At 38.1% G+C, this 144,179-nt stretch overlaps 8 protein-coding genes, 1 long non-coding RNA gene and 3 pseudogenes across 18 annotated transcripts; 3 read left to right on the plus strand and 9 right to left on the minus strand.

Annotated features, from left to right (window-relative positions):
* Nucleotides 1–423: 423 nt before the first annotated feature.
* Nucleotides 424–18,219, minus strand: LOC147498842 (beta-ureidopropionase-like; annotated as a pseudogene).
* A 1,922-nt stretch (nt 18,220–20,141) lies between these two features.
* On the plus strand, nt 20,142–22,815 carry ATOEP16-4 (Mitochondrial import inner membrane translocase subunit Tim17/Tim22/Tim23 family protein). The gene is made up of 7 exons (XM_086559075.1): nt 20,142–20,315; nt 20,383–20,434; nt 20,511–20,542; nt 20,636–20,669; nt 20,738–20,805; nt 21,183–21,346; nt 22,420–22,815. The coding sequence occupies exons 1-6, from the start codon at nt 20,238–20,240 to the stop codon at nt 21,315–21,317; spliced, it is 399 nt and encodes a 132-aa protein (XP_086415201.1). The 5' UTR covers nt 20,142–20,237; the 3' UTR covers nt 21,318–21,346; nt 22,420–22,815.
* A 10,159-nt stretch (nt 22,816–32,974) lies between these two features.
* Nucleotides 32,975–35,695, minus strand: LOC147498844 (putative pectate lyase 22 pseudogene; annotated as a pseudogene).
* LOC147498845 (uncharacterized) lies at nt 35,464–54,654 on the minus strand (annotated as a pseudogene). Its single transcript, XR_015196967.1, has 15 exons — nt 53,967–54,654; nt 52,681–53,008; nt 51,618–51,795; nt 48,588–48,763; nt 47,733–47,806; nt 45,662–45,697; nt 45,457–45,547; nt 44,504–44,563; nt 42,133–42,360; nt 41,181–41,208; nt 40,154–40,353; nt 39,964–40,038; nt 37,748–37,832; nt 37,414–37,595; nt 35,464–36,158 (listed from the first exon to the last, which is right to left on the minus strand). The product of XR_015196967.1 is annotated as an uncharacterized LOC147498845 (transcript).
* Nucleotides 54,655–54,961: 307 nt separating this feature from the next.
* Nucleotides 54,962–60,677, minus strand: LOC147498846 (WD repeat-containing protein PCN-like). The gene is made up of 11 exons (XM_086560720.1): nt 60,419–60,677; nt 60,169–60,312; nt 59,792–60,089; nt 59,613–59,694; nt 59,358–59,471; nt 59,080–59,242; nt 58,098–58,251; nt 57,418–58,007; nt 56,618–56,799; nt 56,142–56,402; nt 54,962–55,625 (listed from the first exon to the last, which is right to left on the minus strand). Exons 1-11 carry the CDS (start codon nt 60,584–60,586, stop codon nt 55,310–55,312), a joined length of 2,472 nt encoding a protein of 823 aa, XP_086416846.1. The 5' UTR covers nt 60,587–60,677; the 3' UTR covers nt 54,962–55,309.
* Nucleotides 60,678–67,813: 7,136 nt separating this feature from the next.
* LOC147498847 (ATP synthase subunit delta', mitochondrial-like) lies at nt 67,814–72,229 on the plus strand. 3 transcript variants are annotated; one of them, XM_086560723.1, is made up of 4 exons: nt 67,816–68,884; nt 70,915–71,076; nt 71,662–71,748; nt 71,834–72,229. In XM_086560723.1, exons 1-4 carry the CDS (start codon nt 68,573–68,575, stop codon nt 71,837–71,839), a joined length of 567 nt encoding a protein of 188 aa, XP_086416849.1. In that variant the 5' UTR covers nt 67,816–68,572; the 3' UTR covers nt 71,840–72,229. The 3 variants fall into 3 exon arrangements, with proteins under 3 accessions (XP_086416848.1, XP_086416849.1, XP_086416847.1); XM_086560721.1 differs by having other exon boundaries at nt 71,662–72,229; XM_086560722.1 differs by lacking the exon at nt 70,915–71,076 and having other exon boundaries at nt 67,814–68,884; nt 71,662–72,229.
* A 688-nt stretch (nt 72,230–72,917) lies between these two features.
* Nucleotides 72,918–77,415, minus strand: LOC147498848 (uncharacterized). Its single transcript, XM_086560724.1, has 6 exons — nt 77,164–77,415; nt 76,261–76,334; nt 76,058–76,137; nt 75,497–75,648; nt 74,661–74,749; nt 72,918–73,086 (listed from the first exon to the last, which is right to left on the minus strand). The coding sequence occupies exons 1-5, from the start codon at nt 77,273–77,275 to the stop codon at nt 74,670–74,672; spliced, it is 498 nt and encodes a 165-aa protein (XP_086416850.1). The 5' UTR covers nt 77,276–77,415; the 3' UTR covers nt 72,918–73,086; nt 74,661–74,669.
* A 1,404-nt stretch (nt 77,416–78,819) lies between these two features.
* LOC147498849 (caffeoylshikimate esterase-like) lies at nt 78,820–84,259 on the plus strand. Of its 3 annotated transcripts, none has more exons than XM_086560725.1 (9): nt 78,820–78,935; nt 79,623–79,724; nt 79,859–79,949; nt 80,023–80,055; nt 81,689–81,835; nt 82,174–82,304; nt 82,932–83,069; nt 83,156–83,254; nt 83,753–84,259. In XM_086560725.1, the coding sequence occupies exons 2-9, from the start codon at nt 79,704–79,706 to the stop codon at nt 84,149–84,151; spliced, it is 1,059 nt and encodes a 352-aa protein (XP_086416851.1). In that variant the 5' UTR covers nt 78,820–78,935; nt 79,623–79,703; the 3' UTR covers nt 84,152–84,259. The 3 variants fall into 3 exon arrangements, with proteins under 3 accessions (XP_086416851.1, XP_086416852.1, XP_086416853.1); XM_086560726.1 differs by lacking the exon at nt 78,820–78,935 and adding an exon at nt 79,327–79,496; XM_086560727.1 differs by lacking the exons at nt 78,820–78,935; nt 79,623–79,724; nt 79,859–79,949; nt 80,023–80,055 and adding an exon at nt 80,928–81,093.
* Nucleotides 84,260–89,195: 4,936 nt separating this feature from the next.
* On the minus strand, nt 89,196–91,959 carry LOC147498850 (ABC transporter B family member 3-like). Of its 5 annotated transcripts, XR_015195607.1 has the most exons (4): nt 91,367–91,959; nt 90,609–91,081; nt 90,109–90,382; nt 89,196–89,740 (listed from the first exon to the last, which is right to left on the minus strand). XR_015195607.1 is itself a non-coding variant. In XM_086560728.1 (2 exons), the coding sequence occupies exons 1-2, from the start codon at nt 91,528–91,530 to the stop codon at nt 90,796–90,798; spliced, it is 450 nt and encodes a 149-aa protein (XP_086416854.1). In that variant the 5' UTR covers nt 91,531–91,959; the 3' UTR covers nt 89,196–90,795. The 5 variants fall into 5 exon arrangements, 1 of the variants encoding a protein (XP_086416854.1); XR_015195605.1 differs by having other exon boundaries at nt 89,196–90,382; XR_015195606.1 differs by having other exon boundaries at nt 90,109–91,081.
* A 9,482-nt stretch (nt 91,960–101,441) lies between these two features.
* LOC147498851 (2-hydroxyacyl-CoA lyase-like) lies at nt 101,442–104,581 on the minus strand. The gene is made up of 3 exons (XM_086563355.1): nt 104,474–104,581; nt 102,504–102,611; nt 101,442–101,738 (listed from the first exon to the last, which is right to left on the minus strand). The coding sequence occupies exons 1-3, from the start codon at nt 104,579–104,581 to the stop codon at nt 101,442–101,444; spliced, it is 513 nt and encodes a 170-aa protein (XP_086419481.1).
* A 1,388-nt stretch (nt 104,582–105,969) lies between these two features.
* Nucleotides 105,970–106,543, minus strand: LOC147498852 (uncharacterized). Its single transcript, XR_015194376.1, has 3 exons — nt 106,505–106,543; nt 106,256–106,386; nt 105,970–106,166 (listed from the first exon to the last, which is right to left on the minus strand). It is a non-coding gene; the product is annotated as an uncharacterized LOC147498852 (long non-coding RNA).
* A 17,812-nt stretch (nt 106,544–124,355) lies between these two features.
* LOC147498853 (uncharacterized) lies at nt 124,356–124,877 on the minus strand. Its single transcript, XM_086563356.1, has one exon. It carries the CDS (start codon nt 124,875–124,877, stop codon nt 124,356–124,358), a length of 522 nt encoding a protein of 173 aa, XP_086419482.1.
* Between the last annotated feature and the right edge of the window lie 19,302 nt (nt 124,878–144,179).

A 144,179-nucleotide genomic window follows, 5' to 3' on the forward strand; every position in this document is an offset into this window, starting at 1 on the left:
CTCTCAAAAATGCAAGAGGGAAAAGTCGGGAAATTAATTGAGGTAGGGGACAACAACTCAATAGAAGCGCATCTTACATACAAAGATTGTACCATATATCAGAAGTGGTTGCCACAAAGTTGTGGGCCAAACTTGTTGTCCTTCACCTCTTAAAATTCAATTTCCCTTGAATGACGCATCTCATTTGAACCTTATCTACATTGTATACTTTGTAGTTTGTACTCATTCTTAGTGTTGGAGGTGCTTGAGGAGGCTCTCGCAACAAAAGTTTACTTTATGCTAGTACTGGACTCTTTTAAAATCTCTGACGACGCAATGGATGATAGCTTGCGTAACTTCTTTTTTAGTTTCTATAAACAATTGAATGTGTTAGAGATGAAATTATACATGATTAATTTACCGGCATCAAAAGAACTAATCCAATTATGGCAACTGCAGCATAATGTAAAAAGGGCAAAAGATAATCTCAATGGGCCACATTGGTTCACTGAGTTCGCCAACAGTAGCAAAAGGGTTGATGACAATCTCAACACCATTCAAATCGAAGGCTAGCCAGTTCAAAGGATGATGCCTTCCATATCATATGTTAACAACTATCTTCCCATATGCAGTATCAAACACATGGTATGTGATTATGTTGCACATACCATTCAGAAAATGTTCAAACAACATCAGTAGTTGATCCCAACAATTAAAACCAATAAACAATAGTGTTAGCACATATTTACCTTGTGGTGTTTGCCTAATATATTACCATAATTTCTAATTATTATATTATAACAACAGTATTCCAGAGAGTTTTTCCATGGTTCACATCCCTCTCGAGAGTTGTACTCACTATGACCATATTATATTTTCATGCTAGGTCTTAAAGAAATTGGACCGATTCCCCATCGACTGGCTTAACAAACTCACACCATCTGTTCTCTTTGGTACAAAATGCAAACAACATTGTCCATGCCTCTTGGGATCAAAATATAAACACATTTTGAAATATTAATATTAGATGAAAATACATCTATGTATGATATTTGTGGATGTCACAATTATGTAAAATTATTCATGTACATAGTTTGTCTTCGTTAATGACTCACTTGTAAGCATACTACATTGACTCTTGAAGTGCTTGCAGCATCTATAAGAGGTTTCACTTTCTCGAAGATGACTCTATTTTGGTTTGAAAAGGGTGTAGTGGTGGGAAGAGCAATAGAGTTCTGAATGAGACCTACTCGAACTATTCAAGGCTCTCATAAAACTTCTTTTTCAGCATAGAAACAGAAAGCCTACAAAAATCAAGAGAAGAGTCACTATATTACGACAAAACCTGATAAGCACCCAAAAGTGTATTATGAAACATATAAACCTGATAAGCACCCATTGAGACATATAAATTTGGTTAATTATGTGTTTAATAATCATGAAATAAATATGTTTTCATACTTTTGCAGGTATTTGCAGTAAACATGGAAATATTGGTTAAACCTGCAATAAAGCACGAGGAACGGCGTATATATGAATTCTCCCAAATCCGCACAGAAGCATCAAACTTCCAAAGCTCCTACCTCTCGAACCAGTACTCCGAATGCGACAAGAGAGCTTCTCAGACAATCAGGGCGATGAACTCTACGCATAGGCGGGAAGTTGTAAAACTGCCCAAAATACCGAACTGCCAATGGACTGCACATGGGCCCACTATGCGGGGCTACAAGATTGGATGAGTCATCAATCATGGAGCATGTCAAGACAAAAATAACGAATTATTGGTGCAAAGTTGACACCTTGCATGTAATAAATTAGATTAGGTGTTAATAGTGAAAAAAAGGCAAGGTGTCACTTTGTTTTAATGTGGTGGATAAAAATGAATTAATGTGGTTTGATGATTCACGTGGGAGGAAATGAGATTTCTCTCAAATGGAGAAAAAATAAGACAAGGGTGGGGGACACTCCATTTACTCCCTTGACTTATTTTCCTCACATGACATTATTTTAGTTCCTTAGTGAAAAAAATCATAAGTTAGTTTTTAGTTTTTGTAAGAAGCTTGTAATAGTTTTAATGGAGGAAACACTTGTTTTCTTCTAGAAAATAAATATATCAGTGAGTTTGATTGTTTATCTTCTTCCTTTCTCTCTCTCTCTCTTTTGTGTTTTTTTTTTTTAGTTTATAAATCCTTGTCCCAAGGATCATGAGCTAACTTCCCTTTTGGGGAGTTAATCCAACTCATGTGAGGGTAAATCAATTTTTGTTGGTTTGGTAGGTTGTCAGGAAGAACAACTAGCTCTACACCCTATCCCAAAATGATAGTTGGTGTAGTGTCTAGTTAGGAATCAAAGCAATGAGCTTAGAGATAAGTCATTGCTTAGTTTGATTTGCTAGCATGTGTGAGCTCTTAAGTGAGCCATACATGCTAGGGATCAAATCTTTTCTTCCATTAGGGGCTTGTCTATGAGTCTAGGAAGGATCAAATAACCTTTTTCAAATCAACATCTAATGATAGTTTCACATGAGGAGGATTAACTCTCCACCTTTTCTTTCAAATCTCTATTTTGGTATTAAGTGCATGTTTTCAAACTTTAATGTCTTTCTTAATGTTTGTGTAGGAAGGAAATCCTAGCTTTAATATTATAACCTTACTCCTTAGTTCCCTTAATTGTAACATCCAATTTGTAGTTGTTCTAAACTTTAGGTTAGTTCGAATCCTTATTCAAACTCTACGAAACGAAGATCGTGAGTAAGGAACCTTGAGTGCTTTTGCATCAATTTAGAGAGTTCAAACCTCTAAGTAGTGTTAAACAAGCATATATTAAATGGCGCCGCTGCTGTTCTAAAGCCATAGAACTTGTGCTACAGATCATAAGTTGCATCAAGGGGGAACCCCCATTCTCTTCTTTCCTTTCCTTTTCGTTCGTTTACGTTTTATTTTTATTTTTTTTCGTTCAAATTCGTATTTTTACCTCGCAATAGACCTGTTCGCTCACAAATTTTTTGTTCCACTTCCAGGTACCAAAAGTTAGGACTGGGAAACATCACTGCAGGCGATTATAAGAGTGCTGTAAAAAGTTGAAATCATTCTGAATTAACTGACACGCGTGCACCTGTGTCGAGTCGCGCGCGCAGGCCTAAATATCTGGCCCTGTACCTGAAAAATTCAATAATCCTTTGGGATTAATCGCGTCGACGAATTAAAACGTTTGTTTCAGTTCAAGGGCGAAAAAGCGGGAAGCTACAGGTTCCAAATTTTCAGTATTATTGTAATTTTTTTTTATGTTTTTTCTGCATGTATGCCATGTATATAGTATTAGGAAAAATTTATGGATTATTATTTACGTATTAGCCTAGAATTATGCATGAATCATGTGAATATGCATGTGAATATATATATGCGGTTAACTGGTCATGAATTACATATTAATGTATATATACATACAAATGGAACTGTTTTGCATGGTTATCTATATATATATCTATATCTAAGTCACATGTTTAGCATATATATTACCGAATGAGTGATTATTTGCATGTTAGCATCTATAACTTAGGAGTTATACATAGTAATTAGGATGTGTTTTGGTATTTTGGCCATAACTTTGGCTACGGTTCTCTGAATCACGCGTGTGAGCTCAATTCGAAAAGATCTCGACGGCGCGCACGCTGTCTCCACCGAGCTTTTGCTCGGTGGACGAGTTTTTTGCTCGGTGGAGGTCATTTTTGAGGTCAAAATCAACTGTTTTCCCCTCCAAAATCATCATTTTAGAAAATGGTGTTGTTTAATAAGTCGATTTTGTCAAGAAAGAGGAGAACATTCCAACGAGGGTTAAAATCTGAGTTGGGTAAGTTGTTTCTAAACCCTACGGGGTAAAGCTGCTCTCTATATGACATTCGCAATCTCAATGAGTATTGTCGAAATCGAATTATTATGCAATACAATAGTCGTATTTTAGTTTATGTATAATACCTTGCATGTTTAGTTTTGTCGTATTTATCTGCATATGTATACTATCTATGCATGCTAATGTATTTCGATACGTATGAGTGATTCAAATTTGCCTGTTACTGTTGATATACGTTTACGTAATATCGATTTACAAATTAGCGTACATATCCATTATTAATCGATGTATATTTTGCATGCGTATGGAAGTATTTATTGATGACACAAGCTTGCCTATTCGGTATAGCTATATCATTATGAGTAGAGTATCTTCACATGCTACTGCACCTAGTATTGTCTGAGTAGATCGTATTTGCATGTTTGTAGTTTAACCCTTGCATAAATCTTAAAAAAAAATAATAATAATAAATTAAAATTAATACCGCTTTGCATAAAATTTAATTCCATACATCTTAATCATATTCCAATGGTGTCTAGGAAACTTGAAAGATTGAGGTTACTTAATTAGAACCGTGCTTGCACGGAAAGCCTCCCTCATATCTCTCTTGTGACCTGGCTGTTGGTTTATGCACACGTATTCCTAGCTTCACTGCTACGTTAGCAGCAGCTTAGGCATATGTTGTTAAACTATAATGCTTAAGATAATAATAAAATTCGAGTCCTACTAAAATTCTTTCTGTGAGTTAGATCTAATTTTATGCTTGCATGAGATTAAGGTCTGGTTCCACTAAAGATATTGAACATACCTATCGTCGAAAAAAATATGATAAGCAATTGCGTAAGTTCTCACCTAAAAATTGTTCTTCTACTGCTAATTACCTTCATCACAATCCTTCGTCGTCATCAACTTCGTCATTATGGCCGACGATCCTCCTCCACTGCCAGAGAAGCCCCTCTCGGACTTCTATCTTTGCATTACAGGAAGGACCTTCTTCCCGTGATCAAACTTGAGGACATTGTCGGTGATTTTCATTATCCCACCAAAGCGTTTTCGGTTTGTTACCTATATATCATGGTTTGGAGCACGAAAAACCTTACAATCATCTTCGTCGGCTTCAACAAGTGGCAACAACATTTCACCATCCAGATCTCTAAGGAACAACTCTTGCATTTGTTTCCATTCACTTTAGCGGAAAAAGCATCAATCGGCTAGCAGACAAAGACAACCACGATCTATAGACACATGGAATAAACTAGTTCAAGCTTTTATGCTTCAATTTTACACTAAGAAAAAAAACCGAAATGCTCGGAAAATTCAATTCTTTCGTTAAAATCCTCATGAATCCTTTTCTGAAGCATGGAGTCGTTTTCTCGATCTTACGTTAGAATGTCCTCATCACCAACTTTGGACAAAGTCGTCCTTGTTCGTTCATTCTTTAATGGTCTTTTCGATCATCAAAAAGAAACTCTTGATATAATGAACGGCGGTTGCTTCATGGACAAAGGAGCTCTGAAGCTTATACTTTTCTTGAAAAACAAGAAAAAAAAGGTACACCTTTGGGGTAACACCGAAGTCGCCTCTCGGTCATCAAAGGACAATGTTACAAAGGCCACATCTATTTTTGAGGTAAAACCCGATCCCGAAATAAAAATTTGATAGAATCCCTAACTAAAAAGTAGATGCCCTTGCGGTTCAAGTAAACGATCAACTACAAAACCGGTCATGAGCGTTGACACCGCCCCTTGTGTCCTTTGTCTTAGTCCTGACCATCCTGATGCATATTGTCCCTTGTTATATGTTTCCCCTACTCAACAATCGGAGGAGGCATGTGCATTCAACATTCCCAATGCACCGTGGAGACAACATCCGAATTTCGCTTGGCGCCAAAATAACCAACAAATGGGGGCTCCTCCTGGTTTCGAAAATCCACCTGTTCGACCTACCAACAATTTTATTCCATACCGCCAAGGAAATAATCAACAATACCAACAAGGTCAATTTCAAAATAATTCCAATGCTAATTATCAAACCAACCGCAGCCTTGTTCCAGCTAATCCAAATCCCAACTATCATCAACAACTTCTAAGCAATAATCGAGAACTACTACTGTTTTGACAACTGCGCCAACCATTACGGATAGGACAAATGAGAATTTCTTGGCTTACATGAACCAACAAATCTCAAATTTTAACGCGTCTATCCAACAATCACTTCAGCAATTGGCACAAGAAAGAGTCGAAGCGTGTTTCTGCGACAAGCAGTTCCAAACCCTAAACCAACAAACACAGCCTTTGAACTCACCAATGCCCCTGGTCCAAGCACCCCCAACCAAGGTGAGGTGCATGCAATCACTACTTTACGATCTGGAAAAACTGTAGACAATCAAATACGTATGCCAGATGATCAACCAAAGGGAAAAGAGGGTTCCAAGGAATCTATTTCTAATAATGAACCTACGGAAGATTCCCCAAATTCAACAAAGTCAACACCTCCGAATGTAGGAAACATGCATGTAGACCCTTTTGCCAAATTCAGCCCTAAGGCACCGTTTCCTGCACGCTTGGCAAAGAATAAACCTGATGAGAATTTTGCTGAAATTCGAGAGACTTTTCAAAATTTAACAATCAACTTACCTTTTCTTGATGCCTTAAAACTATTACCAAAACATGCAAAATTTCTGAAAGATATGTGCACCACAAAAAGAGAACTAATGTTCCTCAACAAGCGTTCCTCATTTTGAGCGGTTTCCCTCCATCACCGAACACAATGGTATAGTAAAATACAAGGACCCCGGTAGACCGGCGGTTCCATGCACCTTAGGTGACAAATACACGGCTCTTTCGCGACTACTAGACCTAGGAGCTAGTGTGAACTTACTTCCATATTATTTATTTAAACAACTAGGTCTTCATGAGCTCAAACCTACCACCATGACTCTACGGTTAGCGGATCGTTCCATAAAGTATCCAAAAGGAATTGTGGAAAAGCGTCCTTGTAAAAGTCCAAGATTTCTTCTATCCCGTAGACTTTGTTATTTTGGATACGAAGTTGCATGTGATTCCATTCCTATCATCTTAGGACGTCCGTTCCTTTGCCGCTAATGCTCTTATTAACTGTAGAGATGGTTCCATGACCATGTCCTTCAGAAATCTTTCGGTCGAGGTGAATGTGCAGTGTTCAAGTTGATGAAACAACTTCCAGAGCCTGACATTGATGGTGTGGTCAACAGGGTTGACAACATTCCGCAAGAGTATTTCACAAACTCTTTTCCTGAAGATGAAGTGTACCAATTTCTTTCCTTTAGCGAATCTGAGTTTGAGGACGATGATTATATACAAGAAGTAAATTAGTTATTAGAGTCAGTACCATTATTTGACCCTACAACAGTGATGTCAAGTAACTTGGATGATCATCAATCTGTTTACTACATGGATAATGACCTTCCTCAAGAATCTTTAATACCCTCCGCTTCCCCCCTGAATTAAAACCTCTTCCTTCGGAATTAAAATACGTACAACTTGATGCCGATGGTCGTCACCCAGTTATTATTTCTTCACAATTAACCGGACGATCGGGAAGCTCGTTTAATTAATGTCATTCAACAACATCGTTCGCTATTGGATGGTCCCTCGATGACATTAAAGGCATTGAACCTAATGTGTGCACCCATCGTGATACACGGAAGAAACCGCTAAGACATCGCGTGAACCACAGCGTCGCCTAAACCCTACCATGAAAGATGTGGTCCGAGAGGAAGTGTTAAAATTACTAGATGCGGGTATTATTTACCCTATCTCTGATAGTGTTTGGGTGAGTCCTGTACACGTAGTTCCAAAGAAATCTGGCATTACAGTTGTGCGAACCGATAAAGATGAATGCATTTCCGCCAGATCCCGATAAAATGGTGAATATGCATTGACTATCGCAAACTTAATGCCGTCACTCGTAAGGATCACTTTCCACTTCCATTCATCGATCAGATGCTCGAACGTTTAGCCGGTCATGCCTATTACTACTTTCTTGATGGTTATTCCGGTTATTTTCAGATAGTCATAGACCTGCTGATCAAGAAAAGACAACGCGTTCACCTGTCCATTTAGTACATTTGCATATAGGCTAATGCCTTTTCGGCCTTTGCAATGCACCTGGTACTTTCAACGCTGCATGCTTCATATTTTCAGTGATATGGTTGAACGGTTTATGGAAGTATTCATGGACGACTTCTCAATTTATGGAGATTCTTTCGATAGCTGTCTATCAAATCTTGAAAAGGTCTTTACACGTTGTGAAGAGAAAACCTTGTTCTTAATTGGGAAAAATGTCATTTCATGGTTACTAAAGGAATAGTTTTAGGACACATCGTTTCAAAGGGCCGGAATCGAAGTCGACAAAGCTAAGATAGAAAAATTGCTTCACTTCCTATACCAAAACAGTTCGAGACATTGCAAGATTCTTAGGACACGCAGGTTTCTATAGGAGATTTATTCAAGATTTCTCGAAGGTTGTTAGACCTTTAACCAATCTCCTGCTTAAAGATGCCGTTTTTTATTTCAGTTTCAGTTGCAAACAAGCCTTTGAGATATTAAAAACCGCATTAACTACCGCTCCCATAATTCAACCACCTGATTGGTCTAAACCTTTTGAATTAATGTGTGATGTGAGCAACTATGCTATAGGAGCTGTACTAGGGCAACGCCGAGAAGATAAGCCAATTGTCATTTACTATGCGAGTAAAACCCTTAATGAAGCTCAACGTAACTATACCACCACTGAGAAAGAGTTTCTCGCCGTTGTATATGCGTTAGATAAGTTTCGTCCTTACCTAGTGGGTTCTCCAACTATTGTCTACACCGACCATACGGCACTTCGCCGTTATCTATTAGCGAAAAAGATGCAAAACAAAGGTTGATCCGATGGATTCTCCTTTTGCAAGAGTTTTACTCGAAATTAGAGATAAAAAGGTAGCGAAAATGTGGTTGCAGACCATTTATCAAGATTTGTCGATTGATGTTGATATCGATCTTGAACCTATCGTGATTCCTTTTCGGATGAACACTTGTACTCTATTTTTTCGTCCCCCTTGGCGCCGACATAGTAAATTACTTAGTTACCGAGGAAGTCCCTTTATTTTGGTCTCGTAATGACCGGAAAAAGTTCTTATCCACTGTGAAATTCTATTTCTGAGATGATCCCTACCTCTTCAAGTATTGTTCAGACCAACTAATCCGCCGTTGCATTTCGACCGGGGAACACAACGATGTGTTATCCTTTCGCCATGAACAATCTTGTGGTGGTCATTTTAGTGGTAAGAAAACTGCGGCCAAGGTTCTACAATGTGGTTTTATTGGCCAACCTTTGTTTAGAGATGCACATGAGCATTGCAAAGCATGCAATCGCTGCCGCCAGTTAGGTCGCATTACTCAACGTAATATGATGCCCTTAAATCCCATTCTAATTGTGGAAATCTTTGATGTATGGGGCATCGACTTCATGGGTCCATTTCCAAATTCTCATGGCTTCCTATACATACTTGTAGCAGTTGACTATGTGTCAAAATGGATTGAGGCATTGGCATGTAGTGCTAACGATCATAAAGCGGTCGTTTTGTTAAGTAAAAGAAAATATTTTTCTCGATTTGGTGTTCCAAAAGCTATAATTAGTGATGGGGGAAAACATTTCTGCAATAAAATTTTTGAATCATTAGTAAAGAAATATAGAGTCACGCACAAGGTGGCAACTCCGTATCATCCTCAAACCAGTGGTCAAGTAGAAGTCTCTAATCGAGAAATCAAATCCATTTTGGAAAAAACTGTCAATCCATCTAGGAAAGACTGGTCACTACGATTATCTGATGCCTTGTGGGCATACAGAACAGCTTTTAAGACACCTATATGGATGTCTCCGTATCGCCTCATTTTTGAAAAACCTTGTCATCTGCCGGTTGAACTTGAGCACCGTGCTCTATGGGCCATCAAAAGCCTCGATTATAACACTAATGTGGCAGGCGAAAAGAGAAAATTGCAGTTAAATGAGCTTGAGGAAATTTGGAGTGATGCCTATGATCTCTCGAAATCCTATAAAGCCAACATGAAAAGAGTGCATGACAAGCACATATTGAGAAAAGAGTTCAAAGTCGGTCAAAAAGTTTTGATGTACAACTCAAGATTACACATTTTTCCAGGAAAATTAAAAACTCGATGGTCTGGTCCTTTCACTGTCTCTGCTGTCACCCCCTTATGAGGCTATCTCGTGAAAAACGTAAATGATGGTAGCGAATTTCAAGTAAATGGCGGCGCTTTAAACATTATCATGAGTTGCTCTCCGGATGTCGAAGAGACTCTACTTAATGATCCAGTCTATCTGCACTAATAGATTATTTGGTGTACTTCTTTCCATGTATTTAGGCGGGGAAAAGTATGCCATTAGGGTAGCCGGGCCCTCTTATATTTTCTTTTTCTAAAATCCCTAGAGTGTGTGGTTGCAAGCGGAACCTTAGTCCACAAAAACTCTACTTTAACCGAGTATAAATGTCTTCGATAATCGAAAGCAAGCGTGCCTTTCCGGAAAACAATGGGTACCAAAAATTTCAAATCCTTCTTTTTCTTCCCTTTTCTATTCTCTTCCTTGCGAACTCCAACTCATCATTTGGTGTAAATCTCACCCATCTCGAATTGGAAATGGTCGTAGTACTTTTGCTCGAAAGCGACGTGCGAAAAGGATGGGGTGGTGTATGAATTGTCAAACTCCTTTTTGTCCAGGTCTTGATCTTCTATCCGAGATGAGCCGGTATAAGGTATATTATTGTCTGACACCAGCTCAGCAGGATAAACTTCGTCGTCGTCCCATTATTCCCACAGGTTGGGAATCGTCTTGAGGATCTGACGTTAAAAGACTCACAATCATCTTGAGGATCGTCTTGAGGATCTGACGTTAAAAGACTCACATTCGTCTTGAGGATCTGACGTAAAAAGACTCAACATGTATATACTCGTTTTTTTTAGCACCCAGCATGGTGCCCAAAGAGAGTCGTGATATGCACCATCGGAATTTCCTAGTTCGTACGGGCAATGGATTCCACCAGGCCAACCCCGATTAGTTTTCTATGTGACTGTTTTGGGGCGGTTTGAGGCTATACCATATGTACTAAGGGTAATATTATTATTAGACCATTGCACATTGGTCAAGGATGGTACCGTCCTGAACCCTAGGCCCCCAAAACATAAAGGATAAGCCACGGATCGATTGGATTGGGTTCACCCAGAGCCGACATGAAAGTTGCCTGAGTTAAGCTGTTGTGATGTGTTGTTTTATTTGGATTTCCGGTGTTGTTAACACATTCTTCTCGACTTGTACATTTGTATATAAAAGTGTAAATAAATAAAAACAAAAAAAAAAAAAATGTTTGAATGTGATTTTTTTTCATATTCTAGTGGATGGAATTTTTAATGCTGATCGTTTCGATATCTCATCCGTTCAATTTGGAGTTGAAACGAATCGAATTTCCACGTTTGAAATTTCAGAACATTTCGGAACATAAGGGGAATTTCTGTAATTCATTTGTGCTTGGGCCAAAATTTTGACCCGACCTAAAAATCAAAAATCCGGGTACAAAGCCCAACGGCCTGATCCAAATGGTCAGATGCCCAACGGTCAGAAATCTACTTATAAATACAACTCTCCTTTCCACTTTCACTCATTCTCTTCTCTCACTCTTCACAAATTCTTCTTCACAAATTTTTAATTCCTTGAACATAATGAATCAAATAGACCGATGGGAAAAGGAGCAACGCGAATGGGCTATCACATTAATCGTGATAACAGTGTTTATCATTATTCTCTTGTCACTCATGCATAATATGATCCAGAACATCTAGATCTATGTAACCGTTTTTCTTTTTTCTGATTTTCATTTTGTATATTAGTATGGTGTGTTAAATAATTCTCACACATTTGTACGGGTTACTTATTAAATGGAGAAGTTCCGTATTAAATATTTGTGTATATTAGTTGTCTTTTCCTCTCTAAAAAAAAATAAAAAATAAATATAAATAAAAAATAATAATAATAATAATACATAATAATAATAAATAATAATAATAAGTAAGTAAATAAATAAACAAACCATAACAAAGATAGGCCATCCAAAACTCACCAAAATAATTAATGGATACACATGGTGTTCAGAGAAAATCGCGCACGCTACAAGGTATACATAACACTTGTTACACATGCAGCTCGATTATTCTATCCATATTCTATTACCGAGTTATGATCATCATTTCTGAAATTACGTGTAAGTCTAACTATCCTGTGAAACTTTCCTCCGTATTTTCTAACATTAAACCATCTCATTAATTGTATTTAGATATCTGACATGACAAAGACTTAATGTGGATCCCCTATGATGTTGTTCATAATCACATGGGTCATTAACTACACTTGGACTCCAGATTGGTCTAGCCTCATAGATTGGCTATAAATCTTTTCTTTTTCAGCCATTCTTATTCATACAATTTTCACTATCCTTCCCTCAAGAATGGCTCAACCAAGAAAAAATAACGGCAGAGAAAGACTACTACGAAAACTTTCGAAGAGGGCGGTTTTCTCCTTATTTTGACACCGAAATCATACGTCGCGGATGGGCCCTTCTATATCATTCAAAGAATTTGGTTATTCCCAGAATTGGTTTTGATGTTCTACCAATTTAGCGGATATGAAGATGGAAAATTCTACTTCAATGCCTATGGATAACGATTGGAATTGAATAAAGAAATTATCTCCGACATACTTCAAATCCCAATAAAAACCCAGGAGTCCCTTGTTCAAGAGTCATCATTCGATTCAAGAAAACTTTCATGCGAGCTACAGTATCTCATGGCGGCGTCGAAAATACACATCACATGGTTCTTCAACGCTCTTTGAAACAAGAATCACGGTGTTGTGCTCCACTGGTTGGGACATAATGTGGTAGGTACATTACACCAATCAGAAGTCACAAAGCCTCAACTTCACCTACTTTGGATTTTGCAAACTCAAAGAGATGACTTTTGTCTGATCCAACACCTCTGGAACGTAATCACCAAGAAAACAAAAAGGTCAGCACCTCTACCCACTTTGGTAACACAGATTATGATGTGTTGGGGTTATCCAATAATTTCTCCAGAGACACCCCTTCAAAGAGCATATATAAAGGTACTTCAAACAGACTACTCCGTTGGTTTTTGGACCCCTGATACTCTGATAGATGAGCAGAACACCCCAAGCTCAAATTCTGACCATTTATTTGATGATAATGCCATGCTGAATATTATTAATCCCATGGAAGGCATTAAACTTCTTCATCAGTGTTTGAGGGAACTACACGCTCGTCATAATATCATCATCACAACTCTTCAGGATTTCCAAGATCGTCAAGCAACGCATGATGTTGAACAGGAGGAGATCTTGGAAAATCATTCTCAATCCTTGCAAAATCACGCTCTCCTAATGGAAAATCAAACGGTACTCTCTGCCAGCCAAGGGGACATTCAGATGCAGCTCGGCCAACAAATAGTAGACCTAAACAGTTTGGTGCAAAATATACATCTCCAAGATCAATATAAGAATCCATGATATTACTAAGTCAATAAGTATATAATCATCTATGTTATTACGTTTTTCCGTCTTACTATGTATTTTGTCTTATCTTTTTGTCTTCTTTTGTATGCAATGCTTAATAGGATTGTCATCATTTCCATTGTGACTAATATAATTTTAACATGTGCTACAGGAGGGTCTATTTTCTTACATATTCATTTTTCCATCCAGTTGCCGGTATCGTTACCCATTTCTTTACTTCATCCACCATGGCATCTTCATCAAACATTGCATCTTCATCATCCATGGTACCTCCCAAACTCATTCCCTCGAAAGCAATCCTTTCGATCTATTATGGATTCCAATGCCTATGGCCATCTCTTCCATAATTACATCACAAACATTGGGTGGTCTTCCCTAATTCTTCAACCCGACCAAACTTATTCTCCGAAGTTTGGCTGCATACTTTTATGCTAATATGAAAGACACACCAGCATTCAACCATGCATGGTTTCTACTTAGACGGGTTCACAATCCGAAGTTGGTGACACACCTCATATCTTTTTCGAACAACAACTTGCCCTATCTTTGGACCTTCCATACCACGAACCTGCTGCATCTTGGCAGTACATCTATCATAATTCTTACCGTTCCTTTCAGTGGCAAGCGTTTCGCGACTCTTATGGTGATGGTCTTGAGATCAAACGAGAAGGAGATGGCCATGTGCCATAGCGCAACATCACCATTCCATTAGCAAGCATGACCATGAACATGGGGACTGCAATGTTATTTGTACTCCTAAACATTATGGGAGATTGGCATTTTTCTACTGCCAATGAGGCTGCTTGCGTTGTATTCAGTGCACTAGCTCAGGGTCATGCATTATTTAACATTTTAGGTTGTGTTATCTCCAGCCTGAAACGAGCTCGCACTTTTCAGGATCAATCTATACTTTTAGCAGTCACCGCTTGCCGAATCATGAAGACACATTTCCTACAGTTTGCAGCCACTTTTCATGACTGGGTCAAGGTAGATTCCATGTGCCCAGCAAACAGAATCATTCGCTCATTGAGGTTTCGTCAATAGAAGCGTCCCGCTCGATACCTGAGGCATGTTCGATGTTACCCAAAGGACGAAAAGATGAAGACCAATTTGAGGGAATCCGGAGACAAAGAATGGGCGAAAAATTGGCAGACTATTATCTATTGGTAGCGATGCTAAGAAAATGCATTTCCTTAAAGAGGGGGCCCGGACCTTCCCCTATTTGGATTGTAAACTTGAGTTTGCCATTGTACATATATCTAGCTAAACCTTATGTTTGGTGTGCTATTGTTTTGCATGTTTCGTATGCTATGGTTCATTATTTCGTGTGTTATGTTTAGTGTGCTATTGAACATTTTCTTGTTCTTTTTGAATAATATATTATGATCTCCAACCCTCTGTTCAACAATCTAGCCCTAATTTTGCTCCACGGTTCTCGGTACTTTCTCTCTTTAATTATTGATCCTTCGAGGACTAAGCATCATTCTATTTGGGGTGCTTTAAACTGTAGCAAAATTAGGCATCTTGTAGCCTATATATAGTTTTTATTTTCAGTATTAATAATTGTACTTAGTGACAAAGTCTTGTTTTCTTTTCAATGATGAAAATTGTCTAGAAATCTCACATTAGTATCCGAATTAGGATTTGTTTTAAGAAACTTTAGATAATAACGTATGCAATAGTTTATACATCTTTTCATGAATATTCATGTACTTGAATATCATCGATTGTACATAGCAAGATAAGTTTCGGAACCAACGGTTAGTTACTTAAACTATAAATCCTGTGAGAATCTAACCAAAAACCTTGACATGAGTGATTTGTGTGTGATGACCGGAGGAGTAGTTTTTCGATTAGAGAAATCACGCGTCTACTTACTTGATCACCACCAACCCTAAGAGAATTTAGGCCTTCTTTGGATCGACATAGCTAAAAATTCTTACCTGTTACAAATTTTACCGCTAGTCACCTAATTGAACCGTTCATTAAACCTTTCACTTTCACCAAAAATTCCTTACCCATTTATTAAACCAAATAAAAGAACCTACCTAAGTGATGAGTATGAGAAATAGGATGAAATGTGGAAAGAATAAAGAGAAAGACTTGTCCCAAATAAAAGTCGGGTTACTTGCTTGAGGGAAAGAAAAATATAATCATGTTTTTAAGCCATCTAAAAAAAAAAAAAAAAAGATATAATAATAAATCCATTAGAGGCTTAAGAACAAGGTTATAAAGCTCAGTTAGAAGAAGGAAAGAAAACAAGGATTTCTCTAGTGTAAATATATGAAGTCCCTATTCTCTCATACTTTCGTAGATTTTGATTATCCATTTCCATTTTTTTCTTGTACACTATCCACCTAAGCCCCCACAATACCTAATAAAGACCTCTAGCTCAATTAGGAGTAGGGTGGTGTGATAATAAGTAGTAGACGTGATTGATCGACATCGGCTCCTCTGACTGTCATTGAGATGTGAGGAAACGTGTGCCCACCGCATTAATCGGAGTTAACAAAACCTGAGTAGTAAAATTTTGAGTGGAATTGTGTTTCGACGATACCGTGAGAACCCATTTAGGCAGCTCTCCAAGGGATCCGAAACAACCCCGCTAGTATATTTCAATGAAAAGTTCACCGCATGAATAATCATATGTAGATGTTTTAATTATTGATTACATATTAACTTGAGTTTCAAATAAATCAATCCTCGTTCCCTGCTAAGGAGATGTATGGATATCTGAGATTAATTTAGGAAACGAGTTTACATCATCGAGTCGTTGTAGTATAAATGAAGTTTGTGAGTATTTTTCGGAAAAAACTTTACGAGGCTATAACTTCGTCCACTAGGGAATTCCTAGTGGTTTAAGGCCTTGTTGCATATGGTCAATGCAACCGCACTCTGCGAAACGAGAATTAGTTTAGGACTACACATTCTTGGCCACTTATCTATTTTAATGTCTTTTCTTTGCTTGAGGACAAGCAAAGTGCTGTTTTGGGGTAGTGTGATAAGCACCCAAAAGTGTATTATGAAACCCCATTGAGACATATAAATTTGGTTAATTATGTGTTTAATAATCATGAAATAAATATGTTTTCATACTTTTGCAGGTATTAATTTGCAGTAAACATGGAAATATTGGTTAAACCTGCAATAAAGCACGAGGAGCGGCGTATATATGAATTCTCCCAAATCCGCACAGAAACATCAAACTTCCAAAGCTCCTACCTCTCGAACCAGGACTCCGAATGCGACAAGAGAGCTGCTCAGACAATCAGGGCGATGAACTCTACGCATAGGCGGGAAGTTGTAAAACTACCCAAAATACCGGACCGCCACTGGACTGCACATGGGCCCACTATGCGGGGCTACAAGATTGGATGAGTCATCAATCATGGAGCATGTCAAGACAAAAATAACGAATTATTGATGCAAAGTTGACACCTTGCATGTAATAAATTAGATTAGGTGTTAATAGTGAAAAAAAGGCAAGGTGTCACTTTGTTTTAATGTGGTGGATAAAAATGAATTAATGTGGTTGGATGATTCAAGTGGGAGGAAATGAGATTTCTCTTAAATGGAGAAGAAATTAGACAAGGGTGGGGAACACTCCATTTACTCCCTTGACTTATTTTCCTCACATGACATTATTTTAGTTCCTTAGTGAAAAAAATCATAAGTTAGTTTTTAGTTTTTGTAAGAAGCTTGTAATAGTTTTAATGGAGGAAACACTTGTTTTCTTCTAGAAAATAAATATATCAGTGAGTTTGATTGTTTATCTTCTTCCTTTCTCTCTCTCTCTTTTTTTTTTTTTTTTTAGTTTATAAATCCTTGTCCCAAGGATCATGAGCTAACTTCCCTTTTGGGGAGTTAATCCAACTCATGTGAGGGTAAATCAATTTTTGTTGGTTTGGTAGGTTGTCAGGAAGAACAACTAGCTCTACACCCTATCCTAAAATGATAGTTGGTGTAGTGTCTAGTTAGGAATCAAAGCAATGAGCTTAGAGATAAGTCATTGCTTAGTTCTACTACTGCTAGCATGTGTGAGCTCTTAAGTGAGCCATACATGCTAGGGATCAAATCTTTTTTCTTCCATTAGGGGCTTGTCTATGAGTCTAGGAAGGATCAAATAACCTTTTTCAAATCAACATCTAATGATAGTTTCACATGAGGAGGATTAACTCTCCACCTTTTCTTTCAAATCTCTATTTTGGTATTAAGTGCATGTTTTCAAACTTTAATGTCTTTCTTAATGTTTGTGTAGGAAGGAAATCCTAGCTTTAATATTATAACCTTACTCCTTAGTTCCCTTAATTGTAGCATCCAATTTGTAGTTGTTCTAAACTTTAGGTTAGTTCGAATCCTTATTCAAACTCTACGAAACGAAGATCGTGAGTAAGGAACCTTGAGTGCTTTTGCATCAATTTAGAGAGTTCAAACCTCTAAGTAGTGTTAAACAAGCATATATCAAAACCCACGGTGAAAGTTACACCTGTGTATGTGCGTGAGTTTAGGAACTACAACAATGTTTCCAATAACCTGATCATGCATATCTTACCATATACTTTGACATATATGACGACACAAATCTATCAGTGCCTTAGTTGGCTTTTTGGCAGAGCTAGTTTATACAACTCATGAAAGGATTCTGGGATCATATTTTACCTGCATGTCGAAGTAATATTTTGAAGATAGATCAATTGCAGAATCAGGGAGACCAGATGATTCAAGTGGTTTTCCACCGTTTAGTCCTGTGAGCATGCATTTCAATTCCATCAAAATAATTAATTCTTGCAAAATAATTAACTAAAGATTAGAGTGTGTATTCTCCAGTCCCCAGTCCCCACCCAAACAAATCAGTAATAGTATACTCAATTTGGAAAGAGAAAATTGAAATTACAAAATTGCTATCCTCAAATTGTATGAACACAATGAACAATATTCAGACACAGATGCAAAAAACACATACCCAGATCCCATATTTTCCTAATATAGTAATATATACTTTCAACATGAACAGAACATTTGCTATTTATTCTTTTACATTCTCATGTGCGAATAATAGCAATCGTTTGGATAACAATCACATAGAAGAAATAAATATATATAGAGAGAGAAAGTGGCAAGAAATTCAAATCTTTAAGAATAGTGTTTGCCTTCTCACACTACCAGATATGAGTCATCATGTACACTATGAATATGAATAAGGTCAGGAAAAATGAGACAGGAAAAATGAGAACAACTCCACATAGAAATTAAATCTATAGGTAAATTTCATATCAGTGTCTAGAGAAGTAGCAACTCCTCAATGACATACAGAATCTCACAACACATAATAATGCACTGACAATCAGGATTTTTAACCCCCGCTTAGTTTGGAAATCATACCCCAAGACTTTGGAGCTAACCTCCAAAGGCCTGATTTCTTCAAGATGTGAATATTAAAAATTATGCCATAAGTATAACTTACATCAGTAAATCTCGGGAGCAGACATGATTTGCCAAACACCAGAATATCCAATGAGCAAAAGCTTGAATAGATAATCACTACAAAACAGCGCCACAAAATTTGTTTTAGCTATATATATTTTAGATTCAAGATTGAAGAAATTATATAGTATTCCTTTACGTGTGAATAGTACCGGTCGGAGACCGAAGACAGGGCGAATAATGAGAAATTGCAAACACGAAGCGAGAAATATTTGAGAAATCTACAGAGAACCTTTAGATAGTGAAAAGATAAGCATTTAAGTTTGATAGATTCTCAGTCTTTGAGTAATTTCATACTTCTCCATATTCAAAGAACACTGCCATTGTTGAAATATGCCAAACAATTATTTACCACAAACAAAAAGGGTATGCCATAAATCAAAATTTTCCAGTAGTGTACATGCACTGTAGTTGTCAAATCTAAATGAAAAAAAGAATACTAAGATACCCTCGTAACCCTCGTTAGTGCTTTCACTCTTCTCTACACTTGTATCCACTCACAAATTAAAGAGTTGCTCACAACAAACTCAGGTTATTTTATCGACTATAGTTTCATAAAATTACATAAAGTCATTTTAACTTTTATTTCCTAGAAAATTAACTAAAATTGAAATAATTTATTGTAAACAATTTATTCAACGAATGATAAAATGACAAAGACAACAATGAGAAATTTTCTAACGATAGAAGAAAAAAAAATCCTTTTAGTTGTAAATTTAACATGAAAGAGATAAAGCAAACAAAACATACTTGCTCAAACTTTAATTACATATTCAAAACACAGAGATATCGAATAAAACGTAATGAAAAGAGAAAAAATCACTTTCGATCGTCTAGTTTTCTCAAGCTCGATATATTATAAATCTCTTGCTCAAGAACTTCCAATGGAGAATTCAATTGCTTCGGCTACCTGAATCGTTTGCAAAGATGAATGCATAGGAAATAAATTTGATCAATTCAACAAATAATTAATACGTAGATGAATCAATCATCCTATTATTAGAGATTTTAGAGAGAGAATATTCGAGAACCGTAGAGATAATACATTCATATAGTAAAAAGACCAAAATACCCCCCAAAATAGATAGAGAAATTACCAAACTGCCCTTGTGACGTACGTGAAAATAGTATTCATATTTTTCTATATAGTAAGATGTAGTAAAAAAAAGAAAATATAACAGCCCTGACTCGGAATTCGGAATATATTGACTTTGAGCACGTGTGCCATTTTGACACCCCACCTAGTTCTCTTCTCGGATGAAATACCAATCTTGTCCCCCTCAATTTTTTTTAATCTACGCGCCATGGAAGTAGAGAGAGACAACATGTACGAAGTTCCATGTATCTCTATAGCCGCTGACTCCACCCTACGCATCGCCGCGGTTCGTTTCTTTCTATATCCTTATATATTATTTTTTAATCACATAACCTTTTTTTTTTTTTTTCTAGGCGGGAACTATCTGGGGTTTAACTTCTGGTCCATACAATGCTCGTAAATTAGGTACACACCAACCTTTTCACCATTTAATCATAACTTGTTATTAATACTCAACTGTTTTTCTTTGGTTTATATATAGGGCTTACTGGTTTATCTAAAGCTTCATATGTCGTAAGTTATTAATTTTAGTTGGATTTTGTACATTTTTTTATTATTATTATTATTATTTTAATTTGTTTTGACTTGGGTCTACTTTTTGTGTAGGTTAAATCAGCTGGCTCATCGGGTTTACAATGCGGTAATTTTAATATTACTTTATCTTTTAATTTGATACGATTGATCATTTTTTTTTTTAATATTTATTAGGAATCTTTGCTGGAATTTATTCTACTACTCATTGTGGAATTCAGAAATACCGGGGGAAGAAGGATATGGTGGGCTCATTCAGCTTTAGTAATCATTTTCAATTCATTCTTCGGTCGCCTATGCTTTCATATACTCCCTAGGTTCAGCTCAGACCCTAGTTAGCACCTGTGCTTTCACTGCATAGCTTTAACCCCCTTTGGAAAAACGACTTTCTCAAGTCCGTCATATTGTGAATTTAAATCCTTGGTTTTTTATCACGTGCACATTGGAGGAGACCTTTATATGTATCGTAAAGATGGTGTCTTGCTCCCACTCTCATCGTTGTATGCGTAGTGGATTTGAGTAGATTTGTCTGATGAACTTGTGCGACTATTTATTTATTAATCTTGTTTTATATGGATCGGGGTAAAACCTGTTGACAGAAATGCACGTTATCCTTTTGCAGTTAAATGCTTCTATATCTGGTGCTGTTACCGGGGCTGTTTTTGCAGCTCGGAGTCGAAGTTGGATAAAAGTTTTTGGCATGGCAGCCTTGGTTGCATCTATTACCACTGCAGCTGAATTTTCAACAGCAACCTAGAGACCACTTTTATGAATACAGGCAGAAAGGTATGCTGATTCTCATGATTTTCTCCCTGTTTTTGTGCATCAACACTGTTGCATACAAATATGAATTTGCTGTTCTAAATGTTTTTTTCGTTTGAAAATGATCCATCTTTGTTAATTCTTATATTACTTAATCAATCAATAAAAAGAAAAAAGGAAAGTTGAATGTGGACTATGGGTTATCTTGGTTCATGATCTTCAAGTTTGTGTTAGCTGGCTAATGAGTTAGCTTAGTCATGTTATGAATATTCTAAAGTTTGTTAGCTGTTTAGGAACTCAAGTCAGCACCACTGAAATTGGAAAAGTGCAACGTGTATGCTCTTGCTGCAGTTTGTAGACCGTAGTATTATGTTGCAGCCACCAAAAGTAGTGAGCAAAGGGAACCAAACATTTTGTTAGTGTGCGTAGAGATGTTTGTCTGAACAAGTAAATTTTTCGGATTGCTATGATTGTTGGAGCGAGTCAACTTTTAGGCAGCTGCCATACTTGTAAATTTGTTGTCTCTAGCCCTTTTTTACCACGTCATTAGAAGAAACTAAACCCTATTAAAAAGTTTAACTCATAAGATTGGCAATTAGGAGCTAATAAGAATGGAAAAACTTACTGGGAGACTCCTCTCATTAAGAAGAATCTTTACTCAAATATGACATCAATTTGCAAACAAAACTAGAAACCCAACAGTTAGTTCAGATTGGACCTCCTAGGCGAAAGCGTTTTTGATATGGTCCACGTGTGAGACCAAAACCTTGCCTCCACAGGGATGGTGGTTGTTGAAATCCTGAACATATTTTCAGTTGGTGTTGCTGACTTGCATTTAGCATCCTTTTATTGGCATTCGTCAATTAGTTGAAGATGCAGAATTTTGATACTGAAGGAAAAATGGAAACTTATAATTTGTTTTAAATATCGAAGGTTCCCGATCTTTTGTTATTTATATCGTGTTCTGCACCCTGAGTTAGATAATGTACAATAATTTGGATAATGCTGTTACAGGGAAAAAAATCCCTCTTTTTGATTCTCTTTATCTGCTCCTGCTTATGGAATACCCTACCTTACTAATATCTTCTTTTTGAAAGGACAATGAATGCTGTCCCTCCCAAGTCCCAGTGCTAGTCAGCAACCACATGTTTTAACTTTGTGATGGCTGTGATTTGATGTCTGCGGGGAAATTTCTGCTACTGCTTAGTAGTGCTACTGGAGCCTAAGCCAGAAGCTAAGAAGTGATTCTGAACACCTTGCTGAAGAATTAGCTGTTAAAGTAGCTTGTGAAATCTAGAGGCCATCCTCAATGACGGGTACAAAGAAAATAGTGCAAACTTCCGAACTTTTTTCGGCCTCTTTCTTGTTTTAATATTGTTTTTAATCATTTAGTTATTCATTATTATTAATCTTTTGAAAATTAGATTTGGAGGCACTTATTGTTACTATTATTTTTATTGTTGTTATAAATGCGGTTTTTAGTATTGTTGTTATTACTACTATTGTAATTATTTTTGTTATTTTAATTAATATTACTTATTATTATTAGTACTACTACTATTATTACTACTACAGTTTATTATTTCTGTTGAATAAGCTTCTAGTTTGATTTTACTCCGAGTCTCCGATAAAGAGGAAGCATGAAGCTATGCTTGAAAATACATGGTTTTCGTGGATTCCAAGACATCATTTGAAAATACATGGCCCTCCCCCCAACCCAACCCAACCCAAAGTTTTTGTAGTGTATTTGAGATGTGATTTTGTTCGTAAAATGTGCATGGCTTAGATGAAAGGTGTATCATGCTTTCGATAGTTAACCTGCTTCCCTATTCAGTCATGAATCTGGTTGAGCCTGACAAGGCCTCAACAGATGGGGGATACACATGGTGAAGAACAGAGGCATGTGGATTCTTCAGTAGTAACGTCCTTATCAAATTCACCACATAGAGAAAGTGAAAGAGTGGTGATAGATAGCGGAAAAGATGGAGAATTGCAACAAAATTCAACTCTATCTTTAGTGTGAAGGGTGGAACGAGCTATTGGTCACAACATGGGTTTTGGAGTGTCCACAAGCGGAACCGATACAGGGAGGGAGAAATAAAGCAGTGAATGCTACTGAATTACGGTGTGGATCTCAACAAAGGAGGATGGATGGAAACATTGGGGAACAGCTAGCCATGGAGGGGATGGCGGTGAAGGATGAGAGAACTATGAGACACGCTCAAAGGAAGTTGGCAACCTGCCCAAATTTTCTGAAAAAATTGATCAGAATGACGGCACAACAAGTGAAGTTAACAGGACAGTTAAAACAGGAAGCTAGAGAAATGATGGAGAACCATATCTAGAAATCAGATAGGAGATTATGGAAATATATGTTTCCCTGACAGGATGTGCCTGGAGTTCTGAGAGTGTCAGAGAAGTGATAGAGATAGAAATATAGATAGCAAAGTTACTTGATAAAGATGACTCCTACATTGAGAGGTGGGACAAAGCTAGAAGCAAGGGGAACCAATCATGCCTATTAACAACTTGTGCATGAAAACTGCAATTCTATAAAATGACTTTATGGTAAACGCAATAATACGATTGTGGAATTGCTGAGGAGCTGAGTCTTTAGAGAATTTGAAAAGCTTGAAATAATCACTAGCCTATAGTGGTTATAGTGCTTGACAGAGTATGATCATTGGTAGCTTGGTTTTTTTTGGTGGCACTGATTCTAGAGGTTATGCTGGTGGTTGTGATTGTTGTGGGACTGTGAGAAAGTGGAGATGTACATTGCTATTAACTCTCATTGGGCTTTGCCTGCAGTCGTTTCTTATAGTTTTTAGTACTGAGGAAAGTGAGCAACTTTGGCTACTCTCTAAAATCTATGCTAGGCCGTAAGGAAGAAAGACCACCTTTGTGGCAGAGAATGAGAAATGTAGGTACAGTTGAAAATTATCATTGGTCATTGGAGAAATTTATTACTATTCCGAAAGCATCCACGAGGAAGCTATGGAAGATTGCGATTTTATGGAGATTGGCGTGCAGGACCCCAAGTTTACTTTGTCTAATAAGAGGGGGATGCTATTAGGCGTAATAGCCAAGACAAGTTAGCGACTAGTTCATAACGGACTAATTTTATGTTCAGGTCTATCCAAGCAAAACGGAATCTCACCCAGTGAGGGGACATACAACTGGAGTACTGGACTATTAGGGATGGATTCACTGAAGCATGCATGCGTGGATATCGTAAGGTTTCATTGGATCAGACTCCTCTTTTGCTGTAAACATAGTTGTAAGTACTTTCTGTTCTACACTACAGAGCACGTGTCCACAAGGCAAAACGTTTTATCTCAGCTCGTCCCACAACATCCGAACGTACCAACGACCCAACACCCAGGTCGTCACCAACAGTAGTTACAACCATACATGGAAAGATATCAACTAGCGCAATCCTGGAGCTCAGTCAACGCAACAATCAAGGAGTCATTTACTTTGTAACATCAGAGTAATGACAAATCATCAAGATAGCATACAAGGTGGATCTGCAATCCATAACGGTTCAGACACACATCTACAAATAGAGAGAGATGAACTATGTAAGGCTTGATTCAAGTTTACCCGGAAAAATTTGAGACGTAGGCAACTCTTATCCCAAGAAGAGTGCAACCATTTTCTATCCAACAGATCATCAGGTCGTAGTCCCAAAATAACCAACATCTACATTGGCGCCGTCTGCCGGTTCGTTTCCTTAAGAAAAGAGCAACCACTCTTTTCTCAAGCCCACGAAACTGGTCAGCAAAACCACAATGGAGCCCAACCTACAAGCATTGGCAGACCAGATGAAGACACTCCAAGAAACCTTCATCACTTTGCAACAGGAAAACCAGACAATGCAAGAGAATGTCAACTCCAATACCAACAATGGCACCACAGAGGCAGGGGATGGAGCATAACACTGTTGCAGCCCTAGCCAACACCACCAATCAGCGTTTAGACGACTTCACGCAAAAACTAGAGAAGTCAAGCGAAATAGCCAGCGCGATCCAGATCGCTCAGAAGATGCTGGAGACATACAAAGCATCACCATTCATCCAAGATATCATAGACAAACAACCTCCTTCAGAGTTCATTCAACCAAAGTGTCCGTTGTACGATGGTACCTCCTGCCCAGGCGAGCACGTAGCTTGCTTCAGCCAAATTCTAGCACAATACAGCCATCTTGACTAATACTACCTGAAGTGCAAACTTTTTCCAGCCAGTTTAAAGGACGGGGCAATAGACTGGTTTTACACACTCTCTCCAGATTCAATCAACAACTTTGACAGCCTTGCTGAAACATTCGTAGTAGAATTTGTTCACAACAGAAAGAAGCGCGCCGACCTGGACTCCCTATTCCAACTCAAGCAAGCTCATGGCGAAACGATCCGAGCCTTTATAGGACGTTTTAAGAAGGACTACTCTCGTTGGAATTAGGACTCAGTGACGGTTTTGTAATTTTTGCATTCACAAACGCCCTCCTAGACGACTCCGACCTAGCAGGGTCCCTCATGCGCAACAAGCCAGACACCTCAGCCGACCTGTATCACAGAGTCGACAAATACATCAAGTACAAAGAGTGGATGGCCAAGCGCAAAGGCAAAAAGGTCTTTGCAGTCAGCAGCGAGCCAGATCCCAAGGAAAGCAAGCAATATTCAAACAACAACAACACCAACAACAACAAGAGATCCAACGCCAGCAAACCCTCATACACAAAGAAGGAATTCTCCAACTTCTCCAAGACACTAAGTCAAATCCTGAAGAAGATCTACACAGCGCCATACTTCAAACCAAACATCAACAAGGTAATAGCCATACCAAAGCGTCCATATTGTCATTTCCACAAACTCCACCACCACAATACCAATGATTGCTAGAGCCTCAAGCACTACTTCCAAAACCTAGTGGAAGAAGGCAAATTAAAAGAGTTTTTGCCAGAAAGCGATCTGAGGCACAAGCTGGATGCCAAACGCCACGTAGGCGTTTTTTAAAGAATGAACGGCCCGCTAACAACGTAAAACGTAGGCAGGCAGATCAACAAGACGATCTAAGTCTCTAGATCGGTCAAAGCACAACAGGAGACAACACTCCTCCGACCAAGATGAGGACAAAGTAATCAACATGATTACAGACATCTCAAATGACGAAACTTCAAGTCGGGAGAAGCGCAGAAGAGTGGGAGCAATCCAAGAAATCTACCATCTCTCACACAAAGCCAAGATGATTAACCCCACCAACCCTAAGAAGACAACGACAATTTCATTCATAGAAGAAGATCTAGACAAGGTGTGCCTACCTCACAATGATGTCTTCGTAGTACACGTCAAGATCAACGGTTAGACGGTCAAAAGAGTCCTCATCGATCCAGGGAGCTCATGCGACATACTGTTCTATCAAACTTACAAAGACATGCACCTGTCAGACTCGGTGATGATAGAGTCCAATGCACCGCTCTATGGGTTCAACGGAGATCGTACAGATGTCATCGGAGACATAATCCTACCAGTCTCCATTGGCGAAAAAGAGGACATGGTCAAAACATCAACACGCTTCAGTGTTATCGATGTCAGGTTGTCTTACACTGCCATTCTAGGACGTCGTTGGATCCACAAAATCCAAGCTATTCCATCAACCCTATACCAAGTCCTACGATATCCTGGTCCCAGAGGCATCATGAAGCTCAGAAGCAACCAACTAGAAGCTCACCGATGTAATCAAGTCAGCACTACGACCTCACCCAAGCCTCAGGTAGTCGAAACCAAGGACGTTCCAAAGACGCAGGATCCTCAAACATCCAGCCCTCCAGCAGCGGTATCAGAAAAGCTCAAAGGAAAACAAGCTCAAACAGAACCAGGAGAAAAAGTCAATTGGGGCACAACTGATGACCAAAAATTTGTATATGTAGGGGCTGACTTACCCCAAGCTCAAGGGCAGCTTGTCAAATTTCTATCTCTCAATAAAGATATTTTTGCTTGGTCGTATATCAATATGCCAGGAATTGACCTTCAGGTCGCTTGCCACAACTTAAATGTAGATCCAACCATCAAGCCTATCAAACAACGACCTAGGAAGCTAGCACTCAAGTTTCAAAAGGCATCAATGAAGAGATAGAAAAGCTCAAAAACGTGGGATTCATCAAAGAAGTCGAGTACCCGACCTGGCTTGCTAACATAGTAGTCGTTCCAAAGAAAAACGGTCAGGTACGACTTTGCATAGATTTCACCAACGTCAACAAGCACTGCCCAAAGGACAGTTTCCCCCTACTAAGAATCGACATATTAGTGGATCAAACTTGCGGTCATGAGCTTTTGTCATTCATGGACGCATACAGTGGGTACAACCAAATACCACTAGCAGAGGAAGATCAGGAAAAAACGTCCTTCATAACGGAGCAAAGTACGTTTTGCTATAATGTCCTATCTTTCGGCTTGAAGAACGCAGGAGCAACCTACCAAAGACTTGTCACAAAAATGTTCAAAGGCTTGTTAGGAGACACTATGGAAGTCTACATAGACGACATGGTGGTCAAAAGTGAAAAGGCAGGTGATCACATCTCCCACCTACAAGAGGCTTTTGAACGACTTCGCCAAAACAAGATGAAGCTCAACCCAGCCAAATGCGTATTTGGAGTAGCCTCAGGGAAATTCTTAAGTTACCTCGTCTCACAAAGACGCATTGAAGCAAATCCAAAACAGATACAAACTCTTCTTAAAATGCCAAAACCAACCACAAAGCAACAAATCTACAAGTTATCTGGCATGGTTTCATCCCTCAACAGGTTTATCTCAAGAGTATCTAACAAATGTAGACCATTCCTGCAAATACTCAAAAAGGGAGCAACTTTCACTTGGACAGACGAGTGCCATAAAGCCTTCACCGACCTGAAAGCCTATTTATCAACTCCACCCGTCCTATCCAAACTAGAAGAAGGAGAAACACTAAGGCTATACCTTGCAACGGCCGACTTCGCAATCAGCTCAGTTCTCTTTCAAGAGCATGATGGAGTCGAGAAGCCGGTCTACTTCACCAGCAATACATTGGCAGATGTAGAAAAGCACTATTCCCGATGGAGAAAGCAATGCTTTCTTTACTCTACTCAGCTTGGAAGTTCCGACCTTACTTCCAATCTCACAGCATCAAGGTCATCACTGACGTACCCATTAAACAGGTATTGAGTTATAGCAACAAAACAACCCGCATGGCCAAATGGGCTGAAGAACTAGGAGAACATCACATCAAGTTTGTTCCCAGAACGTCTCGCAAAGGCCAGGTCATTGCTGAGTTCTTGGCAGATTTCCCTGTCGAAGATATTAACTGGGAACCCGAGCCAATCACATCACTCCATCAACAAGCCACCCCAGACACATGGCACCTCCACGTAGATGGCGCATGCAATAACAAATGGCGATGGATGGGGGTCAGATTAACTTCACCAGAGGGAGCCCAGCTACAGAAATCAATAAAAATCGATTTCGCAACGTCCAACAACGAAGCAGAATATGAAGCGTTGATCACAGGGCTACGAATGGCACAGCAACTACAAGTATCAAAGCTTAAAGCTTACAGCGATTCCCAGCTAATCGTCAAGCAGATCACAAAAGAATATATCACAAACGGAGCAAACTTGGAAAAGTATGCTCAAGTCGTTTATGACATAATCAGCTCATTCAAAACGTTCTCTTTAGATCATTTTCCTCAAGAGGACAACAAATATGCAGACAGCTTGGCTCTCCTAGCCTCCAAAACACAAGAGGCATGTCCGACCACAGTCTACATTGACATTCTGGAACGACCTGCGTACCATAAAGAAAGTATCAACAACCTCACAGATTTTCAACCCTCATCTGAAGAAGAAATCAGTCAATCTTGGATGGGCCCATTCCTCAAGTTCATCTTACATTGTGAGATCTCATCAGAAGCAAAGCATGCTCGTGCAATCCAACTCTGATCCCCAAGGTACACAGTGATTAATAGAAGACTGTTTCGCAAATCTGTTGGAGGACCCCTCCTAAGGTGCATAACTCCAAGGGAGGGACAACTCATTTTCGACGAAATCCATAAAGGTGAATGTGGCAACCACGCATGAGCAAGATCACTGGCACACAAAGCAATCGCCCAAGGATATTATTGGTCAGGCATGCATATTGAGGCAAAAAGGTACGTTCTTAAATGCCTCAAATGTCAAACTTTTGGCTACAATCACCTAAGTCCAGCAAGGGAATTGATAAACATAGCCATCCCATGGCCGTTCCACATGTGGGGGCTAGACATCATGGGACCATTCATCCTGCAAAAGAAATCAGGGCTCAGGTACGTCCTAGCAGCCACAGATTACTTCACCAAGTGGGTCAGTGGACTGGGGGCTGTATTAACTTCACCAGAGGGAGCCCAGCTACAGAAATCAATAAAAATCGATTTTGCAACGTCCAACAACGAAGCAGAATATGAAGCGTTGATCCGCGGGGCTCTGAATGGCACAAAGAACTACAAGTATCAAAGCTTAAAGCTTACAGCGATTCCCAGCTAATCGTCAAGCAGATCACAAAAGAATATATCACAAACGGAGCAAACTTGGAAAAGTATGCTCAAGTCGTTTATGACATAATCAGCTCATTCAAAACGTTCTCTTTAGATCATTTTCCTCAAGAGGACAACAAATATGCAGACAGCTTGGCTCTCCTAGCCTCCAAAACACAAGAGGCATGTCCGACCACAGTCTACATTGACGTGCGGGCGACTGCGTACCATAAAGAAAGTATCAACAACCTCACAGATTTTCAACCCTCATCTGAAGAAGAAATCAGTCAATCTTGGATGGGCCCATTCCTCAAGTTCATCTTACATTGTGAGATCTCATCAGAAGCAAAGCATGCTCGTGCAATCCAACTCTGATCCCCAAGGTACACAGTGATTAATAGAAGACTGTTTCGCAAATCTGTTGGAGGACCCCTCCTAAGGTGCATAACTCCAAGGGAGGGACAACTCATTTTCGACGAAATCCATAAAGGTGAATGTGGCAACCACGCATGAGCAAGATCACTGGCACACAAAGCAATCGCCCAAGGATATTATTGGTCAGGCATGCATATTGAGGCAAAAAGGTACGTTCTTAAATGCCTCAAATGTCAAACTTTTGGCTACAATCACCTAAGTCCAGCAAGGGAATTGATAAACATAGCCATCCCATGGCCGTTCCACATGTGGGGGCTAGACATCATGGGACCATTCATCCTGCAAAAGAAATCAGGGCTCAAGTACGTCCTAGCAGCCACAGATTACTTCACCAAGTGGGTTGAAGCAATCCCACTAGTCCAAGTCAAGGAAATCAACATAATCAACTTCATCTGGACTAATATCATCACTAGATTTGGTCTACCCCACACTCTAATCATGGACAACGGAACGCAATTTGCTGGCACTCAGGTCAAGGATTTTCTACAAAAATGGCGTATCACTCAAGCATTTTCTACACCTAGATATGCACAAATCAATGGCCAAGCAGAGGCCACCAACAAGGCCATCAAAGAAAATCTCCAAAATAAGCTGGAAAGCAAGAAAAACCAATGGTCAGAGCAACTAGAAAATATTCTATGGGTATACAGAACAATAGCTAGATCCAGTACAAATGAATCTCCCTTCACACTTTGCTTCGGAATGGAAGCAGTGATACTATCATAACTCACAATCACAACTACACATTCTGACATTGTTGAATTAGGAGTCAATGACAACATCTTGGCAAAAAAAGTGGATCTCTTAGAAGAACGTAGAGAAGCTGCCGCAATATCCCTAGCTCGATACCACCAAACAATCCAACATTCTTACAATAAGAGGATCGTCCCAAGATCTTTCCAAGCTGGCGACCTAGTCCTCAAAAAGACTTTAGCACCAGCCAAGCTCGACCCAACATGGGAGGGCCCCTACATTGTTGACAAAGTTGTTGGAAATAGCGCACACTGGATCAAAACCCAGCTCGGTGATAGGCTTCCCCGACCTTGGATTACAGCTCTCCTCAAGCGCTTTTATCGATAAGTTTTTCTCCAAGTACATAAGTCAATATGAATGAAATCTCATCAACATTGTTGAGTGCAGCTATCATTTTTGCATTACATAAGCACCTTGCATTTCACACTACGCAGCCTGACCTAAGACATCACAATGTCAGGTCGGATATCAAAGATGGAGTTAAGAACGACTCAACAACAACAGCCACGCAGTGGTTAAGTTCATTCAATTCAAATCAAGGTCCCCCAAAAGGACCCTAAACCAACCTAACACCAACACCAGGGTTAGGTATGGTTCAACTGTAATTGCCACTCAAAGGCCAATTATCAGACAAATTCAATCTAGGGGACCCCCAAAAAAAACCCAAGTCAACTTACGACCTCACAAAGGGTTTAAGGCAGACTCAAATATAATGGCCACTCAAAGGCTAATTATGTCAATCGGGGAGTTCCCCAAAGGGCGAAATATGTATATACGACACAAGACGAAGTCTAGGTTCCAACTACGCAAAGACATCAGGTCGCACTCAAACGCTCTACGACCTGTACCTTAACGACGACCTAGCAAAATCAAGCAGTACATCAGGACTAGCACTATGCAGCACAGGTCGTCAAACAACAAATCAATGGCAACAAAAGCAATCACATGCATACTTCAAACCAATTTCAACAAGTAAGTAATTTAAATATTTCTACTTCAATACAAAATCGGTTAGATACCAAGCCCCCAAGTTATCCCAAGAAAACGACCTGAGTATCCCCATAAAAAAAAATATATTGTATCTGTATCAAGAACAAAAGCTGTTTAAATATTACTCAAAAACCACCCAACCCAAGAACAAGACATTCAAAGACCTCCCAACCCAAAGATAAGCACAAGATGTTCAAAATCAATTCACACAAAGAGAGTATCCACATTCAAAGGGTCCAGATTAACGCCCTCTGCAACACCAGAACTGGTAGCCTGATCAACACCCTCGAGACAATCAAAACGTTTCGTGTTCCCAAAACTTAAATCATTATTCGCCCACAAATCGCCGTAAATCCGGGCCCACGAATCTAGCTCAACAGTTCCCGCACATTCTCCAAAACCTAAATTCAAAACAAAACAGCTGTCAGACACATACCTTCAAACTTTACTTTTTAAACCGTTCTTATTCCACGCAACCGCTGTTCACAGAATGGATAAAAAAGGGGGTTGTATAAGTACCCTCCGTTCTACACTACAGAGTACGTGTCCACAAGGCAGGACGTCTTATCTCAGCTCGTCCCACAATATCAGAACGTACCAACGACCCAACACCCAGGTCGTCACCAACAGTAGTTACAACCATACATGGAAAGATATCAACTAGCGCAATCCTGAAGCTCAGTCAACGCAACAATCAAAGAGTCATTTACTTTGTAACATCATAGTAATGACAAATTATCACGATAGCATACAAGGTGGATCTGCAATCCATAACGGTTCAGACACACATCTACAAATAGAGAGAGATGAACTACATAAGGCTTGATTCAAGTTTACCCGGAGAAACTTGATACATAGGCAATTCTTATCCCAAGAAGAGTGCATCCATTTCCTATCCAACAGATCATCAGGTCGTAATCCCAAAATAACCAACATCTACAATAGTTGAGGGCAAATGTGAGAATGGAGAATTATACAGAAGCTGATATCTGTGATTCTGTTTAGTGTGTACTGTGTACAGAGACTGATAAGTGGAGTCCGGTTCAGTAGTGTAAATACTAATGAACTATCACTGTGCCCCAAGAGCATAACTTTGTTACGGTGGGTCAAATAGTTGTTTGAAATTGTAATAGCAGTGGACCCATGAATAGCATCAATGAGGCCAGCCCGACAATTAGATAAAGAACAATGGTCCACCCAAACATGGCTAATTGGCTACCACCAAAGATCGATACACCATCACCATCAGATAATGTCCTAAAACCAAAATGTCTCGGTGAATCTCTTACATTCGTATTCCCACCTTGTGTACAATCATGTATATGAAGATCATGTATAATGATGTTTGTTACGAACTGTATAGTAATGCAAGGTCAACCAGCAATATGCACACTTGCACCTCTACCATCAGTGGTCTTGAATGAATTCATGATCAGTTCTTCCTTGAGCTTAATAACCATGTCGCGCTCGAAAATGATCCACAATGGCTCATGTTGTATGACGGCATGTCGAAGAGTTCCTGGTTTTGGAGTCACAGGGTCATCATTCCCAGAATCTGTTACTACATAAATGCGACAATCTCTACCACCAATGGCTTGTTTACCGAATCCAATGGCGCAATCAGCTAGACGTTGACGGTTTTCCGGTTTGGGTCCCAATTTGGGTCGCACCTCCAGCAATCATATCGTCTATTGGATTTCCGGTTCCACATGAAAGATAGCCCAAATTTCTCCTAGTTGAATTGTTTATTTTACTGAAGAAGAAAACAAATGTTAGCACGACACATTAGTATACGTGACACGAAAAAATATCAACAATTCAACTAGCTACTTGTATAAGAATTTCTTTCATATAATTGTGGAAGTCCATGCGGACATAAGTATGCTAGAATGCTAGTTAGTAGATATAACACAAAATGACCTCTGACTACCGTACCATATGAGGTTTGTTTCCTCGTACAATTATATATTCTTGTCGGGGCCCATCCGTCATTTAGTTTTGTTTTGCTTATTGTTAGCCACTTAGCCATTGATTAAGGATTTTTAAAAACTTTGTGCGGTTCAGTTTTGTTTGTTTGATAACTTGGTCGATGTTCAGGACTGCTTGTTTCAGGTCTATTTTTGGATTAAGTGAGAGTGATAACACGATAGCTTTTTTGCAACCATTTGGAGCATCGAAGACATATCATCCAACAAATTTGCTTCAGAATCTTATATATGCGCACCAAGGCCGCAATGCACCATACCCTTCCCTAGTTCACCTGAAAATAGCAAAACGGGTTGAGTCAATAATAACTCAAGGAGTTAAACTCGATGAGTAGCGATTGTAAAGGAACCTTAAAACGCAAACATGTGTTCAGTTTATCTTTCTGTTTTATAAAATTAAGATGCGCTTGCTATAGGAAATTTTCAAATGCAAACGTTCTTCTGTCCATTTCCAAATGTCATACAACCATAGAAGCAACAAAAGCACTAACAAATGTCAATTGCAGCAGAAAAGGACATGCAAATGGGTATCCATAATCAATTATACCATAAGAATAGTTTTATGCTTCAGCTTAATTTAATTAAGACCCCTAGTAATTACTGCGACCTTCACGACTTCTATACAAATCAGTTTTTGTATCGAACTTGCTTTTTCAATTCACTTTAAAGTTTAAAGGGAAGGTACTTCAAGTCTTCAAACTATATCCGAACATCCAACCATAGGCTTGTGCATTTATGAAATCATCAAGTTGAGCAATTGACACAGATTAAACTTGTATTCTATTTAAAAATAACAAACAAATAGCTTAGCTTTTTAAGGATTTTATGTTGTTTTTACAAATGCTTAAGGGTTCACACCTATTCTAAATTCAATGTGGAGTGATAGGACAAATATCTTTCGAGAAGCTAGGTAGCCTCACAAAAACTTAACTAACTTTTTCCTTGAAATAAGATCAAATTTTGAGATGCGCTCATCTTCTTCTACGACACTGGACAATCTAAGACATGGTCTATTTCTACTAACACGTCGTAATTGGTATGAGTCCAGTAGCTTACGTATATTTCAAAACCCGTCATTGTACTGCATCCTGATTGTATGTAGTCTGGTGCCTGGTGGTGACATTCAGATATCATATGCAGATATACGTAAGTGGAAAATGACGAAATTTATGATGAAGCAACCACGCATGACAGTATGATTTGGGAATGATTCACTCTACAAGAATAAAACTGAAATCCTAACTAGGATGAACCATGCAAGTACAAGCTCCTGTACGGGGCTAATACTTCAGAGAAGGCACAATCAAATAAAAACAGAACTGTATGTTCATTGATGAGTGCCTTTCCATGTGTCGTGACAGTGTACGCAGTCAACAATGAAGCTGCATACAAATTCTTTTTACCTTTTTTTTCGATGAACTGCAAACAAACTCTTGAGTCTTGATGCAACATAATAGGATTTGTGCATATTACCATTTGTTCAAAGAATCTTGATACAACAAATCATGTATATATAACTTTCTGTGCAGAATACATGTACTACGCTCATCTGATGCTTCTGTTCATTTCACCTTTCAATTTCCATGCATAAAGAGAGACACAAATACAAATCCTAACCAGAGGAGCTGTCAGCCAAGCAAGATGGACCATCAGCTTTCAATTTCCCAGCCATTTCTTATAACAAGGTAATTCTCAGAAAACATACGGTTGCACACAAGATGCCTCGGTCATGCAATTCAAACAAAGCGTATTCGTGCAGAAGCTGGACTGCTGGAGGCTCCTCTAGCGCTTAATGCAATAACTGAGCCTTTCATGAAGAAATTATGTAATAAATACTGTCCGAACTTCTCGGAGCATGAGCATTAGCTATAATGACCAGTTTGATCTTTTGCAGGAAGAACTTTCATGCTCATAGAGTCGCATTTAGTAGCTGTTCTTCCGCTTAAGGAACGTATAAGTTCACTTTCAGTGGATGTGGTTCCAGTGGAGGAACTATTATGTTCAATTTCAATAGTTTAGCTTTCGCCAAAAGAATTATTCTGATCATTTGTAGTTGTGGTTTCAGTGCAAAGACATTTCAGTTCACTTCCAGTGTAGGCACTACCAGGCACCTTAACTAGCAGTTCATCCACATCCTGAAAAACCAACAAGACATTATTAAACTTGTTATAAAACCAAAACCTGTAACATCATACAGTAGGGACTAGAGCTACTACTATTTAGGAGGCAAAGTCACAAAATTATCTTTCACGGTAGCAGAGGGAATATAGTTCGGAGAAGTAAATTCTTTAAACTGCAGCAAGGAACAATTTGTACTTTTTGGAAGTTCAAGATATGGAAGAAAGGAAACCTAAAAAACATCTAATCAGTTAAGCTAATGGATGCTAATATGGACAGTGCCAAGTAGAATAAGAAAAGAGGAAGTGCTCATTTTTCAAAATCTGAGAATTGGATATTGAATCATGTATTTGATGTACCTTCAAATAATAATCATTGGCTAATTCCAATTGAATCCATCTACACATTTAATTTCCTTCTAAATCTAATATGGTAAAATTTACTTTGCTGGTGCCTAGCTTCCATTCACATATGAGTATCTGACCATATGACAAACTATAAATTGATGGTTTTGATCCGCTAGGTCCTTGAACTGATGGTCAATAAGAACACCATTGATGAGGTGTCTAGTCAGCAAAAGTACACACTAAAAAACACAAATGAAATCCAGGTTATCTTTTCTTATTAATAAATTAATCAGATCTCTATAAAAACAGAAATTTTGATAAAAAACAAATGAGCCCTACTTATCATAATCATGAGGTTTTTGACGATATAACCTGGGGGTAAGGGTCCACTGTTTTCTTCTTTTCTTAACCCTTCACATCAGGACAAGTGAGCCAGTTCATTACATCCTCCTATCAACGCCATTCTCCGTCTTCGTTCGAGATTTTTTTTTTTGCAATACTGGTTTTTAAAGACTGGGAACGGAGATACTTGAAATCTTGGTCTTGATTACTCGTTAGTCGTGACAAGTTCTAATGACCAGAGGGTTTCTCGGTAGGCATGCACACCCTTTAACTTCGGGTGTACAAAAAAGAACATCTGTATCAGGAAACCATGGATTTCTAACCTATTATTAACAGATTATAAGACAGATTAGTCATGACTTTTTCTTCATTTTAAACCATTAACTGGAATTCACAATCAGTGTTGTTCTACATAGCACTTGATCTAAAATAATATCTGAATTAGTTTAAAAAATGCACCATATCACTTGAAGACCTAACATCACAAAATATCAATTCTAAAGTGCAAATAATCTTGGGAAAAACATAAAATCAAATCAAATGAAAAAAGAGAGATGCATCTTTGAACAAAGATTCAACTTACGTCTACCATTAGACAAGAGTTGACTGTTTCAATTTTGCTGCCATTGCTGAGGCCACACAAGATCCCTTTGAGTCGTTTTTTAGCATTGATCCTAGTTACACGTCGCTCCGCTGCTTGAGCTGCAGTAACTTCTTTATGACAAGCCACACAGAGAGTCCTCATGTTATCGACGGTGCATTCCCCTATCAAAAGGTTTTTAACAGTCAAGAGTGATTAGATTAGTTTTAGAATCGATCAAACGTAGCTAAGGATCAAATTGGTCCATTCAGAGAATCTACATTTCCAAGTGTAAAGTTCCTAAGAAATGATATTGCAAGATATTTAAAAATCACACCTCCACCCTTATAGATAGCTACCATGTGGTCTGCATGCCATGCGTTCCCCTCTTTGGGTTCATTTACAAGTTTATCAAGTTTGCACAATCAATAAAAAATCTCGTAAAGGGTAGAATAACCACACTAAGTACTGCAAGATATACAGTCAAAATAAATAATAATGCATGTAGTTGGTTACTCGAATTATTAAAACATATAATAGCAAAATTATATTGAAAATGTGAAAAATTATTTTTAAATGGGTTCTTAGGTCTGTCCCAGAGGTCCTAATTCTTGTCTACAATTACTTGAGGAAACACAATTTTCCAAGACTCTTTTTGATGCTTTCACGGTTTTACAAGTAAGTAGACATAACTACCCCCCACACTTGTCACACCCAACAAACAGCTGTCAATTAACTTTTCACGAACGAAATGATTCATCTTCTCCAACAAGTAAAGCTGTGTTTTGATCTTTACACCTTAAAGTAGCTCTGCACTTACGTTTCCTCTCCAAATTAAATTACTTCCACTTTCAAGACTTCTGCAAATTTAGAGATTAAAAAGTGGAAGAAGCTAAACAAATCAAATTGGGATTCAAAGACTAAACAATCATGTTCTTTTTCCTGCAACTTTAAGTCACATGAAAAGAGGATCGTATGAATCATCAAAGAAAATCAAAGTGGGATTTTGTTGCAAGTAAATAACCGAAAACCAATTTAGAATTTGCACATATATGAGTATCCCCGAGCCTACTCTAATATATTAATAGAATTGACCCTTCACATAGGTTTGAGCTTATGGAGAAATTGGCAATTTAACATGGTATCGGAGTCTCTGGTTTCTGAGAGGTCTCGGGTGCAACTTCTGCCAGGTGAAGATGTTCAGTCCTTCTACTTGTGTATTTCCAGCATGTCCCGTTGAGGGAGAGTGTTGACATATATGAATGTCCCCGAGCCTACTCTAATATATTAATAGAATTGGCTCTTCACATAAATTGGTAATTTAACAGTTATTAATCAATTAATTGATTAATTCGTTAGCTTCAAATTATTGGAGTTGATTACTTGAATAACATTATCTTTTCCAACTCGTGTCTATTCTTCTTCCCCCAAAGATGTAATTGGGAAGATTTGGAAAAACCATATGCTAAAATTACAGCTTTCATATTTTTCACCCCTTCTTTTCTCTTCCTTCTAGTGTTTCAATCCAATTTCATATCATTTCGGTTTAATTTTACTCATTTTCTTTATCTGAGGTTTTACAAGAGAAGACTGATTTTTACCTGGTTTGTTAGAGAAGAAGATGAAACGTTATAGATCATTAGAGTTCTATTTGGTCTTACTAAAAGATGCGAGAGTATTTATGTTAGCTATTATTGCTATTTTTACCTGGTTTGTTAGAGAAGAAGATGAAATGTTATAGATCATTAGAGTTCTATTTGGTCTTACTAAAAGATGCGAGAGTATTTATGTTAGCTATTATGAAAAGTCCACTCTGACTCCCCCAGCAGTTATCCCAATTATTGCTATTTTGACCTACAACGGAAAAAACATGGTAATATTAGTTGAACAATGAAAAGGAACAAAAACAAATAAATTTGTCATTCACAGGTTTACATATTTCAACAACGTTTTTACTTTTTCAGCTGCAAAGTAACAAGTGAAGTTCAGAGAGAAGGAGATAGTAAGTGTTTAAAAAAACACATTGAGGCTTGCCTCTGAGCCTCACACCCTCGCAGGCTATGAGGCTTAAGTTTATTCATTTTATTCAAATGACATGTTGTATCCCATGGACACGCCATATTATAGAAATAATCTGTCGGATACGTGTCCAACACAACACAGGCTCATATTGCATGTGATATACCTCAATGTTTGGTATTTCACATTTTCGCCAAGTCGGACACTGTATCCGTATCGGATACAGACACATGCATCCGTGTCAATGTAAGTTAGGTTGTATCTCATATCTCAAGTCCTGGGTGTGTTTTAATTCCTTCATACATACAAATTTAGCATCTCATCATATCTTATTTGTTTTTATATTTTTGGACTTTTTTAATGTGCTTTTTTGGACCTTATGCATCTAAAGGCTCTTGGTGCTTCAAGGCCCACTGGAAGTGCTACCAAACTTCCAAGCCAAAGCTTAAAAAATAAATAAGCAGTGTTCACAGAACAGTGTAAGAAGTTAGAAGCAAACTAACCGACCTCTGGAGATGATCAAAATTCTTGTACAGCTAATTGCCTGTCTCTAGCAAGTGTCTTCCCATCAATACGAACAAACTTTATATCTTTCTCACAAAAGAAATTCTAAGGAATTGAAACAGAGATAATGAGCAACTCCTCTATCAATCTATCATTATGAACTTACTTTGACCAACACAGACGCACTATCACAGAGAAGAATAAAAAGTAAAATGTTCACCTGTACTTTGTCAAGAACTTTTATGTGATGAGGAAAAACTATCATTTTATGAGAGATAAGATCAACGTCTGAATATCCTTCAGATTACGGTTGTGTAACAATTGGGTGGATGGCAAGCCATTTTTGGAACCCGGAAAACTTCGCAATACCAAGTTCCTGATTAGAAAGCTCCCTTGAACTCTTGGGACAACCACATTCATCTGGAAAACAAACAAACAAACAAAAAAATCAGAAACCAGATTACATAGTAGTTATTCTAAGAAATTAAACACACGGAAACCCCATTTCTATCGTCAACTGATGACCAACAAAATCTATATGGATGTCTGCAAGAACCCATCTTATATAATGACATTGATGTTGGAGCTTGCAAATGTCTTGATATATATATATATATCAAGACATTTGCAAGCTCCAACATCAATGTCATTATATAAGATGGGTTCTTGCAGACATCCATATAGATTTTGTTGGTCATCGGTTGACGATAGAAATGGTATATATATATATATATATATATATATATATCAAGACATTCTCATCTGTATCTCTCGAAATCTGTATCAAGAACTTCCTCACACCATCGCTTATGCTTCTTAATTGTCCAACATGACACTGGATAATTTTAGTTTCATGAACTTCTACATACAGTAAAACATGTTTTTATAATGACAGAAGATATGAATAGCAAAGAGTAAAACTAATAAAAATAAAAAATAAAAAAATATTAACAATAATAATAGAGCTGAGGTCCTTGCATGGGAACAGCTTAAAGAGGACAGGGCAACAAAACTTTGTTACATTCCAGCCCTGCTTTTCACCAAACAAGGAGAGACCATGACTGGGAACAGCTTAAAGAGAACAGGGCAACAAAACTTTGTTACATTTCATCCTTGCTTTTCACCAAACAAGTGGAGACCATGTCCTCTCCCTCCAGACTTGCAAATTACAGGTTGCATAGTGTTTTTCTCATTCAAACTTAAATCACATGGAAACACCACCGAAAAAGGAGAAAATTCCAACCTACCTCTTTCTCTATTCTCACTTTTCCTTATCTAAATTACATTTTCCATATAATAACTACGTAATCAAACACTTCGCTTCACTTTGCATATCGAAAATAGCATTTGCATTCAGTTTGCATTAAAAACACCATTTTTGCATAAAAGTACGATTCGGAGCTTACTTTTCAGCGTGATTACTGTGCAAATCACAACAACTATGCGAAATTCTGAATACACGAAAAGCACACCTGTAAACCTGCGCTCATTTTATGCATTTTGGCATGCAAAGATGACCTATATAGGAAAGTACACAGATTCTCCTGGTTGGTCATGCACTGCGGCCTACGACTAGCAGGCTATAGCAGTGTCTTTGATTCATTTATTAAACATTTAAGCAAGGGCTTATCCCATTTCTTCAACAATTTGTCAAAATCTTTACAACAAAATCAGCTATATAACGCTAATGCCTACTAGAGCTTATATTATACTGAATGAGTTAAGTAATAGTTTAAATGACGACTTTCAAGGATTGATGGATAGCAGTACCTACAGGACTACTAATTCTGAAAAATTAAACTGTTCCAATCCGAAAAAACAGAATAATAGTGAGCTGTTTAAAGTAACTGACCGTTCATGCAAGTGTTTTGTCATTTTCACAGGACAAATTCATGAACTCATATCAAACTCATTACATGTCATTTCTCATCTTGCTGTAAGTTCTCTCCATAGATGGAGTAATATATGTTCTCTTGTTCCTCTTGCTAGAAAAATTACAATACAGTGGCAGTCTGTACCACAGGCATGAAGCAGGAATTAACCTAGATTCGTTCTAAAATTTGTTGGATAACACGCCCAAAGATTAAGCTAGATCACACTTACCACAGCAAACGTAACTAAAATCTCAAAGAGACAATTTAAAATAGCTCATAGATTTACATTATTTGCATAAATTACTGGTCAAAATCTAGAAATTACCATCAGACTCACTAACACTTCTGGAATCCCAGAGACATCATCATCATCTTCAGAACTGCAATCATTCGCCATTGGTTCTGTTTCTTGTCAATTTTCGATGGAGCTGGTGTCACCTTCCTTCATAGCTGACACCGCCATATTTATATCCGATCTCTCTAAAACCAGACTTACAATTTGCCGACGTTTAGGTGGTAGTTGTACCAACAAATGCTCTTTCAAACGCCTTATCTATTCATGAACAACAAACGAAGTTAAGCACTGTGTATTACTTTAACCAGGTATAACATAGCAACCCTCAAAAATAGTCTAGGCCAGGGGCAAACCAAGGAATTGAGTTCAGGTGTGTGGGGGGTGTTCAATACTTCAATCGACATACAAAACCCAATAGATGATGTAATGTAGATCTTACTGGCGGAAGCTTCAGTTTAATTGAATCTACACTTTAATTGAAACACAATTAAAAGACAACCTAAAAATCACTCTTTTATTGAATCTCTCAATCACAAATCACACACATAAACACAACTAACGAAACCCTAACTACAAGCCCGTTATTTAAAGTAAACCTAGAAAGCATAAACCAATAGGAACACGACATGTGTCTAACTAACTAATGGACTCGAACCATGGGCTTGGACTCAACTAAGGGGCTCACGCCCATAACATGTAGAGGGCAATGATCTAAGCAGTTAAATCGCTACTCAGTCGCTACTCGCTTGAAGTAGGTGTAATCAGTCGGGGATTAATCGGACGATTTTTCATAACACTATATTTCTTTACAAATAATTATTAAATATATTTAACTTTGAAATACCAACATAATGAAGCCAATTAAGAACCCAATCAATCAATAAACAATTAAAACACTCAATCAACTAAAATAAATATGATTAAAGTGTAGAACTTTACAGAATCGATGGTTGGTCGAATCGGTGAAATGTCGAGTTCAATGTTTAACATTGAAATAGTGAACACAATTACTCGGCTAATCGGCTAATCAGGCCTAATCGGCCGAGTACTCGGGGAGTTTTTTAGCCCAATTGTGATCGGAGATTAAATTGTTAGTCGGGTCGGCTAAGCAGCGAGTAGCGAGTACTCACCGATTACTTGGGGAGTACTCAACGATTTAATAGCCCAGGCAATGATTCTGAGTAATGTTGTACTCTTTTTACCTTCGCTTTGGTTTTTCCCACTGGATTTTCCTTAGCAAGGTTTTAATGAGGCAACTGTCATTGGATAGTTATAGAGCATCCAGAAGAATGCTACAAAAGATGCATCCACCATAATTTCCACATGAACGGTGAACATCTAAAGGGGAGTGTTATGAAATCCGTGGGCTTATATGGATACTCACCATTGATATGTGTTTATCCTGATAATCTTATATCTTGGTGTTTATCATGATAATCCTCTATCTTGGTGTTTATCCTGGTAATCCTTTATCTTGGAAAGGAGGTTACCTAGTTATATATAAATGTAGCCTCCTCCCATTAAAACTCACCTCAATGAATAAGAATTCTCTCTATCTCATTCTTTCAATGATTCAATACATGTTAAGTTAGTGTTAAGTTAGTGTGGTGTTCTCTCCAAATCAGTTTGTAGAGGGAACATAGGTGCACACCTATGACATTGATAGATTCGACTAATGTTCTACATCATGATGCCAGTTATTAGGCATCATTTTCCTGATATACTGAAGATTCTTATCTTCATTAGTTGCCACTATCTCTGAAGTTGGTTTTTTGAGGTTCAGGCGTGGAGGTTAACTAAAAAACAAGGGTTTAAAAACTTTCTTAAAAGTTAAAACAAAGTTTAACAAAATTAAATATTATAAACCAAATACATAGAAACAAAATTCTGAGCTGATTCAGAGTATTAAGTATAAAGAGGGATAGTATCAAAATCATTACCACCATGCACCTTTTCAAGAAATTAACTGATCTCATATCGTAGCCCTTAGATATAATATGTAAGATTCTAAAAGGGGGCTAAATTTCTACTTTAATGCCATTTCCAAAATCCTTAACATACCTATGCATACAAATCAAACAACTTGAGGATGAGCAGCAGAACATTTTACTTCTTAGGTCTGCCTCCGGTTTTAGGGGAACAACCACAAACTTTCCACTAAACCATTTTAGGGGGGTGGGTGGTGAACCCTGTTTGCTTCAATAACTTTTAATGATTTAATCTGGTCCACTACGACTGGTTTGACAAAGAAATCAGGATTCCACACATTAAAAAAGAAGTATGAAGAATATCAATCTTCAACCAAGTAACTAAGTAAAACCTTAGTTGCTGCACCATCTTTATAGTTTATACAAGTCTGAATGATAGTACAAAAGAAATCCAGTAGAGAGACGTTGCACACCATGACAGTTTGTGTAAGTAACACATTCAACTCCTCCAAGCGAACACCTTTAGAGAAATCCTGAAGAATGGAACAAGTAACTGTTACTGGATCTCAAAATTGAAACTCAAGTAAGAAATAGCAATTTCTCTTCTCAAAAATTGAAACTTGCATCGTCTTCTAAGCATTGGTGTTAAATTTTGTTACATCAACAATTGGTGACAGTATATTAATAAGTATACCTACAAGACTCAAGTATGGGAAACTGGTATTTAACTATTTACAGTGGATGTTATCGGTATACCCAGCAAGCATAGGTTTGTCTTTTTCAGGCGAAGTTTCACACCTGTCCCAACTGTTCGGCTCATTCTATAGAAACTACATTTTTCACCCCAAGAACCAAAGGAATCATCAATAATTCTGCTGGGAATATCAATTCCCAAAGCTAGATAAAAGTTAATTTTAGTTAATATCCACAATGTTGCCCCAGTGAGCCCAAACTGCAATTCAAACTCTTCCCAGTTGCTGGGTTTTACCCCAAAAGGCCTCGGCGGCATGATGTGGTAAATAATTACATATATGATATATCCATGATCTAGGACAACTTCCTAACTAAATGCGGACTAAACCATGGTGTTACCATCATGCTAATGAGCTAGGCTCCTATCAAACATACCCCCTTTGGGGTACACCCACAAGGTATCACAGAGCACCTCGCTGTTAATTTTGCACAAAAATACCATTGCACCAAACTGAACAGAATTAAAATAATATTAAGATCAAAACCACATGATTTTTCAATTTTATCTTTTTTAACTTTTCACAGCATCTCGGAACTTAAAAGACAATAAAAATGGAAAATCGGCAGATTGAATTTTCTTTTGGAATAAAGGAACATACAGCAATAGCTGAACTGCCAAAAACAAAACGGCATATGCAAAGCTCACATGCTTCCATCAACTCCAGTGGCATACCTGGAAAACCTTCCCTTGAGCACCTTGAACAATTTTTGCTTCACAGTATGTTTTTGCAAACTCGTATTTACTCGTTCCCAGCAAGCCAGGCCTACACAAAGTGGCATCATTGTTAATGAACCACAGAGGACATTCAAAAAATAAAGAAAATACAAAATTCATCTAGTTTAGTCATACTTCCAATATAAAGCACATAAAAACTTACCATAACATATCTATCTGATGACATATGTCATACGGCCTATGATCACCTAGGAGGAAACACAAAATAGAACATAAGAATGCAGCGTGATGGAGTAACGTTAGATAATGTCAGACATAATCAAAAGATTTGGGGTTTAATCTTTGATTTGCTAGGATAGAAAGTTGACAAATGGTAGAAGAGCCTGTCAACCTACACTTTTCTTATTCTTATTTTAATTCTAACAGTTGCCAACTGCGGCAACATTGTTTTCTCATATTCTTCATGGTTGAAGTTATTTTGTTTATGTTAATACCCCAATCTCGTTGATTGTTGACTAACTACAGTATTTTGTATTTTCATAGAGATTTTCACGTTAGTATTTGAAGCAGTAGTTAGAATTCCTTATGATATCCAACTGCAACAAGTTCTTTCTAATGGTAAAAGGGTTTCTTTTAGGGCTGGTCATCGAGTCGAGCTGCTCGCGTGTAACTTGAGCTCGGCTCGTTGAAGGCTCGACTCAAACTCGTCCGCGCAAAAATATGAGTCAAGCTTGAGCTTAATTTAAAGCTTGTTCTAGATGGCAAGTAACTCGAGTTCAAGCTCGAGTAGCTCGCAAGCTACTCGTGAGCTACTCAAGTCAAGCTCGAGCTCGAGTAGCTCGTGAGCTACTCGTTTTATAAGCCCATACCCATACCCATACCCATACCCATACCCATACCCAGTTTATATCCCACAAGTCTACAACCCATAAAGCTATGAGTCTATGACCCATTGACCCGTACCCACTTGCCCAACGCCCCAACATACTTAAAGAATCAATAATAGCATACACAGGTCTGTCACCATCAACTTTCTCCATGGTTTTAGGTATAGCAAATTAGCAACAGCTTTCTATTATCCTTCTAGGTTATTTGCTTCACCACCTCTACGGCTCCACCACCAAGAGTCCAAGACCAAGGTCTTATGAAGCTGAGATGGAACCTTTAGCACCACCTGTACAACTTGGGGAAGTTACTGAAGAAGAGTTGAATGTTTATGATGGATCCAATTCTAAAAAACTTTGCTTATGGCTATTAAAGGACAGATTTATTCTGTTTCTGGATCAATTTCAAGTGTTGGGTATTTAAGAGTTGAATGTTTATGATGGATCCAATTCTAAAAAACTTTGCTTATGGCTATTAAAGGACAGATTTATTCTGTTTCTGGATCAATTTCAAGTGTTGGGTATTTGTTAGTTTTCATTTTTATGCAATTTTAGTAGATTAGATTATGTTGTGTTTGTCTTTTTGATTATATAGAGATGTTTCATCAAAAAAATTGTTCGAATTCAAACGAGTATAACTGAGCTTGAGTGTTTGCTCGAACTCGAGCTCGTAGTGAAAAACAAGTCAAGCCGAGTTGAGCTCGACCTATTAGCACAACTGAGCGAGTCGAGCTTGATCCCCATATTAAGCTCGAAGTAGAGTTCAAGTCGAGCTCGAGCATGCTTGCTGAAGGTGCGAGTTGAGTTTGAGCATGGCAATACTCGACTCGGGTAGCTCGATGACCAGCCTAGTTTCTTTGAATGTAGGTGTTGTTCGTATTTTACCCGAGGGTCGTAATTCTCCGGAAATGAAAGAAAATATGGGCAATCTGTCTTTTCAGACGCAGGAGCCTTCCCATCGAACAAGTCTGACCTCCTTTATTCTTTCTATGCTTTGTGTAGATTCAACATGAATATAGTACACAGTCTATAGTCTGCCAGTCTCAACCAAAAAGATATAATATATATATACTAAACGATAATAAATATATTAAATTAATAGTTCCTACATTAAATTTGTTATCACATTAACTGATGGTATAGGCATGTCACTGTGTACAACAAGAAGTTTTTATCCGAATGATGTCTGGACTGAACAAGAAAAAGAGACCAAGAATTTTGAATGGGCAATAAACTAAGGTTTTGGAGTTTTTCTTATAAGCAGGTAAACTATAATAGGCTACAGTAAAGTGAAATGATGAAAAAACAACAAATTTATATTTTTGTATATACAAACAAGAATATAAATCAAGCATTGTCAATAACCTATTTTACAGTTCAATACACAACCTTGACAAAGAAGGTGTCCCAGAGAGTAAAACCTTGTGTGTGACCTTTGCCGCAAAATCGAGGATGGCTTTTATCTGTTAGCAACACAATAGGAATGCATAAATTGAAAAAATAAATAAATAAATAAAAACAGAGTGTACAAATTGTACATGAAGTCAAGCATCTGACAAAATAATAAAGTGAAAGAAAGTTGTAAAACTAAAATATAGGTATTATATCCAAGAATTCATCAAGTGGTATTATTATTGGCTTGAAGTAAGCTGGGGTTAATAACCAATCGCCGTGCGAGATATTGACTGGAACGCGGAACTGCAACAATTTCTCGAAAAACTTTCAGGATTGATAAAGAATAAAAGCTTCAAGAGGGAAGAGGAAGAATCCAAAGGCTGTTTTGTTGAAAATAGAGGAAATCTCCTCAAAATTCAAAGATCAAATGATTCAAAGAAGGAGAGAAATGCTTCCATAAAGACACTACAACAAGGAGATATATCCTCTTCAAGCTTCTCGTTTCTGGATAATATATTGAATAAAAACACAAAATCGGAGATCGCATATTGGATTTCACACTATGAGAGATGATTAAAGGACTGACATTTTGTAAAAAACGATCCCACGCGCCGTGCCATTGGGTTCATAAAACATAACTTTATCAACAGAGGGTCCTAGAATGGTAACATTCTAGGCAGACCATTTTATGTTATGTTACAAATAATGAGCAGATCACTATACAAAGATGACAAACATGATGAGCAAATCATCCCAAAAATCAGTAGTAATATATTTGTGTGTGTGCGTGTGTGTGTGTGTATGGCTTGGGAATATATACAATGTCAGCATGGAAGGCACATTCCAAACCTCTTCTGGCTCAGATACTCTCTTTGTACATCGTATATGGTGAGACTCATCAACAATCAAAAGAGCCCATTCTAATGCTGACATGCTCTTCCGTAGACGGCAAAGCATTGTATAAGAGATAACGACAACTTTTGGACATCTTGTTAAATTGGCAGGATTGTCTTTGTGGCCAAAAACTGCGAAAAAAAAAAAAAACTGACATGTTAAACTGACATGTTGGATGCCATGAGTGGTGTTGCAGCAGCGATATCGTCTGATTTGCTAGATGTATTGACCCCTGTGGTGAATCTTTGGTTACAGGGACAATGTCCACAGCTGTTAGCGGAATTCATAGCGAGTGCTCCGCTTACTCCACTTCTTAAGCCGGATAACAGTATTCGTCATATAGTTGGGGGCATGGTTTGGCGTCGTCTGGTCTCCAAGATTGCAATGAGAGAAGTTTCCAGAGGTGTGGTTGGATACTTATAGGATTTCCAGTATGGGGTGGGTGTTTCTGGTGGAGCAGAGGCGATTTTGCACGCTGTCAACCGTATGATGTATGCTAACAAACAATAATCTCTTTCTATGTTTGCGGTAAATTTTCGAATGCTTTTTAACATGGTTGATCGGACCATCATGTTGAAAGAGGTTAAGTAAGCCGATGCCCAAAGAATTGCCCCCTTGGGTCGAGTACTTGTATTGTCAACCTGCGAGGTTATACGGGGGGGATGGTTATATATGGTCTGCTACTGGGGTCCAGCAAGGCGACCCTTTGGGTCCCCTTCTATTTGAACTGGTGTTGCATCCTCTGATTCTACGGATACAGTCCAGTTGTCAGTTATTGCTACAGGCGTGGTACCTAGACGATGGGACTTTGATTGGGGATACAAAACAGGTGGCGACAGCTTTGGGTATGATTCAGGAAAACGGACCTTCTTATGGGTTGGTTCTTAATGTGGCTAAAACTGAGATATTTTGGCCATCACTGGATCCACGTCGTTCTACTCTGGTCTCTTTCCTTGATTTGTCCCATCCACCAAAGACGAGGTCGGGGTTGCTTGGAGGTGCGGTTAGAAGATCGATGCATCTTTTGTCATGGGTCTTGGCATGTAAGGCGTATTAACAAGGCTATGACTCGATGGACCGTTTAGTTTGTATTAGAAGATCCGCGGTGTGAGTTAAGCTCTTACGAGCTTGTGTTGGGCTCTCTAAGTTGGTCTTCGCAATTCGTACTTGTCCACCATCTTTTTTCAGGAAGGCAGCTGAGACTTTTGATCGGCATCTCTGCAGTGTTCTCCAGGGTATTGTGGTTTCTGATGGTCCTGCCTTCGGTGATCTACAATGGCGTTTATCGACACTCCCATTACGTCTGGGTGGTTTAAGTATTTATTGTGCCATTTATGTCTCTACATTTGCTTTTGTGGCATCCCATTTTCAGACTTTTGAGCTTCAGACCACATTCTTAGGAGTTGTGGTACAGTGCTTTTGGATGAGATTCTTGATGCTGCTAGCAGTGCATTGAGTCTTTGCCTACCTGATTTTGACCTCAATTCTCTGGCTGTGAATGCTACCGTCCTCTCAAAACCACAAAAAGTTTTGGCGGAAGCATTCTATGGTAAGATTGTTACTGGTCTCGAGAGGGAGTTTGATTTATCTGTTCGTCAAAAGGCAGTTATGGGATGCTTGCAGTCGGAACACGCAAAAGATTTTCTACTTGCTATTCCGATGGAGGGACTTGGGCAGCGAATATCGCCGGTGTAGTATCGTTCTATTCTTCGATACCGTTTCATGATTCTTTTGTACTCTGACGGTGGTTTATGCCCTGTTTGCAAAAAAAGTAGATTAGATGTTTTTAGGGACCATGCAGCACACTGTCGACATTTTCCAAGTTTCAAATACCAACATAATTATGTTAGAGACATTTTATGTGATGCATTTTGGAGGGCTAGGGTACAAGTGAAGAAAGAAGCTCCTGTTAACTTTCTCACTGATCCGAATGAGGGAAGATCGACTCTTCGGCCTGCGGATGTCTTGATTTACTATTGGTCTGAGGGGAAACATGCATGTGTTGATGTAACTAGAGTCTCTCCGTTGGTAGGGTTGGGAAATGGTGACTTTGAGGTGGGAGAAGCAGCTAAAAGAGCAGCGACATAAAAAACAATGAAGCATGAGGAAGCTTGCATGGCTAACCAGCATTGTTTCATTCCGTTTAGTTTCGACACTTTCGGTTTCTTGGAACAACAGTCTATTTAGCTTCTCAAGAGACTTTAGAAAGTTATGAACAGGAACGTTATGACAGCTGGTTCTAACGAGTTTGTTTTTAGAAGGATAGGATTTGCTATTCAGAAAGGACTTGCGGCACAACTTGTTGTACGCTTGTCCTAATTATTTGTAAAATTCTTCATCAGTATCAATAAAATTTCCACTTAAAAAAAAAAAAAAAAAAAAAAAAAAAAAAAAAGTAGTGCGTAAAAAGATTGCATAAATATTGGTTACCAATTACCATTAATGCAAAAAAAAAAATGGATGAGGGAAGATTGACTCTTCGGCCTGCAGATGTCTTGATTTACTGTTGGTCTGAAGGGAAACATGCATGTGTTAATGTAACTGGAGTCTCTCCGTTGGTAGGGTTGGGAAATGGTGACTTTGAGGTGGGAGAAGCAGCTAAAAGAGCAGCGACATAAAAAACAGTGAAGCATGAGGAAGCTTGCATGGCTAACCAGCATTGTTTCATTCCGTTTAGTTTCGACACTTTCGGTTTCTTGGAACAACAGTCTATTTAGCTTCTCAAGAGACTTTAGAAAGTTATGAACAGTAACGTTATGACAGCTGGTTCTAACGAGTTTGTTTTTAGAAGGATAGGATTTGCTATTGAGAAGGGCTTCTTGCGGACAACTTGTTGACGCTTGTCCTAATTATTTGTAAAATTCTTCATCATTATCAATAAAATTTCCACTTAAAAAAAAAGTGCGTAAAACAGATTGCATAAATATTGGTTACCAATTACCATTAATGCAAACAAAAAAATGGATGAGAATTCACGATGCATACCTAAATGGATACCTGTGGGAGAGAGAATTGGTAGCCAACGCTCCAATTCTTCTGCCCATGAAAATCGTAGAATAGCCGGACAAACAACAAGTATAGAACCTTCATTCAGAAAGCAGCAAGCAATTGCAATTGCCTGCCAATGATCAGCATTCACGCCAAAAATAAGATTCTTCTTTTCGTGGAAACCAAAAGGACAAAATATGAGTATATATGATCAAATTTACTGTGAATAACAGCAACAGGCCAGGAACATTTCCATGCTACAAAGAACTACTTTTTTTTATCAATGCTACAAAAGAATATTAAGGGTATGTTTAGTTCAGAAGGGAAATCTGAGTGCAGATTATTCAGGAGAAGGGAAGCTGTATTCTACAGTTTCACTTCCTCCAATCATTTCCATGAAATGTCTCCCAAGCCTCTCCTAGTAAAAGTTTCCATGAAACAGACCTTAAAAAGTTCTCGAGGGTAGCAAAATTCTCTGATCTCTCACCATATATGCTCCCTATGACCTATCTTATGAACTTTCTCTACTAAAAAAGAAATTAGCCCAGAATATTTTCTCAAACAAGCACACACACCATAAATCAAAAGTAAAAAACCCAAATTGAGACTCGCCATATATGCTCCCTACGGCTTATCATATAAACTTTCTCTACTGAAAAGAAAATTAAAGCAGAATGTTTTCTTGTACAATCACACACACCATAAATCAAAAAGGAAAAAACCTAAATTGGGACACCACATAAGTGTTTATACTGTTTCCTGAAATTAACAATATGATAGCAATACATAAACCAGAAATGGATGCACACAGGATTCCAAATGATACTATTCCAAGAAATTAAACAAAAAAGACGAAATAAGCATATTAATCCTGTTTAACTTCCACTCGTCAAAATTAAAAGAATGGGACACTTGGCACATATAAAATGGGTAAAATCTTGTAATAAGAATTAACAAATCATCACCCAAACCTCCAGCAACCTTTTTTGTGAAAATTGTAAGCAAAAAAGTCCAATTAAAGTAGTAAGAATCAGCCATTTTTTTTAAAAAAACACAACATGGCAATGAGACAACATCCACCTCTTCGTAGACCAAACCTCACACCATCACGTTGAAAAGGAAGAAGTGCATCAGACAAACCTTTTGGCAGAAATTTTAACAGTTTATCAACATCATTGTCCGGCAAATGCTCAGGCACGCAAGGAATCCAACGATTGGCAACAAAAGACTGAAACTTTATGCACAACGTTGAGCGTTCGCCATGGGATCTCTTGGGGTTCAACGCCTTCAACCTTTTTCAAACATTTAAGCACCATATCATAATCTCGGAGCTTATACACAGAAGCTTTTTCACCGCCATGATTTTGTGTATAATGTGAAGGGTCAACCTGTTCAGCATTTGAAAAGACGGAAACAATAAATGTTAATTTGACCCAAAAAAAAAGATTTAATTTCTCATAATATATTTAACCATACAATGAGATTCAAACAAACAAAGATCCAAATACGTACCAAAATAAATGGAATATATATCAACTAGATCTCCCTTTCTGTAACAACAAGTTACAGCAGTGGAATCTTTTACACAATTATACAATAACATCACAGTATCACACGATACCATTTAGATGAAAAGTAAATGAAAGTGACCTTACTTACACTTAAACCTCACGTAGCAATCAAGTAAACATTGAAAAGATAAACCGAAAAAGATCTAATAGCTTTTAAGCATGTTTTAATTACAACTAATAACTCGTGTTGTATGCCATATTTTTTTATCTCTTTTCAGAGTTTTTTGTTTCCCCATTTTTTGGACATTCAAGCTTATGCCTCAACCGCCCTTAATGCTCCACACTTTCCTTCACCAACTTACACAAAGAAAAACTATGAAAAATCACACTCCTTCGACTTGAGTTGTCAATAGTTTGACCCCTACCCACCCACACAGGTCATCTAACAAAAACAACAACTTTGAAAAAATATTCCTAATACATGATAATCTTTTAGTACCTACAAAGCAATCTCCTTAGCTATGACTTCACTTGTTGTCCCAAATCCAACTCCTCTTATCAACTTTCAAAAGTACCCCCCGCTTGAAAAATAGCAATAATTCCCAAGCTCCCAATCAATAAGACCTCTGAGACCCTTGGTCTTTATTAAACTCCACTATATTGCACTTCCAAAGGTGCCAACAACTACCAAGACATGCCTATCACTGACTTTAGCATTGACTTCAAAACCCAAACACAAACTAAACTCTTAATCAAACACATTTCAAATACACACATATAATAATAATATTGTATACCCAGAAATGAGTAAGCAAATCAAAAAAAGCTTTCTTACAAATGAGAGCCAAGAACTGAGCTTTTGCAAGCAATCGAATTCCCCGGTGTATGGAAACCCCGGAAGTGGCAATGGGGTGATCATAAACGAGTCTGGGGAGCAAATTTCGGAAGAAATTGTGAAAAGACCCATTAATCCTTGTTCTTTCATTACTGTTGATGCTTTGCGTTTTAATAATGCTGCCAATCTGTTTCTTTCTTCTTCTGTTATTTCCATTATTTTTTTTTCTTTTAGAGAAGTGAGGACACGTTTGAAATGAAAGCATACAAGGTGTGCTAGACTGGGATAGTAAGAGGAACTTCTGTCTTGCTCTGATCGCCTTTTACTCAAAGTGTCTGGAACTCAGAATATGGATTTGGATGAGGATTTACTCTATGCTTTTCGTTTGTCTATGCCTTATATGTTGTCCAACCGCAATGTATACTTGAAAAAGATGATTGAGAAGATAACGTGATTGAGAAAATGAGGTAGTAATTATGAACTTATCTGAAAAACAGGGTCAGCCACCGATTCTAGTTTTTTCTTTGGTAATTAGGAAATTGATTCTTGTAACACGACACTTTGGCTTGTCAAACAACAGTGTGAACCACTAGAAATTAATAAGTGAAATAAGAAATGCAAACATTTGCTGTTGCTTTTTTTGCTTTTTTTTTTTATTGACAAACATGTTTTAAATGAGAGGTTACATATTTGTTTTCTTTTGCTAGTTGCCACCTGCAAAATGTGTACCAACCCTGTTTTTAAAGAGATCACTGACTCGATATTGTGCAAGCTTGTTTGAACTTTGAACCCTACCCTTGTACTATTATTATTCAACAGTCATCACCATTGAGAAAAGCTCTACATCAATTTTACTGTTCTTATTATACTACTGTACGCAGTTTAGACTAATCATTTACTTTGTTCAATTTATGGGAGCTTAAAAAGTACACTTGGAAGGAAGAAAAGAAAAAAGTGAAACAAGCAAGCAAATACTTACATACAAAAAACAGAAGTTGACATTACAAAATAATTTAATAATCCATGAACATGTAGTAGTATGTTTGGGCAATTGGGCCTTGCTTCTCAAAAACAAAAGTGAATTTTTATATCAAGTTACATGCAGTTAATTCTGATACAGGCAAAACTTTTATTTCCGCCTCAAGCTCCCAACCAAAACTGGAGACAGAAACTCATTGTGCGTAGTATGGAAACAACTATCAAAACAGGTCGATTAAGATTTCTCTACCAATGAATATTTTTACACATTTTGCTCTTCAAATCCCGCAAGCGACCAACCAGAACAAGAACACATGATGGTCACAAAATCCTCCTTTGCTGCAAACACATATAACTGGGCATGTCTAAGTACCAAAAATATGTCTGTGGACTGGAGCATCAAACTTCTGGATTACGTCTCTCCACGGCTTCTCCATGACAAACAATGAGTCCTTTGATAGATGTTCAACAAATAGAACAGGGTCTTTAAAAGCACCAAACTCAAAATTCTTTTTGTCATTGTGCTTATGTTCTAGACCTGAATCTTTTCTTTTACGCTTCAACCCTGCGTTATTGGATGAATTTTTCAATTTCTTCAAAGATATATCCGAACCATTAGCCAGGTAACTCTCTTCCTCTTCTTTCTCTACTGGCATTCCGAAGTCAATCAAGCACATTGCCCTGAAAATTAACAAAAAATAAGAAATGTGACGATGAAATAGAAAGATACCAATCAATGTGAAATTCACTGTTGCCACAAATGCTACAAGTGCATTTTCCTTGTTTCATGTATAAATAGAAAAAAAAAAAAAAAAAAAATAGTCATGTTCTCCTTTACTTTGAAGGATCCAGTCGGTATAAACTTTGCTTAATAAGTAATCTTTACCGACAGGAATAAACTTCGTTTACACTTTACACAACACACACTGCATCTCCAAAAAGTGTGGGCAATGTAGGCTGTGATTATAGTTCTACAAATCTGTGAACTTTTCCTACTCTGAAATAGGGATCAACTACCAAAAATTGAAAATGTAAATAGACACACAACACTGCAGTTTTGAAATGGCACCAATGTTTTCACTAGATTATCATCACCTTTGGTAGGGATTTCGGTAGTGGAACCCCACCTACCAAGCCCTTTATTCACCTAACATACAATTGGTTAAACATTTACAAAGGCACAACAGCAACGCGCACCTGGCACTGTAGATAATAACAGAGGTTGAGCGTGAGGAGGGTGGAAAGGAGAGCCCAATGATTTCCCCTGGAAATTCCAGAAATCTTCTGGGCAGAACAAACATGTGACGCCTTGACCATTCTCCCAACTGCTTAGCCTCCACATCAAATGCATAAACTTGATTTGAAGAGGTTGTGATGATCAGTACATTGCTATTACTAGGAGGAAACCCACCAGCAGTCACAGAAGCTCCATCCAGTCTGGATACAAACCAGTGTTGCCTGTGTGAACAAACCTAATGTGTCACAAGGCATGCAGGTGTACAAAGTACATACTAACGACAAAGTACATATTCAGAGTGTTAATAAAGTTTAAAACTGGGAGAAAAAAATAAAGTGGATCCGACAACATATGATAATTTGATAATTGCCTAAAGGTTTAATATGAGCTTAAAGACTATCAACAATGAAAATTTTCTAACTGGTGGTATGCTCACCTTTGTATCTCAAGATTGAACACATATATATCTCCAAAACAGTTGACGGCAGCTAACCACTGTCCGTCAGAACTTGTGAACATTTTTACTATGGGAGGCTCCGTAGGGGGGTTATTATCATCATCCACTTTTCGGCAAGGCGTGAAGGTGTGCAATAGTTCTGCAGAGTCTACGCCCACAACCTGAAATAACAGAAAAGGTTGAACTAAGCTATGATTTGACGGACAGTAAGAATCCAATCTTTTGCTGATTTTCAAGACCAAGTTAAACTGCACACATAAGTTGTATAAAACATAACCCTTCTGAACAGCTATACCAGATATATTATAAAAAATATGAAAGGGATAGGGAGTCCTTGAATGTTAAATATCAACATGCCAGTCAATTATATTCTGTATTAACTATATTAGTATAATCACTATTAGTTCAGGTGAGTTAACTGATCAGATGATCCTAATCCTAATCCTAATCCTAATCCTAATCCTAATCCTAATCCTAATCATCACACCATCATGTTCACAAATATAATATAGCCAACATCGGCCATTGATATCCTAAGCCATACAAGAGAGTACAAATCCCGGTGATAAAGACAATGATAACTGTGTTGAGGATGCTAGATATGAAGTTATAAATCAATCCTATATAAAGAATTTTCATCTGCAGTTTCACTCTATGGCAGTGCTTAAGTAATCTAGTCCCCACATCCACTCCCTGAAAAATTTCATAGCAGAAATCATGTTGCCATCCATACAAGCTACAGATATAAAATGGGTAAAAGAAGCAGGTGGAAAGCTTACGTATATCTTTCTATCGTGACCCGCAATCATCAGTCGAGAAGAATCGGTACTAAAAACCATGGAATGGGCATATGGTAGTTTCTGAGGTAGTGGCATCCTATTGATAGCACATGCACCTTTTTTGTCTTTGGAGGACTTTAATTCAAACAGGGTAGGTTTCACGTGGTCGGAGTAAGCCAATAACATCCCTGTAGAAGAGATAGTGCTACAGATGATCTTCCTAGACGCCTTGCTTTTAAGACGAACAAGCAACTGTGTATTTGTGTTTCTCCCGGAAGCCTTGTTAGGATTAGCACCACTCTTTACATGAACACGTAAAACATCCAATACACTCGAATACTGAACCAACAATACTGAAGCACCATCAATTACTGTGTTGACCACCAACTGCATGGGAACTCTTTGAGGTGCAGGGCATATATCATGTGGAGCAAACTTGGTAAACTCCATGATAGAGTATGCAAAGAGCTTTGTGTCATCACCAGCTGAAATAAGCATAGGAACCCCCAAATGGGCCCATTTACAATAACTGGACTCAACTGGTTTCTCATGTTTACGAACCCTTTTTACTTTTTCATCTGGCAACATGTCTGTCAAAATAAAATATTTAACAAATCAAATTCTGACAATGAAGATAAAAATAGATTTAGAACCAAAATTCATAATTCACTTGGACAGACCATCTCTGCTTATGGGAACTGCAACTGTCAAGGCCCTGACATCATGGGTATGAGCTCTCACGTAACCAACATAGGCCCATTTCCTAACTGGTTCTGTCAAAGACTTTTCGTTACCAGAACCAACTGTGTCAATAGAGAGTTTGTATAGAATAACCTGCATGCAGAAACAGCACTGTAATTGTTAGTTGAATAGAATAGCCTAACAACCAACTTTATCCAAAATATAAAACCTAGCCAGTTTCTTAATCCATCATGTGAAGTTCAGGGATGTACTCAAATGATCTATTTCCCCTAGTAGCTTCTTGGATCTTGCTAATGGAATGCTAACAAACTTATGTTCTCTGGATACACTTCTATCAATTTTATTTAAGTCGATTATCACAAACAATCCGATGACTCTCATTACCCAAAGTGTAAATCAATCAAAAGCATTAGACTTGACAATGATGAGTTTGACCTGCGGGAATACATTGAGCTTATCAAAATATAAACCAAGTATTGATCTTCAATTTGGTCTGTGCAGGACAAGTTTTGTTCTTGGAAGACATTCCTGATGGATTCTTGATGACCCAGTAATCCCAGTATGCAGTTGATTGGATTCTGATATATCTCAAGTCCTCTCCGACACTTGGTTTGTTCTACTCAGCTCTAGTACGAAGAAGATATTAAGAGAATGCTTGGATACTTTCATTTGAGTCCTTACAAATTACATAGATATGCATGAGATTACAGAAACGCCCTTGAGCAGTAAGAACAAAATATGCTTCTAGTGCTACATATACTCACAATATGTCAAATACAGGTGAGCTCAAACCGTACGGTGTAACTTGATAATTTTGACTTGAGCTAATAAAGAAAACTGAAAAGTACATATCATTTACGTTTTATTTGGACAGTGTCAAACTTAAAATAGAGAACACAAAAAAAAAAAAAAAACAAATGAACAAATGATTTAAATTCTAAAATCATCCATATTCCACACCTGACCATCAGAACCAGCAGAAAACACCCTATTATGGCTTGGAGCGGCTGCTAAAGCATTCACATCACCCTTGTGGTAAGTAAGCGTTTCTAGATGAGTTCCATGCTGACTGTCCCAAAACTGAACGCTACCACTACTATCTGCACTAACGATTGTCCCTGACCTGAAATCATCGAAATTAAGGATTAATACTTTCAAACTTCAAGTTCCTGCAATTGTTCACAAAACATTGCACCAAAAATATAGACATAACTAGGATCCAGTCCTAATGATTTTACCTTAAGATAAGCAGTGACCATACACAAAGCTCAGGTCCACTACCTGACCCTCCAAGTCCAACTGTTATCCTGTACTTCTCTTGTGCAAGCTTAGCATCCCAGCATCTTATAAACCTACAAGTCCAATCGTTCTGTATGTTAAGAACATGCAAGGGTATTAAAAAGAAAAGCGTATATCTGACAAGTTGCAGTAGACATGGCCAGTTGAAAACTTATCGGGTGCTTACATGACCAGTATCAATGAAGAAAACATACCCGTCACTACTTCCAGAAAAGATTAGCTTTGCATCTAGACTCCACGCAACACTTAAAACTCGAGGAGTGTTTCGCGACTCACCTGGCAAGTAAACACAATTACCACTAAGTAACTATATAACAACATATAGATAAAAAAAAAAAAAAAAAAAAAAAAAAAAAAAAGATAGATTACTCACCGCTAGCAATACGCATTGATCTGTTATATGTTATTCCATCGGAATCAGAAACAGCATATAATCTTACAGAACCATCACCACATCCAAGCGCTACACGTGGAGGTTCAAGTAGAGGTTTCATATGAAGTTCAATGGAGTCATTGTCATCATCACTTTCACTACTTTCATCGTCATCACGAGATGTAGCTTCATTAATAGCATACCCATTGACTGCATGTTGGTATTCAGACACTAATGATTCCTGGATAGGTTCAACAGTCATCTGCCAGATTGATACTCCAATAGAATCTAGTACAACCTGCCAAAACAAAAAGTATGACATTACACATTTACGCCATCGGTACAAGTATCAAACACTAAATTCTAAAATTGAATACCTTTTGCTTTAAATCAAACAAATCCCACTCGGAAATCGACCCATCAATACTAGACGAAAACAATCTCCCAGAAGGCAAGTCTTTCGAAGTGGAACGACACCACACCAACGACGAAACTCTCGAATTACTATCTCCATGTATAGTCTACGCACATTAAAAAAAAAAAAAAACATTTATTACATACATTAATAGTCCAAACAAATTAAACAGAAAAGTAGAGAGACAATGACTGATTTTTAATTAAAGTTACCAACTGACAGTGCCAACCAACTGAACCGGGAGAAACGAGCCAGATTTCAAGTGAACCATCTTCACGAGCTGCAGCTACTTTAGATTCATCTAAACTTGTTGCTAATGATATTACTGGTGATGGTTTCCATTCAATGGTATTGTTTCTCTTCACTCGAAGTGTCTCCATTCTAATGAAATGATAAATTTTTAGTTTTGAGCGGCTGCCTGCTTTTCACTCTTTCTCTTTCTCTCTCTTCTTCTGTGTTTTAGGGCGTAGGGAATTTTTTTTTTTGAGTAAATGATACGCTGTACTCTTATGTAGTTTACTTAAATGGATGCGCAACGGATTTTCAGTTGTATGTGTTGTTTCATTTTTTGTGTTTCTTAAGTTCCGCCCAATTTTGATAACGACATTCTTACACGCTTACAAGTTCAACTATGAGAGCATTTGCAATAGGTGAAAGTTTCCCCCCTTTATTCACCGCCACCTCATCACTTATTCACTCTCTTTTCACTAAATGGTGAAAAACAAGGTGAAGCTGTGAAATGCAAAGGTGAATAAAATATCTCAGACAGGATGTTAGATTACGTCCGGGAGATTTTTATTGAGCGAATGAATGTAACATCCCGTATTTTTATAACGATCACGATATATTATGAATGAACGATGAACATGCTCCATTTTCACTTCCTTTCCAGCCAAAATTGCGATTTTCTAGCCTCCATTAACAAGCTTTTGACACAAACTTCTATTCCTAATGACTTCTCCACCCCCCAAATGCATCCCCACCAATCTCACCACATAAAGAGCATTCCCGATGGTTTAGAAATGTCAAAATTTCTAAAAAAAAATAGGCAAAAAGGATCGTCGTCAAGAACGCGTAATGTGGGCGAGGAGGACGAAATTGAACCCACCGCGTTGTGAAATCGAGTAACACCCACCATTAGCGTCAACATCGGTCCGACACATAGCAAATCGAGTAGCGGAGTCTCAAATAAGTTTTTGATTTTTTTTATGCTAATTATTATTATTTATATTAGTTTATATCAAGTTTGTTGTTGTGTAATTAGTTTGAATTTGTCGCATTGTTTAAAAAAAAATTAATTGTAAGTATATCGTATTGCGTGTTGGTTGAATGTAGAAAATACACTTATGAAAAGTGCGTTGTGCACTTTCAAATGTTGTGTCGTGGTAGCGTTGTATAAAATCAAAAACGGATCCTAATTTTGCCACGGTTACCGACATTATATCCGCCACACCATTTGGGAACTTGTTGAATTCTAATTTTGGACAAAATGATCAAGCGTTGTTGTTTGGGATAGTTGAGCGGTGGTGGCAAACTACCCACACATTCCATTTCCCATGGGGTGAGCTTGGAATTACCCCTCTTGATTTCACAATGCTCACGGGTATCCCAATTAGTTATGGAGATGTCGTTCCTTTTGATGAAACTTTAGAGGTTTTTACTACGGCGATGAGTTTCTCTGAAGGTTTTGATTTGGTTGAAGATGATGAGCAAAGACGGGTTTTGAGATTATCTACCGAAAGCGGTTTAAGGGAGGAGCTATAAATATGAGTTGGTTTACTTCGAGATATTTGAATAGACTCAAGGAGAAGCCGAAAGACTATCATATTGGTGAGAAGTCGATCTACGAGTATGTACGTGTCTTCCTCTTCTACTTTATTGGTGCGGTATTATTTGGATATGCTGATAGTTATTTACGTATCGGGTGGATGGCCGTTGTCTCAGACGTAGAGAGGGTGTGGGATTATGACTGGGGTCAATCCATCTTGGCATACATTTACTGCTGGCTAAACCTCGCAGTTGAGACGAAAGATGCTAAAGGCAATTTGTGCGACTTTGTTTGGATTATACCGGTAAGTCTTATTTATTTAAGTTATTGTTTCATTTCATTTATTTATCTAATTATTAATGTTGACATGTTTATATATATATATATATATATATATATATATATATATATATATATATATATATATATATATATATATATATATTGTATTTTATCTATTGATGGTAGTATTGGTGGTACGAATATTTTCATGTGATGCATCCTGTATTGAAGAGGTTGGAAGAGGATGAGACTCATGACCTGATTCCACGATTCAAACATGGGGGCTTCATCGTAAGCAGAGGGGGGTATGGGGACCTATCGCATAATATTCATAACACTCGTCAGCAGATTGAGCTTTTAGGAGCTACCCGAATTAAGTGGCAACCCTGGGCCGAGTCCTTCATCTTTCAAACCCCTTATGCAGATATTCCAGATGTTCCAGAGAACACTGAGTACCGTAGACTATCCTATATGTATCATAGAGCAAGGTTTCTTTCTCAGCGGCGAATGATACTTATATAGTGGTCGATCCATCGCGATGGTACCTTGGGGATGGATGTTGGCGGCAAGTATCCGGAGAGTTTGTTATACCTTACCCACCACCCATAGATATGATGTGACCCTCGATATTCTTCCCCGCCGCGCTCTTTCACACTATAGAGCAAACCTAAATGAGTGGCGGATGCATCGCCTTTCATTTTTACGGAGACTATGACTTATATTGGAAGAGGGTTGGTCGAGGTCTCTTGCTAGGTGCGTTATACCGGGGCACCAATTTTGAAGGGGTTACTTCTGGAGCATTGAGGCCCGACATTTATTTCCCAGGAGGAGTGGAGTTGCCACAGTCACAACCCAGGGTGTTTCATGATATTCAGATGCCGCAAAGAACTCCACATATATTTGATGATGATGACCTTTGGCACTGGAGCATGATTACTTTCGGGGGCAAGATATGAGAATACCTATTCCACCGGTAGATGCCACGCGATGGTAGAAGATTTGTCAGTACAGTTTGAGCAGTTAGCCGAGGTTAGTATGATTTGAATTTATTCATGATTTGTTATTATTAGTATTCACTATAACCCCTAACATGCATTTGTTTTGTTAAACATGATGAAATAAGGTCGGAGCTCCTTAACTACAGCTCTCTCAGTTATGTCATGCGTGAGTCCTTCATAGAGTCCTATCGTCACAGTTTTGAGTACTTACAAGAAGAGCGAAATCGAACTTTGCAGCTTCAGAGATGTGTGCAAGAGTTGGAGAATGCTGCAAGTGCCACACCTCAAGCTCAACCTCAACCAGAGAGGCGACAACGACGCAGGGGAGAGAGCTCTTCGACCGAGCCTTCTCGTAGGGGGAGGAGGTCTCAGTAGATATTTTCTTGTAGTTTGTAATAACTATGCGTCATTACTTGTCTTATGGCATTTGGGATTGTTGTTTGTAATGACTTTTTTATTAGTAGGTTTTTCTTTGATGAGTTTTGGATATAAATATGTCATTAAACAAAGGAGGTTATGTCCAATTTTTTTTAGAAATTACAAGTTACTTTTTTCACCGAGTTTCTGTGTTAGACTTGGGTGTTGTTCATGATTGTTGTTTGTCTTATTTATTATTTTCAAAGTATATTAGCAGGTTTTGGATATGAATATGTCAATAAAACAAATGAGGTTATGACAAAAAAAATTAAAATTTTATAAGTTCGTATGTTTCCTAAAATTTCACATTCGTTTCACTCATTTCCTGTCTTTGTTGAAACAGAAAATTTTGATGGAATATCACTCATTTTTGCAGGTGGTTTGGTTCTGACAGGAATAGTGTATGGGGATACCGAGACGGAATGTAACATCCCGTCTGGTTTTTTTAGACCGAGACGGAATGTAACATCCCGTATGGGGTTTTTAAGTCTTTCTCACTGCATCTTTTACTTTTCCAAACATTGGAATTATGGATGGGGATGGTGGCCCATTGGAATTATTGAGGGTACATTTGGATAGACATTTGGATATAATGTGTTATCACTTGGAGAGTGAACAAAAATCTGATAAAATGTGTTGTCAATTGGTAAGTGGACCAAAATTGAAGTATCACATGTGACCTTACCTTTCATATTTCGTTTTATTATTTTTCTTTTAGATCAAACAAATAAACAACCATCTTCTTCCCCACAACCAAGCTAAAAATAGGAAAAATGTCTAGAGAATAAAGAATTACATATAACCAAAGGTCATGGGGAGGATCTAGTAGTAATAGTTCGTCTTCAGGTTTTACCGGGTCATCTTCTGGTACTTCTGCTGAAGATGACTACATGGAAGAGTAAGAGATGAGCATAATGATATGATGAGGTGAAGGAGGAGGAGGAGGTTGCAGTTATTATCTACTGTTGGGGCATTAATGACTCAAGCAGCCATTGAAATTGAAGATGTAGATACATACAAACACGGTGGATCTGTGAAGGGCAGATAGTACACGTTTAGAAATGGTGGTGATTTCAGTAAACAAAAGATAATGAGGGATTACTTCACAACACCTTGTAAGTGGCCTCCTCATAAGTTTAGACGAAGGTATAGGATGACAAGAGAGCTTTTTATGTATATGTTGCATACTGTTGCATCATTCGACGATTACTTTAAAGACAAGGTGGATGGATTGGGTCGTCAAACAATTTATGGGTTACATAAGGGACTAGCTGCAGTTGCACAATTAGCAACTGGTTGTTCTTCTGATTCAATGGATGAGTATTTACAAATTGGAGATTCCACAGCAAATGTATCTATGAAGCGTTGGTGCAAGGCAATAATCACGGCGTTTGAGGAAGAGTACTTGAGACGACTAACCGAGGCGCATTAATCGCTAGGATATTAGCTGAAAATGTGGCAAGGGGTTTTCCAAGAATGCTTGGATCAATCGACTGTATGCACTGGGTGTGGAAGAATTGTCCAAGTGGATGGGATAGAACACATGTAGGGTACAAGAAGGAACCAACTTTGATACTTGAAGCCGTTACAGACAAACATTGTTGGATCTGGCATTGCTTCTTCGGCTTACCAGGTTCGCATAATGACATTAACGTGCTTCATCATTCTCATGTTTTTGAATCATTAGAGCAAGGTGAGGCTCCTATTGTTACATTTAATGTGAATGGTAATGACTATGATATGGGATATTATCTTGCTGATGGTATTTACCCAAAATGGGGCACATTTGTTCAAGCTATTCGTTATCCAAGAAATAAACATGAAAAGATCTTTACTCAATGTCAAGAAGTTGCAAGAAAAAATATTGAAAGGACGTTTGGAGTTTTGCAGGCACGATGGCATATTGTTAAGGCTTTTGCGCGTTGTCATAGTGTTGTTGTTATTGGAGACATAATGAAGGCATGCATTATAATGCATAATATGATTGTTGAGAATGAACGTGAAAGTGGAGTTTGGAATTGGAAAGGTCAGAGGAAAGAAACAATACCTGCGCTCTTTCAGAAAGATGATGGTTTTCATTTTGTCTATCAGATGATTGAAGCAAGAAATAAGATTAGAAATGAAGTTACACATACTAATCTTCAAAAGGACTTAGTTGAACATGTTTTTAATTGGACTGGCATTGAAGAAACAGCAGATCCGGTACCAATTTATGATCCAAATTGGTCGGATCCATATGAGGGAGAAGGAGGCGAAAATTAAAATATAAATGAAAGTGTATTTCCTATGTATTTCCTAACGTTAACTATTAAAGTTCCAACGTATTTCCTATGTATTTCCTAATGTAATTCCTATAAGTTCTTATGTGTTTAATGAGTTGTGTTTTAATGAACTATATTACAATGTATTTTAATTTTATTGGTAATTGTATTTCTATGAAAATAATTATATTTGACAGAACATACATAGTACATTAATTAAAAAAATAGTTAGATAAAAATACATAGTTCATTAATTAAAAATACAATGAAATTAAAATACATAGTGCATTAATTAAAAAGACAGTAAAATTAAAATACATAGTGCATTAATTAAAATACATAGTGCTTTAATTAAAATAAAATACTATATATTACATAAACTTAGTTAGAGCTAGAACCACCTCTAGCCCTTGCCCATTCAGCACGTATTTCAGCTTGTTGTTGCTCGATTATAACAGCGGTATCGGAATGAAGGACACTTGTATCGGTCGCTAAAATCTTAGCTTCATATTGCATCTTTTGAAGCCGATTTTTTTCCAATTGAACCTGATTTTTTTCTTCTCTTGCCATCACAGTTCTTTGACCATATGCAAGTTCCCTTTCTCTAAGTTCTAAGCATTTTTGTGTTTCAGTTGCATCTTGTGAAAATGTATCTTCTAAACGTGTAAAGTAACCCTCCAACATACCAACTGATTTTTCTTGTTTCCTTTTGGACTTGGCTTTCTTCGATCTAAGAGGACACTCTATTTCTCTATTTCTTAAGAACCCTCCAATTCAACTCCGCCAATACTTGGTAAATTAGAAGTTGAATCTTCACCATCATTTTTGTGACATTTTCCCTTTGTGGGGCGGCTTGACCTTGCCTCAAAAACGTTACTCCACTTTGGATTATCCTTGAGTGTAACGTAACAATGATAAAGTGAAAAAGCCGATTTTTCTTGTAGTTGGTACGTCATCCTTGCCTCAAACAACTAAAAAATAAAATTGTGGTAATTATACTAAAATAATCACTAAGACTAAGATAATTGAACTAAAATAATAATTAGACTAAGACTAAAATGAAAATAATAAATACACTAAGATAATTAGACTAAGACGGAAATAATTAGACTAAGACTAAGATAATCAATAAATTCCAAATTGACAACGTTGTAATTACCCGGCTTTGTATTGTTGTACCACTTGCATATCGAGCCTCCACCGCATTCACAATTGCAACAAACTTGTTCATCATTTTTGAAAATATTTTCACCTACCACTAATTGAATCGGAAGACCTATCCAACCCACGTGCTTGATTGAACTCGCTTGTTACACGATTCCAAAATCCTTTTGCATTTTGGAAAGTACCAACAATGGAGTCTCCACTAATTTTTATCCAAGCAAGACATAGAGCTTGATCATCGGACATGCTAAAGTGAGTTTTCGCTTTTGCTTGAGTGCTACCACTTGCTTGAGATGCTTGAGTTGATGCCATTTGATACTTTGTTTTTTTTAAGAACTGATTTTAAAGAAGAAGAAATATGATATATGATTGTTGGAAGTGTGAGTTGAAATGAAACAAATGTTGTATATATACCAAAGTTTTTTGTTTTGACCGTTTTTTACCGTTCTGACTTTATGACCGTTGGTAAACTAGCCGTTAGAACTCCGAACGGGATGTTGGATTCTGTCTGGTGAGTTTTGTAATCCAGATGGAATCCAAGATCCCGTCCGAAGTTAACAAGTCAGTCACTATCTCGGTGGAAGGTTTCACCTTGTTTTGAACTGGGGAAAATAGTCACCGGATTTTTCACCCATGCATTGCACAGCGATTTTTGGTCCCAACCCGGTGAAAAAAGTCACAAACCCCCCTTTTTCCCTGCATTGCAAATGCTCTGAAACAAAACAGAGATTTGTCATGGCAAATGTAAAAAATCACCCATTTGCTGCTGCTTGATACGTTTTTCAATCGGTGGCAAATTTGTAAATTTTGCCACGCCAAAATAACGCACGACAGAAAAAAGAAAACAAAAAAGAGCCCGATAACATATTTCCAAAACCCAACCCACCTGGTTCGTTCCTCGATTTCTTCTCATCTCTTCTTGTATATTATTTTCTAATAATAAAAAAAAGGTATATTTATTGGTGAGTTTTGAGGATATACAAATTATTTGAGTGTTGTGTGGTCTCATGAGAATTGTTAGGGGGATGCAGAGATTGATATTTGAGGAAGAGCAAACAATAGCTTTGGTATTGGTTTCACTATACCTAAAGCTAGAGCACGTGATAAGCATTTAGGTATTTGAAGGACAATTTTGAGGGGTTGAGTTGGAAATTTAAGATGACTAGAATTTTAGTTCAGAGAGCTTCTACTTCGAATAATCAGAGTCATTCTACGGGTTCTTCGTAGTCTAGTACTAGTACTTTGGTCCCTCAGGTACAGATTGTGAATGTTACAAGGGATGAGCAGGAAGAGAAAGTGTTGTAAATAGGAAGTTTGGATGATGATTCACTTGATTCTTGTGTAAGTTTTGAGGAAAAAATGACGAAAAGAGATGAACTTTTTGGTGAGAGTAATTAGTTTGTTGTGAGGGAGACTGTGTATGATGATGAGAAGGAGAAAGTTGGTAGTGATGATGTTTTGGATTATGGGATTGTGATGAAAGAGTTGGGTGGTCTTCGAATCAGAGAGAAAGTAGATGAGAATGAGGGCTCGAGTACTGGTACATCTCAGATTATTATTGGTAGTTCACAACCACCTCCCCCTCCAGTCCCACCCCCAAAACCTTCGGGTGGAAACTTAAGTTCAAGAAGAACTGCCTCTGGTGGTTCGAATGCTGTGAGAATTGGTCCTTCTAGAAGAGCTGCTGCTTGGCCACTTGTTTCAGCTCGGAATGCGCAATCGGATTCAAGGCATTTTTCTCCTAGGTCTTACCGTGAAGGTGAAGATTACAACAGTGTTGATGATGCCGTAAGCTTTTATCTCATTCTTTTATATTTGTGTATAACTCGTAAATGTATTGTATGCATGATTGTTAGATTCATTGCAACCTCTGGGACATGTATCTAGTGTCTTTCTGTGTATGGGTTTATACGTATTGCTATTAGTTTTTTAATCATCTGCTAGAGTTGCTATTAGTCAAATGATTACTGAGATTATCCTGCACCAAACTCTTGCAATCCACTATTTCAGGCAGTCTGTCTCTACTCACTCTCTAGTGTAACTTGCTGAAGAAAACAAAAGAGGAAGGTGTTAATATGAACTTAGGATCTCAGTAATTCTTCAGTTTATAAAGAGTGGAAACTGGAAAATGAATTAAAGACCATATAATCCATACTTTGAAGTCAGTTTGGTGTTCTTTATATTATCCATATTGTACCTACCGTGCAACAATTAACAATCTTCCGAGCTTAGATCATATAAACTCCTCTTGCAACTGTATTATCTAGCTTTATATGAAATCAGTGGGAGGTTTAATGTTAGGATAGTAATTTATTCAAATTCAGGATATTGATGCATTTGATCGGTCTAGAGTTGTTTGTTGGTCCTTGCTCATGTCTTTTTCTTCATGTTGGACCGTGACAAACTGACTTTGAAGTACCATCAAGTTATTAGGTTCGGTTCCTTCGCGTGGTACAAATTTTAGTTTATGGAACAGAGCCTTTTGAGTATCTTTTGTTTTGTTTTGACACTTCTTTAATGTACATGCAAAATTATCATGATTGTTTTTTTAAAAGATTTCAGTTTCTGAATGGAATAGTTTGTAGAAAGTAATGTATTGCATGTGTGAAAAGAAATGAAAAAGTTTGTAAAGAACAATTCTAATTTGGACGACCTAATAATAGTCTAGTCTAAACAACTAAACATACTTCATAAATCGCCTCCAAAAGTTTGTAAAGTCTCTCGCCCCCAACAACCACTATTTTTATTGTTCTTGTGGTTTTGAATCTTTATCAATTATGATATATGACCCTAAACCCAACTACATAAATACAAATAAATTTTAAAATTTTATTTAATATCCTCGTCCTTGCTGTGTCCACGTCCTGCTTTTTTAAGATATGCATGTGCCGCCGCGTTTGTGTCCGCGTCCGTGCTTCATAGGTGAAAGCGGAAGAGATGTGCTATTGGTGAGTGTTTTCCGAAGATTTAAGTCACATAACATTAACTATTCTTTTTAATATGTGTTATATTGTACCTATTGGATCAAACATTAAATCTAGGACACTGTGGTTGTTTTTAGGTCTAGATTAGTAAATGCATAAAAACTTTGCTTTTCACCTCAAACATTGGTCTTGCTGGATAAGGATCGACATTGTATAACTATGTTAAGAGGGATGGGCAAATTGTATAACCATATAAGCAAGTTTCTTGGATTACTGTGCTTGTGTGCTAGAGTTGGAGAGTCAGTTAATCATGTACTTCAGTCTTCGGGTTTGTCATTTCTTTTGGCATAACTGGTCCTGTTTCCATGAGATCTCTGGATTACTTTGGGTTAGTCCAGGCTAGTGGATCTCCTTACTCAGGCATACATTCCTAGTCTATAATAGAGGCCAACTTATTTGGAATATATGGCTCCGCCTGTGACCATGTGGGGATGTGGTTGGAACATACTTTTGTAGGTAGAGTAATGGATCACAATAGGTCGTTATAGCCCTTAAGGGGTTTCTTTATTACTGCAGCAAAGTGTTTGTGAATTTGAGAATTGTTTATTATGAACACTTTCTAGCGAGATGGGGGAATGTTATGGATAGAGATTGTTAATTGGTTTGCTTGTAGAGTGTAGCTTTTGAGAATGTTTTCTTTTCTTTTCTTTTATAGTCATAAGTTTTCTCGACCTAGTTCTTCTTTGTTTCTAATGAAAATTTTCAGTTTCCCGATTAAACAAAAATGCAAGAGATGAGATGTATTTAGTTATTTGTTATATATAACTAGCAATTTTCATAGTCAGTTGCCCTTCTCTAAATGTTCCGAGCCTTCAATACTCTACAATGTTTCAGGAGAGGGAACGGAAGTTTGAGCTTGAGATCAGAAGAGTAAAAGGTTTTGAACTCAAACGTATGCTAGAGGATGGTAACTACCTGTTTCGCGCTGTTGCAGATCAAGCGTATGGGGACGCTGAAGCGTATGATTTAACACGACAGATGTGCATCAATTATATGGTACATCTCATTCAGATTTTTTATTCGCCCGGGCAAAGTGAAATTGCACGTTCGCTGATTCCATCCGTGGGTGTGGCTTCTGGGTTTACTAAACCACTTTAAATTGTGGAATGTGTTCCACTTTGAGCAGTGTGAATTTAGGTGGGATTCTATCATGGATCGAGTATGGGTTGTTGTCACATTGTTGAGGTTGGGATTGAGCGCTCTTGCTGTATTCTTTGCTATTATTGTACTTGCATTGTAGGATTTCTCATCCTACAGTTCCTTGACTACTACTTGGTGTAAATCTACTACTTAACAAACAAAAATTGAAAAAAAATAAAGTTTAATCTATGAGTCTCTAAATGGAGAGAAATTAGTTGTCAGCTTTTGATGCTCATACAATATATTTCCGCCCTCACTCTAAATCCTCCCCATTCTGTTTCAGTAAGTTTTTACTATTAATAGATTTTCAAGTAAAGCATTATGGCAATCCCATTCCTATTTCAGTGCTCACTTCTGCTCCACGCTCTACTTGCTAGTATTTTAAACCATGTATTGTTTAGAACACTAAAATATAAGCATTAATGCTACTGGTGATTTCAGGTGAAAATGGTCATAATACCTGCAACAACTGAACAGATGGGTGTTTTGCCTGGACATGTTGCCACCATTGCTGAGCTCAAGCCCGGGGTACTTTCAGTTCATGATGGAAATGACGTAAGCAAATACTTTGTTAGTAGTGGGTTTGCGTTTATCCATACAAACTCTTTTGCAGATATAGTTGCTGTTGAGGCAGTGCCACTTGACCAAATTGACGTAAGCCAGATTCAGAAAAGGCTGGTGGAATTCAACCAGAAACTGAGCTCAGCCTCAACTGATTTAGAGAAAGCTGAAGCTCAAATTGGTGTGGATGTTCATATTGCACTCAACTTTGCACTATTAGGCTAGTGGTAGTCATGTTACACCTTCCCTGGTAGTTTTATATTATTTTTTGTGTTTTAGTTTTTTCCTGCATAGCTGAACTATAATGGTTCTTCCGACTCTTGAGCCGTCCTTTATTCTTTCATTGATGTGAGGGCTATGTATCCACTTACTTTTTTTAGACTGTCATACTGATTTTGAAAATAAATACCTAAAAATGTCAGACTCAGTGGCATTTCTTTCATGTTCAGCTTGAGTTTAAGCATGTGTTTCAAGAAGGTAATCAAGTGGCAAATTACCTATAAAAAGTTAAAAGCTCCTTATGTAATGAGTCTATGTTCTATATCCCCCTATGGATAAAAAACTCGATGAGTTGATTAAAAGGGATAATGACGGAAAATTTTACTTGTGTATTTTGGCTTAATAAAAGGTTGGGTATTTTTAACCCCTAGTTCAAAAAAAAAAAAAAAAAAAGACATACATACGCATAAATTTCTCTAGACTCTCAATTAATAATTTATAGAACAAGAAAACTTCTTCCCGTGCATCCTTGTAACCATAGTACCCTCATAGCTCGAAAGTTCAACTCATTTACAACACATGAGATTTGAATTTGGTGAAGTCAGGAGAGTGACTATAATTTTTAAATCTTAAATATTTTAAAAACATAAAAAATGAAAAAAATAAAATATTTGCCACGGTATCATCAAACAGTGGCAAATTTAAATTTGCCACAAATTATTTGCAATTGTCACATAGCAAATTTGCCAGTGGCAAATGGTGACAAAATTTGCATTTGCCACAGCTCCTATCAAACATGATTAATATGAAAATTTACTTGTGTGGGAAGACATGCAAAGATCAATGGTTTCTAATTATTTCCAAGAGAAAAGTATGCATTTGCAATAGGGTATTTTTTTTCTTCACATTCTTTGATATTTTTGTCAGAGCTGCACGACCAAGATCAAGTTGAATCAGGTAGAGTAACACATCCGAGAGCTCCTCCTCTAAATGCTCTTTATCACAGGCAGTCCAATTCAGTAGTCCTTTTGCAACTTCACCCCTCCATTGGAATATCTCAGAGAGCCCCCAGACTTCTTCACCCACCTACACAGATAAGAAATTAAAGTTAACACAAAAAATTCCACATAGATAGCCTGAACTTACTAGTGCTAACAAGAGATTTCTTGGACTATGAAATTGTTCCCATCCCCTTACCCTAGCAACGTCTGCAAGTATATCTCTCAATTCATGAAGCGAAACATCACTAGGTATCATGGGGCATTCTTTACACTGCTCCATCCTTATCCACTTTGTTGTTCATCGCCTTGGTTCATGCATGGTGTTTGAATTTAAAGTGGAGAGGAGATTGAAAACAGGAGTGTTACTCTTGTGGGGTTTCCCATCTAATCTTTAGCTCCAAACATAAAATGTCTGAAGCACGCCAAATGTGTCTCCATGACTTGATATCACTTTGTCCCCCTAAAGGATGGTTAACTTCCGAAAGCCTACTCAGCTGCCTTGCAGACTACAACAATTTGCACTTGCTATTCTTAGGCTAAAGAACTAGGCAAGTTTGGACCCATTGCCTAGTTATATCTAATAAAGCATTCTCAATCTCTAGTATTGATTACCAGAGAACAGTTCTATGCCGCCAAGGTTAGTAGTACTCCTATGGCAAAGATTTTCAGAATGTAACTGTATATATCTATGTATGTCCTTCTACCTTCAATCAACACACCAAAATTGGGGCATAAAAGCAATTGATCCAAAAAAAAGAATGAAAGAAGTGGTTATAGACTTATAGGCTATCAAATGATCAGATTTACTGTCAGATGTATTTGATATGATGCACATAGTGTATAATCTACTCGCCAACATATATGTTCTATCAGTGTGTGAGAAACAAGTTCCATAATACAGTATTTAGTGCTTCGCAATATAGCTCTTTCCATTTGTGAACGCAAACACAATTTCAACCGCGATAAAATAGTTTCATTACTATAGGCTGAAGGATATCCTAAAAGTTAGATTGCAAGAACAATATGACTTCTGGTCCACATTGCAAGTCTCATTGGATTGATATCCTCATAAAAACTTAAGCATAATCTGTTTCAATCTGATAGATTGACATTAAGGTATAGAAGTAACTAAATGTGATAATTAGGAGTTGATTTTTTTATTTTTTATTTTTTGTTTATTTCTTTATATACTTCTTCAATTCAGTGAAAGATTTTGATATCGATATTTGGTTTCCACCATACTGCGATACAGTTAACTTCATGAGATATATGAGCAAGCAATTTGACCAGTTTTTCAAATTTGAGAGAGAGATCATTCTGCGATACACTTAAATTCTATGCTCCTAAAATAACCATGCATTTCTATAGTGTACCAAGTGACACATAATAAAAAAGATGCTACCATGCCAAATGCTAAATTTTTCAGCAAAAGTGAACTTGCTGCATTGGTCTTAATAAATTTGACATGAGTACCTTGGTCGAAGATTTTTCATTAAAATTTCAACTATACATGCATTTTAACCTTCCATCTTTACGTAACGAACTGGTGTCAAAAAAAGTATAATTTCGAAGCACATTTAATTTGGACATGAGTGTTATAGCAAATTTTGTATCAAAATTTTAATCCAGTAAAACGTAAACGAGATGCAATACCCTTACATTTTGGTCTTATTCTGGTTCGTGCTTCTCATCAAAGCTGTCCAATGCTTCAAAATCCAAGCCCTCAATGCTCATCCGGCCAACATTAACTGCATTTAAAGAAAAATTTAGAAATAGAAAACAAGCATTTGTATCCCAACTAATGACTGCTGTGCAGGATCTCCTATACAGAATAATACTACATTATTCAGTAAAATTTCTTTTCTTAGCAGTTATTAGTTTACCAAAAGAAATTATGTGAGGCATTTTTTCTTTATGGCACAGATAGACCTACACTCATTCAAATACTCGTTGGAATAATACAAATCAAAATAACTTGCACTTGGCAATAGCAATAGAGAACAACAAAATCAGGACCATAAACTGATTGTAACTTTGTAAGGATTCTACAAGCGAAAGAAAATCTTGACTATAATTCTTTTACTCCTTTTTAGTGTGTGTGTGTGTGTGTGTGTGTGTGATCTTCTCATACAATTTGTTGTGTTCACACTAAAATTCATGTACTATGATGCTTGGAGTAGCCAAATTAAGATGTGGACCTACTTCCAGCATAGACTGTTGATCATGTGTGCCAAGAGGCAAGAGATGTGATTACCGTGATCAACATTTTTGTTGTGCTTGGGTCGTGGAATTCCATTTTTCATAGAAAGCTCAACCTTACTTTTTAATTTTACTTCTACCTAAGTACCTAACTTCAGTTCTTTCTCTCATTTTCCACCATCATCTAACAGGTTAGTAAAATATAGTTACTCCACACCATTTTCTGCACCAAAGACAAAGCCTTTCCTTTTTCCAAAATAAAATAAGACATGAAATCAGGAACCTAGATGACTTACCCACAGCATCTAGTCCAGCTAAGTTGGGCATGAACTTCCTGATATGGTCTTCCGCTTCTTTCTCTGCCTTCAGAGTCTCACACTCAAACGAAACTGAAAGCTTCCGTTTAACATATTTCTGTTCAACCAAATCCGTAACATCTTCCTCCCAACTGTGAATGATTATAGTGCTTTAGTGAGACTTTAGGATTAATTCTACAATCATTTCATAAGCACCAAATAAAGAAGATGAAAAATAAAGAAGTTTGAAAAGCTGTAACCTACACATTCATCAGCAAAGGGAATTTTCTTAGGATGCCAAAGCCACTTTCATTCTTTTCATTTTTCTTAATCATTAATCAACATTTAATCTGTACTCTGAAATGGCTCTTTGACATCATGTTGTTGTCGTGATAATTATCATCACTAAAAGTTGACTTGTCTAAATGTCTCAAACCACATAAAAACTTGCCAGATGTGGCTTGATTGATTTATCCAAAATTTTCCATTCTAGTATATACAATTCATGGGGCTAGGAGATATAAGATGTGCCATTTAGAGACACTAGTGAAGAAGGCTTACCCATGAGCCTGGTCAACATTCTGAAACCTAGCAGCATCATGCCCTTTACACTCAACAACAACAGCTCGCTCTTTCTCAGTCTGCATAAGTCAGTTACTTTAAAATTTTAATAACCCAGACACTGCACAATGTCGACATATAAGAAAAAAAACAACTTATGAAGTGACGACAAAACAAAATAAGAAGAAGCAAACTGGTCTCACATTAAAGTCAATGATTGTGAGTTTGATTAAACGGTAATCCTCGCCCCTGCTGCATTCTCTTTCACATGCTAATTCTGTCACAATAGAATTGAATATTTAATGTAAAAGCAAGAAAAGAGAAAGAAAGACAACATGTAACTAGTGAGCCCAAGGGCTGAGCAAGAGCCTGAGCGACGGGCTTGGCATGTTTTTGATAGCATAGGTATGGTTTGTATGGTTTTTCTATTTTGTTATATATATATTTTTTATCAATGATATAGAAAGTTAAAATGAAGCATAGGTTCACATCGAGCATCTGCATGGATAAGGAGACAACCCTATTAGGTAGACACCCTTCAGACTGCTCATCATGTGTTTAACAACCCTTGGCAAGTGCGACAGAGAAAATCGCAGTTGGGCATACAACGACCCAAAGATACAAGGATACAGCAAAGTGGGTCATCTCATCAAGCTGAAGCAGGACAAGAGTGTAATTGTTAAGTGCATAGGTAGCCACAGAGAGAACGTCCTCTGAAAAGGTTGAGGAAAAGTTATTTTTCTAATAGTACAAAGCATACTTTCAAGCTTCAAGTCCTTTCCAACTTTTTGTTCTCCTCTAACCTCAGCAACAAAAGCATGCAATTGGCCTCATCATAACAGTTCCATCAAGCTAAAGCATTTAAACTTCTGGAGACGACAACGGTTGATTTCTAACTACTGCACTATTAAAGGGCATCCCCTGATTTCCTCAGTTGAAACTTCAACTAGCCCAGTATAAAGTTGGAAACTTATAGTATCAAACAAACATAAATAGGTAGTTCAATTAATCAAACAAAAAATTTCTCCAAAATGTAACAGCCTACTACTGTAAAGCAAACAAAAATGCAAATTTAGCAGTGAGTAGTGAGTAAGAAGAAAGTTTACCAGTGCCTTGAAGACCGTAACAAACAGAATCAGGAAGGTGAATAAAATGGCCTGAAATGCAACCAGATGGTAACAATGCTATTGACGCTATTCCTTCCATCACCTTCTTCATTCTTCTTTTTTACTCCACTCTAAAAAAACGTTCGTTCCCTGGGTCTCAAAACTTTGCATTTTCGTTGACACTGGTGTAAAAACTTGTTTTGAGTGGTATACTGGACAATTATGATAGGTATTTGTTATTGACGGACTGTTGGGCAGACCAAAAAAAAAAAACAATCATTAAAGTGTGTCATTCGTTCTAAAAAATCAAAAAAATAAAAAAATTGTCCCAACAAATTGAATTCGAAAACCCCAAATTTAAACGAAACCCAATAATAAGTCTAAACGGTGTGTCAAAGTTGTTTGGACAAAGTCTCAAACAATTTGGCCCCACCGTTTGGACAAAGTCTTAAATGATTTGGCCAACCGTTTTGAGACTTAGTTCAAACAATGTGCCCACACCGGTCAAGAGGCCAAGAAACAAAATTTTATATTTTTTCAAAGTTGAAATTCCTGGCCACACGGTTTGGACTAAGTCCCCAACGATATAGCTACACCGTTTGGGATTTGAACTTTGAAAAAATATAAATTTATGTTTTTTGACCTCTTGACTGGTGTGGCACGGCACATCGTTAAACGATGTGCCCAAGTCGTTTAGGACTTAGTTCAAACAATGTGGTTATATCGTTGGAGACTCAGTACAAATGGTGTGACTATATCGTTGAGTTTGCACAATGAACGAACTATTCAAATCGTTTAAATTTGGGGTTTTCGAATTCAATTTTTTAGACCAATGACACACTTGTAATAATTATTTTTTTTGAACTTTTTGAAACCGGTACACTTGTAATAATTGTTTTTTTTTGGCTGCCTAACACAATATGGAGTCCGTCAGTAATAGAACTCTTATTATAAGGTGGGTGGGTTTTTTCTCTTCACTAACATTATCGTAGTTTTGTGTGCTGGGACTGGAGAGGGCCTTCCCCATTGCGTGAGGTCCATTAAAGGCCCACCTACTTCACCATTTTTATGGTTATGACTTATGATGACCTTAGGGGTTAATGGATTAAATATGAGTATGGCACCTGACATATTATGGGCTCAGACCTGCAATCCAATCCATTATGGTGAAAAATGGAGATTCCACAACTCTCCACGTTCCATCCATGGTTGTTGAATAGGTGGTGGATCAGAGGCTGACACGTAGATCTGATAAGTGAAAGAGAAATTACTTAATTATTATGTTGCGACCAGAGACACTGAGCTCATCAATTGCGTTACTCATGACTCATGAGCTCAATTTCTCATTCATTATCCCAATGTCCAACCAATCTACGTCTTAATCCATTTATGATCGTTTGATTTTCTCATGTATGTGGATCCTCTTCAACTGCATGATGGGCATTGTGCAGTCAATCAAATCAGTCGTTTCGTTCAGACAAACTGAGCTTCCAACCAATGTAATTTGTGGACGAACTCTTCAAGTAATGGTTTTGTTAAACACGTGTTAAGTGGTCATTAAATCCTTAAAATTTAACGTACAACGTACACTTGTTAGATACTAGCACATATAGTTTTCTCCCATATATAAACTAAACTAAACTATTCTTTTTGCAGCGACTTGATTTGAGTGTCTAAATTATTATACGCAAAATTTTCAACCATCAACCGTGAGATGAATGACTTATGCTTTCGTAAGGATCGGCCGAAGTTCATAATAGGATTTTTTTGAGGTATTATTTAAGCCAATGGATAAAATGGTATAGTGTCTCATATTTTTTACCGATTTATTGCCATGCAATATTTTCCAATACAATCTGGGGGTATATTTTGAGGGTTGCAGTTGATCAAGAGGAATCAGTAAACTTTGTGCTTAGAGTTCTTGAAAAACAAATCACTCTCGATCACGTTATATGAAATTATGGTGGGATATTAATTATGAGTCACTTCCCAGTTTCAACACCTACACGGCACGGCTTAACTGATCTTTGATGGTGTCAATTACCCAACTAAACATAGTATATCAAGAAAAGTGTACAGGGCCCATGGGTTTCTTTATGAGAAATTATAGAATTTCTCAGAACTTGTAAAGAGAATTTGACTCTCAATATATCGCGTTGTATATAGTGGAGTTTACGATAGCGATGGGGATCCCTGATACGAGTGTATTTAATGAGGTTATCTCAAACTTGATGAAGAGAACTTGGACTGGGGTGCGCACGCATAGCAACAATATATAACCTTGGAACTTTTCATAGAAAAGCTTAAACAAACCAAAGCTTCTTGCCATCTTGGTCTGTGTGCATGTTCTTCTTTCTACTCTATCCACTCGCTCTCTTGACGTTCTTCTTCTTTTGAGCTACTTGTTTTTAATGTATCAAAGGGGTTGTAGCAAATATATCTTCTTGTGTCCCTTGTAGATCAGCATGAGCATTTGAAGTTACACTGTTTTGGTTGGAAGAATAGGTGCATTTGTTTAACGTAGTTCTTGAGATATAGAGATGGAAGTGGAATATCAAGAGGTATGTAATGCTAATTCTTGTACCATTGCACCTTTATGAACTTTTTTATGTTCTGGATTTGTTGTCATAGTTAACTAAAGGTCTATAAGTGTAATATATATACTGATGGGGTGCATGTTTATGATCTGAAAAAGGAATATATAAGGAATGCAAGAGGAGTGCAGCTCTTGACTTGCAGATGGTTGCCCATTTCTTCACCAAAGGCTCTTGTGTTTCTTTGCCATGGTCTCTCTCTCATTCTCCAGAATTGTGGTTTTTTTTATTTTTTTATTTACTGAATTATATTAATGGCTTGCAGGGTATGGCATGGAATGCAGCAGTTACATGAGAGGTAATAATAAATGCATTCATAGACAATAAAAGCTTTTTTTTTCCTTCTCTTTTACACAACGTCCATCAGTGCTCTATAGCTAGAGGTGCTATCAATGAGATCATGAAGTTGTTGAGTAGCTTTTATTTGAGTGTGTCAGTTCTGTGCTGTATGTACTAGATTTGGCTTGAATTCAATACCCATGTTTAACTAATGGTCTTCTGATCATCTTTTTATCTTATTTTGATCATCTTCATCTTTCTCTACAAGTACTTCCTAACTATCAGTCGACTAAGGCTTGATCCACAAATGTAGACAAGTTACCTTTCAAGGTTTTGGCTCCTCCATTATTTCACACAACTACAATGATCTGATCAGTTTCTACTTCACTAAAAAACATTTATTTCATCCACTGTTCTGATTATATTGTTAGGTGTTTATAATTTCATAGGCGATATGGTATGTGCCCCAGTGTATACATAGCATGAATTTACTAATTTTTAATTCAAACTCTAGCTATCAATTGATTCAACAGAACAATACTAGTATAAAAGTAATTGGTTCATCTGTCTTGACTTTGAAAGTATATTAGTTTAACTGTTGAGACAAGCTTTTCAATGTTTGGAGTTTAGTAATGGCCTTCAGTAATCAAACATTTTTTATTTGCTCTTTGGTTACGCTAATGTATATTTAGGTTGTTAGCTGGGCCATATCGTTTGGTTAGTTTGGCAAACCAACATACCAACAACTAAGAGTGAAGATGGATGACTGAATTCCAGAGTTGGTACTATGAATTGAGTCTCTTTCACTAAGTGTTGAGTTAATGACTCAACTCTTTTAATGGACCCTGTAAAGTAGTGGACCTGAAAATGATCCTTCCGACTTGGAAATATATGAAAATGACCATATGATCTTCTAGAATGAATTTGTTTACATTCCTGAAGGAGTGTGCAAGCACATGTGATTTCCTAGACCATTTTTTTTTAATAAACTTGGAATTTTTCCACATTATATACCTCTTAAAGATTAAATTCTGTTTTAAGCTTTTCTGCCGATGTGGTGAGTGTTCTATTGGAAGAGTATTGAAATTTTAAACAGTCCAAAATGAGCTGACCACGTTCTTCAACTTTTACTTTTCAGGCCAAAGTTTCCACTATTTTATGAAATTACCATCTGACTAGAAACTGTCTATATTTGAGACATTCGATAAACACACTGAGAAGTCAAACGACTGGCATGCTATGTTTTCAATGGAGGCATTAGCCATTTGATTAAAATGGTGTGTTCTGCCAAGACCAGTTTATCTGTATTAGAAAATAGTTATAGAATTTCTCATCCTTTATTTGTCTCCAGATAAATGGTCTTAAAGGAGATGGGGATAGCTGGTCTTGTGTCGTAAAACAACTTTTACAGTCCTGTTTTTTTCACACCAAACACATAAGATTCTTGTAACCTTTTGTTCTTGGAATGGACAATGTTTTCGAACAACATTGATATATGTGGCGTGAAAAACAGGACTCCTAGGACTTCTTAACTAAACGTAGTTTATGTTAGAACTTTAGAAATTATTTGTTGTGGTAAAAGGGCTAGTGAAGTCTGTTTGATTGTATACTCTTATGTCTGGTTGAACCTAACCAAAATTTAATGTTTTTAGGATGTGGAACAAGGCTAGCGTGTGCAGGGTATGGAGTAATTGGGATTGATTATGAAGGTCATGGTCGGTCCAGGGGATCCCGTTGTTACATAAAAAAGTTTGACTACATTGTCAATGATTGCAGCACCTTCTTCAAGTCTGTATGTGGTAAGCATCACATTTCAAAATTTCTTTTGTAAGGTTGGGTTACGTAGTATTAGGTTACAGACCAATAATAGGTGTACCTTGTAATGGGGGTTGGAAATTTGAAATTTTGTAGAGATTGTTTCTTGTACTACAATGACAATTGTAGTCTGAATTTTTGTCTTTCAAACTCGTGATTCATGTTACATTGTTTTATTCAATCAAAAAAAGAGAAAAGAAGAGTAGTCTTTGCTCCTAATCCCTCACATTTATTTTTTGAGGGAACACATACTGACTGAATATATAATGTCACACAAAACGATGATAACAACTACTACTTTGATCTGTTTGGTTGTTTGTAGGACAGGAAGAGTTCAAGGGAAAGGCTAGATTTTTGTACGGTGAATCAATGGGAGGAGCCGTGGCTCTACTAGTTCACAAAAAGGATCCTGCTTTCTGGAATGGTGCGCTTCTTGTTGCACCTATGTGCAAGGTATCATCAAACTGAGCTTAGATTTTCAGCTTTAGGAACTAATTTTAATTGTTTTTTAGGTAAATTTCAAATACTTATCCTTATGACATATTACTGTTCTTTTTATGCTAAAAGTTTGACACTCGGATGTGTTTGGTATAAAGCAAATTTATCTAAAGGTTTTGGCAAATTGTATGTCACATTGTTGAAACGTATTTGAGGGCTTTGGTAAATCTTGGCTAATAGTCCATTTTTTTTACTACCAAGTTGATGCACGTTTGACTAAAAGCTCATTCGCAATTTCATAGTACCAAACTTTGATCAAATTCGTTATCCATGCATGACTTAGAAGAAATTATTCCATGCAATAAGCATTCCCTGATTCCCTTAAATCGCAGTGTTTCCATGACCAAGAACTTGGGAAATAGTTCAGTAAAGCTATCCTGAACGTAATAAAATCTAGGTTGAGGTCTAAATCATTCCAAGATAATCACTGCCAATAAAATTGGAAATTGGTAGTGCTGAGCGTGAGGAGTATAAAAAGTCAAAGCGCTACATATGCATATACACAATGTCATAAATGCCATTCAATCTTCATTTAATTACTCTTAAGTTTGATAAAATGATTCTATTTTCATGCTTATGCAGATTTCGGAGAAGGTGAAACCACACCCTATGGTTGTCAACATATTAACCAGAGTGGAGGAGATAATACCCAAATGGAAAATAGTACCCACAAAAGATGTCATTGATTCGGCGTTCAAAGATCCCACCAAGCGAGAAGAGGTGAAGTGATTGCAGAATTCCAGCACTCATGCCTCTAAAATGAATTAAGTTATTAATCAGAGCATACTGATCTTAACCTATTGCAGATCAGGAGCAACAAATTGATTTACCAAGACAAGCCTAGGTTAAAGACAGCCCTAGAGATGCTGAGGACTAGCATGAACCTTGAAGACAGCTTATCTGAGGTTTGTAATGTTTTAAGGCATTAAGATCGAATTTCATTTAGGCTATGCTTCATTATCTGGTAGGTTTGCAAAGTTATCCAGGGTAGATTTGAACAAGAAGGAAAAGTGGTTCAGGGGTATGGTAGGAAGTTCCACTGCCAAAATCTATACTAAAGGAGAAGAAAATCCAGTCAAAACTTTGCTACCGTTTTAAAAGCTATAAAGTCTTTTCTGAACATATTTTAGTTTGGTAGGATTTTGGCATGGATCAATTACCAAGCCCTTGATCACCCCTGCTCTAGTTCAAATATCAACCAGGAAATGTTTTCAAGCTTCTGGGTAAACAAGCTTACAAGCACAGCTTTAGTACAGTGTGCATGAGCTTTTGGGGAGTATTGTCTATAATTAGCGTGATTTAAATGAACTTCTGGTATAATTTTAGCATGACATGGTCTATATACTGTAATTTTAGTCACTGTAGATATATTGAAATTTTTGCTTACATAATCATATTTGTAGGTCACATTGCCATTTTTCGTGTTACACGGAGAAGCAGACATAGTAACAGATCCAGGAGTAAGTCGTGCATTGTATGAGCAAGCGGGAAGTGTAGATAAGACAATAAAGATGTATCCAGGAATGTGGCATGCTCTGACTTCTGGAGAGCCAGATCACAATGTAGAGATTGTTTTTGCTGACATTGTAGCTTGGCTTGACAAGAGGTCGGGTGGTTATGATGCCAATTTGCTGGATGCCGTTCGTTCAGTGCCAGTGCAGCCTAAACCCTCCGTTGAACACGTTTTTCACGATACAGACTCCGTTAAGTTAAACAAACAACCACAAGTGCAGAAGCGATTGCGTGGGAGTTATCTTTGTGGGTGGAAGGGGCGTAGAATGCATCATCATTCTGCAATATAATGTGTTAAATATTTATGTATATCTTCCATCATATTTGCTAAAAATTGAAGGAAAACTAAAGAAAACTATTCACACTTTTTTTTATAGAATCTTCAGTTTTTCACCAAATTGGGCTATAAGACCGTAAGAGTTGGGTAGGAGTATGAAGAATAACTAGTTAGCTTTCATTTGAATATCTACGTGAAGAAGAGCAAATGTTTTCCGAAAGACAAAATTGAATTGGCCATAAAAGGACTTGCTTTAAGACTGCTTCTATAAGTTCCACCACCAGCTTTCATACCATAGGGGTCACATACTCACATCAAGTTAAAACTTGCTGGCATTTCAAGACTGCAATGATGCATCCTCATTTGCGTTCTTGGTAGAACTTATAAGTTCGATCCCTCTTAGAACCAGTAGGCAACTACAAGAATGTAATTTCATCTGAAGGGAAGAGTATTCATAACCATACAAAAACATTTTATGTTCCAGCTGGTCATACTCATAAGGCAGAGTCTAACCATGTAGGCTGTTTGATCATCTCAAAGGAACATAACAGAGAGGGTAGTATAGAAGCAGAGCATTCATGTGATATTTTTAACAATTCTAAGCTTGGATCATGTCCATGTTTCCACTCATTTGCAAGTCCAAGGTGGTTCCCAAACATTTCCAGGACAACTCGTTACACTTAGTCATTCAGGAACCTTTTATTGAGCACAAACTTTAGATCCCATCAAATGAAGATAAAGAGAAACTTTGTAGTCATTTGATTCTAATGGATCAGAACATCCTGAACAAGAATAGCTAGACATTGAGCTCGACCAAAAGGGCAGAATTATATGCTCCACACAACAACCTCTAGGGGAGTTGCATTGCTCACTACTAAACCAACATTGCAGGGCGCTTCAAGTTTCTAATTTCAAGGTTTTAGTGGCGCATCTCGGACAGTGTAAATCTCGTCCTTCACACCCTGCCTGCAAATAGCACCAAGCTTATCTTTTGTGAAAACTTATACCCAACTGACTTGCCAGTAGAAGTATGTACTATATTATTACAAAAGTTATCTGGTATCGCAACAGTAGCAGTTAATAGTAATGTGGACAACAGATTGATTCCAGAAACCCGATTCACAGTTTAATCTTTTTATAGGGTCACTAATTCATCAATGGCAAGCTTTTGTAGACGACTCATGAAGAAAGTACGTAGTACACTTTTTTGTTATTGTTCACATTATATCCATGTTGGAGGATAATTAAAGTGTTTATCAGTTGTATTTGTAGGAAATTTATTCCAAAAATATACTTAATGTGAAGTAAACAAGAAAATCAAATTGATATAATAAATATATCATGAATAAACCTTTAATTCAACAAACAAACAAACTTTTTAGTTCAACTAATGAACTTAATTTACCAATGATTAAATCCGAGCCTAGTGATGATCACTATGTCCTTAAGACAGATTTTTCCCTTCACGGTGCTTGAAGGTTGATAGGAAACTGTCTCCCAAGATAGAACCGATTTCCTTCTATAGAAAGTTAGCACTTCAATTCTATAGAATCAGCGAACACAACATAGTATTTGACTAAGAACAGGGAGAGAAGAGAAAGATTAGAACTCTGTATGATTTGGTGTCTTTCTCTCCAAATTCATCCACTATTTATAGGTGAGTAGTGCCTTTTCGAAACAACACAGTGACTCTTGGTAAAAAGTAAGCAATTCTTTGAAAAATCACATGTTTCGAAAAGACACACCATTTCTAAGAGGGAAAAAACTTGTTTGAACCGATTGCCTATTTCGAAAGGTCACACATTTTCGGCATGATGTACTATTTCGAACCAGTGCACATTTCGAAAGGTCGCACCTTTTTGGCATAATGCACTATTTCGAACCAGTACACCATTTCGAAAAGATTTTTCTCACTTTACGTACTGTTTTTTTTCTTCAGAAATCCATTTTATATTAATATGGGATAACTTGGGAGACAAATTACTCATTCATATCTCAAATGGATTTGAACAAATCATTTTTCTAACAATCCCCCACATGAATGAAAATTTGGCTTATTATATCATAAACATCGGATTTCTGTTCTTTTACAAATGAAAAGATACCGCATCAGGTCAAGTAGCATAGGAGGCCTTGAACTTGCCTTAGTGAAAGATGATCGGATTTAATTGGACGATTAGTAGACTTCAATTAATGTCCTTGAACTGTCAGCCGTTTGTATAAACCTAGACAATTATCTTCACGCAGTACCTTCTCGAATACTGTTGGTTCTCACGTTTGTGTTCATTTTGGCCTTGAACACTTCTTGGTTTCAGATAGTGCTTTTGAGACATTTGCCTTTAAAATTTTCATAGTCCGCCCCACTTCGTGACTAACATAGGTGATTTCTATAAAAGTATCTCCGCCAATACTCCACTTGGATAACATAACTTTCCAAGATATAGTAAATCATTAAAAACTTGACTTATCCTCGTTCTCGCGGCAGATATGCACTGTCTTATATATGAATGTGTTAGAGTATAATATTACTCTTTAGTGCTAACTGAGTCACAAATATAATTCAGTTGGCCCATTGAACCTAGATCTTGGGATCTCCAGTCAACTAGGTTGGTTTTTCCATTATGATGACTCTTAGTTGATTATCTCAAAGGCTTTAAGCCGATTCCCCTTGATAATCTTTCTATTTGCTCTATTGTTAAACTTTTTGTAAGTGGATCCGCAATGTTATCTTTTGACCTTACATAGTCGATTGAGATAACTCTATTTGAGAGCAATTGTCTAACGGTGTTATGTCTACGACGTATGTGTCGAGACTTCAGATTATACATGCTACTGCGGCTTTACCAATAGCAGATTAGGTCGTCACAATGTATATACACACTTCGAGATGGGTACAAGTTTAAGGTTTGGAATATCCTCTAAGAAATTTTGAAGCCACTTAGTTTCTTCTCCAGCCTTGTCCAACGCTATAAATTCTGATTCCATAGTGGACCTTGCTATATACGTTTGTTTTGAAGATTTCCAAGAAATTTATGCATCTCTCCTAGAGTAAAACACCACATTTGATGTCTTTTAAGTAATGCTTCAACAAATTTCTAATTTTGAATTAATTAATTCAATGATATTCATAATCCCCCACATTTTCCAATTTCTCATGACAAAGTCAATAAATTGGAAAACCATTTAGATATATGTTTAGCAAGTGAGGCGTCTTGTTAAAGAATGTCACATATCATTCATATAGTGTCGAAACATTTCTAAGACCTCAATTTTGCTTACAAGTATGCTTACAGAATAATATCTTAAACAATCTTCTTTATTGACACTTTTTGGCGCAATAGTAAAACACATACATCTTACAAATAATAAAATATTTTTAGAACCCTTTTAGCACCAACCATTCCTAACATTTGGAATGAAACAAGGTTTCGTGGAATCTTTGATCATAATTCCCCCCCAAGTGTGGCATTACTACCACCTTGTTCTCTTTCAAAAAATCCATTCCAAGAATGACTTGAAAATGGTCTAAGCGAGCTACCATCAGGTCCACCTTTCCCTGAATTGGGTTATTGCATCTTAATGTCAACTTCCAAAGCGAAGTCCTTTCACCGGTTCGGGCTTCTTGGTTCAAGCCTCTCATAGAGCTTGTACATTCTTAATGAAGTTTCAATCCAATAGCCTCGGATACATACTCCACCGAGATTAAGCATTATGAGTTGAATCAGTATCCACCATTGCTAGTAGACACCTGTAGTTGTTGAGTTCCACCTCTACGAACATAAGGTCGTCATCGGGGACCAAAATATTCATACTATTAAACGGACGAGTAGGTCTAGCAAATGCAATAGGAACAACCTGAATAGTAAAACCTGGTGATGTTGTCATTTCTATTATGAAATAAAAACACACCTTGTTATTTTTTAAAATAGAAACAAATTCTGAAAAAAAAAATTCACTCACAAAATAATATGTGAACGTGCTACTGTTTGAGAAAGAATGGCCGTCGAAAGTACCTTTTCCATTAGAGACAGAACCAAATTCCTGTTCTGAATATGTAAAAGTTACTAAACACAAGACTTCTAGGAACAGGACAAACCCTTTGAATAATGTTTCGTACTGTTAGAAACTATTTGGTTTGAAAGCCAGGAGAAAAACAATTCTCTAATAGGTACAAAACCTTTTAGTATATAAAATCGTCAATTTAGCATATTCACTTCGTACTTTCTGATTTTTGGTTATGACGCATATTATTTATTGAGTAAGTCTAGCGGTTTGGACATTAGACTCTCTGAATTTGTACCGTGAACCGTATTATTCACAACAGTTGCCCCGTAAAAGTTTAAACCGTTTATGTGGTACTACTTCTAAGTGTTGTGGCTGTTCAAACTTAGACTGTGTTTGATAAGAGCTGTGGCAAATGCAACTTTTGTTGCCATTTGCCACTAGCAAATTTGCTATATGACACTTGCAAATAACTTATGACAAATTTAATTTGCCACTGTTTGATGATACTGTAGTAAATATCATTTGTCCTGATTTGCAACCATTTGCTACTGCTTGATTGTCCAAATTTGCCGCGGCAAATATTTTATTTTTTGTGCTTTTAAAATATTTAAGATTTAAAAATTATAACTACTCTTATTTGTAAATTTATTTTATTTATATATAGTTCCATTGAAAGACACGATGTTAATCTCTTAGCTACTACCGTCATATGCAAGACACAAGTTTACTGTAGGTTTTGGATTTGATAAAACGTTTAAAGTCAAGTCCTAGGTGAATCTCCTTTTGAAGCTCCCAAATCCTAAGTGATATGTTCATGTAATGGAATAGTTTCAACACTTTAAATCAAAGGTATACGCATACTGCATGTCTCCAACATGATTACGAAAGCCTAAAAATATATATATAGATATTATTTTTTTCCACTACTGCTCTGCACTGAGCTGGGTACGAGCATACGAAGCATATTATAATCCATAATGCATATTTCTCAAATTTTATGGGCAGTAAGCAAAAAAAGTTATGTTAAAAAGGATTTGGGGAACTTCGGGGTGTCTAGTAGAACTGTAGAAGACTCCATAAATCAGTAGGCCTTTCATAATTCACATACTGCTTACAATTATAAATGACAAGCGTAATAACAAAATAGTTGTGATAAAGATCACAATAGCTACCATTAAAGCCACCAAACAATAAATTGCATCAGCATTGTCTACACAAAAGTAATAGATGATATTCTGAACAAATCAAGCTCGATGATCTTTTTCAGCCAAATATAACTATATTATGTAAATTTGAAGTTCCCATCTTCAACAGAAGTAAAACTGGTTTATGCTTTCATATAGCAAACACTAAAATGATTCCATCCCGGACAAGCTGGGCCCCAACATAGAAACTGATTGCATAGGAAGAAAATAAGAAGAAAAGAGAGCCCAAAGCCAACCCTAGTAATCAGTCCTAGCTTTATCCCTGCTTTCTTTGGGGCTTGACATTTGTTTCTGTATAGGGCTATCACATTCTCTTGGGCACAGAAAGAAAATACAGTTCTTATATTTCTTACAGCATCATTAGCAACTCCACTGGCTTCCTCATACTTCATCTACAGAAAAATATTGAATTAAAATCAGAATTGAAAAGCAAAATAGTTAAGCGGAGTCAACTTTTGGAATAAGAAATTAACTAATATACAAGCTCCTTTTCTTCGACACGAGAAATGAAATTTCAGTTATACAAGAAATGAGACTTAAGTGTTAAATTGTACTTTTTAAATTTCAAATTATTCAACACGAAAATTTGATCATGATATTGGACATGCTTAAAATGGATCATGATATACTCCAGGGTGGGGTAGAGACACTAACCTCTATATGTACGGAGCTGTAAGTCTATGGCAGTGCTACAAATTTGTGTAAACATTGAAAAATATCTCTGCACATAAATGTTATTACAGATGCAAGAGGATCAAACCTTTTTCAACAACCTTGCCATCGTGAATGACAGCAATCATATCAGAGTTCCTTACTGTGCCCAATCGATGGGCAACAATAATTGTGGTCCTACCAGTCATGAACCTGTCCAATGCCTCTTGCACACTCCATTCTGACTCGGCATCGAGCGCGCTTGTTGCTTCATCTAGGAGTAAAATTCTTGGGTTACGAAGAATTGCTCTAGCTATGGCAACTCGTTGTTTCTAACCCCCTGAAAGCTGAGTTCCAAAGTCAACAACCATTGTTTCAAGTCCCTTCAGACACGGTGATAATTTGTATTGTTAGTTGACGATTTCCCTATAATTTAAAAATATCTAATGAATGAACAAAGGATCTAAGATCTTCATGTGATTCTATGATGACCCGGGTACATTATAATTATGCTCGGACTTACTTTTGAAATACAACTAAATTCAACGAGCGATAATAGGTTCGATCACTATGCTACAATATTAAAGTAATAGTAGTGAAAATTAGAACCTGGGGCAACTTGGCAGCCCTAATTTCTTCCATTGTTGCATTCTCTTTGCCATATGATACATTATCTCTGATGCTAGAAGCAAATAGTACAGGTTCCTGGCTGACAAGTCCAATTTTCTCTCTGACCCATCTTAGCAGGAGCTCTTTGAGATTTACTCCATCTATAAAAACTTTACCAAATTGCGGATCATAAAATCTTTCTATTAGACTGATCACTTCCACTCTCTCCAACCAAGGCTACAGTCATGCCACTGGGTATGGCCAAGGAAAGTCCAGCCAGTATTTGCTCGTGTGGTCTAGTTGGATATCTGAAATAAACATCTCTTATATCACCACAAATATCATCCAACTTTCGCCCACCAGTGTCAGATGAATCTATATCTGGCTTTATGTTCATTGTCTCAAACATACTGTATGCTGCGGCCTTTCCGGCTGCAAATGCCTTCATGCATGGAGATACCTCGCCTAGAGACCTGAAAGAAAAACAACTTTAAATCACGCCAATGATCTGTAAATTTGTCCTATTATCTTTTGAAGTATGAGGTCAAAACTTTGCTATTTTGTTAATTGATCAACTTGTTAAATCTTGATGAACTTCCAGAATCATGCAAAATGACTAAGGGTCTTAATGTGAATTTTCACAATTATAGGCAAGACCAAAAAGTGTCTGTAGGTTTCTTTTCTTTATTTGTTGTCTTGTGCAACATTTAATTCTACTTCTCCGAATATTTTGGTGCAGAGCATATTTTAATACTTACATGGAGGAGGTCACAATAGCCATCAGAACAATTATCACATCCCCACCGGTATAACCTTTTCGAATTATCATGAGGGAACCAAACCATACAGCCAAGCCATAGCTGCAGAATATAATGAAAGAAACAATGTCGACAGCTTCAAGAGCAATACCACACCCCAACATCAGTAATACACTATGAAAGTAATGAAAACAGAAAACCAAGATACCCAGAAGAACACCCAAAACAGAAATGCAACAAGAACAGGTAATAAATCAGAAAGACCTAAACCCGCCACTATTCCTGTGTTCCACCACCACCAGTAAATACAAACAAGCCAAGATCTACAACAATTAAAGTAAATAGAATTCAATAGAGAGGAGGAGGGATGAAGGAGAGGAAGTGATTTCTTCCTTGAGAAAATCGCAACTCACTGGTTGGCTTTTGAAGAAGTTGGGTTGGAGAGATGTTATCAGGTTTTTTTCTTTTGGTGTGGCAAATTTCTTTTTTTCGGTGGCAAATTCAGGTGTTATTTTGGCGTGGCAAAATTTATTCAGCTCCCCACAATGTAAAGTTTGTCACAAAAATAGTGGTAAATCAAAGAGTGTGGCAAATCTTTGGAAAATTTGCCACCGAATTAAAAATGTATCAAACAGTGGCAAATATGAGTTTTTTGCATTTGCCATTATTTATCACCGCAAATAGGGTTATCAAACATAGCCTTAATCCTTTTTACTTTTTGAATATGCGTCCTTTCGAAACCATACGACTTCAGTGCCTAAATTTGCTGTTAGTTATTGGTTCGTTTGACACAGAGTCAAAAAGACTTCAAGTCTTGAACCGGCCGTTACTAATAGGTGTGGTCCCAGGGTCTAAACATTTATGTCTAAACTTCTATTATTATACCGACCAAACTGATGCTAGCAAAATAAACTTTAAAAATGTCCAAACTTTATATGATGACATCATCATTCCAGAGAAGTTAATATATTTGAATAAAGTCCTAATTTAATAAAACCATAACTGATTTTATTTTTTGGGACCAATACATTTAGAGTTGTATTTTTTTATCGGAATGCCCTCCAAAGTTTGTATTTTTTGGGACCAATACATTTCCGTGTGTTACTTAATCATGCGTCAAATCCAATCTCTACGGTGAGATAATTTTTTGCCGCCATAACACTCTTTTTACTACCGCTTATTAACCCGACGTGAACAAAATCTGCTTTAGAGTTGTTAGTGCATTCAAAGTTAACAATAAGTATAGCCTAAATTAATTCAACCAAATTAATTCAAGGCAATAAAGAATCTGTCTTAAGTTTGTAGGAAATTTATTTTAAAAATATACTTAGTGGGTGTTTGGTTCTCATTTTTTCAAAAAATTATTTTTTCTTAAAAAACACTTTTATGAAAAAGTATTTATTCTAAAAAAACAGTTTTTCAATAAACATGTTTGGTTGTGACTTTTTCTTTAAAAGCTATTTTATCAAATCAGATTTCTATTTATATTTCTAAGGATATATTTTGGCATAGATATGGCATAAATCACTAAAGTCTAAAACATCCAGGGAGTTCATTTGCCTTTAAGCCCCAAAAGTTTGTATTTTTGAAACCAATAAAAATAGTTTTTAACTTAAAAACAAGTTTTACCTAATTATCATAAAACAAGTTTTGGGACCAAAAGTGTTTTTGGATGAAAAACTATTTTTTTTTTTAAGAAACCAAACACATTTATTTTTTCAAAAAATGTTTTTTGACTAATAAACACTTTTTGACAATAAATAAATAGGATCCAAACACCCCCTTAATGTTAAGTAAACAAGAAAATCAAATTGATATAACAAATATATCATGAACAAACTTTTAATTCAACAAACAAACAAACTTTTTAGTTCAACTAATGAACTTAATTTACCAATGATTAAATCCGAGCCTAGTGATAATCACTAGCTATGTCCTTAAGACAGATTTTCTCCCTCACGGTGCTTGAAGGTTGATGGGAAACTGTCTCCCAAGATAGAACGAATTTCCTTCTATAGAAAGCTAGCACTTCAATTCTATAGAATCAGCGAACACAACATAGTATTTGACTAGGAACAGGGAGAGAAGAGAAAGATCAGAACTCTGTGTGATCTGGTGTCTTTCTCTCCAAATTCATCCACTATTTATAGGTAAGTGGTGCTTCTTCGAAACAACACAGTGACTCTTGAAAAAAAATAAGCAACTCTTTGAAAAATCACATGTTTCGAAAAGACTCACCATTTCGGCATAAAACACTATTTCGAAAGGTCACACCATTTCGGCATGATGTACTGTTTCGAACCAGTGCACATTTCGAAAGGTCGCACCTTTTCGGCATAATGCACTGTTTCGAACCAGTACACTCTTTCGAAAATGTTTTTCTCACTTTACGTACTGTTGTTTCTTTTCAGAAACCTATTTTATATCAATATGGGATAATTTGGGAGACAAATTACTCATTCATATCTCAAATGGATTTGAACAAATTATTTTTCTAACAGTATTCACATTATGTACATGCTATTGTTCTTAAGAGAAAAGGAGTTGTGAGGATGGGCGTGGCGTGGGGAGGACTGGGGAGCATAACAATTGATGGATGCGTAGGTGAGAGCTCTGTGTATGTCGTTTCATCCATAGTACAAAATATCCTGATATATCGTGATATTTGGAGATATCTATCCAGATTTAAGAGAAAGATATATAAATATCACGATATGTTCAGAGATATATATGACTGCAAATATCAGTAATATTTCGATGATATTTGTGATATTTGGGGATGTTTTGCGATATTTGGCAATATTTTGTGTATATAATAATTTTATTTAATATTTACCATTATATTTCAAATAAATATAAATAATATATCATGATATAATAAGAAATATCCACAACATTTATCGATATTTTGGATATATCTATCATATTTGCATGTGAAACAATGCTAAATATTTCAAAGAGAGGGATATATCCACGATACATATCCAGAAATTGAATATCGATAAATACCCATATCCTGATATTTTGTACTATGATTTCATCAGGTTGGTTAGCTAGCTGCTTGTTTCTCCCAGTAGCCCATATAGTAAAGATTTCTATCAATAATAAATGCAATCACCTTTCAACAAACGAGCAAATAAATAGATAAAAAGTACACTTTGATCATCTCCAAGGGCTTTCCATTTCCTTAGTTTTGAGGCCGACATAAAAACATGCTTGCAATCCGCCAGTGAATGGTACCTCAAATTCAAATTCTCCAAAAAGGTTGTTCACAGGTGTTAGTGTCATTCGCCTGGCCTGGAGATACATATGATCGAATGAAGTCTGACCTCCCTGATCCACTACTTTGGTTAACTTAATGAGGCGGGAATGCAGGATAAAGATTGAACTACAGTGGTATCCCATATATCTTGTTTGCGCTGTTAGAAGCATGTTCGCAATCCTAAGTGTCCCCTTTGAGCTGCTATATACAAAGCCACGATGTCGACCCCATTACATTTTGAAGCTAGATACTTAAAAAACAGTGAGTCATTCTATTTGTGGTTTTGGACTTAATTATGTCCTTATCTGAATAAGAGAAATCTACCATGAAGACATAATGCATGTTCTATAAGAATCAGCTCTGAGAATCAATTCTATTCTCACACATTGACCTATCTAAAACATTTTACTTTGTACTACTCTTTATATGAAAGTTTTAACGAAATATCCAGTGGAAATTTGCTACTATGAGGGATCCACAGAGGAAATGGAGAAGATTTACTGTCTTCAAAGAAAACATGAAAAACAGCCGACTAAAGAACTTAAATATGAGACAGAGAATGAACTCAAAATGAAGCAGCTAAGCAACAACGCCACTGCTTCTGCTGTATTATTACTCTTACGAAAAACGACTAAAAAGGGTATCAAACTTTACAAGTTTTGACAATATGGGGACAATTTTTTTTTTTTTTTTTTTTTTTCAGTCGGACCAAACTTTTTAATTTTTGCAATGTGAGAGCATGTGTAACATGAGATCTAAATTTCTCACAGTGTTTCACAATTCGAATTAATTTTTATGGTCGAGATTGTAGCATGGATATAAAGAAAGTGTATAACAATGTATGTAACTTGTGAATTATGAAACACCGTGTGAGAAATTTAGACTACATGTGTAACTAGTCTTCATATTGCAAAATTAAAAAGTTTGGTCCCCAGATTGACCGAAAAAAAAAGTAAAGTCCCCATATTGTCAAAACTTGTAAACAAAGAGAGTACGGAAAAAACATTGACTGCTGTAATTCTCCTCAGTTAAGTTACAAATGAAAGCTTAAGTTTAACACAACATTCACTGTCATCTTATCTTATGACAACTATTGCCTATTGTTGGGGATTATATCAATACCAATCGATTCCCCCACTACACAGATAACTTGTATGAACACACTTCAACTCCAGATAAATCTCAAATATCACAAACTACCTATACTAACATGCCCACGCCCACCGCTAAACAACTATTAACAAATGATAATAATGTAAAAGCAGTAAAAGCAAACCACAACACAAAGATTTATCGGTTCGCCAATGATGCCTACTTCCACAAGAGCCGGTTCTTAATAAAGTGGGAAGGAAGATTACAATCTCCTTTCAGTCTCTCACCTTACTAGATCACTCTTATCTCTTTCTGGGTTGTATCTCTGTAAAGGTTCTCTCTTTGCTTTAGTCCGATTCCAATCCTCCCGACTTGTTAGGTTAGGTTTTCCAAAACCTTGATTTTTGGTTTTTCTCCAAAACCAAATTTCGCGGAAATCCGAGCAAAGCCCACGAAAATTAGACCTGAGCTTGGCCAAGGCCAATGTATCGAGATCGAAGCGCTGGTCGCCTCTCTATGGCTGGTCGCCCTAGTTCATCGGAACCCCGAGGCTGAAGTCGCGCCATCTTATCGCGGGCGCTCGACATTTCGACGCCCGAATTAGCCGTTTCTCTCCAGCTCTGTTTTCTCTCCTCATGTGAGGGATAACTCCAACAATCTCCCCCTCCCGAACAGTGAGGGGGGATACCTCCATGCAATTGCCAAATCAACAGGAGGAGTGTGCTGCCATTCCGGCAATAGCACAACAAACATCAAACTTACCTTTCGGTAAGACTTGTCATCATATCCGACCCGTTCTTGTCGGTATGGATCTTCTCGATACACAAATGCTTGTCTTCGAAAGTACTTCTCTAATCCAATGATAACCCACGTGTATGTGCTTGGATCTAGAATGAAAACTCGATTCTTGCTCAAGTGGATGGCGCCTCGACCATCACATAGAACTACAAACTGTTTTCGCTTTAGCCCTAGTTCGTCGAAGAACCTCTTCATCCATAGCAACTCTTTTTGCAACACTCGGTGGCTGCAATATACTCGCTTCAGAAGTGGAGAGGCAACACACTTTGCAACTTAGATTGCCAAGAAACCGCTACCCCGCAAAAGTAACCGGATAACCGGAGGTGGACTTCATCGAAGTCAACATCACCGCCATATCCGTGATCGGTGTAGCCTTCAAGTAAGGGCTTACTTCCACCAAAGCACAAACATGATTTGGAAGTGCCTTTGAGATATCTCAATATCCACTTAACACCTTCCCAATGCTCTTTACCCGGATTTGTGAAATCGCTTACAACCCCAACGGCGAAAAGCAATATCGGGCCTAGTACACACCATGACATACATCAAACCGCCCATCGCGGATGCATAAGGAATCTTTTCCATCTGACTCTGCTCATGCTCACCCTTTGGACACATCTCTTTGGTCATGCGGAACTGGCCACCAAGCGGACAACTGACTGGCTTCGCTTTGATCCATGTTGAATCTCTTCAACACCTTCTCAATGTAGCTTTCTTGAAAAGCCACAACTTCCCACTCTTTTCATCACGAGTGATCCGCATCCCAAGTATCTGCTTTGCTTGACCCAAATCCTTCATCTCAAAGGACTTACTCAAGTCTTTCTTCAGCTTGGATATCTTGTTGATGTTTGGGCCAACTATCAACATATCATCCACATACAAAGAATAAGACAATGAAATCTCCATCCGAAATCTCTCAACAAACGCGACAATGGGAAGCGGACTTCTTGTATCCTTGCTTCGCCATAAAGGAATCAAACTTTATGTACCAATCGCTCGGTGCTTGCTTCAACCCATACAAGCTCTTTATCACTTTTGCATACTAGGGTGCTCCTTGCCTTTGACCTCAAACCCCTCGGCCGGGTCCATGTAGACATATTCTTCAAGGTCTCCATGAAGAAAAGCTGTCTTAACATCTAGCTGCTCAACCTCTAGGTTCATACTTGCGGTCATACCCAATACCACCCGGATAGAAGTCATCTTCACTACAGGAGAGAAGATCTCATCAAAGTCAATCCCTTTCCTTTGACCGAATCCCTTCACAACAAGGCGAGCTTTGTGCCTTGGGTGAGGATTGTTCTCCTCATGCTTGACTTTGTATATCCACTTATTCTTGAGAACTTTTCTCCCTGTGGGTTTCTCAACTAACTCATAAGTGTGATTCTTATGCAAAGAATCCATCTCGTCATGCATGGCCTTCAACCACTTTTCTTTGTCTGTACCTTCAAGTGCCTCTTGATAGTACATAGGTTCTCCACCATCCGATAGTAGCACGTACGTATGTGGTGGATACCTGGTTGAAGCTAGTCTCCCTCTGTCAGACCTCCTTGCCCCATCTCCGGGGTGCCTCGAGAGGTTGCACTTCTACTTGCTCGGTGGTGGTTCATGCATCTCATCTGCATCTTCTATACCAATAGGTTCTATCCCATCATGAGCAATATGATTCTCATCATGAGCTTCAAACTCATGGTTCTTCTGCATTCTCAATGCCTTCTCGTGACGTTCCACAATAGGAACTTCGGTTCTCAATCAACAAGATCATTGGTGAAAGCCTCAGAACTTCTCACCCTCCTCAAAGTCTGCTATGGTTTGGTCTTCTAAGAACACAACATCTCGACTTCGGATTACCTTCTTGTTAATCGGATCATAGAGTTTGTAACCAAACTTTTCATCTCCATAACCCAGAAAAATGCACTGCTTGGCTTTGTCATCAAGCTTGGATCTCTCATCCTTCGGAATATGCACAAATGCCCTGCACCCAAATACCCTCAAGTATCCATAATCAACATCTCTGCCTAACCATACTCTCTCTGGATAATCACTATTCAGAGGCTTTGCCGGCGATAGGTTGATCACATGCACGTACAGACGCGCATGCTTCTACCCGGTAGCTTCTAGGTAGCTTAGAGTGAGATAGCATGCATCTCATCCTCTCTACAATGGTGCGGTTCATTCTCTCGCTATTCCATTCATTTGCGGTGTCTTGGGAACGGTGCGCTCATGCCGAATCCCATGACTCGGCAATACTCTTCAAATGGCCCAATGTACTCACCCCCATTATCCGAGCGAATACACTTCAACAACTTCCGGTCTCTCTTTCCACCATCTTTGTGGAATTTCTCAAACACGCCAAGTACTTCATCCTTGGTCTTGGACTATAGGCCCATATCTTTCTTGACGATCATCAATGAATGTCAAGAAGTACGGCTCCCCGGTGGGACTTTACTCTCATAGGACCACATAAGTGCGTGGTGCACTAGTTCAGGGACGATGTCCTTTCGCTACGGAGATCGGAATCTTTGGAAAGACACCCTGTGTTGCTTTCCTACCAAACAATGAGTACATGTATTTAAATGTGTACCTTTAATGTCTGGCACGGCCTTTTGCTTAGCAAGAACTTCCATCCCTTTTATGCCCATGTGACACAGTCTCTTGTGCCACAGTTCAGATGAAGCTTCTTCTTCACAGATTCGTTAAATACGCTTTACACAAACTAGCCCGTGTTTTGTAAAGAGAGCAAGTTTTCTTCCCGGGTCGCTACAATGGAACCTCTCGCCGGTTTCCATACCGTTACTAAACGAGTTTACAAAGCCATCGTCATCTAATTTCCCCGCCCGAAATTAAAGGCTTAACCGTATGTCGAGGGGACATGTCTTACATCCTTGAGTGTCAAGGTGTAGCCGACATTGGTTTCTATATGAACATCTCCAATGCCTATAATCTTGAGACGCATCATCGTTACCCATCCTCACTTCACCATATTCACCACAGCTGTAGGTAGTGAAGAATCCCCAGGCGGTGTGACGGATAGGATGCTCCCCGTATCTATCACCCACTCAGATCCCTCGACATGAGGTACTAAGACAAAGACACACCACACCGACACAATTCCCACTAGGTCATCGGGACTAGTGCGGTAGTATCTCCTTTGTGTTTCCGTTCCTCCGCACCATGTCTTCATGTACACGGTTATTCTTCTCATCCCTCTTCGATTGTTCTCGACTCATATCCGAAGTGGCCTTTGGTGGCACAATAGTAACATTGCCTCGCGCTTAGGAGTTCTAGCTTCACCCCTAGATTTGCTTTCATCATCACCTCTAGAACGAGATGGTTTTCTGTTTTGACCTCTCCCCGTTTCTCGTGAAAAGGATCCGAGTGAGAAGAGCCGCTTCTTGCACTCCTTCTAGTCTCCTCATTCAACAAAGACGTGGTAGCCATCTCCATGGTAACAATTCCATCCTTGGTCGCTCCATGTAGAGAAACCGCTAATGTCTCCCAACTTTCGGTGTAGAGCCTAATAGAAACAAAGCCTCAACTTCGTCTCCCAAATTGATCTTCATCAAATGCATCGATTGATGATATTCATACTTCATTAAGATGCTTTCGGACATTGAAGAACCTTTGGTACTTCGCGGTTGCGCAAACTTCTTAACGACTAGCACTTTGTTTCCACCGACTTCCTCTCATAAAGGTCTTCGAAGTTTCTTCCATAAACCGAAGGTCGTAGTCTCTTAGGCCACATGGTGAAAGACACCATCGCCAATCTGCCACGAATGTATCCAATTGCTTTTTCCGTCAAGCTTTTTCCACTTTCACTCAAATCGGTCTTTTTCTACGGTTTTACTCCCTCATTCTCAATGGGAAGTGCCAAGTCCTTGCGGTATAGCAAGTCTTCCATCTTGGCTTTCCGGATGGTGTAGTTCTTCCTATTCGGACTCATCATACGAAAGTGTTTACGGAATGGTCCATCTCTACAAGTTATTTAACCTCAAATCTTCTCTCGGGGAATTTCGTCAAACACCTTTCCGACCAAGATTAGGATAACACCCTAGGCTATTCTAACCAAGGCTCGATACCACTTGTTGGGGATTATATCAATACCAATCGATTCCCCACTACACGATAACTTGTATGAACACACTTCAACTCCGGATAAATCTCAAATATCACAAACTACCTATACTAACATGCCCAACTCGCTAAACAACTATTAACAATGATAATAATGTAAAAAAAGTAAAAGCAAAACCACAACACAAAGATTTACCGTGGTTCGCCAATGATGCCTACTTCCACAAGAGCGGTTCTTAATAAAGTGGGAAGGAAGATTACAATCTCTCCTTTTCGGTCTCTCTCACCTTACTAGATCACTCTTATCTCTTTCTGAGGGTTGTATCTGTAAAAGGTTCTCTCTCTTTGTTTTAGTCCGGATTCCAATCCTTTCGACTTTGTTAGGTTAGGTTTTCCAAAACCTTGATTTTTGGTTTTTCTCCAAAACCAAATTTCGTGAATCAGAAGCAAAGCCCACGAAAATTAGAGACGAAGGCTGGCCCTCTTTAAAGCGAAAGGCCAATGTAATCGATATCTTGGAAGCTGGTCGCCCTCTATGGCTTGGGTAAGCCTAGTCTCTTGGAACCACTGAGCGAAGTCGCCCATCTGGCGCTTTCGACATTTCAACGCCCGAATTCGCCCGTTTCTCTCCAGCTCTGTTTTCTCTCCTCATGTGAGGGATAACTCCAACACCTATAATGAGATTCAAGTACGAAATCATTAAGATACCAGATGTGAAAAATTGGCTCTGACATAACCTTAGATGTTCTTGGTCAGCATCCTCCTTTTGGCCAAGGCCTGCAATGTTGCTGCCAACAATCCTACTAATTTTGGAACTCGAATTTTATTCTTTCCTTGATGGGAAATTCTACCTCAGTTCTTGTGTTGCATCCTCCCACTCTCTGCACCAGCATAAAGATCAATCTTAATATTTATCACTGCTGGTTTCCGTGCAGAAAATGATTCAGTAAGGGCAGACTTGAGCTCATCTGGAGTTCCAACCAGATAGATAACCTTTGCCGTGATATGCTGAGCCAGGAACAAACCATGTAGGGGCTGGATCATCTTCATACGGTCCAGTAATTTCTTCTGGTTCCTCCAATCGCCTCCATATACACCACCATATTTAAAAACAATCACAACCACTGACAACTGATATCGTACTAATGTCTGTAGGAATTAAAAAAAAGGAATTATCAGCATGTGAAAAGTTCTACGTCAAAGATTAAATTGCCAAATATGAGTTTGTAACAAAGAAATCAACACAACACGGACTACTCAACTTGGTGACCACTAACTAGTTCCACTAGACTGATAAACATCACTATATATGGAATCACATATTCACATCACAGAATTCAAATCCATCTCACCAAAAGAAAAACATATATGATAAGCTGGATAGAAACTGCATATTTTGAAAAAAAGTCAATTGACTACTGTTGTGATATGATGCATAAATGAGAGGGAAGTCTATTTTTAACCCGTAGAAATTGGAAATGTAGGTCTCTTTACTAGTTTCAGCCTTTCAGGGATGACAATGACCAGACTTCACAAGCTTGACCTGTAGCTATGAACTAGTTTCTTATGTTTTTTTGCTTTTCTCAAATCCCCGAAGCAGGTTTTTATGTTATCAAGTAAATGAGATTCAATCCTCTAAAGATGGAGTTGATCAAGTACGTACACTCATCTCTAACAGCCTACGATCGATAACTTAAGGAACTTGGTTGTAGGCCTCACCTAAACATGTGTTCCTATGATTCTATAATCTGGATTAAGCAATAGCCTAGCAGAGAAACAACTTATAAGAAGAATATCACACCATAAATACTTATGTATCAGCATGCAGGCATGATATCTATCTATAATATAACGTAGGGCTTAACACAATGAAAGAACACTTGCTTGATACATTAGTTAATCATGGAAGCACACATTGACTTCCATGGCACTAAATCCAAATCCAGAACCCCCTTCAACTGCATCAACATGCAATAACCAAGACCAAGTCCCTGCATCAAATCTAGTAAACCAAAATTTTCCCTGTGCAAGAATAGCATCCCTTATAAATGGTGCAACTATAGATGGATATAGGGTGGGTGAGTGGGGCGGTTGCACCCCCTGGGATTAGAAAAGCTCCGCTATCACATAACTAATTTCCTAGAAAATTTTTCAAACTATAAGGACTCACATCCCCAATTATTTTATCAAACTTCCACTACCACACCCTCAAAATTTTCAACTATAATGAGAATATAATTAACAAAAAAATAGTATGAAAAAAAGACTAATAAAAAATATTCCAATAAACTAATGTATTTTTTACTTATCTTTTTGCTATTACAAAATTATAATTTATCATTTATTTTGAGTAAAAAATCATTAAAAAGGGACAAATGTGTGTTTGATGGGATAACGAAACTAAAACAAATAGCCAAAGGCCCAAAGCCTAACCGGTCAATTTGTATAATTTTAATCATCACCCATAACAAACCCGTAAGCTCTCTCTCCTTTCTTTCACTCTCAATTCTTAAACAAAGTGTCAGACATTAACCCAAAAAAAAAAAAAAAAAAACAAAAACAAAAACACAAAAAACAAAAAACAAATTCAGAAGGGACTTGTGGTGTAGCTTGTTGCATGCTTGTCTTAATTATTTGTAAAACTCATTATCATTATCAATAAAATTTCCACTTACAATTTTTTTTTTCAATGTTTATTTTTTATAATTTTCTCTAACATGATAGTAGAGTTATATAGACTTATAACATTATAAGAAGTTAACAATTTGTTGAATTGTTCACTACAAGAAAGCATACTTTTAACCACGGCCCAAGTCCGTGGGTAAAGCTCTTTTGCTACGGATATTGACTGACGCAAGACCGTGGGGTTTCAACCTGTCGCTAAAGGTTTAGCTACAGCATAAGACCGTGGGTACATGCGACGGTCCACCCGACAGCTCAAGCCGTTGTAACTTGCCACTGATAAGGTCCGTGGGAATAGCCGTAGCAGATGCTAGTGCTAATGGCCGTGGGAACAGTCGTCGCAATTTCTACAGCAGGCAACCGTGGCATAAGTCGTTGCTAGTTCAAATTTTACAAGGGATAAAAGCCGTGGCATAGGCGTAGCAAAACTTTGCTTTGCTACGCACCTTTTTAGTCCTATAGCTACGGATATTGGCCGTGGCTAAAACATTTCAGATTTAAAAAAAATAAAAAATATATAATTATTGTTTTATCCTATGTCCACTTTTGTTTTTCAATCCAACTAATAATTCATCCATCCTAATAATAATACCACAAGGAAGACACATATTCCCAATCAGTATTCCTTTATCGAAAAACAGTTTGATAAAGAGATTAATATTCATACAAGTAAAAAAATAAAATAAAATTGTAGCATTTACTATCCAAGCTCAATATAAATATGAATTTCCAAATATTTCCCAATAAAAATTCACCTCGTGCATGTTTCTCCGTTACGTTTTATCATTGCCATGCACTCGAATACTTTCGGAAATGATTTGAAGTCCTAGCTTTTTAGAACTCTAGCCTTAACCTTTTCATGAGCATCCACCGAAACTTTAATAAACTTTAATAAACCTTAGCCTTAAACAATTGTATTCTCCTAAAAAAGGAAAGAGCACACAATTAGAGATTACTTGTGTAACTGAATGAAGAATTTTTTACGTGAATTCACCAAGCAACATATATAAAAAAACAACATATAAAAAGTTGACTTGGCAAAGATTGAAAAGTTGGTAAAGGAGCAGAGAAACGGTATGCTTAAGATCAATGTACAGGTAACTTACAGGAGGGCGATGGAGTTGATGATAAATGTACTGCATTAATCGGCGAGCACATACACCTCTCATAGAGGCGCTTAACTTCAGATACAGATTGCAGACCTTGTTGTTGCATTTCTTTGCCTCGGTTTGTTGTTCTTCTTTGTTGCAATTGCACTCATTTGCATATATAGATTGCAAAATCTGCCTGCGCCGCTTTGTTGATGCCATCGTGAAAAGTCTCTGCTGCTGAATTAAGGCTTGAATTTGGGGATTGTGTCCTTGTAATTGGATGGGGTCTTGTCTCTGAAGCAGCTACTGCATGACCTGCTGCTGGATGCAAACTCAGTTCTATTAATCAATAAATTTCACTTGTAACAAAAACAAGTTCTATTGATAATCAAAGAAACAAAAAGCGTTCGAGATGCTGCTTGTAGAATTTAGACAAACTTGATGTTTGGATTGTCAATTTCATAAAACCCAAAGGGCATTTCGTTAGGCAATAGTAATGAGAAAATACATTCTTGGGCTTTAATAATAATAATAATAATAATAAACAGCTACCGATCCTTAAGTTTCGAGGAAGATGTGGAATGGTTTCACAGAACTGTGTCCTAAGAGGCTCAGACCAGGAAGTCCTACCTTCTCCCACAACCGTCGCCAAGGTTGAGAGAATTTTTATATGAGCTTAACCAACACAACAATTAATCATAACACTATGTAGGTGTTCGATTAAGTCGAAAATGATAGGTGTGAGATCACTAAAAGCGGGGACCACGATAAGTCGCCAACTTTGCATTAATTTAATCTTGCTAATCAAACTTCCCTACATGATGTTAACAAATTAATACTACAACAAAATGGAAAAGACACCCAACTAGGATCCCATGCATGTGGTGGTCAAGTGTGACTACAATCATAGGCAAGAAGCGCCATTCGCCAAAAGGACCACTAGATTCTTAATTAGTAATCAATAACAAAAATAACTGCCAGGATTAAGGATGCATGGTACAACTTACATACTCATTAAGATCTTTTCAAGTCCACACAAAAATCAACTTTAAGATGACCAACAAAGGGCCAAAACCACGAGTGGCATCATTATTGTCACAGCTCATTAACATAACAGCCAGTGTACAGCCATGGAAACAACCACAGCATGACACAATAATAGCTTACACAATTGACAATTGAGTTATAAAGGTCACTCGGCTTCGCTTCTTCAGAAACTAATAAAACTTAACTAAGTAAAGAGCTCGATCAAGCACCAAAGTAATCAGTCAGTGACCTAAACTAAAACATTTGTGATACTAAAATAAGAATGACTCCTTCAAGACAGATGGGGAAATCTACTTAATCTAGAAATAAGAATGGTACCTTCAAGACAGATGGGGAAATCCTCTTCTTCTGTTACGGACAATGACTCACTCAACTTCGAGGGTTCAACTTCTTCCTCTGACGATGGAAGCACATAATCCACTTGACCTTTGCAATCTGACTCCTTAAGTTCATCACCTGAAGCAGGAGTTCAAACCACACAACCACTAATTATCCCTTCCATAGACAGTTAAATCATCGACATTGTCATGTGAAAGGATCCCAACAACTTACTAACCAAGCTAGCCATGTGAGAGAAGCTTAGTAGTTCTCAGGACTAGTTGCAGAGGGCACCTGCAATGAAATAGTTTCCTTAGCACCTGTTCTTTCCTCTGCAATCACATGATTTTCGTCAACCCTTGAGTTCAAAGTCCCTGGGTTCATTTTCTGTTCTTCCCTTGTGTAGGTGAAGATCTTGCGAACCATGCTACAGAATTCCCTGTAGACAAATAATGGGAGAGATTTCAACGAACGCTTTCAGTACAGATCTACTAAACGGAAACTGAAGTAAGAATTCTTGTTATTTACATTTTGTAAAGCCTGGCGTGCAGTTTCTCTCTCAAGCTCCCTCTTTCTTTTGGCTTCAACTGCAGCCTCTGCATCAGCCTGCCTCCGAGCATTTTCTGCAGCTTTGGCCTCTGCCTGCAACCGAGCTTTTTCTGATCTCATAAAAACACATGACTTATAATTAATCACCATTAGCCCCAAGATGTCAGTAACTAAGCAAACAACCTTTAAGAAATCAAAGTTTCCATGCAACAGGTTAGAAGTCCAAACCTTCCCTTTGTTTCCTTTCAAGCTCCTCTCACTCACGCCCCACGGTTTCGGGATCTCCTTTTCACCCTAACCTCAAAGAGATCAAATTGTACCCGATCACATCCGAGCAAAAACACTAAGAAAATGGACAGGTACAAACATGGTATATTTCAATAACTAGCCCAAATTTGTAACCAACCCGATCGAGAGTCTTCGTCGCCGAGCTTTGAGGATAGTATCGACAAACCGGTCTCTCAACAAAGCTTTCGATAAAGCTTTTACGGGGAGACTTGCCTCTCGGGTTGAGCATTTTCCTCTAAGTTGGGCAGGAAAGGCGTTAGACGATTTGCAAAAACTAAAGGATTTAGAACCTTTGGTAGACATGCTTCTTCTTCTACAAAGATATGCTTACCCTCTTGTCTACCTCATGCGCCTCGATAGAAATGGGCTTATGCTCGGATTTTCCTCGAAATGATTCAATCCACTAAGAGATTCTGCATTTATTCAAAAATAGCAAACACATTATTCTAGGTTTAGTATTCAAGACCTTGAAGCAAAAAAGAAAAATAAAAAAGAAGTATGATAATTAAAAATGTAGCTATAAAAAAATATCTGACCAACTCACGATTTCCATCATGTGAGCTACCATGATTGTTAGTCCGCTTCGTCAAGCAACAGAAGTCTAAGGTTTTCTGTATTAAAAGCGGGGAACAATCGGTATGGACTCTTCGTTCAAAACTAGTAGATCCGAAGAGCAAGATATATGTAGCATGGCATAAAATTAGTTTTTATGTTTTTAAATGTAGCAAGATAAAATTAGTATTCGAGGCATAAATGTAGAAACTAGCATCAACTTGATGGACATTTCTATTAAGTCCTTAAAATTCTGAAACTAGTATAGATACCTTGGTACAACTTCGGTTGAACCACTATGAAGCTTGCTTTTGGATTTTGACTCGAATACCCATTTCATCACTGGAGGGTCGGCGGTTGTAACTTTGTTGAGCCTACATACCAAAAAATATAAGGGTTTACCTTAAAATGTCATAAAGTAGGGAATGCATGTAAGGCTTTACCTTCCTAATGCTTGTTATTCCAAGAAGAACCTCCGAAAAACTCAAACCTCTCAAAGCTACTTAACAATTCTCACCTTCAAGAAATTATCAAGAGATTCAATGTTAAGTTGGAAGAAAAAAATGGACAAGTATCAAAGTAACATGGCTATACACAATAACTTACCAATAACACTTGAATTGCGGACACTATATTATTCAACTCGAACTAAATCTGCGTATTCTTGTGCTTCGTGTGTTTGAAAGGGCCATGACCAATATCGTGCAATAGTCCTATAAATTGAATAACCCACAAAAATCAGGATTACCAATCACCAAAAGGTAAAACGAATCATTAAAACGGTAGAGCTAACCGCAAGCTTCACCGTGCCTCAGAATCTATAGGTTCAACGCCAAACTCTAAGCCCTACACACATAGCAAAAACAACAATTTGAGTAAAATATACCAGGTCCGATCCCATGATAAATATTAGCATAACATTTTCCAAATAGCTCCATACATGGTACTTTTGAAGTTTCTCAACGGCTTCACCAAAGAAGAAAATACACCCCTAGTGAATGTTCGAACCGAGAATGAACAACCCCTGGATACACCATATACACTAGACCTGAAACAAATTGAACTCTTTAATAGAAGGTTTTTAATCCCATTAAGCTTTTCAAAGCGAGCTGCATATGCCCAAAATAAGTTAATTAAAAATTAGCTTTGTAAGTAACAGCAGATTCGAGAATATTCACTATATATCATCTATTAAAAAAAATAGAGAGACCAAGAGCATCACAACAATGCTTATACACAATATCCCACTTAAACAGATTCTGAAAATGAGATATTCATAAACTGAAATGGACCTTTGCGATAAAGGAAACAACTCACTACTCGTTTGCCTAAATAATCTTGAGCCACTAATTACTACACGCCTCTTTGCTAAGATTTATTAAGGCGCTTTACTTTGAAAGTCTACTCTAAAATCTGAAAATGACAAGAACTTTATTCCCACCAAAAAAGATAAAACAGGTAACTCACGCCATGCTATTTACAAGGTGGTCTCGATCATAATATCGACTATCAATGTAGAACTAAATGGATGCACATACCACTTTTCGAGTTGGATCTGGATCTCTAGTACTATGCAACAACTCCGCGTAGCACAGAAAGCTCGATGATGAATCCACAAATTGTTGATGCTATATCGCTCACGCCTCGACCGGAATAATCCTATAAGAAAATTGCACATAAGTGAGAATAGATGCAATGGGCCCGAGTGGAAAACTAATGACAATTACAACAATCTAAAGAATAATTAGTGGTGGACTTTTGCTAACGATGATGTCCAAAACATAGAGATCACCCTCAAGAACAACCAAGTATTGAGATCTCTAAGCCAATTGTGAGAATGGACGGTCACAACTATTTTCACCTCTAAACCAATTTTTGTAGGCTATCAATATAACTGAAATTGAAGTACATAAACTCATCTATATGTACCTTAAACATTATGGCATTCACAAGTATCGTAAAAGATGTTGAACATGGCATAATAGATATGAGAAACAACTCATGAGTGTTGAAAGTATCCAAAGGGTCCAAGATCATCAAAGTAAATAATAAAATATCAATTTTATATTTTGTAATAATAAAATATCAATTTTATATTTTGTCCAACGATAGCAACTTCAAATGGGCAAAGGTAAATATGACAAGTATCTTTTTCATGTTTCTTCATATGCTAACTTACTGCATGTACAGGTTTACTGTTACCAATTAATATTTGAAAATAGTACAGTAACAACTTTTTTTTTTTGCTTGTTAAGTAGAAATTATATAAAAAAGAAAACATTACAAAATTGTGTGGTTTGGACATATAGTCTAACCATTCTCAAACTAGGTACATTGAAACAACTTTTACATGGCTTCATACCTCACTTCACATCTTTAGGTACAGTAACAACTAAACAAAGCAAAAAATGGATATAGAACAGATGCATGAAAGTTATGGTATTGCATTTTTTTTCAATGACAGAAATGGGTCCAAAATTTGAAGAAAAGGTGCCAACCTTGTTTAAATAGTTCAACCGAAAGTGATGATACAACCGAGTGAAATCATTGCAAATATCCGTGTCCGGAAATATGAGACTTGGTTCACACCCTCCAATGTCAGTTTTATTGCAATCCATATGGCTTTTATGCTCATGACCTGCAAAAGAATATAAAGTAGTTGGGTTTAGGGGGCAAATTGCTTTACGCGCACAAACATATGCCACTTAGAAATCAGACATATCAGAGTGAATACACCAATAAAAATTACAACGCTTATCACAGTATGTAGAAATACTCAACAGGATACAATACTTCAAGGTGTTGTTATAATGAACTTCATAATTATGAGATATTCAACGCTAAATCAGCAAAGACTTAAGAATATATTTTGTGATTTGTTGTTGGAAGTATTCTGTTATGCTATTTCCACAATTACATTTGACATATAGAATCTATAATAATAAGTCGCTTTTTCCCCAACATTATTATGAGATCTACACTTAGAGTTATTAGCATATAAGAGCTCTTTGCCGCTCTTGTTTTCTGTAATATTATACCAGACATCACGCCATCGGTTAATGTTTTCCATCCTACATAATAGCATTGGACAGCAATTTTATTTGTCTTTTGCAGTAAGCCAACCCACTTTATCGCTTATAGAAGTCTCAAAGCAAACCATTAGCCCCCGGACAAGTGGCGAGCTGAAGAACACCCACCCTCGTTCGTCTCTATATATACTGGGACTGGTGGATAGCTTCAAAAAGGAAGTCACAGAGTCATATAAGTTTTTCTTAGATATACAACTTAACAAAATGGCGAAACTCACGTCCACATTCTCCCTTTCTTTATCTTTATCCCCATTTTCTTAATCTAAAAAAGTTTTCATTATATGTTATTTGAAAAGATAATTATGTTTGTTGACACAGTGTGTAAGAGGAATGAAGCTCCCATATAAATCAATTCGGGAACAAAAATGCGCTTTACGAATTCACTAGTTAATTTTCTTGAACTGTAGAAATGACTAACAAAGTTCAGTTAATAAAATCCAACAGAAAAATACATGCCATAACGCATCGCTACCCACTAGTTAGAAGGATAATAGTAACATGTACCATCTACCTACAATATCACCAGCCCAAGAGTTTGATTTTGTGTATAGTCAGACGTCTTTATAAAAAAAAACGCAAATTTTAATAAACTAAAAACTTCAAAAAGATACCTTTAAGCTTTGTTTGATGAGAGAGATGGCGAGAGAACCGATAATAGTGACGAACTGTAAGGGAAGAAGATGAGAGAGATGGTGAGAGAGGCCGTGGAAGTTTTTTTTTTTTTTTTTCTACAAAGGCGGTGGAAGCTAGAGGTGGTAGAGATTAGTTCCAACTTCTCTGTGGGTATCTAATTTTTGTGGGAGAGAAATTTTGGTGTTCCGCGCCCAAAACTTTGGAGCAATGTTGGTTCTATACCGAGGAAAGATAACCGTGGGTGAAAAAACATATCGCGTGCCAAGATCTGATCCAACGGTCGGTAGGAACACCCACGCTACTGTTACCATCGCGAAAGGTTGCAAAATAGTGTCACGTCCTTTGCTACGACAACTATAACTATGTCAACAAAATTTGGTGACCATGGCTAATAATTCTACAGCTTTGGTCCGTGGCTAATGCTCCGGGTCATCCGTTGCTAAAGCCCCTTTTTCTTGTAGTGGTTGTAGACTTATGGACTAGATTATGTAGATATATATAGATATAGTAGTATCAATTAATGGCTTAAGTGCTTAAGTAGTTAATTTCATCGAAAAAGAAAATGGAGACCTTGAGTTGGAGAAAAAGAGTAACTTAAGATTACTCTAACTCTGCTAATATTATGATCGAGTACTCTATTATTTTGCCGCTTTTAGTTAAAAAAGTTTGGTGAGCTATTCTTATCTTCTCAATCCTTATACGTTCTTCCCTTTCAGGTAAAATCCTCCATTGATTAACAGTGTGAGTTTTGAAAGGTTAGGTTAGTAGATCCTCCTATTCTTACAGTGTTAAGAAAAAAAACACTAATACATGGATCTTTATGACCTGGAAAATCCTAGCAAGGGTAACACAGCTACACAAGATACTATTCAAGCAAGCAGTGAACACGGAAAAAAGCATAGCAACACCAACGAATATCACCACCATAGCAGCTCATCCGAACCGGAATGAACCACGTACTGCTAACTTAGTCTCTTTCGCGGACAAGGTACGAGGTGACTAGCCACACCAAATCAATATTTTTGACCTCCCAATTCCAGAAATGAAAGGCAGCATGCCTTCAATTCGCTTAACTAAGCAAGCAGTTGAAAGAGGGAGACGGTATTGCCAATTCAACCTCATTGGCAGACTGGATTTTAACAAAATCAAGCTCGAAGAAATTAAAAAAATAGCTCTCAACTTGTGGAAGCCAAAAGGGGATTGGAAACTAGTACCACTTGGGAAAGGATTCTTCATGATACGGTTGGTATGTGAAGAAGATTTAAGGAACATTCTGGGAGGAGGACCATGGAGGTTTGGAGATCAAATCCTTCGTCTCTCTAAATGGACACCTGACTTTGACCCAGCTATCCAACACTCCTCCACGGCATTTGTTTGGATAAAGTTCCCAAAGCTAGGCCAACAATATTGGGACTATGAGATCCTAATGTCCATGGGCAGAGCCTTGGGGTCTCCAGTGGGGGTGGACAAACATACACTGAACAGGGACTTCGGCTTCTATGCGTTGGTTCTGATTGAGATCGATCTCGCCAAACTGATCCCACAGCAATTTGAAGTAGAAGAGGAGGAAGGAAAATCCTTTCTGCAAGAAGTGGATGTAGGTAAACTGCCCAAATTTTGCCCCAATTGCAAAGTGGTTGGGCATATCATGGCTGAATGCTCAGTCATGAGACGAAACAGGGAGAAAGAAGGAGAACATAACAACAACCCCACAAGAAACACAGGCAAGGAAATTGCAACCACTAAACAACGAGAAGAACCACAGAGGAAAGGAAAAAACATAAATAAAAGGAGAAACAGGAATAATGATACACTAGTCGGCGGTCCCAGAGTAGCACAAAGGATTCTCAAGGCATGCACAATAATAACTCTGAAACCAGTGAGGTCTTCCATGACACAAGCTCTGAGTTAGTGGAAACTAATGACAGGGTCCATAATGATGCTCTTTCATTGACGGCAGCCACTACCACCAATGCGGTAAATCTGGTGGTTCAGGAAAATGCAGAGATGGGCAAAGTGCCTGATTCACTGAGTGAGGGGCACTGCTCAACTAACTCAATTCAGGAAGGAGGGATTACAACACTTGCACTTTACAACTCCCCCAAGATTGTAAATCCGATACAGAGGCACTTGGTTAATTCTCGAGAGCAGCAAGATGACCTCCAATCATCTAAGAACATGTTTCAAGTCCTTGTTGAAGCTGAATCCTTGTGAATGCTACCTAGCTGGGCGGAGATGGAAGAGGAGATTGATGAGGAGAGCACAAAAAGGAAGGAGAATGGAAAACTCATAAGAAGAAGTATAACAAGTTCAAATGGATGGAGCAGCGGCTTTCGCCTCCATCCACCAGGGCAAGAGTGGCCTCAAAATTTTCTCAATGAATATAAGCTTCTGGAATATAAGGGGAGTGAAAAAGGAGAAATCTATCACTTACCTTAAAGACATTATAGCTTCGCATAAGCTAGACATCCTATGTCTAGCAGAACCACTTATCGCACCACCCTCCACGACTCCGGAGTTTTTGTGTAGGCTGGGTTTAATGAGCACTTTCTTCATAATAACATTCCTAATAGAACCGGAAATATTTGGGTCTTTTGGAGGAAAGGTTTAACTAACTGTTAGTCTTTTGGGTTTGTCGCATCAACAGATTACGATCAAGGTCGGGGAGGCCACTGTTTCACTGGTTCATGCGCGGTCTACATATGTACAACGAAGAGCCCTCTGGGATGAACTAACTACTTTGGGAATAAATGTAGGTGCCTGGGTAGTGGCTGACAATTTCAATGTTGTTACCATGGCAACATGAAAGAAAAGGATCGGAGGACGCTCACCATGACAACTAGCGGTTAATGAATTTGTTGAATTCATACCATATGCTCTTCTTGATCCCACTAATCCTGGTTACAAGTTTTCTTGGTGCAACAAAAGATTATGGGATAGAAGAATGCTCCAAAAGATTGATAGAATCCTAGTGAATGAACAGTGGATCGATACAGCAGCGGGGTGGAAGAGCAAAATTTTGAAAAGAAAATTCTCATACCACTCGCCGGTGGTCGGCTAGCTCACCTCCATCCCTAAACCCACAAACATTCCTTTCAGGTTCAAGAGGATTTGGATCAAACATGAAGGGTTGAAAGACGTTGTCAAGTAGAGTTGGGAAGAGCCTTTAGAGGATGTACCAATAAGAAAAGTTATGAAAAAACTGAAACGCCTCAAGTGGACACTCAAATAGTGGAGCTGGGAAATATTTGGGAACCTGAAACTAAGGAGAGAACAAGTAGAGGCAGAACTGGAGCAGGTCTTGCGTGAACAAGAAGAGCACCCCTTTAATGTTGTACTACAACACAGTGAAATAGAAAAGGAACAGGAACTCAACAAGCTGATAGACTCGGAATCAGAGCAATGGAGACATAAAGCAAGAATTGAGGAAACTTTTGAAGGGGACAGAAACACTTCTTACTTTCATGCAATACACAAGCTAAGGTTAAACAATTATTTGATTATGGAAATAAAGAAAAGTGATGGTACCATTCTGAAACAACAACATGAGATTAAGCAACATGTGGTCTCAACCTTCCAAAACAAGTACCAGGCACAATATGTTCAACACAATGAACAACTTCTGGAACTAATACCCAAGCTCATATCGGAAGACGAGAATGCCAAGCTCACTAATCTCCCTATAGATGCAGAAGTTAAAGATGCTATGTTTAGCATGGATTCTAATAGCTCACTTGGGCCAGATGGGTTTCAAGGAATATTTTTTCAAACTTTTTGGAATATTATGGGCCCTAGATGTTTCAAAGGCAATTATTTCCTTCTTCAGGGATACCAAGCTTCCTATGGGTATGAATTCCAACATTCTAGTTCTTCTCCCTAAGATCAAGCATGCTCAAGTTGTTAATCACTACCGCCCAATATGTCTTAGCAATTTTTTATTTAAAATTATCACTAAGATTTTGTCCTTAAGAACTAACCTCATGGCAAACAAGTTGATTAGTTGTGAGCAGCTTGGCTTCATAAAAGGCAGGAATAGTACTACAGGCATCTGTCTCGCCTTAGAAATGATTAATGAATTGGACCACAAAAGGAGAGGTGGCAACATTAGTCTAAAGCTCGATATCGCACAAGCCTTTGACACTCTGAGTTGGGAATTCCTTATTCTAGTGATGCCAATACACAATATGGCAGTGTATAAATGGCCGGCAAAGAGCACTAAAGAAGGAAATGAGGCCATTTGGAACTTTATATGGTCAGGAGATCCCACAAAAAAGAAGGCAGTCACCTTAAAGTGGGAGGATGTTTGCAAACCCAAAGACGAGGGAGGGCCAGGCATCAAAAGGCTCGAAGAACTTAATAAAGCACTGCTCTTCAAACTGGCTTGGAGTTTTCTGTGTAAGCAAGATGACTGGAGCAAGTTCATGACCAAGAAGTTCATGAAGAAAAACAGAAGTATACTCACTTATCATAAGCCCTCTTCAGTTTGGCCGAGGCTAAGGGATGCACTTCAAGAAATCAAACCTTTCACTGGCTGGGTCATCGGCAATGGACAAAGTGTGGATTTGTGGAGAGATAATTGGGTTGGACAATCCATCATGGAGTTAATGCCACATGTAAACTGGTCGGGATTCAAAGCTACTGTAGCTGATGTCATTGAAGACAATTCTTGGCCTACCAAGCATAGTAATTAATGTGTTCAATAGGCTTGGGATTGATCTCTCAAGACTACCTCCAAGTGGGGAAGATGACTTAAGAATATGGAAACCTGAAACAGGTGGAATTTCACTGTTTGATCGACTTTCGAAACTGTTAGAAAGAAGAAAAATAAAAACACATGGCACAGGAAAGTCTGGGTCACACAAATTCATCCGCGTGCTGCTAGTCTAGCTTGGAAGCTCATTAGAAAGTCTGTCCCAACAGATGATCGCATCAGGAAAACTGGTATCAAATTGGTTTCTCGGTGCCATTTTTGCCAGCAAGAAGAAGAGTCGGCCCAACATATTCTATGGGACTGCACGAAAACTAAAGAGCTATGGGCTTTGGTCGCTAGCCTGTTTGAACTTCAACCCACCGAACTCAACTTCATGACTCTCATAGGACTCTCCGAAGGTCGAAGCTCCATTATACAAGACCTCTAGAATGCTGCTGTAATTCATCTTATGGTGCAAATCTAGAAAACTTGCAACAAAATTCACTTCGAAGATCTTCCAATCAACTTTTGCCATATAAAGAAGTCTATAGTGCAGGGAATTAGAGTGTCAAGCTTGCTTTCTAAGGGCAGAATGTACAATGGTGTCCTGGACCTCAGAATTCTTAATAGACTTCAAGTGAAGAGCAAAGGTACCCACTACAAGTTATCAAAGAAGTACACTGGTATCCACCTTTGGGCTCGGTCATCAAATGCAACACTGATGGGTTAGTTCTTGGCATCCCAACTAGAGGGGGTGCTAGTGTAGTTTTCAGAAATAAATACCTAGCAATCATGGGGGTTCTTGTAGTTGGGCTCAGTGAAGTGACCTCATTTTAGGCTGAGTGCACAGTTATTGTCTATGCAGCAGAGAAAGCTAAAGACATGAATTGGAATATAATATGGATAGAGGTGGACTCACAGGCTGCAGTCACGGCATTCTCAGGGAATGACATACCATGGTTACTTAGAGCTCGTTGGAAGCATGCAACCAAGAACTTACAAGAACTAAAAGTATCACACATCTGGAGGGAGGGCAATTTGGAGCTGACTCGGCAGCCAAGAAGGGTTCTTCAATGTCTTTAGAATCCATTTCATGGAGTTTGAGTAGACCTGATTTTGTAACTTGCATAGAAAGTCCTTTTAGGACTTACTATAGGTTTAAGTAATTTCGATTGTAAAGCGATGTACCTCATTCTCTTTTCTTTCTAATAAAATTCCTTATTTGTGTGAAAAAAAAAAAAAAACTTCATCAGTTCATATTAAATTATTAGTAGTTTTGTGAATTGAAATAAATGTATAATTTTGTTGATCTTTATTATTTAGACCTTCTGTAATCCATTTTTGTTGCAATTTTGTTAATGCTTAGTTTGCTTCTGGCCCAATAAAAAGCCTCCACATGTCAATAATTACGGACCCAGAGTTTATCCTGTTTTTGCAACCCAAAAGTCAAACTTTCTTTGTTTGTAAGTATGGCTACTCTGATGGCCCATCAAAACCAGACAAAACAAAAACAAAAAAAACAATAAGACAAAACGAAGAGGAAATAACTGAAAATTATATTGAAGCTCAAAAGAGGATGTAAAAGAAGGGCATGTTTTTTGAGCAAAACAAGTGTGGTCTTGTGAATTTTCTATACATGTAACGGGGTTGAATAATGTAAAAACACAAAACGGATTAACTTCGTGTGGGCCGGCATATTAATATACGTGTATAAGTATTTTGTATTAAATGGTAAAATCAGTTGAATTCAGATATGGATTTTTATTGTCTTATATAAGTGTGTATTAAATGGTAAAATCAATAGAATTCATATATGGATGTTTATTGTCTTATATTTGTGTATTTGGTTGAATTTACATATGATCGATGTCCGTAAAAGATTCAAATTTGTCACAAATTCAAAATAATGTACAAAATTCTGAAAATACAAGCTAAACAACTTTATAATTTCTTTTTTATAGAAAAAAGAAAAAAGAAGTACGTCTGATTAATATTTCAAGAAAATTCGGTAACTTTTAAACTACAACACCCACCTCTCCGATCCTTGGCTGCCATACACAGTGAGATTTTGGTAAATTAAACGTACCGTTTTAAGTGATGCTAGTGGAATCGGTCTTATTGTGAGCTTGGTCATTAAAATGATTTAAATTCGAGTATTCATTAGTGAATTTGTGCAGCTCCTTGATATTGTTTACTGGACCAAAATAAGTTTGACATGTGCCTTGCATATTTAGTTGATTAATACATATGTTGAGGCCAAGTTTAAGATTTTAATGTTATTTAGGATTTGTTTATGTTTAGTGTTTTGTCAATCCTAGAACACTTGCAGTTAGATTGTGATATGATCGAGTTTTATTGTGCATGCCGGAATTTTTAAGGATTGAGCAATTGTTTCATTATTAAGAGCATCTCTAGGTGGTGGTAGTATTACTTACATGTTTGGGGCCGAAATTTGAGAAACATATCCTCAAAATTTGATCAACTTTAGGTAGAGTCAAATAGTAGTTGCAACTTTGGAATAGAGGACCTTGCACGACATTGATACTGTCGTGCGACATTACCACTGTCACCCTAGGTTGAACCCCTCCCCCCCCCCCCCCACGCGACATTCACACTATCGCGCCAAATTGAAAAAGTAAAAAAAAAAACCCACGCGAGATTAGGAGTGGCGCGTGACATTACCACTATTGCGCCGCTTCCCCATCCAAAATCACAAATTTGCATCCAAACTAGAATGCGGCTAGACAGGTGATAACTCCACATTTGCCTCCACCTAAAAATGGTTTTTTGCAAAATTCCAAATTGTGGAGGCAAAAGTGTAGGTGATACTTCCACAAAGAGATGCTCTAAGCACATATAAAATTAGGGCAGTACTACCAATTCAATTAGTTCTATAACAATTAATAGGATTTAATTTATCAATGTTAGTTAATTTTATGGATGCAATTTACTATATGTGAACTTGGATGCACTATATACTAACTTAACTAGCCTTTCCAGCACGCGCAATACAATACCCTTGTTTCTTTCGCACTTATGTATCATATTTAATTTGTAAATTTTTGTAATGAAAAGGACTTTGATTTATTTTAAAAAATTTATTGGTTTCACATTATTGGAATAATTAAACGATGATGGGTTTTGAAAGTTTGGAGTGTTTCACACCTTGAAAATCGAAGAGTCGGGAACAAATATTGTTTTCCAATTTTGTCGAAATTCGGGGTGTGACAAGTTGAGACTCAAAGTTTGAGGCTAGTTACATACCTAAATATTTTGGGACTTAGCTATTGTTTTTTTCTTTCGTGTAGTATCACTTATAATGGGTGAATTCTGGCAATATTTGTTGCGAGACATAAAATGAAACAAATGTGGCAAAGTATATTTTTATTTTATTTTTTCAAAAAAAAAACAACTCTTCGTGGCGAAACATTGTTATCAAACATATCATGTATATTTATTTATTTATTTTTGATTGGCAAACCTGTTTTAAATGAGATTTGTAACTCAATGATATTGGCGGTTTAAGCCCCACACTTCCGGTATCATTACATACCCATATGTTTTACCAGCTTTGCTAGTTTGCACTTGCATCTAATTTTAATTTTTGATTAGTTAACTTATGTCGAGGAAACAAACCCAAATTCAATATAATGGTCTTAAAGAATGTATTTAACTATTATTAATTTTTTATGTTTTGGAACACATTTTTGTTTTTATTTTTCATTTACTTAATATTATTTTTTGACGTGACTTTTAAAAATATATTAAAAATGGTCAACTATTAGAACTATGACCATTTTAAAATTGTATATTATTATTATTATTATTATTATTATTATTATTATTTTAGTTATACATAGCTTTATGTTTTAATTAAAGAAAATTATAAAAAAAAGAAAAAAAAAGTTTTATTCATAAATTGGGGCAAATCACAATTCACAAAACGCTTTTAAGGAGCTCTAAATGTTCGGGCAAATTTGGGGCTTTGGGCGTGAGATGTGGGACAGCTACACACCATTTGTTTGGTTTCCTTCTAGAAGAACTTCCTATCAAAACATTTTTTTTGTATGGTGGGCCTGTGGTGGCATGTATAAAAGTTAAAGTGTTAAACTGACCAAGTGTAGACACTGACAAGGTCAAATGTATCTTTGACTCCCTCTCATGTGAAATAGTTTCAAATTTTGATTCCGTTTCAATGACCATGTGGCAGTGTTGGATTTGGCAAGAAGCAAACTAAGTATTGTAAAATTGCAGCAAAAATGAGCTCAGAACTGTAAAGGTTATGTTTGGTCAACCTTACAAATGTAGGCAGTTTATGGGGAAGATGGTATTTGGGGTTGGATTTGACCGAGTTCGTATGGACGAATTGCCTACGTATCAAGTTCTCTCTCTGGGGGGAAACTTAAATCAGGTAAGACGTAGTTCCTCCTCTTCTTTATGTAGGCAAAGGTGACCGCGCCTCCTCCTCTCTCAGCGTCAGGTCATGTTCTGGACTTGATGATATTTAATGAACAATAAAGGCATCCTGCAGTGGAGTAATGACAAACGTAGTTGAAGCTCTGGTCTTGATGATGCCAGCTGTAACATACGTTATTAGTCGTTGGGGTGCTGGCTAGAGTTAGCGTTATGGAAGCTTGGCGTTTTGGACGCGGGTGCTCTGGGAGAAGGACGTTCGGGGTGCTAATGAGGTCGCTTAATTTGTATGAACTGGTCATCAGCGACCTAGACGTGTGGATGAGTGTGATCATCCTAGTGTGCTGGACACATGGCTAATATTCAATGGAAGTGTATATTAATCCCTCACACAACCCCTTCTCAGCAGGTCGTTAAATACTAGATAGAGATCTGTTGAGAGATTTAAGTTGGCATGTGGGACGGTTGATTTGAAGGGTCGCAAGCTAACCTCCTCATTTTGTGGAGCGACGTGGCACGTTAGGGTTGAATAACATGATTGTGTTTCTTTGGGAAACGGACTGGTGGCTTGCAATATACGCCTGGAGAACTGAGGAGTTTCTCATTACATCCTTTGAGTACAAGAGGCTAAGGTTAGTTTCTGCCATTTTCCTTTGCGCTTTTCTTTCTTTTGACTCTTGTTTTCCGTTGGGTTCATTAGGTTTAGCTGTAGTTACTTGTTGTCGTGAACTTGTATTAGAAGAGGAAGTATGTCTGATTCAGATGATACTTCGATCTGATGAGATTCGAGAGGTTTCATTGAGTGAGGAAGTTGAAGATGTTGGTTCTGTCTCTGTGGTCGCTATGGTGAGCAGTTCTGGTAATAGGTTTTCGTCATCCTCTAGTGGTTGATTGCCTAGGGTATTAGATAAGCGTGCTGCTAAAGCTTTTATAGAGCTAAGGGAAGCTTATGATATACATGTAAGGGACCTAGAGATACACGAACTTGGAGAGGATGCAAAAGTGTTTAGCAATGGTTACATACCGCTAGGTTTTGGGGTAGTTGTCTGTGAGGGGCAGTTACGAGCTGGTATGAGGATACTGTTCTCGAAACTTACTTGCAGTTTTTTGAACTTTTGTAAGAAAGCGCCATGCTAGTTCTTCGGCAACACTTGGCGGTTGCGTAGAGTTTTTGATCTGTTGAACGATAGCGGGGAGTATCGTATTGAGGTTGCTGATATTCTTGAGCACTTCGCTGTGAAGCGATCTCGTGACAATAATTTCAGTTTGCAGACGCGGACAAGGAAGTCGAGCATTCTGGATGGTGTGAGTGACGAGCCTTGGGAGAGGAGGTCATTGCTATTAATTGAATTTTTTTGTGCTAGTGGGTTTGGAGTGTAAACTAGGGTTTGTAATTTTTCTGGTATATTTTGGTGTCCTTTGTTGTATATTGAGCAATATTTGTTTTACTAAATTGACGTCGGGGTTGTTTGTTTTGTAGAGGTTGTTATTACAAGGCGAACCAATCGTGGTATGATTGAGAAGTTTGCTAAGCTTAGACGAGCTAAGAAGCAGGAGAAGCTGCCTGAGGTAGGGACCTACTTTGTAGAAAAGGGAGGTCATCATATAAGGTTGAAGAGGAGGAGCCAGAAGAAAAAATTTTGTGGTCAGGTTGAGAGTGAGTCTTCTAACAAACTTGTCATAGAGAGGTATGAGAGTGGCATTGTAACTAGGGAGGCTAGGAACACGAGCCGAAGTGGGCCAATGAGGCCTGTAGGTGGTGGTGGGACCTTTGGGGGTGATGGTGGTGTGACCAAGCGTTATGGTGGGAAGGGTCACCATGCTGGTTTGATCCTACTCCTAGGGAACAACCTAGGAGGCGTGTGCCCGTTCTAGTGGATGTAAATGAGCTTAGTGTTCCAGTTCATGAACCTGGAAGCTTGTTAAAGAGAAAAGCTGGTGCTGAGGATGATAGGGCGGCCAAGACGGCTCGTCTTGAGGGCATAATGAGGGGGGATTTGAGTCATCGCTCTGTTGATAGACCGACTGGGCGAACTGAGGGTGGTTCGAGTTCCCGGTGGTGGTCATTCCAGAGGGTCAATTTTATAGATGTGGATCTAAACTCCCTCGAAAAGGAGAAAAATAGTTCTTACTGTTGCTCTTCTTCCCCCTGCTGGTAGAGGCAAAGAAAAAGCTTCGAGTAAGGGAGGTCCCAAGACTGGTTCTGGCAAGGGAAAAGGTTGTGCCCTTGAGAAGGGGTCTCCTATGTCAATCCTGACACTTGTAAGACTCAGTACATGCTAAACTCTGACTGTAGCTTCTAGTCGGCTCCTATAGCGAGCTACGTGCTGGATAACATTGCTCTCGATGGAGATCGGTAGAACCTGGATGCCATGGGAGACCTTGCCGTGAATGTGAGGGTGATGGGCCTTGGGTATTGTTTGGTAAGTGTTTGTGTGATTTGGCTTTTTGCGGTGTGTAGGTAGAATGATGTATTGATATGTGAGTGTACTGTTATTTTGTAGGTACTATCTGGATACCAGAAACTGAAAGGGTTGGCCATGATTGTTGATGCTGAAAAGAGTGAACGAGAGAGGATGAAAGAAGAACTGGAGAACGTTTGTACCATTCAAGTCTCTCTCCAAGATAATTTTGACGAACTGAAGAAGCAGCACGATCAGGTCGCTTTAGAGAAAATGGTCCTGGCGGGGGCGCTGGAGGAAGCAAATAATGAGGTGGCATTGTACACTGGGTACATGGAGAAAGCAACAGCTGCAGCCAAGGCAGCAAAGGACGCCTATAAGACTTTGTTTGGAGAGTCGATTAAGCTAGCCAAAGATTACAACGAGCTGGTGCAGAAATATCTTGCTTTACAGGAGGAACCAGAACGTGGGGCTCGAGGTGCAACAGTGATAGACGCACCTGGAGATGCTAGTACCGTTCTTCATGTATCTGAAGGTACTATTCTTGTGAATAAATCTGTCTCAGATCTAGCCATGGATGCAGCCGCTTTGGAGGACGCACTGGAACCCCTAGCCACTGAGAATTTGCCGAATGTTTCTTGAATCTTGTCAGCTTTGAGTGAGTGTTCTCTTGAAAATCTATTCGTCTTTGTTATGTTTTTAAAAGGGTTGTCTTGATACAATAGAACTGGTTTCTTGGGCTTGCCTGGGCAGTTCGTCTTTTTATATTTGCTATGGCTTGGGCCACATACATTAAGAGTTGTTAACCTAGGGCGACCTAGGCAGTTTGCCTTTACTTTTTGCTATAATTTTGGTATTTGGACAAGCTTGTTTTCCACATAAGTGGCAGTTCGGTAGTTTTAAAGAACTGGTTTCCTGACTATGTTCAGGCAGTTCGTATTTTGCACTTATGGAATACATGTTTGCTTTGAAGTATTAGCTTTCTTTTGTCTAAATGCTTGGTGCGTGTTATCTTGACATTTGAGTAGGAATTAGACCTAGAGCGTTTTGAGTGTGCTAGGGAACTTTCTGCACTAAGTTGATCCTAGAGTTGTAGGTCTACAATGAGCTAGAAGTGTTGGAGGTATGAAGCCCTTGAGCTCGAATGAGCATTTTAGCTTAAGTAAGCATGGTGTTTTTAGAGAACATTCTACACTGAGTTAACCCTAGAAGTATAGGTCTCCAACTAGTGTGAATTGTGTGAGCTATGTAGCCCTGAGCTCGATTGAGCGTTTGATTGTAGAGAACATTTGAGCTTTGGAGAGCGTTTAAGTACGTTTGAATGTGTTGCTCTTAGAGAGCGTTCTGCACTGAGTTGACCCTCGAATGTAGGTATCCAAATAGTGAGAAGTGTGTGAGCTATGTAGCCCTGAGCTCGAGTGAGCGTTGTAGCTTAAGTAAGCGTGTTGCTCTTAGAGAGCATTCTACACTAAGTTGACCCTAGAAGTATAGGTCTCCAACTAGTGAGAAGTGTGCGAGCTATGAAGCCTTTGAGCTCGAGTGAGCGTTTAATCGTGGAGAACGTTTGAGCTCTGGAGAGTGTTTAAGTTCGTTTGAATGTTTTGCTCTTAGAGACCGTTCTTCACCGAGTTGCCCCTAGAAGTGTAGGTCTCTAACTAGTGAGAAGTGTTAAGGCTAAGTAGCCTGTGAGCTATGTAGCCCTGAGCTCGAGTGAGCATTTTAATGTGGAGAACGTTTAAGCCCTGTAGAGTGTTTTAGTATGAGTGAGCGTTCTTCTCTTAGAGAGCGTGCTGTGCGTCTACTTGATAACATTGAGAGATTGCAGTGCATTGATGCAAAATAAAAACTATGTGTATAATGCTAAGAGTAAGAACTCATGGAAATAGAACTTTTTATTGATAAAATTTCTTTAACAAGAAAGTATTCCAAGGATGTGGAAGTGCCAGTCCATCTTGGGTTTTGATCCAATATGCTCCATTACCAACGACTCGTTCCACTATATACGGGCCTTCCTATGTTGGTGCCAGTTTCGAGTCATCCTTAGTCTTTTTCAAGACTAGGTCGCTAGGTTGGAAACTCCGAGGGTTAACTCGCTTGTTGTATGTCTTCCTCAGGGTTTGGTGGTAGGATGCTACTCGAATGGCTGCTAGGTTGAGTCGTTCTTCAAGTAAGTCGACCTCTCGTGCAAGAATGGAATCATTTTGACCAGATTCGATGATCTCAGATCGAGTCATTGTAATAGTCAGCTCAGTAGGAATGATGACCTCAGTACCGTAGCATAGTGAGAACGGTGACTCGCCTATACTAGAACGAGCTATCGTTCTATGAGCCCATAGGATGTTTTCTAGTTGCATTGGACATTGGTTCTTGTTCTTTTCAATCTTTTTCTTTAAATTCTCTAGGATTGCCTTGTTGCTAGCTTCTGCTTGATTGTTGCTTTGAGCGTACTGGGGGGTTGAGAATGCATGAATGATCTTCCACTTAGCCAAAAATTCCTTGACTGTTTTTCCCTTGAACTGGGAGCCATTGTCCATCACCAATGTGTAGGGTAAGCTAGGCCAAATATGGTGATGATATTGGTCCAGATGAAGTTTCTGACATTAGATTCTTTGACATGAGCCAAGGGAATCGCTTCCACCCATTTAGTGAAGTAATATGTTGCAGCTAGAACAAACTGGAAGCTTGTGCTTTTCTATGGAATGAATGGGCCCATGATGTCCAATCCCTACATGTGAAATGGCCAAGGGCAAGCGATGTTGATCAGTTCACGAGTTGGCTGGATGATGTTGTGGCAAAATGTTTGACACTTAATGCATTTGAGTACATACTTTTTGGCATCAATCTGCATTCTTGGCCAGAAGTATCCTTGTGAGATTGCTTTGTGAGCCAGAGAGCGACCTCCTGCGTGGCTTCCGCATTCTCCCTCGTGGATTTCTGTGAAAATCATCTGACATTGTTATGGGCTTATGCACTTCATATGGGGTCCTCCGGTGAATTTTTGAAAAGTTTGCCATTTACTAGGTAGTAGTGACCTGACTGGTATTGAACCTATCTGGCCTTGATGTGATCTATTGGTGCTTTGCCTAGCTGGATATAATCTATGATGGGTTGCATCCATGTTTGACTCATCTGAGTGTCAGAGAGTGGGCATAGGTCGCTGATTTCTAGGACGTGCTCATTTTGGTAAGCAGGTCTATCAATGGCGACTTTGATGAGTAGTTTCCTAGGGTCACAGTTCAGTGTTTGGGTCGCGAGGTACGCCAAGCTGTCAGCATAGCGATTCTCTTCCCGTAGGAAATGGTGTATTATGACTTTCTGGAAAGAAGACAGTAATTGATTTACAACTTGAAAGTACTTAGAAATGTTACCTTCATTGGTGGTATACTCGTTGGTGACCTGGCGAGCGACCAATTGTGAGTCGCTAAAGACCTTGAGCTCCTGAACATTGAGTTCTAATGCCATGCGAAGTCCCATGATCAAGGCTTCATACTCAGCTTCATTGTTGGAGGTTGCAAAATCGATGCGAATTGATTTTTCCACCATAGAGCCATCTGGTGACGCTAAGGACTATTCCGACTCCGTTGCCACCTGGATTGCTAGCTCCATCTATGTAGAGTGACCATACCGATAAGTCATGTTTCTTAGAAGGTAGGGTGTTGTCCTCTGGTTCCCAATTCAGGTCGTCAACTGGGAAATCTGCTAAGAAATTAGCAACGACTTGACCCTTCTGAGAGGTTCTTAGGGTGAATTCAATGTGGTGTTCACCGAGTTCTTCTGCCCATACGACCATGTGAGTTGTCTTGTTGGCTTTAAGAAGGATCTTCTTTAGTGGCAGGTCGGTGAGCACTTTGATTGGATGTGCTTGGAAGTAGGACCTGAATTTTCTTGCTGAATAAAGTAGTGCCAACACTTCCTTTTCAATGTGGGAGTAGTTCTTCTCAGATGGCAACAAAGTCTTGCTTGTGAAGTAGATCGATTTCTCTGCATCTTGTTCCTCTTTGAAGAGAACTGAACTAATAGCGAAGTCATACACAGCTAAGTATAGCCCCAGCGTTTCACCATCAATTGGTTTGGCTAGTATAGGTGGTGTTGACAAGTAGTCTTTGAGAGTGGAGAACGTTTGGTGGAATTGCTCATTCCATGAGAACTGTTCACCCTTATTAAGAATTTGTAAGAAAGGTCGGCATTTGTCTGATGCTCTCGATATGAATCGGTTTAGAGCTGCCACCATTCCTGATAGTTTATGTATCTGCTTCTTTGTTTTTGGGTCGGGCATGTCCAAGAACGCTCGAATCTGATTAGGGTTTGCCTCTATCCCACGTTGTGAGACCTAAAAAATTTCTCGGAAGACGCTCCAAAGAGGCATTTCTCAGGGTTAAGCTTCATCTGAGTTCGCCGAAGTTTGGAGAACGCTTGTGTGAGGTGTTGTGCGTGGGATGGGGGCTGCTTGCGAGGAGAATTGGTAGACTTCCTGGAGGGCACCTACTCGTCTCCTTTTCTCCCTAGAAGACGTGACAGAGTTGTCCTAGAAGGTAATTATGTTAATGGTTCTATTATTGTCTCTGTCAGACGAGTGTTGGCGACGCTCATGACAAGATCGCTCATTGGAGTGTCCTCTAGCATGAGAGCGAGCTTTGCTATTGTTACGTGGTGGAGTTCGGCTGCGTTCTCTACGAGCCATGAGTTTTTGGCACAGGTCGCCATCGATTATATCAGTATAGTGCTTGATACGACCTGCCTCAATGAGGTCTTAGAGGTAGGGCTTGAGCCTGCGACATTCATTGGTTTCATGACACTTTGTTTTATTGAAAGCGCAGTACGACTTTCCTGGTGTGTCTTCTGGCCGTTTTACCTCAGGTCAGTAATAGGCCGTTGTTTTTATTTTCTCCAGAATGTAGCTTGGAGATCTTGTAAGCACCTCGAACTATCTTTTGGTTTGGGCTCGGGTGTTGGTCTGTTGACCCTGTTGCTTGGGTCGCTTCTTAGAAGATGGGGCGCTATCTGAGATCGCAGCAACCTCACCTGCTACCTTCAGTCTTTCTTTTTGAGGCCTTCTGCAAGCTTGATGTACTTCTCTACACGTGTGTACAGTTCGGCCAGTGTTTCATGGTGTTCTTTCATGAGCAACCTGGACAGATCAGTGTTCTTCCTGATCGCGTTGGTGAAGGCCATTGTGGCGAACGACTCCTTGAGGCTGCTCTCCATGGATAGTAACTCTATCTTGAAAGGTCCCAGGAAGGTGCAAATTGGTTTGTCACTCTTTTGAGATAACTCGAAGAGTGAATTGAGGTCGATCGGTTGTCTTACGTCTGTTGTGGATGTACTAGCGGGCGAACTGGTCAGTTAGTTTTTCGAAGCTGTCAATTGAGTTCGGTCCCAGCGAGTAAAACCAATCGAGAGCTCCATCTTTTAAGCTTGCTGGAAACAAGCGGCACTATAGGTGATTGAACTCCTGCACACTGTAGAGTGCAAGGCTATGAATGTAGCGAGCTACGTGCTGACCAGGGCACTTGCTGCCATCGTATATTGCGAACCGAGGTTGAATGAAATCTTGGGAGGGTTTATTGAGTACCTTGAGTGTGAAGGGTGACGCACGGTACTTCTTCAACATCTTTTGGACGACTTGAGTGGCATCCTTCTTGCCGGTGCTCTGTTCGATCTGCTGGGAGAGGTTGTTGATCTGCTAGTTGACCTCATTGATCCTGTCCTTAGCGGTAACTCCGTTCGGGTTCTGGGACTCGACCTGGGTTTTAAGAGCTGCATTCTCCTGTCGGAGCTGGGTGATGCTGTCGCTCATCGTGCCCAGTTGGCTGACCAAGTCCTTGACTTATGCTTTGAGGCTTTCCATGTTTCGTGGACTTGAGATTTGTTGGTTTGAAGATTTCTTTGAAGGGTTGTGAACTCAAGAAATCGAGCCACAGACGGCGCCAATGTAAAGATTATGTTTGGTCAACCTTACAAATGTAGGCAGTTTATGGGGAAGATGGTGTTTGGGTTTGATTTGATCGAGTTCATATGGACGAACTGCCTATGTATCAAGTTTTTCTCTCGGGGTGGGGGGACTTGAATTAGGTCAGACGTAGTTCCTCCTCTTCTTTATATAGGCAAAGTTGACCGCGCCTCCTCCTCTCTCCTGTCAGGTCAAGTTCTGGACTTGATGACATTTAATGAACCATGAAGGCGTCCTGCAGTGGAGTAATGGCAAGCGTAGCTAAAGCTCTGGTCTTGATGATGTCAGCTGTAACATACGTTATTAGCCGTTGGGGTGCTGGCTAGAGTTAGCATTTTGGAAGCTTGACGTTTTGGACGCGGGTGCTCTGGGAGAAGGATGTTCGGGGTGCTGATAAGGTTGCTTAATCTGTATGAACTGGTCATCAGCGACTTGGATGTGTGGATGAGTGTGATCGTCCTGGTGTGTTGGACACGTGGCTAATATTCAATGGAAGTGTATATTACTCCCTCACAAGACCTTCTGACAAAAAATAAAATAAAATTGCATACTTTTTTTTTGGGTGGGGTGGGGGTATGCCACGCACATAATCTCATATCTCCTGGCTTAGAATCCTGGCTCCATCGCTGGGTGCAACATCCTTAGCCAAACATAATGAAATTGAATGAAAAACAAAACTAAACCACATTCACATCCTGCAGACATTAAAGGATGTATTCGAGACTTCACTAGAGTTTGAACCATCATTGGTATGCTCGGACACGAGATCTTCATCCATCAGATCTTCTTCTGGAGAAGATTGAATTGCCTGACCCAAATACATAATTGAGGTTCAATACAAAATATATAGCCCACCCAAAATGAAAATAGTGTTGAATTATGTACCGAGTCAATTCCAGTGAAATACATAATGCTATCTGAGCCATAGCTGAACTTGATATAGTCCTTGGCGCTTAGCTCCAAAGCCCTGATTAAGAGAATAGAAATTAATTCAAAATATTGATATTAATTCAGTCAAAATATTGAAATTAATTGTTTTGTACCTTTCAATGTTTCCTGGCCTTGAATTAGGGACCATAAAGAATATCGGTATCAACCTGAAGTGTGGGGTCATCTTTATAAATTGTTCATTATAACGTAAAATAGATAAATTAAAACATAAGTTTATTGATAATATTGAAGAGTTGATTACAATTTTTGTCCATGAAGTTCTTTATATAGATAACTCCATCAAATCATCTTAGAAACCTACTAAAAGACTAAGAAACACTTTCCTAATCTATCTAAATCATAATATTAACATTCTAAGACTACTAGACAAACTAGACTTCTAAACACTTCTAAATTAGGCTTAATAAAAAATAAAAACGAGAATAACTTGTTTTTAGTATACTTGGATTTACTAAAAACAATTAGACAATAAACATAGGCTTTATGTTCTACATCATTCTCCCCTTCTTTAAAATAACTCACCCTCGAGTTATGCATAGGAATGACAATTATTCAATTGGAGCAAGACAAAGTAGACATAATAGCTTGATTATTCCATATTTTATTTTGACAATTCGACACAAAATTCTTGAGGCAAACATGAACATCAATCAAATTTTCACAAAACTTCAAGTATCAGTCTTCAAAAATAAATTTCTTTAGAAAGCTGAGATATATCATATTCTCCTCCTCTTTAACAATTAACTCGTCTTCGAGTTCGTGCTCAACATAAGAAGCATTGACAGCCTCTTTAGCAACAAGTGACATTATCTCATGCAAATTAACATCATCTCCTAAAACTTTAGCAACATTACTCTTCTCTTGAATATTTTTCTCATACTTAAAATACATATCTATAGTTTGTTCATTCTCCATAATTTGATTTGATACTAGAATAATTGTAAGCATTTGAACTTCATCTTTCTGGGGAGTAAAATGCACTATACAATCACAAACTTCAAGAGTAGATCGATGTAGAAAATATACCTTTTCACATGGTGGTAGAGATGGGGATGACCTTCTTAGTAACATAAGGTCGACTTTCAGAAATCACTCTTTTACTTATGTCAGAAGGCCATTGTCTTTGTTTCTCTTATCATATATATATTTTTTTTGTTGCAATCTACAATAATTCTCTTCAGCAATCTGTTGAGCATACATCTGTTCTTCAGCAACTCTTTGTGCATAAAGTTGTTGTTGTCTAATACTTTCTTGACAACGAAATTCATAATCTTGAAGTGCTTGAGAATATTTTTTATGAGTGGTTTGTAAGTGAGACAACTTGTAAGAACAATCAAGATAGTCTTTTTCATTGCATAAATGATCATAGTAATCATGGTGAGGAGATTTATAATACCCAAAATCAATATCTCAAAGATCGTCTTGTAACTCACATATTTTTGTTTCAACAACACAAATTCGAGCATGAAGTTGCTGTGGATTTAATTGAGAAATTTTCATATATATTTTTTTGGGTGGTGGTGGTTTAATGAAAACAATGGTGGGTAAGGATCGTTGGTAGTAGGGTGATGGTGGTGGAAGATGAAAAACATGGATAGTAGAAAATCAAACTAGAAGATGTAAAGGTTGCACTATGGTTGGTTGGAATTGATTGAAAATTCCTACCTTTGACTTCTTGTTGTGATTTTCAATGGAGAAAGATTGTATCAACACTATGGGTGGTGAGACACACATCTTTCAATAAAAATCTTCAATCCAAAGATACTCCTGAGAACGTTCTTCAACTTCGAACTGGACATTAACCCTAGAACACCGTCAGAATCTGATGTCAATTGACGTGACAACGTCGCTATCAACAATTATAATGTTGTTGAATCCTTTTCCTAGAAATGGATAGATCATCTAGTTTAGACTGAGAAGCAATGGACTCCTCCCTTAGCAAGACATTGTAAGCGTAGAGATCATGGAGATTCCTCCGGATGTCCATAATGTTAGTTTATATTCTGCAAGGGCCACAAACGAATGGAGATCAAGTAATTTGGTATATTGTAACTTCAAAGATATTAACTATAACACCCCGTCTTTTAATTGCTTTTCCTATAATAATATTAATATTAATAATAATAATAATAATGAAATAGATAAAACAGAGATAGGATATCCAGTAGTTTTGGATAAAAGCCCGTAAGTAAGTAGATAGGTTTAAAACCCTTGTTTTTTCGGGGAGGTTTTAAAAACCAGAAAATAGGGGTTTCTCACGTAGAGTTTTTAGGGAAAAACAAAATGAGAGTTTTAGAAAAGAAAAAAAAGGGGGGTTTGAACAAGAAAGATCGCCCGGTTTATTGCTTGACGATGAGCGTTGGGCTTTTCGGGGTTTAAGCTCTTGGGAAGCTGTTCGGTTTTAAAACAGTGAGTAGTCTGAAGTTTTTTTTTTGTTATATTTGTTTATGCTATTCATCCCAGTAAACCTCTTTAATGGTGTCGACTGATATATACGAATGTCGCAATACCACAGTATGTAAAACTCTGTTAATGGTGCCGACTCTATTAGATACCATTACCATTTTTTAAGTACTACAACAAATCAATTCTGACAATTTGAGAGTTTAACTGTCAAAGACTTGACAAGGGTTGTTAATGGCGTCACCGCCATAGCCAAATCGTCCAAAGTTTTGTTGTGTCAGAATGGGTTGTTTTGTTTTTATGAATGTTAGACTGTTGGGATGGATGAACTGTGGAGTTGTGGACTGGGCGTGGTGAAGTAGAGGTGGTTGTTTAAGATGAGGGGAAGTGCTGTGAAGCTTGAACAGCCATTAATGGCGTTCAAGCAAGAACCTAACCGTTTCGTGTTTGTTGTTGTTTAACTGTTGTCGGGTTTGATTGTTTTGTTGTGAGGTTTTGTTAATGGTTGTTTGGGTGCTGGAGAGGGGACGATTGGAGCTCTGTAGAGCATCAATGGTGTCGATTTGGATTTTTTGCAGTATGATAAAATCATGAATTGTTAGGATAGGTGTGTAGGGGTTGGAAAAAGAATGAAAACCGCTGGGTTATTTTTAGTTATGGGTGGCCGGTGGTGGCTGTCGACGGTGGTGGAGGCTACCGGTGGAGATTTGATGAGGAAGGAGATGAAGCGGTGACCCACGATTTGGGCTTGGGGCCAAATCGTGGTGGCTATATGTTTTTGTTTGTTTTTTTTAACTTTTTAGACTATGGGCTTTTGGCTTTGGGCTTTTGGGTTTTGGAGTTTAGGCTAGGTTGACCAATATTGACTATTGATTGTTGAGTGGACTCGACTTTGATTTGACCAGAGTGGACTTTGATTTGGACTTTGACTTTGGTTGACTTTGACCGAAAATTTGACTTTTCCTAAAATTATGATTCGGTCTATTAGGATAAGTCTAGGACAATTAGCATGTTTGACTTAGGCTAAGACCTTTCTAAATATACTTGTAATGCGTGTATTTACTACTTTGTAATTTTTTGATCTTTTACGATACACAACGTTATGACACTTATACATCCATGAAATTAATAAAGCGTAAACCAAAAAATAATTGAATCAAGATTTTTCTTTCGTTCTCTCGAAATAAGTTATGCAATAAAGTTCAATAACGCGTAAACAAAATTTACCGCACCCTTTTAGAACTCTCCGCCTTCAAGTTTTATAATTGAGTTTATGACCGATGAAGTCATATGTTAGGTGGGCATTTATTGAATGTGCCATAAATGGCCCGTTAAGCGTTATATAAGGGGATTCATTGAATGTGCCATGAATGACCGGGTATTCATTGAATGCCATGAATGACCCGGATGGTTGGACCCGCCCTAAAGATGAACTTAAGGTATTTGCCTCATGGGTTAGTTGAATTCCTTGAGTGTAACGGAATATAGGATTGGGTATTCCTTGAATGTGGCGGGAATGACCCGGGGCATTCATTGAATGTGCCATGAATGGCCCGTTAGTGATATGATAGATATTCCTTGAATGTGGTGGGAATGACTTAAGGTATTCATTGAATGTACCATGAATGACCGAAGTTTTTGTGCCCAAAGAGGTGTGAAATATGTGTATGAAAGCCCGAGGAGATGGCTATGATATTGTGGTATTCGGTGGGAGAGAGGCACACAGGAATGTGTGATTTGGCAAATGTGTGGAGTGCAAATCGTGGAGTAGGTACTAAAGGGTGGGTGTATAAGAAAAGTAATTGATTAATTGACAAGAGAAATTGATTTAATTATGCGAGTGTGTTTGGGCTTACTTTTGAATCTATATAGAATATCTACATATGTTATATACAAGTTCTAACTTTATTTTGCAGGAGGGTAGGACTTAATAATATTTTTTGCAGGGACGCGGTCCTACCCTTATACAGCGGCGGACATCGGTAAGTGTAATTCTATTATTTAGATATTAAAAGGAGTTATTAGAATGAGTTAATAAAATGGAAGTTTTGCTTGGGAAGAAACTATGCCGGTTGAGATGACGGAACTACCTGTCTTCCAAGCTGAGAATGATTAGGTTATGATAGATTTAAAGTGTTAGTTGGATAAGTAAAGTTTGAAATGTTTAAATGTATTTAGTCTACTCATACCAGCAAATTCCATTTGCTGACCCATGTTTGTTTTGTTTTGGCAACGTGGGTGTGTTCTTGGGAACATAGGTGGAAGGCAGTGGAACCGCGGCGTGTGATTGGGATTCTTGCCTGGAGCAGTCCGTTAGTTTTCTTTTAGGTCTGATTCCTATTGGAAGGATGTAATAACGTAGTTTACTTTTTTCATGGCATGAGAACATGGTAGTGAGGAATTTTATTCTGAGAGTTTGTTTGATATTTTATTTGGAAGGATGTTATCTTAATAAAGAAGTTGCGGATAATTATCGGGATTATTTTATTTTAAGTTGGTTCTTTTATGACATGGCTATTAGGGTTTGTATGTGTAGTATCCTCCGTCATAGTTTGGGTTTTTAAACAAGTGAACCTAGTGATGTTTGAGATATTTATATTTCAAATATTCACTTTGTTATTGTTTAGAAATTCGGGGTGTGACATTAACGCTACTTAAGTAAGGTTGCATTAACACAATACTATAGCTTGGCATTCCTATAATCGTCCCTAGTACAGCAGTCCCTACAGGTGTGAAACCCTCTCCTATATTCTAACTTAGTAAGTAACCAGGCTTTACAACATAAATCTCAAAAAGGAGATGACAAAAAATAGAATGAAAATTGACTTGGTCATTATGACGAACTTAAACTAACGATAGCAAAACACATAATCTAATTACATAAATAATTATAATTAGCTGTTACCTAGAATCGGTGGCAGTGGAAGAGTGCTATCTTTGGGGATGGATACTCAAAGCTAAGACACATCACCCTGACAGGAGCCAACTAAATTTTTGCTCTTATCCATCTTAGGGCCGGGATCTTTGTGTCTAATGTCCTTGATAATAAACAGGATACACATTATAAGACAATTATTAAGATACTTTAATCGAGCATAGAAATTATCCAATATGGATCAACTCCCACAGAAGTTGGGCAATCCTTCAATTCTAAGCTACTTCTGTTCGCAGTATAGCACACACGTTAGAAGAACAAACCTCCATCTCAAATGTGTTATCTTTGAAGTCTTTTAAAAGAAATTTACAGAAGTTGTGGTCTAGATGCTTCTGCTCTGGAGATTATAATTCCATGAGTGAAGCAAGTTTTTGGTTGGGTGCCGAGAGAGAGAGGGGGATAAACAGGTCCATCCTACTAGTCGATTGATGCATCTTCTCCTTGTTCTCTCTTCTGGTCCTCACCTCTTCCATTGCCCTACTAGTTCCTCTCTTCTTGTTACTCTTGTCTTTGTCTTCTTCTTCCTTTGTCCCTACCTCTCACTTATCCTTGATTGTGCCCACTGCTCTGTTCTAGCTTGGTACTCTGGTGTACCATTTGCCATTAACTCTTAAGGAAATACTAAACATGTAACCGTAGCCAAATGCAACCTTCGCAGTTACCATGGAAACAACCAGACTCAAGATCGAATAATTAATGATGATGTGTAATGAACATTGATAACTAAGATTTGATAGTGTTTTTAGTTTTGCTAACAATGGGGACCAAGTTATGGGAGAACGGAAGTGAAATAACTTAAGTTGCTGTGGTGATCCTGTAGGCCTTTAGTGTCACAGCCCGAATTTCTAAACAATAACAAAGTGAATATTTGAAATCTAAATATCTCAAACATCACTAGGTTCACTTGTTTAAAAACCCAGGCTATGATGGAGGATATGACATATACAAAACCCTAATAGCCATGTCATAAAAGAAACAACTTTAAATTAAAATAATCCCAATAATTATCTGCCATTGCTTTATTAAGATATCATCCGTCCAAATAAAATAATCAACCAAACTCTCATAAATAAAATTCCTCACTACCATGTTCTCATGCCATGAAAAAGGTAAACTACGTTATTACATTCTCCCAATAAAGAATCGGACCTAAACGAAAACTAACGGATTGCTCGGGGCACGAATCCTAATCACGCGCTTGCGGTTCCATCGCCTTCCACCTATGTTCCCTAAGAACACACCCACGTTGCCAAAACAAAGCAAACATGGGTTGACAAAATGGAATTTCTTTGGTATGAGTAGACTAACTACATATAAACATTTCAAAACCTTACTTATCCCACTAACACTTTAAATCTATCATAACCTAATCATTCTCGACTTGAAGACAAGTAGTTCCGATCATCTCAAAGCGGCATAGTTTCTTCCCAAGCAAAACTTCCATTTTATTAACTCCCATCTTTTACTACTCAATCTAGTAGCTCCTTTTTATATCTAAATAATTGAATTACACTTACCGATATCGCACACAGTATAAGGGTAGGACCGGCGTCCTCGCAGACAAAATATTATTAAGTCCTACCCTCCTACAAAAGAAAGTTAGACTTTGTATATAACGGATGTAGATATCCTCTATGTATTCAAAAGTAAGCCCAAACACACTCGCGATAATCAAATAAATTTCTCTTATCACTTAATCAATTACTTTTCTTATACACCCACCCTTTTAGTACCTACTCCACGATTTGCACTCCACACATTTGCCAAATCACACATTCTGTGTGCCTCTCCCAATCGAATACCACAATATCATAGCCATCTCTGGGCTTTCATACACATATTTCATAGCCTTTTTGGGCACAAAACTCAGGTCATTCATGGCACATTCAATGAATACCTTAGGTCATTCCCGCCACATTCAAGGAATACCTATCAAATCACTAACGGGCCATTCATGGCACATTCAATGAATGCCCTGGGTCATTCCTGCCACATTCAAGGAATACCCAATCCTACATTCCCGTACACTCAAGGAATACAACTAACCCAAAGCTTAATACCTTAGTTCCTCTTTGGGCGGTCTAAACCATCCGGTCATTCATGGCACATTCAATGAATACCGGGTCATTCATGGCACATTCAATGAATCCCTTATATAACGCTTAACGGGCCATTTATGGCACATTCAATAAATGCCCACCTAACATATGACTTCATCAGTCATAAACTCAATTCTAAAACTTGAGGCGTGGAGAGTTCTAAAAGGGTGCGGTAAATTTTGTTTACGCGTTATTGAACTTTATTGCATAACTTATTTCAGAGAACGAAGGAAAAATCTTGATTCAATTATTTTTGGTTTACGCGTTATTAATTTCATGAATGTATAAGTGTCATAACGTTGTGTATCGTAAAAGACTGAAAAATCACAAAGCAGTAAATACACGTACACAAGTATATTTATAAAGGTCCTAGCCTAAGTCAAACATGCTAGTAGTCCTAGACTTATCCTAATAGACCTAATCATAATTTTAGGAAAAAGTCAACTTTTCGGGTCAACTGGTCAAAGTCAAAGTCAAAGTCAAAGTCCACTTTGGTCAACAGTCAAAGTCAGAGTCCACTCTGGTCAACAGTCTATATTGGTCAACCTAACCTAAACTCCAAAAACCCAAAAGCCCAAAGCACTAGGGCCCATAGTCTAACTTAAGGTCAAATTTTTAAAATCCAAAATAAAAAGATATTAGCCCACGATTTTGGCCCAAGCCCAAAATCGTTTTTTGGCTACTGTTCATCTCCTCCACTCCTTCATTCTCCAGCCACCACCGACCACCACAACAGCCACCACCGGCCACCTATAATTAAAACAAGCCCAGCGGTTTGGTTCAGGGAGAAAAACCCTAGCTACCTATATCAACAATTCACCATTCTGTTATACTGAAGAAAAAGCGATCTACGCCATTAATGGTTTATTCAAGCTTCACTCACCCTCTCCAGCACCCAATCAACCACCAACAATCCCCCTCAACCCAACAACATAACCTCACAACAAAATCTAAACAAAAACGATTCCAAACAAAACCAACCCAAACAATCAAAACGTTAGGCCGGTTTGGTCACCATTGAAGCTCTTCCTGAGCTTCAACAAAGACACCCAATCCTCATCCCAACAAAGACCCTATCCAACACAAATCGACCAAACCTCAACCCTATCATAGTTTAACAGTTCCACACATATACAAACACAACTTAAAAAGAGTTCAAGAAACATTGATATGGGGACCGACTTCAATGAAAAACAAGAAAAGAGTTTTGGGTGGGTTCAAGGTTTTGACAACCTCCGAACCCACAACTCTCCATCCAACCAATTCTGAATAACGTAAATCGGCGTCCGGTTTGTTCATGGCCAAAGAAACAAACTACTTGAGCGGTATGTAGAATGAAAAGACGTAGAATAACATTGTTAATAATTGAGCGAAAGAAATTTACAGATTTGCGGATATCGGACATTAAAGTTTTTAACCGGACTTAAAACATTGGTTCAAATGGAAGATAAAAATCTACTCACCGTTATAAACCCGATCCCGACTTCCGACGCAGAAAACCTCCAAAGACTGAAGTCGATTTAACGATCTTTCTTGTTCAAACCCCCCTTTTTTTTTCCTCTCTGTAAAACTCATCCTTTTTGTTTTTTTTATAAAACTCCCATTTTGTTTTTCCCTAAAAACTCTACGTGAGAAACCCCTATTTTCTGGTTTTTAAAACCTCCCCGAAAACAAGGGTTTTAAACCTATCTACTTACTTACGGGCTTTTATCCAAAAACTACTGGATATCTTATCTCTATTATTTATTACATTATTATTATTATTATTATTATTATTATTATTATTATCTTTATTATTAGGAAAAATAAAATAAAAGACGGGGTGTTATAATATACACACCTTAAAAGGATCTCGTCCCGAGATTCAAGGTAGAGTGTCAGAGAAGAGCTCAGGGTGCATCCGCCTTTATCTTATCTTCCAGTTCCCTGTGTCACGCCATTTTCCCTTTCACTCCACCGCACTTTTACCAAGTTTACAATCCTCCTCCTAAGGTGTTTTCACATCCCTATCTACTATCGTGATAGGCGCGACCGTAAAAGTAACATCATCGTTCAACTCTAGCTCATTGGGTGAACAACCTCAGAGGGATCTTTCACACATTTCGAAGCATAGACCGTGGAAGACATCATGAATCATCGCTAAGTTAGGGCGGCAAAGCAAGACGATACGCCAAACTACCAATGGAGGCTACTATCTCGTATGGTCCAATATATCGTGGACTCAACTTTCCTTTCATGCCAAACCTCATAACTCCTCTCATGGGGAAACCTTCAAAAATACAAAATCGCTTCTGAAGAAAACTCTACCCGTTTCCTCTTCAAATCTGCATAACTTTTTCTGCCTACTCAGGTCAGTTTTAATCCTTTCTCTAATGACTTTAATCTGTTCGGATGTCTCTCTCACTATCTCAGGCCCAAGCAATACTTCGGTCTCCCACATCCGCCCAACAAGCGTGTGATCGACATGGACGCCCATACAAAGCCTCAAAGGGTGCCATACCAATGCTTTGGAAACCTATTATTATATGCAAACTCCACCAAAGGTAAATGCTCCTCCCATCCTCCACCAAAATCCATTACACAAGAGCGTAACATATCTTCTAATTTCCTCTTCAAATCTGCATAACTTTTCTGCCTACTCTGTGCTGTCTTAATCCTTTCTCTAATGACTTTAATCTGTTCAGATGTCTCTCTCACTATCTCAGGCCCAAGCAATACTCGGTCTCCCACATCTGCCCAACAAGCAGGTGATCGACATGGACGCCCATACAAAGCCTCAAAGGGTGCCATACCAATGCTCGACTGGAAACTGTTATTATATGCAAACTCCACCAAAGGTAAATGCTCCTCCCATCCTCCACCAAAATCCATTACACAAGAGCGTAACATATCTTCTAATATCTGATTCACCCCTCTCAATGCGTCCATCCGTTCTCGAGGGATGATAAAAGTAGTACTCATAATCCAAACTAGTGCCCATAGCACGCTGAAAACTCTTCCAAAACTTCGAAGTGAACAAAGGATCTCGATCAAAACAATACTCACTTTGGAATCCCATGTAACCCGACCACTTCCGAATGTACAAGGAAACTAACTTATCTCAGTATTTCTACGCACGTCAATAGGGATGAAATGAGCGGACTTCGTTAGGCGATCAACAATAACCCAAATAGATTCATTACCTCTCCGAGACTTAGGCAAGCCATCAATGAAATCCATAGAAATGTGCTCCCATTTCCACATCGGTATCTCTAATGGTCGCAATAATCCGTAAGGCCCTCGATGCTCGCGCTTTAACCTCACGACAAGTTAAAACGAGAAATATATTCTCCGACATCTCTTTTCATTCCTTCCCACCAAAAGGTCATCTTCAAGTCTTGGTACATCTTCGTTCCTCCGGGATGAATTGTAAACCGAGAACGATGAGCTTCATATAAGATTTCCTTCTTTAACTCTCAGATCATCGTACACATAATCTCTCTCATGAAATCTCAATCCTCCATCGAATCCACGCCCAATCGGATGGACAATCATCTAAAATATCAATGACGGATCATCCAACCGACTCAAAAGAAATCGGTCTCGTGTTGCATGGCAATCACTCTATCGAAAATCACCGGCCCTAACCTCCAAACTGCATATATATACCCTCATCTCAGATCCGGTGTAGTCGGACATCATAAGCTGCTATAGTCTCTAAACTCTTCCACTCTTGCACCATAAGAGTGGTCAAAACTGTGCAATCGACTAAGTGCATCCGCCACTACATTGCCCTTGCACGGGTGATATGAATCTCGAAGTCATAACTACTTATGAACTCCATCCATCTCTTTGTCTCATATTCAACTCTTTTCGTGAATAAAGATACTTCAAACTCTTTGTGATGTGTAAAGCTCGAACTTCTCACCATATAAATAATGTCTCCACACCTTCAAAGCAAAAACCACTGCCGCTAACTCCGGATCATGAGTAGGATAACGCCTCTCGTATCTTCAACTGCCGTGGAAGCATACGACACCACCTTCCTCGGGTCTTGCATTAACACACAACCCCAAACCAGGTTCCACTAGCATCTGTAAAACCACTAGCTTTCGCCTCTAGTCGGGATTACTAGAATTGAGTCAGAGTCAACCTCTGTTTCAATTCTAGGAAAGCTTTCTCACAATCATTAGTCCACATAAACTTCACATCTTTCCTAGTTAACTTGGTGAGTTTGAGCTGCAATAAGTGAGAACTTCTCAATAAATCTCCGATAATATCCAAATAACCCCAAGAAACTTCTAATCTCGTAGAATGATTGGTTGGTTGTTTCCATTCTTTCACCGCAAAGAACCTTCTCGTGGTCTACAACAATCCCTTCACTAGATACCACATGTCCCAAGAAACGAATTTCTTCTTCCCAAAAATGGCACTTGCTAAACTTAGCATACAACTTATGTTCTCTCAACGCGTCAGATTACTATCTTCAAATGCATCTTATGTTCTTCGTGTTTTGTGAATACACTAAAATGTCATCAATGAAAACAATCACAAATTTATCCAAAAGGGCCTGAATATAACGATTCATCAGTCCATAAAGAATGCAGTGCATTCACAACCCAAAAGGCATCCGTAAAAACTCATACAACCCATACCGAGTCCTAAATGCAGTCAAAGGAATACTCTTTCTTCAACTCCCATCCGATAATAACCCGGTCCTTAAATCAAACTTTGAAAATATCTTAGCCCCCTTTCAACTGATCCAACAAGTCATCAATCCTAGGAAGCGGATACTTATTTTTATAGTCACCGATTTAAATCCCCTCAAGTCAATACACATCCTCAAAGTACCATCCTTCTTGGAAACAAAGATAGCGGTGCACCCCATGGTGAGTTGCTTTCGATTACCATGATGAACACGGTCATACACACCTTAAAAGATTCAAACCCATATACTCAAAAAAGATATGGTTAAGCAAAAAAACAAAATCAGTAAACATTAAACTCTTACCCCTTCCTGAGTAATTCCTCGACTTGCACTTTCATTTCGTCCAATAGCTTAGGTGCCAACCTGTAAGATGACTTTGAAACTGGTGCAGTCCCCAGTAACAAGTCTATATGAAACTCCACCTCCCTCTTGGGTGGCAACCCCGAATCTCTGAAAAACATCCCCGAAGTCTCTCACTACTTCCACATCACTGATATCCCCGTGGGTATCTATATAGAAACGTGAAGCTAGACATCACTGAAGTCCTCCTTACTAACACGGTGTGAATCAACCTTGGCATGCGGTGTATTCACTATAACCTCCCTCCTTGCACAATCCAAGGTAACATGATAACGTGTCAACGATCCATACCAAGTATGAAATGGAAACCCTCAAACCCCAACACGATCAAGTCTACCATAAAGACACGGCCTAAGAAACACAACTTAAAACCTTTGCACTTCGTCATATAAGGTAACAGAACCTCCTAACGGTGTCTCAAACACAAGGGCTTAGATAAAAGGGTAATTTTAAAACTTTCTTTCTCAACATATCGACGACGAGATATAAAGGAATGTGAAGCACCCAATCAAACAAAAACTCAATGTAAACCGAGATGAACTAAAGGTACCTTCAACATTCCTGTGTCCCGGTATAGCCAAGATAGGCTCTAGCACGAGTGGTCGGTGCCGGTGCTCGTTCTCGCTGATTACCCAGCTTGGTAAGGCAATAACGAGATAAATGCCCCACCGCTTACACTCCAAGCAAAGCCCTTTCAACAGAACTATGGCTCTAAGCATTGGTGCCGGTGCGGTAAAAGTAATCTTTGCGGGTCGATACACGGAAGAGCGGGGAGCTCGACCACGAAGCCGGGACCCCCGCCTCGCGCATCGATTCCCCGAGGTCTAAAGCCTCCGGTCTGCCCGCCTCCGTGGCCTATAACCACCCCGGCCGATGAAATCCTCCTGGGTCGGAATACACCTGGCCGATGAAATCCTCCCCAAACCCCCGGGATGGTGGTCTCTAATTGGACCCTCTCGAGGGGTATATCATAAAGGCCTAAACCTATTCGGCCGCTTCTCAAAAGGCCTAGGACCAACAACTGGTATCTCACCAAACTTCCTCTTCCCCTCGACTCTCTTAGGGCTGCATTCTCGCTCCTCATATCTCAAGGCCAAGTCCAACACACGATCAAAAGTGTCCCCATCAAAGGAATCAACTTGCCGGACAAGTGACTCTCTAACCCACGATGAACTTTTGGTTTTTCTTCTTGTTAGTATCCACAAGATAGGGAGCAAACCTCGATAACTCATTAAACTTGGTCACATACCCAAATCCACCGACTTTCCGTCTTGAGTCAACTCGAGAACCTGTTGAGCCAACCGCGCTTTTATCGCCTCGAGGAATGAACTTACTCTCAAATCTAATCTTGAAGTCTTCCCAAGTCAAAGTTCTAGTGTCCGGACTAGGGGTGAGAGCTCGCCACCAAAACCTAGCGGCGTCATCAAGTTGGAGAAGCCAACTCTCGCTTTCAACCTCGATAAGCTGCATATGCTCAAAGACATTTTCACAACTTTGAATCTAAGACTCCGCTGCAATCGCATTCCCAACACCAGTAAATCGCTGCCCACCAAGAGTACCAAACTCCTTATTGCGCTTAGCAAAAGGATCTCCCGAATCGATGGTTATGGTTAAGATAGCCCTGCAACATCCGATTAATTGTACTCTCGACATCTCAGATTGGAGTGTTCACTGCAGGTCCAGTGGTATTACCATGTCGTGTCTCAACCATGATCTACAGTTCAAACAAAACTCCCATTAATATTCACATATATCCAAAACTCTCAACACTATAACCCACATTCCACATCCGAGGATCACTTAGACTTTCCAACACTAAGCTAACCTAGGCTCCGATACCAAAATGTCACAGCCCGAATTTCTAAACAATAACAAAGTGAATATTTGAAATCTAAATATCTCAAACATCACTAGGTTCACTTGTTTAAAAACCCAGGCTATGACGGAGGATATGACATATACAAAACCCTAATAGCCATGTCATAAAAGAAACAACTTTAAATTAAAATAATCCCAATAATTATCTGCCATTGCTTTATTAAGATATCATCCGTCAAAATAAAATAATCAACCAAACTATCATAAATAAAATTCCTCACTACCATGTTCTCATGCCATGAAAAAGGTAAACTACGTTATTACATTCTCCCAATAAAGAATCGGACCTAAACGAAAACTAACGGTTTGCTCCGTGCACTAATCCCAATCACACGCCGGCGGTTCCACTTTGCGCTTCCACCTATGTTCCTAAGAACACACCCACGCTGCCAAACAAAGCAACATGGGTCAGCAAAATGGAATTTCTTTGGTATGAGTAGACTAACTACATATAAACATTTCAAAACCTTACTTATCCCACTAACACTTTAAATCTATCATAACCTAATCATTCTCAGCACTTGGAAGACAAGTAATTCCGCTATCTCAAACGACATAGTTTCTTCCCAAGCA

The sequence above is a fragment of the Coptis chinensis genome, chromosome 5 (assembly GCF_015680905.1).
Source record: "Coptis chinensis isolate HL-2020 chromosome 5, ASM1568090v1, whole genome shotgun sequence".
Lineage (NCBI taxonomy): Eukaryota > Viridiplantae > Streptophyta > Magnoliopsida > Ranunculales > Ranunculaceae > Coptis > Coptis chinensis.

Bases quoted from the DNA above. Each gene is read 5' to 3' on its own strand.
- ATOEP16-4 (XM_086559075.1), top strand. From the start codon at position 20,238: ATGGAAGTAGAGAGAGACAACATGTACGAAGTTCCATGTATCTCTATA. The intron at 20,316-20,382 runs GTTCGTTTCTTT...TTTTTTTTCTAG, and splicing joins CCACCCTACGCATCGCCGCG to GCGGGAACTATCTGGGGTTT. The intron at 20,435-20,510 runs GTACACACCAAC...GTTTATATATAG, and splicing joins ATACAATGCTCGTAAATTAG to GGCTTACTGGTTTATCTAAA.
- LOC147498846 (XM_086560720.1), bottom strand. From the start codon at position 60,586: ATGGAGACACTTCGAGTGAAGAGAAACAATACCATTGAATGGAAACCA. The intron at 58,252-59,079 runs GTGTGGAATATG...TTCTGCATGCAG, and splicing joins CTGCTGGTTCTGATGGTCAG to GTTATTCTATACAAACTCTC. The intron at 56,800-57,417 runs GTAAGCTTTCCA...CTGTTATTTCAG, and splicing joins GTCACGATAGAAAGATATAC to GTTGTGGGCGTAGACTCTGC.
- LOC147498847 (XM_086560721.1), top strand. From the start codon at position 68,573: ATGAAAGAGTTGGGTGGTCTTCGAATCAGAGAGAAAGTAGATGAGAAT. The intron at 68,885-70,914 runs GTAAGCTTTTAT...ACAATGTTTCAG, and splicing joins ACAACAGTGTTGATGATGCC to GAGAGGGAACGGAAGTTTGA. The intron at 71,077-71,661 runs GTACATCTCATT...TGGTGATTTCAG, and splicing joins AGATGTGCATCAATTATATG to GTGAAAATGGTCATAATACC.
- LOC147498848 (XM_086560724.1), bottom strand. From the start codon at position 77,275: ATGAAGAAGGTGATGGAAGGAATAGCGTCAATAGCATTGTTACCATCT. The intron at 76,335-77,163 runs GTAAACTTTCTT...CTATTGTGACAG, and splicing joins TTACGGTCTTCAAGGCACTG to AATTAGCATGTGAAAGAGAA. The intron at 74,750-75,496 runs GTAAGTCATCTA...CTTTAAATGCAG, and splicing joins AGCTGGACTAGATGCTGTGG to TTAATGTTGGCCGGATGAGC.
- LOC147498849 (XM_086560725.1), top strand. From the start codon at position 79,704: ATGGAAGTGGAATATCAAGAG. The intron at 79,725-79,858 runs GTATGTAATGCT...GATCTGAAAAAG, and splicing joins TGGAAGTGGAATATCAAGAG to GAATATATAAGGAATGCAAG. The intron at 83,070-83,155 runs GTGAAGTGATTG...AACCTATTGCAG, and splicing joins ATCCCACCAAGCGAGAAGAG to ATCAGGAGCAACAAATTGAT.
- LOC147498850 (XM_086560728.1), bottom strand. From the start codon at position 91,530: ATGTTGGGGTGTGGTATTGCTCTTGAAGCTGTCGACATTGTTTCTTTC. The intron at 91,082-91,366 runs GTAAGTATTAAA...TTTTTCTTTCAG, and splicing joins GCTATTGTGACCTCCTCCAT to GTCTCTAGGCGAGGTATCTC.
- LOC147498851 (XM_086563355.1), bottom strand. From the start codon at position 104,581: ATGGCATCAACAAAGCGGCGCAGGCAGATTTTGCAATCTATATATGCA. The intron at 102,612-104,473 runs GTCTGCAATCTG...ATTCTTGCACAG, and splicing joins CAAAGAAATGCAACAACAAG to GGAAAATTTTGGTTTACTAG. The intron at 101,739-102,503 runs GTGTGCTTCCAT...TAATTCCTACAG, and splicing joins TTAGTGCCATGGAAGTCAAT to ACATTAGTACGATATCAGTT.
- LOC147498853 (XM_086563356.1), bottom strand. From the start codon at position 124,877: ATGGACAATGGCTCCCAGTTCAAGGGAAAAACAGTCAAGGAATTTTTG.